At 42.0% G+C, this 144,179-nt stretch overlaps 2 protein-coding genes, 1 long non-coding RNA gene and 1 other non-coding gene across 4 annotated transcripts in view; all 4 read left to right on the forward strand.

Moving 5' to 3' along the window:
- The first annotated feature begins 48,269 nt into the window (after positions 1–48,269).
- Positions 48,270–100,232, forward strand: LOC113959083 (zinc finger RNA-binding protein-like). The gene is made up of 20 exons (XM_027667851.1): positions 48,270–48,306; positions 48,550–48,634; positions 60,128–60,410; positions 63,500–63,644; positions 64,450–64,668; positions 66,702–66,943; positions 67,936–68,127; positions 71,064–71,352; positions 72,276–72,469; positions 73,778–73,897; positions 82,333–82,478; positions 82,867–83,029; positions 85,258–85,463; positions 85,708–85,858; positions 87,303–87,444; positions 93,623–93,720; positions 94,509–94,604; positions 98,980–99,091; positions 99,198–99,295; positions 99,994–100,232. The coding sequence occupies exons 1-20, from the start codon at positions 48,270–48,272 to the stop codon at positions 100,171–100,173; spliced, it is 3,198 nt and encodes a 1,065-aa protein (XP_027523652.1). The 3' UTR covers positions 100,174–100,232.
- On the forward strand, positions 57,125–57,261 carry LOC113959091. The gene has a single exon (XR_003531701.1). It is a non-coding gene; the product is annotated as a small nucleolar RNA SNORA66 (small nucleolar RNA).
- A 26,978-nt stretch (positions 100,233–127,210) lies between the features above and the next one.
- On the forward strand, positions 127,211–135,965 carry LOC113959086. The gene is made up of 5 exons (XR_003531697.1): positions 127,211–127,367; positions 131,386–131,396; positions 132,645–132,649; positions 135,390–135,394; positions 135,953–135,965. It is a non-coding gene; the product is annotated as an uncharacterized LOC113959086 (long non-coding RNA).
- A 586-nt stretch (positions 135,966–136,551) lies between these two features.
- Positions 136,552–144,179, forward strand: part of LOC113959087 (Golgi phosphoprotein 3) — a 67,725-nt gene continuing 60,097 nt past the window's right edge. The window contains exon 1 of the mRNA XM_027667855.1: positions 136,552–136,764. Within this exon, the coding sequence (XP_027523656.1) occupies positions 136,552–136,764 (213 nt within the window). The remainder of the gene's footprint in view (positions 136,765–144,179) is intronic.

The raw sequence follows: 144,179 nt of genomic DNA on the forward strand, positions 1-144,179 counted from the left end.
ATAAAAATTCTTTCTGCAATATTTTAGCAGTTTGTAACACCGCCTCCCTAAGATCTTGCTCTATGGCTGCCGCAAGAGAGGAGCCCCGAAGAAAAGATACAAGGACTCCCTGAAACAACATCTCAGCCTTGGCCACATTGATCTCCATCTCTGGTCTACTCTGACCTCCAATCAGGAGGTCTGGAGACACACTATCCATAACTCTGCTGCTTCCTTTGAGAACGCACGCAGGATCACCATCGAAAAGACAACGCAGAAAGAATCGTGTCTTGCCAGTACCATCCAAGGAGTCTTTCTGCTGTGCCTTTTGTAACTGATCTTGTCTATCTCGCATTGACCTCTTTAGCCACCAGCACACTTGTAGCAAATGTGGGTAGAGCCCTTCCCAAATCTTCGTTCGTGAAGCCTAACCATGAAAGTTACAAGAGAGTTCTGCCTGGACAAAGTCTGTCTCCCGTGGATTCATTCGCCAAAAAGGGTGCTGAGTGAGGGACCTTTGCCACAGGTAAGGGAGTGTCTTACAAGGAGAAGGGGTTCCTTCTGGTCAGTAAGAGCGATAAAGGGAGCAGTTGGGGTTGGGGTAACCGATTCAGAGCAATCACGTGTGAATTGTTTTGCATATCTTATACATTTTGTTATTGATATTGTAGCTGTTACTGTTCATTTTCTAATCTCATTGCTGTTTCCAGTTGTAGTGGGTTGACCTCGACTGGACACCAAGTGCCCACCCAGCTGCTTTATCAGTCACCTTCCCAGCCAGAAAGGGGAGAGAGAATAAGATGGAAAACAACTTGTGGGTTGGGATAAGGCAAGTTAGTAAAGCAAAAGCAAAACCTTGTGCGTGCAAAAGCAAAGCAGAAAATATCAAGATTTATTATCTACTTCCCATCATCAGCAATGTCTGGCCACTTCCTGGGAAGCAGGGTTTCAACAACACGTAATTTCTTAGCAGGCAGCCATTGGAAACAACAAATGCCCCCCCTTCATTCTCCTTTCCTTAGCTTTTATATTTGAGCTGACATCATATGGTATGGAATATCCCTTTGGTCAGTTTGGGTCAACTGGCCTACTTGTGTCCCCTCCCAGGATCTTGCCCTCGATTGAGGAAGGAATGTTACAGTGTTGGTGATGTGCTCAGCAGTAGCCAACGCACTGGTGTGTTATCAACACCCTTCTAGCTGCCAATGCAAAGCACAGCACTGTGAGGGCTACTGTGGGGAAATGAACTCCAACTCAGCCAGACCCAATACACCAGTAAATTGTTCTTTTCTCAACCTGTGATCTTTACCATTTGTGCCTCCAATTCTCCTTTCCAACCTGCCACTGGGAAGGGGGAGGGGCGAGCAATCAGCACATGGGTTTCAGTGGGAATACTAAATTGGGGAATACCATTCCTAAACCATGACAGCCTTATTTGGCACCCAATGTGGGGCATGAAGGGTTGAGATAACAACAGATCTGCCCAGAGCAGGCTGGAAACAAATTTGATCTAAGCATTTGCTGTATTAGGTACGGAGCCACTGGTCACAATGTTGCTTAGTCTGTTCATATGGGTGTGGTACCTAACCCTGCATATATTCCCATATGTGCACCTCACAGTGCTCTTTTTCAGAGCAGGGAGAGGGATCAGGATTGCTCTGTTGGTGTACTGTGGGATATCAGTTTATGGCATGACAACATCAAGGGTAATGAGGCCCATTTGGGATGTTTATTCAGTGTTGCTCTTCTGCCCTTACCTGAGTGCTACCCTTGGGAGTCCATTAATAATTGTACCCAGTCTGTGCGGGGAATGGGGGAGGATGATTTTTCCCAGCTTTTCACCCCCTTTTCCTCCTTCAGGCCTGTTACAACAGCTTTTGAGAATTTTGAATTTCCTTTGGATGTTAAGGAAAGCATGGTCTTGTTGCTAAGTCTGCCAGGTCTCCTCAGTGCAGTCTACATCATATTTAGAGTCAAGAAATATAAATATGGGGAGGCCTGGCAAATCGATTACATCATACTCCTGCAAACCTGCCAAGGCAAGTGCTATGTGCTGACAATGGTGGAAACAACCACTGGATGGTTGGAGACTGTGGAATAATGGATAGGGTTAAAAATTAGAGGAGACTCAACTGCTGCTTCCCAGATGGAACATGGTCAACATCCCCTACAAAAGTTCCCCAAACAATGATACACACTTGCTGTGGGGGATGCCACAGAGAGGGGAGTAGCGTGAAGGTGCCACAGCCTCCCTCCATAAACATCCTGCAGGGAGGGGAACATGTTGACACTTTGTAGTTCAAAGACCATGCTGTATCTGTCCACCAAGGAAGATAAATGCCAAGAACAACTAGCCAATTAAGTACTTATGACTAGAGTCACTCAAGCTCCACCTAAACCTAAAGAAATAATATAAAAGTAAGCTGGAAATAGAGAAAAATCAGACCAAGATTCCACTGGAACTGTGGGAACAGTCAATAGGCTGAATCTGTCTTCCCCCCCAGGGATGGTTATTGGGTAAGAAACTTATTCTATGTGCGCTGATTGCTGCTTTTAGGACTAGAGCTTGTGCTTTGCTCTATAGTATAGTAGTCAATTGTTTTCTATTAGAGTTCGTGTATGTGCTTGCTTTATAGTATCATTAGATCACTTTAAACATGTTTTTGCAGCTAGACACTATCACTGACGACCTACAAACCTTATTAACCTGTCACAATTTGTATTAATAGTGTTATTCTGTAAACTGTTAGAGTGAGTCCTCTATAAGATGCTGACAGTTTGCCGGTGGCAGAATAACACACTGGAAGGCCCGCTGAGGGGTCTCCCTTACACTGTTGGCTCAGTCCCCACTCCCGAAAAGGGCAATCAAATTACCCACCGATCCTGTGAATCTGTTCAGTGAAGAGTCCCCCCTTACGGGATACCTGACAGACTAGTTGGACATAAAGGGTTTCATTTTCCCTGGGGCACTGACAGGCAAATAAATCACTGAGGGTCAAGAAAACCCCCCCTCTCCAGGGGTCGGATAAATCTCCCCCCCTTTCACGTGACATTAAAATTGGGACTGGGGTCATCATGAATAATCTGCTGCAAAAATATAAATTTGCCCCTTCCCAGACTGGGAAGGAGTGGGTTCAAAGGTTTCAGAAAGTTAAAGTTGTGGAGTACATTGAACAATGTCGGACTGAGCAGACATGTAAGGAAGTAAAGGGTAAAGGTGTGGTTTCTGCAGTTTTAAGAGCCTAGTTGTCTGCTGCACTGCAAGACGCTAAAAATTCACCTGCTTCTGAATGGATTTCTTATGTTGAGTATACAGTTTTGAAATCAGAAAATGAGGTGTTGAAGTCATTGTTAGCCTTTGAGAGGGAAACAGGAGAAAAATTGGAAGATCCAACTTCCAAACTGTGGGAATTAGGACCTGGAAAAAACCAGACCTTTGCAGAGAACAGAGCAACTCATCACAGGAGTGAGTTTGTAGCACTGAAAACTGCCGTCTCCCTAGGTGACAGCTAGCAGCCAATCGGATGCTGCGGTTACACTTTTTGCCTTATAAGGAATGTTTTTCTGTTTGTGTTTGGTTATAAAAGGGGCTGTGACCCCCAATAAACTTGTCTCAGTTCTTCACCCCCTGAGTCCATGTCTTAATGCCCTGCACAAACTTGTTGCTAAAAACGAGCTACTAAGAACTGTTAGACGACCTTAACACTTTGCTTGCTGCCATGAACTGCGAAAAAAACCTGCTGCTAGAAAAACAACCTCCTGTCTTAATTAGGCAGCTCCATAAATCAGTGTCTTGTCCAGATGTCAAGACTTGAAACAGGGATATTTGCTCTAAATCTAATGAGCGTAACTGTACTACTGTAAACACTATTCCCTGGTCTCCAACAGAGTTGGCAAAATTACAGAAGAAATATTTAAGGAAACCAGGAGACTTTAAAGCTAAAATGATGTTTATACAGACCCGTGATTCCCATTACATTCCTGAAACTGAATCCACTAAAAAACCCTGGAGTTGACAAGAGAACCAGACCCAAAAAACAACTCAATTCAATCTGATTCAAGTGGCTAATACGCATCAGCAAGTGGAATCCTATCAGTACCTTGGGATTCTAGTTGATTCTCATCAACAATTAATAATATTTCTAATGGGAGCACAACATTCAATATCGATATTGCAAAATGCTGAGAAGCTGGGATTAAAAACCAGATGACAAAGAGTTCAAATCGCTGGAGTAACAGAAGCAAGCAGTACTGGTCAAGCTGCTAAGATTAATTTATGGCCCCTAAGCGAGCAGTTGGCTGCTCGCTTTGCAATTAAAAATCACGGTGAAAACATTTTGGGCTTTGATGTTCTGAATGGTCAAAACTGGCATCTGCCAGGTTGTGATGTGTGGTCTTTTGGTTCAGATGTCGACTCCAGCCCCAAAAGAAATCGAGAAGCTGTAGTGCAGTCACTTTTCAGAGCCTCTGATACAAAAATTCTTACTGCAGCATGAAACAGAATTTTTTGTAGTTGATACTAACTTGGAAAGGCAATCAATATTAACTCTTAATTACCAGCACTTGGGTGCCAATACAGCCCTGCTAACAGCTGTGGTACTTGATATTGCAAACCTAACAGCTACAATACAAGAAGACACTCACTTGGGTATTGGTGGGGTGGTAACGGATTTGGAAAAGAGAGATATTATCGCTCTCTCACACTCTGCTAATTCTCCTGTCTGTCTGGAGAAAGAGCTGAACAGACAGTTGTGGTTTACCTTTTGATGCAGGCAATTGTATTCCAATATTGTGCTTTTAACTCCTGCTGTTCTACATTTTGTGGAACTGATAAATTCAGAAAGTGTCCCAATCATGGATGTCAACCCTGGATTTGAAAGATATGTTTTTTATGGAAAAGGCATGTCTTTTACTTCCAAGGTTTTCACTTCTGGACACCTTCCACAGACTCCTGCAGGAGTCGCCCCTGACTGCACATGCTGCACTTGCAAAAATCTTACAAGCAGTCTCAAGCCCTCTGACTGGAGGAGACCCCCCAAAAAATGTGGGGGAAGCTGCAACAGCTGGGTAGCAAGCACTTTATAAAGTAGAAGTTGAGATTCCGCTTGAATCTCAAACCCCTCTTTTTTAATTAACCCGGCCGGTTGCATTTTCCAACCAAGCATATTTTTCTTTTCTGTTTCACGGGAATGCCATATGAACTGTACACGGATGGATGGATTGGCCTACACTGACCGTGAATCCATACAAGGAGCACTGTTATTAGTTATGGCAGTAATACTATTTCTGCTGTGCATCATTATCTGGAAACCTGAATTTTGAGGATGATAAATCAACAGGTCGTATTTATGTACTTCTAAATATACCTATACCTAACCTAGGTTTGTCTGCAGTAACACTGCACAGCAACATTACCTTTTATAAACGGGAGCGGACCATCACAAAAAAGAGTGAAAATCAACACATTCCATCTCTAAAAGTTATTCAAAGAAATCCTTAAACAATATATATAAAGCACACTTTTATTACGGTTGGGGAGATGCAGGGGGTTCGTCCCCCCGTGCATGTCCCCTGAGAAAAGAAACACACAGCTTTTTATACAGTGGGTTTCAAAACTTATCTATCATATACACTCTTTATGAAGTCTGCCTTATCTAAATAGACATTTGGTTGCCTAACTCCTATTCTTACTATTATAGAGTAGTTACATAAAGTTTTATCATTTCAAACAGCTTAGGTTCCCTCCATCCCTCCTTTTGTCTCCCTTGCAATGCTACGTGCTAAGTCTTTCCTCTTTCCTGACAGTCCTTTTGTTTACGTAAGCTAGCTTTATCTCAGTTGCCCACAATTAAGGCAGTAACCTTCTTTCAAGCAGTTACAATTTGCAGTCACACTAACATAGCTAAATTTACTAACATAGTTAAATTTTTATTTTATTTTGTCTTGTCTTTATTTCAAAAAGAATTAAAGGAGACATCATCTCGATAGGATGCCAAATTCAAAATAACACTAAGTGCATGACAACAGTCTTACACATTGTTGTAAACTATGTTGAAGGAAAAAACAGCATTCATACCTGCTCTTTTAAGCATGAGTGCTGGCACACCTTCAAAATATCTCATCCAATGATTGTAATGTGCCTTTGGGCAAACCCCAACTCTCAAGCGAGCTTCGGCCTTCGATTCGAATTTGTTGTTGAAGAACCATATTTAACACCTCAGTCTCCAACAACTCAGCCACCTATCAAACTGTCTCTGCACATCTATAACACTGGTCCTTGTTTAGTTAAAAATACAGGTCAACAGCAAATGTTAATTAACCCAACATGGTCTCTCAAATGAGTCAAGCTGTTGATGCAAAATAATGTTTCCACAAACCAACCAGCTTGCTCACCATTCCTGAAAACCTCTTATGTAGATGTGGTGAGTTGACCTTGGCTGGATGCCAGATGCCCACCCAGCTCCTCTATCACTCCCCTTCCCAACCAGACAGGGGAGAGAGCATAAGGTGGAAAACAACTCATGGGTTGGCATAAGGCAGTTTATTTAAAGCAAAAACAAAGCAGAAGCTTGCGTGCACAAAAGCAAAGCAAAACCACGGTTTATTCTCTACTTCCCATGAGCAGCGATGATCAGCCACTCCCGAGAAGCAGGACTTCAGCACACATAACGGTTTCTCAGCAGGCAGCCATTGGAGGCAATGAATGCCCACTTTCCTGCTCCTTGCCTTAGCTTTTATATTTGAGCTGGCGTCATATGGTCTGGAATATCCCTTTGGTCAGTTTGGGTCAGCTGGCCTACTTGTGTCCCCTCCCAGGATCTTGCCCTCGATTGAGGAAGGAATGTTACAGTGTTGGTGTTGTGCTCAGCAGTAGCCAAAACACTGGTGTGTTATCAACACCCTTCTAGCTGCCAATGCAAAGCACAGCACTGTGAGGGCTACTGTGGGGAAATGAACTCCAGCTCAACCATACCCAATACAATCTCTACCCCTTATTCCATACCATTTACATCATACTCAGATCCCACATCTATCTCCTGTGCTTGCACAGATCTCGTTTTATGGCCTTCTTCCACCCCTCCAGATCTTGGGCTCCATTCCATTGGGATGAGTACTCAGGGCAGGAGAAGCAATCGATTGCTGGGCACCAACACCAGCCTGGTTTGGGTCATTGTCACCCTGTCGTTGCTCCTTGCAGAATTTGCTCTTCATTGTCCTGCAACATATGACTCAGAACACAGATCAACTTTCCCCCAAGGTTAAATCTCCTTGAGACACACACTGAGCCTCCCCATCTTCCCTCATTACCCACCAGGTACACCCTGGTCCCTGAGCAAAGACAATCCCATGGATGGGTTTGCCTTTTCTCATGGGAGGAGAAACTCACACTGACTTCCCCAGCCACTTCCCCATTTGTAGTACCAGGACTTTATCCCCTTCCACGGTGTGTAGGGGTTTGGTTTGGGCAGGACTAGGGTAGCTGGCAGATCCCCTAGTGTTGACCAGCCAAGTGGCCTCAGCTAAATTGGCTTCCCAATGCTTCCATGTCCCATTACCTAACACTCTTAACATGGTTTTCAACAGTCCATTATGCCTTTCAATCTTTCCAGAGGCTTATGGGTGATAAGGGATGTGATAGATCCACTCGATGCCATGTTTCTTTACCCAAGAGCTTATAAGATTATTCCGAAAGTGAGTCCCATTATCTGATTCAATTCTCTCTGGGGTCCCATGTTCCCACAGGCCTAAGTTCCTCTCGAGGCCTAAGATGGTGTTTCGAGCAGTGGCCTGGTTTACAGGATGTTTCCAGTCAGCCAGTCGTTGCCTCCACCATGGTGAGTGTAACAACCAGATAATATAGAAATGCCAAAAATAATGTTTCGCCATTGTTTCTGCATGTCAAAACTTCCTACCAAAAATTCTCTGTCAACTTTCTGCCAGAAGCCCTCACCAGAGCTTCCTGCTGGAGTTTTCCTGCCAAAAGATCCTGCTATTTTTTATGGTTATCATATATCTTCGAACATCTGAATAGGGCTGCGTACCAAGAAACCATGTACAACCGCCTTTAAACCTTATAAAAGTTGAGGAAAAATTTTGGAAAATTAGAGAGAGGAAAGGGATGGAGAGAACTGGTTACAGTAACCGAGTATCTCTCCCTCGCCTCCCCCTTTCACTTTCTCCGCCACTGCATGCTGCCTGCCTGCCACTGGAGACTGAAACTGATGGCCCGGAGAAGAAGTGAAAACCACTGTGCCACATGCGTGAGTTATATCTTATGCCTCTACCCTTACCATATTTCTGAGGACCGAAAGGTGCTGCTGAATTGGGACCCTGCACGGCCTGGGACATGGCTCAATATGAGCAGCAAGGCCACACATCCTGGCTGCATTCCAGAGAACTAAGTTGCTAAGACCCCCCTTGCTGCAGCTAGGAGATAACATTGAAAAGTGGCAGAGACAGAGAAAAAAAAAGGCGAAACTGCCCCCCCCTTCCCCCATTTCAGCTGAAAGGTAGTTTGGTGATAACTTTCCTATGCTTCTAAAAGTAATCTTAGCTTTTTCCAACCTTTTCTTATTTTTAAATCTTTCTCTTTGCATCTCTTACAATTAATAAAATAAAAATAGTTTTTGGTATCAACAGATAACTTTGAGTTTTAATTTTGCTGGGGGGAATATTTGAATCTGAAGTTCTTTCTGCAACATTTAAGCAGATTGTAACAGTGAGTATGTAGCTCTTGCCTTGTTGTGTTTGTGGCAGTGGGCCAATGTAGTCAATTTGCTAGGCCTCACCATATTGGAAATCCAGCCACCACCCTCTATTCGAAGAAGATTTTATTTGCATGGCTCGCTAAATTGCCACACTCATTTCACATTCATGAATGACCTGTGTGATGGCCTCCATGGTCAGGTCCACCCCTCAATTATGAGCCCATCTGTACATCGCAGTTTCATGGGCCCATCGGGCTATAAATAGCTCGCCCTTCTGCTCCCAGTCCAAGTCTACCTGGGCTATTCCAATCTTGGCAGCCCTATCCACCTGCTCATTGTTCTGATGTTCTTCAGTGGCACGACTTTTGGGCATGTGAGCATCGACGTGGTGCACCTTCAGAGTCATGTTTTCCACCCATGCAGCGATGTCCTGTCACAACGCAGCAGCCCAGATGAGTTTACCCCTGTGTTGCCAATTGACCTTCTTCCATTGCTGTAGCCACCCCCACGGGGTATTAGCCACCATCCAGGAGTCAGTATAGAGGTATAGCACAGGCCAGGCCCCAGTACAGGGCAAGAGGCTGCTGGTTTTGATTGGGGTAGGCAAGGCACCCTTCGTTCAGGTGACATGTCAGTTTGCTAGGGTCGAATACCTCTTCCGGTGTGAAGTCCCAGGTAATGGGAGGTGTCAGCTGCCCTAGGAACCTGCCCAAATCCTTCCACACACCCTGCCACCCAGGAACTGGGCACCTCAGGGTGCATCCCAATATATCATCACCAGATTCCAAGAATTCCATAATGTGCTGACTGTGTTAGTTAGTAACAGTAACATTACTAAACAGCTCACATAAGGATTAGCAAGGAGCACAGGAGACTTCATTATAAAGCCATTTATATCAACGTCAAGGGGGGGGGGAAAGGGTGTATTCCTTTATCATCACCAGATAGCTTCCCAGAAGATAAGTCTCCAAGCATAACAAGGTCGTTAGTGTAAAAGCAAAGTACGGAGCCATTGATTATATTAGTATGTTCCCAAAACTTAGCAAAATAAAGTGATAAGCAGTGCAACCAGCAAACTCCGTGTCCTGCACAGGAGCTTGTTAATCAGTAGCTACTATTACTACAGTAAGCAACATATATATATATATATATGCGTTTATCTAGCCTCAGGTTGGGCACCAAAAAGGACTGTGGTGGGTTGACCTTGGCTGGATGCCAGGTTCTCACCCAGCCGCTCTATCACTCCCCTTTCCAGCCAGACAGGGGAGAGAGTAACGTGGAAAACAATTTGTTGGTTGGGATTAAGCAGTTTATTTAAAGCAAAAACAAAGCAGAAGCTTGCATGCACAAAAGCAAAGTGAAAGATAGCATGGTTTATTCTCTACTTCCCATGAGCAGCAATGGTCAGCCACTCCTGAGAAGCAGGGCTTCAGCACACATGACAATTTCTCAGCAGGCAGCCATTGGAGACAATGAATGCCCGCCTTCCTGCTCCTTGCCTCAGCTTTTATATCTGAGCTGACATCATATGGTATGGAATATCCCTTTGGTCAGTTTGGGTCAGCTGGCCTACTTGTGTCCCCTCCCAGGATCTTGCCCTCAACGGAGGAAGGAATGTTACAGTGCTGATGCTGTGCTCAGCAGTAGCCAAAACACTGGTGTGTTATCAGCACCCTTCTAGCTGCCAATGCAAAGCACAGAACTGTGAGGGCTACTATGGGAAATGAACTCCACCTCAACCAGACCCAATACAGTTGGATGGACAGCATGGTTGAATAAATGTGCCCTCACTTCCTCCAGATCACCCAGGAGGGATGTGACTAGCATCCTGGGAACAGGATCGGGAGTTATAAATAGCATGGACTCTGAAGTATTAATGAACAAACTAGTCACAGTTACCAGGGAGCTAAATAAACTGAAATACCCTCTACAATCTTCCCTTTTGGCTTTGGGAACTAATCAATGGTTTTTAGCAAACATATTACCTCAGTGGGAGGGAATTAATGGAAAATATGGGCAGGCTTCTTACACACACAGAAGTCGATTTTCAGGATTCTCCACAGAACTCTCTCTGCATTCCCCATTTATTAGGGTTTTTTTGATAAACAGCACCTGGTGTTGCCATTCAATTAAGTAGAATTCCCAGGACTTTTTGCAAACTCAGTGTTTTGATTCACATGCTCCTCAGCTCCAAGGCTGAAATGCTCCCTTTTGATTCTAATTAACTGAATGCAGGTGCTGCTGGCTTAACTTGTTCCTACAGAAAAAGACCATCAATTGATCACAAATGCACTTAACATCATCCAAACCAATGTTTCTTTGGCTCTCAGTTGTATTCAAGCTCAACTGTGGATGCAATCAATGACAACTGCAATTATAAGGAAAGGTGAAGGAAGTACCTTACCCATTGAAATTCGAAAAGTAATTTGGGATAATGCAATTGAATTGGAAAGGAAATTCCAATCCTGGTGGTATCTAATCAGTTTAACCTATGATCCCATCAGCAGCACGGCCACAGCTTTTGTGCTGATGGTACACAACGTTTTGGTATATGAAATATACCCAATCATTGCCTTAGGATTGAATCACCATGGAACTATATCCTCTAGAGTCTGAGAACATGGGAATAAAGGGGAAACTGTTGATGTCAATGCATGTATTGTACAGGAACAACAAGGATTCATTTGTGAAAGTAACACCACCAAAGCCCAAGACATTTGTCTTGACACTGATCAAAATATTTGTCATTTTGAGATTCGTCCTAATGAAAACCTGGAAACAGCGCTTGTGTACATTGGTAAAAGATGCGCTTGAATGAGAACCTTTTGTGATTTTGTGCTTGTAGATAATGTTACTGTAGATACAAGTAATCACTCTAATATTTGTGTTTCTAATTTTATTAACACTGTAGGATTTGATTTTAATTATTCAGCTCCTGTCATATCTTATCAAGTTTTAGAATCTAATTATACTCTGATTCAAGATTTGCAGCCTACCCCCATTGGTATGTATCTCATGCTAGTAAAGAAACTTTTGCAACATGACGACTCGAAATGCTTGCTGAAACAAGCCCAAGAAAATGGACAAAATACTCTGATTACTGTCCATCACAACATAGAAGAGATACATTGCATGATGGAATGAATGAAAAAAGATGGAGAATACTGATGGTGGGACACTCTTTTTGGATGGTTGCCAACAGCTACTAGAATCTTCAACCAAGTGCTTCACCCTATTGTTGTCTTGTCGATAATAACCCTTTTGCTTTTGTTTTAATAATCGTATGTTAAAGTTTGGGTGATTATGGCACAGTTAGCTCACCAGTTACCGCAGTGATCACCACAGTATAACAGCATACAATATTTTGAAACTCTAATTTGGAGGCTGTGAACCTTGAGTGACTATATTCCCTGGGTGGATGATGTGAAATAATGAATAGGGTTAAAAATTAGAGAAGACTCAGCTGCCACTTCCCAGATAGAACACAGTCAACATGTCCTACAAAAGTTCCCCAAACAGTGATAAGTACCTGCTATGGGGGGTACAGTGGAGAGGGGAGTAGCGTGAAGGTGCCTCGGCCTCCCTCCATAAACATCCTGCAGGGAGGGGAACATGGTGACACTGTAGTTCAAAGACCATGCCCTATCTGTCCACCAAGGAAGATAAATGCAAAGAATGTGACAGCCAGCATGAGAAACAAGAAGTGAAATGCCTGAGAAAAGTCTAAGATGACCTTGTGTTGTTTTCTCTAGGCTGTGATTTACTGCCCAGAAATGAGCATTCTTACCATATGTGGGTGTGAAAAGGAGTTCCCTGGAACTCCAAGGTCTGTGTATGTGCTATGTGTGTGAACAGGCTAGCCTGAGTGAGTGATGGATGTGTGACTTGCAGTTGTGCTCTGTCTTAATTTGCTTAACCACCCGCAGTTAAAAGTGAACGATATAAAAACCCTGAGTGATGGATAATAAACCGATTTCTGTCCACCAAGTCAGGACAGACAGTGGTTCTATGATTTTATAATAAGGTCCATCCAATCCCAGTTCTGTCCATCCCCAGTTCTGCCCCCTGACATGTTCCTTCAGGAACTGAGTCTGGGGATGTTTGGGACCCCATCTTCTTCATCTTCATCTTCATCTTTAAAGCACATACAGTCCTTGGAGTTCCTCCAAAGTTCTGGGCTTGAAGGTCACTGTGTCTGTGTGATATCTTCTGGTGCAGGTCTTAAGGTGTTTTTCTACAATTCTACCTTGAAAAGAAGACTAAACAGGCTAACGGAATTTTGAGGGATTGATATGAGATGGGGTAATAGGGTTTGGTATGTGTAAACATTACGCTACAGGGTAAGGGATATAATACAGCTACATTAAAATCCACATTCACTACACATCTACGTCTAAAATCTATAAAAATCTATAAAAATTAAAAAATAAAAAAAACTCTGAGACATCAGTATAGTAAATTGTTTTGTATTAGAGTTCGTGTATGTGCTTGCTTTATAGTATCATTAGATCACTTTAAACATGTTTTTGCAGCTAGACACTATCACTGACGACCTACAAACCTTATTAACCTGTCACAATTTGTATTAATAGTGTTATTCTGTAAACTGTTAGAGTGAGTCCTCTATAAGATGCTGACAGTTTGTCGGTGGTAGAATAACACACTGGAAGGCCCGTTGAGGGGTCTCCCTTACACTGTTGGCTCAGTCCCCACTCCCGAAAAGGGCAATCAAATTACCCACCGATCCTGTGAATCTGTTCAGTGAAGAGTCCCCCCTTACGGGTGTCATGGTTTGAGATAGCCCCAAAATCCAATTCCCTAGCTCCATCCCCCCTCCCACATCTCAACCTAATGTGAGATGGGTTTTTCCAGACAAAACACAACCAGACTCAAAGTGGGGGAAAGGGAATATATTACAATGACTGTACAAATAAATACTATAACACATTATACACACGATCACAACTATCTCTGCCATGACATATAGTATTTACAATGGATCAGATCTTTTCTCCCCTCCAAATAAAAGTCCAGGAGGGAAAGAAGGACAGATCCCTTCCAGTCTCTCAGGGCAGCAGCTTCTTCTAAGGCAGCAGGTTCTCCTCATCCCACGCATGCAGCAGTAACTGGATTGTTGTAGCTGGATCTCTGTTCAATACACACAAGGGGGTCTCCAAGCCCCTCGGCTCTCCTTCGGTCCAAGCGAAGGCCTCACCTGTGGGCTGCGAGCAGGGACCAGACTCGCGTCACCACAGGTATATCACGGAATGCAGGGGCATCCTCGTGAAAGTCCCTTCTTCAGGGGATTCAAATTCCCCTTTGCAGAGCTCCGTGCTCTGTCTCAAGGCTGCTAACTTAGCAGCAGCAGCGAGGGGGGCCAAGGTCAACCCCCCCGCATTCCTTCTCCGTCCCGGTCCAGCTTCCCAGGACACTCTGAGCTTCCCAGCTCCTCTCTGCAGTGCATGCTGCACTGCAAGGCTCTTTCAAGCAAGAGTCCATCATCTTCCTCCTTTCCAGGGGGTCTCAAAGGAGTTTTAGGGGTTTGGTACAGTTCCTACCCCCAGAACTCCGAAGCTCTGCTGCGGGCTCTCTTCTCCTCAACTCTCCTTCCAGGAGTCTTCTCTGCAGTGCTGCATGTCTCTGTTACTCCGTCTTATCTCTTCTGGTTCTCTGCCACCGCTTCTCCGGTCAGTGCCAGCTCGGCTGCTGCTTTCTCCGACCACTGCCCAGCTTGGAGAAAACATCTCCCAGCTCACAACTACAGGTATCTAGCCCAGCTTTATGCTGTTCCAGGTCCCTGTAGCCCCCATCTGGGGCTGGGGGGCCCCAGAGGCCCCGAGGGGCTCCGGGCCCCTTTCCTCGAAGCTCCTACAACAATGGCTACTCCTTCTACCAACCAAACTACAACCCTTCTCTTCCGGTGCTTGTGATATGTTTTCATTTCTGCAGGAGCGCTCATTGGGCAGAACTTCAAAACTTCCAGGGGTTTCCACCCCTGGGGGTTACCACTTTTCAGCCTCTGGGGGAAAACAAGGTTTAAACCACTACAACGGGATACCTGACAGACTAGTTGGACATAAAGGGTTTCATTTTCCCTGGGGCACTGACAGGCAAATAAATCACTGAGGGTTGAGAAACCCCCCCTCTCCAGGGGTCAGGTAAATCCCCACCCCCTTTAATGTGACAGAGACGTACCTTGTGTCTCACACCACTGCCCAGAATACCAGCTTCGGCCTTGAAAAGCAAGTCCTGTGGCAACATGGCCTCCCCCCAAAAGAATTGAGTCAGACAACAGGGCTCATTTCAAAAATAGCCTCATAGCCACCTGGGCCAGAGCACGGTATTGAGTGGGTATATCATATTCTCTGTCATGCACCAGCCTCTGGGAAAATGGAATGGTACAATGGACTGTTAAAAACCACATTGAAAGCAATGGGGGGTGGGACCTTCAAACAGGGATCTACATTTAGCAAGGCCCACATAGTTAGTTAACACTAGAGGCTCTACCAATTGAACTGGCCCAGTGCAATCAAATCTTCCACATACCGTAGAATGGGATAAAGTCCCCATTGTGCATATGGGGAATATGTTAGGGAAGACAGTTTGAATTAGTCTTGCCTCAAGCAAAGGCAAACCCATCCATGGGATTGTTTTTGCTCAAGGACCTGGGTACACTTGGTGGGTAATGCAGAGGGATGGGGAAGCGCAATGTGTACCTTTTGGATGAGAACAGTCTGCAGTGTTGAATTGTATAATATTGGTTGCTGAATGACACTGCCACTGTATGCCATAATTACCATGGACAGTGAGCATACATCAGTCATGAGCTTGTCATAGGTTTACTTGTTCTAAAAATCCAAGCAGAAATTTTCCTTTCCCCTGTCCCACTGCTGTAAGAGAAGGATGTTGAACGAGGAGGGGGAATGGGGTAATTGACTATACAAAAGAACTAGCTGGCAGACCTGCATTCCAGGCTAATAGCCCTTCCAAAACTGCAGGGAGGGGGGAGGAGTTTTTCTCCTCCTCTCCTTGCAAACGGGGGACACTTCACTTTTTGCCTTAATGGAGGCAAGGTGTGTTTTGAAAAATCTCTGAAGTAGTTTTTGCTCTAGACTTGGTCATCTGTCTGTTCTCCGACCTTGGCTTGCCTGTGGTCTGCTCTGTTGCCAGCCAGAAACTGCCTTTCTTTCCCCTTTTCCCCTTCCCCTCCTTGGTGGGGGAGGGAGATCTTCGTTTTGTCTTCTCCCGCGATCTGGGGCCCCATGTGGCGACTGCCAGAGCCCAACAGCGCCCCCTGCTGACCAACACCGAGCACTGCAGGTTCTGCTCCTCCAGTGATCCAACAGCGCCCCCTGCCAACCGTGATTAGAATTGCGCTAGAGGACAGAGGGCTATCAAACTGTTTCCTTTTTGAAGGGGACTTTGGGGTAAAGGACTATTGTTTAGTTGTTTTTGTGTTCTTTTACTGGGTTTTTTTTTGCCAATATACATGTATCCTTTAATAAAGGGTTGTTATTTTCTTTTTTCCATACTTCCTCGATTGGAACCTCTTAATTTTGGATTTACAATTGCTGAGAGAGAGAAGTTTGGTCTACCTCATAACTCACCCTCCTTAGCAAAACATTTTGAGTCTCGTTAAACTGAGATTGAGCTCCTGATGCAGCTTGCAACCAGCCGACAGCACACCAGCCCTCCTGCCCTGGAAGACACCTAGGATGGATAGAACCAACAGTCATGGACTAAATGAACTCATCAGACATCTTGGAGGGATGGCCATTGACTATGGAAATGATACTCGTGCTTGTGTGTACATATATATATATGTGTATATAGTTGAAAGGTATAGGATCTGAGCATGATGTAGATGGTATAGAATAAGGAGTGGATAATATACTGGTTCCAGTCAGGACATGGTTAATTTTTGCAGTAGCCAGGAAGAGGCATGGTCAGGACCCAGAGGCTATTCTATACCACCTCATGTCATTGCTGGGGGCAGGGGGAAGGGAGTCTCTTCCGGGGAGAAGGGGTTCTTTCCAGTCAAGTAAGTGTGGCAGGGGGAGCTGGTGGGTAACACTTTTCTGAGCTGGAGGGAGAGGTCAGGTAATGCCAGTTCAGAGCAATCACGTGTGAATCGTTTTGCCTATCTTATATACTTTTTTACTGTTTATTTTCTTATCTCATTGCTGTGTTCAATTGATTGTTCTCATCTCAACCCATGATCTTTACCTTTTCTGCCTCCAATTCTCCTCTCCAACCTGCCACAGGGGGAGGGGAAATGGTGAGCAAACAAGTAGCCCATGGGTTTCAGGAATATTAAATTGGGGAATACCATTCCTAAACCACAACAAAGTCCTAAACAGTTTCTGAAAAAAATACTTATGGGAAGGGGTTTTTAGAAGGGATCTATGATGTCTGCATAGTCCTCATTATGAATTGAGGTAAACTGGGTCTCAGTATGACTCTTTCTCACTTTAGTAGCAGGAAAACAGGAAGTTAATCCTAGAAACTAAAAGTGCACTCTTTTAGCTAGTTCTTGGAAATTAACTGTTTCATTATGTTCTTATCTTGCAAAACAGAAAGAAAAATAGAAAAATATACAGTTCTTACTACATGCCTGGCCTTTGGAAAATAAAACTGGTTGTTTACACAAAATCAAAGCACAGCAAATCATATGTGCGCTAATATCAAGCTTGTCAAGCCACGTAACTGTGGAAGATGAACAGATGATCTTTTAATGTTTAATGTTTAACTCAAAAAACCCCAAACAAACAAAAAATAAGTCTATTCCACACAAGATAGTCTCCACATATAGAATATTAATTTGAAAAAAACCCATAGCTATTCTTTTCAAGGCTTGTACTCACTTCTCATATTAGAATAATAATGGCAGTTCAAGTCTTTGTAATCCCTATCTGCTTTGAATCATAGAATCATAGAATCATAGAATAGATTGGGTTGGAAAAGACCTCCAAGATCATCAAGTCCAACCCCTGATCCAACTCCAATTACTATATCATGGCACTAAGGGCCACGTCCAATCTCTTTTTAAAAACCTCCAGGGATGGTGAATCCACCACCTCTCTGGGTAGGCCGTTCCAATGCCTGATAACCCTCTCTGTAAAGAATTTCTTCCTAACATCTAACCTAAACCTCCCCTGGCAGAGCTTGAGCCCATGTCCCCTTGTCCTATTGTTGGTTGCCTGGGAGAAGAGACCAACCCCCACCTGGCTATAACCTCCCTTCAGGTAGTTGAAGAGAGTGATGAGGTCGCCTCTAAGCCTTCTCTTCTCCAGACTAAACAACCCCAGCTCCCTCAGCCTCTCCTCATAGGACTTGTGCTCAAGTCCCTTCACCAGCCTCGTTGCTCTTCTTTGGACCCGCTCCAGCACCTCAATATCCTTATAGGTCAATACCTGCTATGCAAAGAATGCTAAGGTTTTATGAGCATCACATTCAAATGAACAATTCTTTATGCATTTTTAATCAAGCCCTTAAGCCTTGAAATAATTTAAAATTACTAAAATAAACATTCTTTTTTCTGGTTCTTAATGAGTTAATCTCTCACACCTGCAGTGTTTCCACCAAAGCAAGCATCAAGTTTATTTTTACAGTTGAATTCCCAAATAACAGGTCAGTGAGGAAAAGGAGTGTTTGCTAGGACTGTGGATTTCATGATATGTTTTTCTTTAATTGTCGGGGTCAACAACAGGTCTGTCAGAAGGAAGTAAGAAGATGGAAGACAGGAAGTACAAAAACAGACTTCCTGGACTTTCTGCAAGTCACCGTGACTCTGCTTTAGCCAGATCATCATGACTCGGCAAAAGCTGTATCAGCATGACTTTGCTATTTGGCAACCAATCCTAAAGTATGTGTACATATTAGCACCAATCATAGGTTAACATGTATGTTGTGTGAAGAGTATAAATGTCTGTAACCTGTTGCAATAAACTCACTCATCATTCCTGCTATCCTGTCCCTGCTTTGGAAGAAGATTAATTCTGTGTCGCTTGGTCGTCTCAACAGCAACATGTAATGATGGGTTTCTTTTAAGAATTATTCTGGTAATTGATTTTAGTGGCTGTTTGAGTTTTTTAGTAAGTTACCCTTAATATATTTTATTCTCCTGAAAAAGAAGAAGGAAGATACTAAGAAAAGATGCTGGTTTTAGAAAAGCAGGCAAGAAACCTTAATTTTCCAAGGTAAATTTCTTCTGTTACCTTTTGAGTGAGTCATCTATCCACCCAAGTTGACTTTCTGAGCTCTTAAAATAGATTTTTGTAATGGGTTTGTTACCTCATCAGACCCTTTCCTTCTGTAGTTGCCTTAAAAGGACTTAAATTCTTCTATTTACAGCCTGATTGCCTCATTTCATATCACACGTCTTTGGTTGAGAAGGATGTTGAAGTATTAGCTTTCTCTTCAAAGAGAAATTTTAGCATGCAGATTTGAATGGGAATGCTGAAAAATACAAGTTCATGCTTCTTTTCACATAGCAATTACTAACGACGGTTACGAAGTCCTCTTGTTACAAATAGATCTGGTAGGAAACGTGTTTTAGCATAGGCAGAATGAGGGACAGTTCTTTAGGATAAAGTTTTAGTATTTAGTGCATTAACACATGCATAGTTTTGTACTGCGTTTGAGTGTTTTGACATTGAGTTTTGGGGTTTTGTTGGTGTGTTGGTTTTTTGGGTTTTTTTCTGTTGCAATTGGATATTATAAACACTGATAACTTCCATGTATGACTTATTAAATTATTTTATTTTTTTAACACTTCTGTTGATATGGTCACTGTTCAATGTCTAAAGTCTGTTGTTAAAAGGTAACACCTTTTTGCTTTAATCACTTAAAACCGTGGTGAAAACATCTGGTCTTTGTCTTCACTGTTTAAAAAAAAAAAGTAATTTCATTTTAAAATAAGAAGGTTGATAAGCTGATTAATGTATTGTCTCTGTGTAGCTATGTGAAATAATTTCCAGGTGAGAAGATAGCATTGGACTCATACTGATTTAAGAAAACCTCTTCCTATCTAGGGCTTTTACAAAGAGAGCACTAAGTATTAAATTACCTTTTCAGGAAATAAAAGTGCAGCTTTTGTTAACACGTTCTGTACTTACTGTGTAGGAAAGCTTTAACCTTCTACATCCACCCTGCCCCCTGGTGGGCACACAAACTGGAAGGTTGACTCTAAGAAATCTTACCTACATCTGTTAAAAAAAAAAAAAGGAGAGAGTAGTCTATGTTTGCTCAGTTTTAGGTGTTTACAGAGAAGGTACAAAAGGTTTAGAGTTTTCCTCGTGTTTCAACTATAGTCTTGCGGTCCTGTGGTAGCAGCTGAGATGTGCATCTTGGACATTACAGTAAACTACTAGGATTGATGACATTGCATGTTATTTGATGTTTTCTTCTCACCATATTTTGAAGATCTTTCATACCGATGAAATGAAAGTTAAAGTTTTATTTTTCTGAATGCTAGCTTACCATTTTTGTCTCTAATCATTTTTAGATACATTGAGCATTGGACAAATAGAGTAGCTGTACTATTTAATCCCAAATTAAAGTTTTGCTTTCCGGTGTATGTTTTCATTTGGGAAATTCTTGGCTATTCTTCTGTAATCTTAATAGGAAGAGAGATGGAGGATTTTTTCTCCTATTTAAAAAAAATAATCTTTTGAATGTTTCACCAAAGCTTTTCTGCCTTTCTCTCTCTGACACGATTTGCACTTTATCATTCCATTTAATTTCCTTCCAGTTATGGGTACAGAAATAGGTAAAGTTCAAAATGCCCTAAAGGATCTAATCTGAATTTATTATGATTTCATTTTGAAGTAAATCTGATATATGTCTTAGAGACGCAATCTTGTTTTATAACCCACTGAGGTTTTTTAAGTATAGACTATGAATCTGTTCCTGTGAACTAGTAGTAATGTAAATAGATGTTATGCAATGGTTCACAAAGTCACCAGGAAGCATCAGGTTCTTATTAGGAAACTACTGAGGGAAAGACTTGGATAATACCACTATAGGTTTTTTTCCCAAGAAAATGCGAAACCTTAATTTTATTTTTTTTTCATGCTTCGTAAGTGGGACTTCTCATAAAGTATGCTGTAATCTTTTTAAAGTGATATACGCACTGAAGATTTGATATGCAAAATTCAACCTGAAAAGTAATCTGAAACTTCTGCTGAAATCACATGTATGCAGGGCTGAAATCACAAGATGTAGGGTGGAATACTTGAATTAGAATGACTAAAAATTACTTGGATGAAAAAAGCTATGAAACATAAGACAGAAATCTGTATTCTGAAAACGAAAGTTGCAAAGGAATAAGTGTGGCAGAATAGACCCACCCTGATAAGACCTAAAATCCAATCAAGCTATCATGCAAGATCAATTGCTGGAACCAGAATGTTGTCTTGATGTTAATTATGCTCAAACCACCTTGGTTCACCAGACTTCAAATACACACCCTGCTTTTTGAAGTCTGATTTGACAGATAAACTGATAGCTGGCCTGTAAATGTGTGACTAGCAGTCAATTACTTTATACTGTAAAAGTCCAGCCCCCTCTCAATGCAATCAGGTTCTTCTGACATAACCCTTCTTGGGGTGCTGTGTGTGGAGATTCCTCCCCTGGGCTGGGGACGCCCTCCAAGGACACTCCTCAAGGTTGAGAAAAAGAGATGTCCCCATGAGGACTGGTATGGGTGAGTTACATCAGATATTGTCCTAGTTAGAACAACTGGGACCAGTTCATCATGGTATGGGTGTAACCCAAAACTGTGTATTCTGTAGCCTTCCATGCCATTTCCCAAAAACTGTTATCAATGAACCATTTACACCATCTGCACAGAGAGACTGACTCCTCAGGCTATAAACTAGGTGTTAAGAGGCCTGCGAGATAGGAGGTTGCTTTTGCCCTCACACCCATTAAGGAACCCCCTGCCCTGAGGGAGGTACTGAGCATTCCTGCCTGAACTGGAGGATATATAATCTTGGAGTCTTGGGACTTTTTTAACAACTCGTGGGATCCAGAGGAAGACTGCAGACCACCACTCTCAACTGGACTGCAACCACCACTTTTCAACCAGACTGCAACCATCACTCTCGACCGGACTGCAATCACCACTCTTGACCAGACTGCAACAGCACTGTCACCAACAGGTTTTTCCCTTCTCCTTTTATTTTGGACTCGGGGGGCCAAAGAACACCACTCTGTTCATGCCCCAGAGTGCTGGGTTATATATTTGGGTTTTGTGGGTTAAAACCAATTGTTTGTCTGTATAATCGTACTTATTGTATTATTTTATTAAATTGTTATTCTGACTTATAATCTCTCTCTTTTGAGTTGAGTTCATTTCCCCTGCTGGTTTACCTTTAAACCAGCACAGATCTCTATTTAATAATTATTTCTTTTCGCTAGCTTTAATATAACTGCTTCAGTAATTTCTTTGTTACAGTAATTTCTTTTTATACTTTATGCTATATTATACTCTACTAGTAGATTTTTAGTGTTTATATTGTGTAGTAAATAATTCTGATTAAGATCTGTTCAACTGTTTGTTTATTTGTCATAATAAATTCATTTATATAAACATATCTGTTTTGCCATCATTAAAACCTGTGGGACAAAGTGGTTTAATCATACCTCTATAATTCCTTTAAATTTAAACTGTTAACAAAGTCCGAGGTTAAGATAGGATATAGCCGCACCTTAACCCATCTCTGAGAAGGAGTTTAGAAAACAAGGGAGTCCTTTCTGTATCTCGAGACTCACCGTCAAGGCTTTGCTTTTTAATAACTTTGTCTAAACCTTCCACTCCCACCTGTGACAACAGGCAATTGCAGGCTTTAACACTTGCAAAATATAACTTTAGTGGTACAGTGTTAAAAGGTATGTGAATGTCTGTGTGTATATAAATGTTTATATTTTAATGAAATGTGTATTAATATGTATATTTATTGATATATTGGAAGGTATATAACTGAAAAAAGTTGAAAGACAGTGAAACAAAGAATATCCATTTCCTTTTTGTCTAAGTACTATGGTCCAGTGGTCCAGTTGTGAACAATTTTTCATAAAAAGAAGTTGAGGACAGTATAGAGATCTCATTTATGTATCCCAAGTCGACTGAGGTTCTTGTGGCAAAGTTCTTCTATAGAAGACTTGTGTAGAGCCCTCTCCTGAAGTACTTTTGTATATAACTTCAGGATTAGGGTTTTTGTTTTCCTGAGCGTTTTCTTCACACTGCTTTCTTCACGGAAAAGCACTTTGACTGAAAGCGAACCACAGAAGTTGGAAACTTATTCATTTTCCTATGCAGGATCCTTTTTCTATTGTACTTGATTAGGATGAGAAAGAACAAGAGGTACAGTGCTATTTAGTTCCTATGCAAAGATAATAATAATGACCAATAAATTATGTTCAGTGAATTGGCAAGGATGTTTGGCATTTTAAGTTGCTATACTTCATATGCAGCTGTGTGGTGGGTTTGACCATGGTTGGATGCCAGGTGCTCACCAAAGCTGCTCTATCACTCCCCTCCTCAGTTGGACAGGGGAGAGAGAGAGACTCATGGGTCTTTCATTATATTTTTGGACAAGGAGAGATAACTTGGCAATTACCATCACGGGCACAACAGACTCAACTTTAGGAAATTAATTTAATTTATTACCAATTAACAACAGAGAACAGAGTAGGATAATGAGAAATAAGAACAAATCTTAAAACACCTTCCCCCCACTCCTCCCTTCTTTCCAGGCTCAACTTCACTCCCGATTTCTCTCCCCTGCCTGCCCCCAGGAGGACAGGGAGGATGGGGAATGGGGGTTGTGGTCAGTTACTATCACACATTTTCTTTGCTGCTTCTTCCTCCTCATGTTCTTTCTCTGCTCCATTGTGGGGTCCCACCCACAGGAGACAGTTCTCCACAAACTTCTCCAATGTGGGTCCTTTCCACAGGCTGCAATGCTTCATTAACTGCTCCAGCATGGACTCTCCATGAGGTCACAGGTCCTTTGGGTGCATCCACCTGCTCTGGCATAGGGTCCATCATGGGCTGCAGGTTGGATATCTGTTCCACTGTGGACCTCCATGGGCTGAAGGGGGAAAACCTGTGTCACCATGGTCTTGACCACAGGTTGCAGGGGAATCTCTGCTCTGGTGCCTGGAGCACCCTCCCCCTCTTCACTGACCTTGGTGTCTGCAGGGTTGTTTCTCCCTCATATTCTCACTCCTCTCTCCCCCAGTTGCTGTTGTGCATTTTCCCCTTCTTAAATATGATATCCCAGAGGCACTACCACCGTTGCTGATTGACTCAGCCTTGGCCAGCAGTGGGACTGTCTTGGCACTGTTTCTGTCGGACATGGGGGAAGTTTCTGGCATCTTCTCATGGAAGCCACCCCTGCAGCCCCATCACCACCAAAACCTTGCCATGTAAACCAAATACAAACTGCAATGTAAGCTTTAGATGATAAATGACTTTCCTCTTCTCATTTGTTTTATGAACAAAAATGTCTTTGTTGAAGTCTTACTAGGATGTTTGCTGGTACTGTGGGATAAGGGAAACCCATACTTTTGTGAGGACTGTGGGAGACTGTATTCGTGCTTAATTAGATGCTCTTAATTTTGGTATGTGTGTTGGCCCAGCCACCTGTGAGAGTCTGTTCTTTTCCTGCCAAGTTATGAGAAAACAAGCACTGATAAACAAGAACTTTGTCCTTGAAGGAAGCATCTTCTATAAACTGAAATTAATTGGGGCCTCACTGTTGGCTGATGGCCCTCCAAGGATGTTTGAAGGAGAAAGTGAAGAGAAGGATGATGAAGTAAGCCCCCAGACTCATTTAGGAAAGACCCCCCGAGGTGTAGCACGCAGGTGCAGGGAAATTCCAATGTACACACGCATGTGCAGAAGGGGTACCACTTACGTAACAGGGGGAGGAACCAAAGGCCTTTAGCTGGGTGGTGCTGGCCACACCTGCCCAGGTAGACGTCATAGGTTAATTGTATAAAAAGCAGATAGCTCTTGCTGGGAGCGGAACTCAAGTTTCACATGGAGGACAACGTTGCCTTTTGTGGGGACGCCTGCCATCTTGTGAGCCTGACGATGCTCAGAGGATGCAGTTTCTGCTATGGGTAATTCTAAGCATTCTGGGGTTGGTAAGACAACCTCATAAGTAACACCTGAGTGAGTGGGGGGTTGTACTGAGGGCTTATTTTTTCCCTTCTCTTTCCTGTCTCTCGGCTTCTCATTTTGTTGGCTATATTTTTGTAATAAATATTGTTTTGTTGACCTTTCAACGGTGTACTGGTTTCAGTTTCAGCATTCTCCCTGCTACAGAGATCCCAAGCAGGGATGTTAGGAATAGGAGTGGTTTATGGAAAACAAATACTTCTAAAATGATCACTGTGCTGGTTTTGGGTAGAGTTAATTTTCTTCACAATAGCTACTATGGAACTATGTTTTGGATTTGTGCTGGAAACGGTGTTGATAATTTAGGGATGTTTTAGTTATTGCTGAGCAGTGCTTACACAGCGTCAAGGTCTTTTTTGTTTCTCACCCTACCTCACCAGTGCTGTGGGTGCATGTCATTGTCGGGACGGACACCACACTGGGATTTCATGCAGAAAGACTTTTATTTCATACAAACATTGCCAATTTATAGTCTTTTCTAGCCAGCATGTTTCATTACCATTGGTGCCCCTACTACATAAACATGTCAAGATTGGCTGCTCTATAGCTTCTGCAAACTCAGGGTGACTCAGCAGACAGTTGAGGATTTCTGGCTATCACAGCTGCCCCACAGCTCCATCCTCCCTGTCCACCCTCTCATCTTCAATGTTTATATTCCTTCACAACCTCGCAGCTGCAACCGCTCAAATTCAGGGCCCAAGCTGTCCACAGCTCAGTCACCTCCCACAATTCCCCTTTTTTGTTTTATATGTAAAGTGGAGGTTTTGCACAAAGCTGTAAATAACCATACAATGTATACAAGATAATAAGCATAAGAAAATACAGAGTATAACAAAAGAAAAATATAAATAGGCTTATTAATATTACCATAAATACTTTCTCTAACCAAGGTTCTATACTTAAACTTATCATGCTAACTAAACATGCAATCTAAGCTTTGATTTTTATTTTCTTTTTTTTCGACTATCAATGTTTTAACATATTTTCAACTATCAATGTTTTAACATATCGATTCAGAGTGAGCTAATAACAAATTCTATAACTGCATTTTAGAAGCAAAGGTATTTTTAAATGGATCTAACAATAAACATTGTAGCCTTAATTTTAATACCACAAGTGAAATTAATTTTAGCAAGAAGGTCCCTTTTTCAAGGCACTGTACAGCCTTTTATATACCTGAAATGAAAGTACAATTCATCATCATGGCTGGGCTTCGTGAACGAAGATTTGGGAAGGCTTTATCCACATTTGTTACAGGCTCGTTGGTGACTTATGAGGCCAATACGTGACAGACATATCCGATTGCAAAAGGCACAACAGAAAGACTCCTTAGATGGTGTATTCCACAAGACACGGTTCTTCCTGCGTTGCCTTTTCTCCTCGAGAGTGATCCTGCGTGTGTTCTCAAAGGCATCCGCAGCGTTATAGATGGTGTGTCTCCAGGTCTCCCGATTTGAGGCCAGAGTAGACCAGTTATGGTGATCAATATGGCCAAGGCTGAGATGTTGTTTCAGGGAGTCCTTGAATCTTTTCTTCGGGGCTCCTCTCTTGCGGCAGCCAGTGGCAAGTTCACCATAAAGTAAGATCTTAGGGAGGCGGTGGTCCTTCATCCTGGAGACGTGCCCTGCCCATCGCAGCTGTGTTCTCATCAGCATGGCCTCTATACTTGTGACTGCTGCTTGCTCAAGAACAGATGTATTGGTCACATAATCTGACCAGTGGATGTTTAAGATTGTACGGAGGCAGCGTTGATGGAAGTGTTCTAGGAGACGCAGGTGGTGGCGGTAGATGACCCATGATTCGGAACCATACAAGAGAGTAGACAGCACTATGGCTTTGTAAACACTGATCTTGGTACTTTTCTTCAAGTGTTTATTACGCCATACTCTTTTGTCAGAATAGTTTAGACTACAAGTCTTGGCATTATAAAGGCACGTGAAAGAATTATAGCTGTTTAAAGGCATTCTGTATATCTTTCTAGTCAGTTTTAAGAAACATATGAAAGTCTTGCTATTTATTTTAATCTGTGAAAACTCTGCTTTGTTAAATCTGTTTTTCATTGAATTAATTTAGAAATACTTTAAACCAAATCTGTATATAACAGCTTGTCACCTTTGTATCTGTGCACTTTGTCAGTGGTGTATAGTGTGTGTCAAAGTGATAACAATGAGGTAAGTATATATTTACAATAGCAAACTTATTGATGTCTTTAAAAGCAGATACCAGAATCGATGATTCACATGAAATCCTGCACGAATCTTTGTATGAATTATTAGGAAATTTTTTCTCATGTTGAAGTAATTAGAAAATACAGGTAAACATTTAACAACAAAACAAAACTTAATATTGCATTGTTACACTAAAAGATTTTGCTGCAAACACAAAAGGCAAAGTATCTGATGATTTTTACTTTATAGTCTCTAGTCTGTTGTTGCTTGGTTTGGCTCTTTGTTCTGCGTGGTTCTTGAAAACTTTTATTTTGCAAATGAAACTTCATTTAACTCAGGGTTATGTGTCTCCTATTTTTCATCTAAAGGTGCTTATGCATATGTGAGGTAATATGGTGTCTAAGTTTTACTTGGTTCCCCGCCAAGTCCCAGACCCAACACCGAAATACCCCCAGCTCAGTGTTAAGGAAAAAACTATGAAAAATCCAAACTAGCCAAACTTATATGAAAATAAATGTATTTATGACATATACAGCTATGTACTGTAGAGGATTGGCTAGCAGGACAAGGGCACATGGATATAGCTAAAGCTATGGACGAGTTGTTAGAGTATAGAACACAGTTTGTCTAGGTCGATGAGAAAATCTGAGATAGCAAGGCCATGGCAAGACTACAGTGCCCTTGTACATGCTAGTTGGCTGGTAAACAGGACGTTGTGATTAGCAAAACAAAAGCAACTGAGAGCCACCTGTGTCAACAAAAGAAGGGAGTAAAAGTGAAATCAACATTTAAGCAAGAACCAATAATGAGTTTAGCTTTTGCAATATGTATGAGCTAATTATAAAGCATATATTAAGCTGTTAGCAGTGATCAATAAACGAAGTTTACTGATTCTCATATTGAGTGTCTCTCTCTTCCCTCGTCGCGACATAATGGCGCCCGAAGCAAGGGACGATAAACAAGGATCCTGCTGAGTTTTGCACGGTTCCCGCGGTCCCCGAAGCTTGCACGGGGGCTAAGTTATATCTGCGGTCCCAGGGACTAAGTTGAATCTGCAGTCCCCGAAACCTGAAGAGAGGCTAAGTTAAATCTGCACTCCCCGAAGCCACGGTCCGATGCAGTAGCCAGTTGGTCTTGCAGGAGCACAAGAGGCAAAAGAGCTGGACTTCGTGCTCCGAGTGACCTCATAGGAGGGTCTCGGCCGACAACACCGCCGACGTCTTGTAAGGGCTGCAACAGCGCGTTGAAGATTTATAGGTATGGAAAGACAAGTGGCACTTTTATTACTCCAGTGCTTTTTAGAAAAGCGGGGACTTAAGGGTATAGAATTGAAAAAAGAATTACCAGGATTGCTTGCGGCGGGGGTTGCTAAAGGTTGTTTTGTGGACCCTAATACAGTTTTTGATGAAGGGGAATGGAGACGTTATAGGGATAAGTTATGGGAGGTTGCCGCGGGGATGGAGCTCGGTGTAGCATGAGAGCAGTGGAGAAGCTGCCAGGCCATCCAGACAAGACACCTGGACAGGTGAGCCACCGAGAACAAGTCTATCCTGCTTAAAAAAGAGAAAAATTAGATGAACTGGCTTTGCGACAGATGCTGCTTTCGTGTAAGGGCCAGGGATTTGAAGCGAACGCTGTAACTGCCTTTACTATCTCTACTTGGAAAGAACTTAGTGATAAGCTCTTTACTGCTGACTCTAAGGGAGAAAAAGTTGCTGCTTCCCTCCTTACAACTTGGCGATTGTTATCTGGAACAGTAAAAGACATTAAAGCACAGTTTGAGGACATTAGAATGCTACTAGATACCATCATACGGAGAAATCGTGCAAAAAGGGAGTCGAGCGGAGTTGAAGGGAGCCAGAGCGGGACCAGAGATCACGGAGCGGGGCCGGGGACAACCGAGCGGCCCCGGTAAAATGAATGCGGTGCTAGCGTCTCGGCAGTGCATATCCAGGACGATCGGGGACGACGGCTGCTGCGGCGTGAAAGTACTGCTGATGGACCGGGGATGAACTTTACGAACACTATGACTGAGTTCCACCTTAAGACATTTCCAGCTTTTCATCTGAACTGTGCTGCGGGACTGCGCCGCGCATTTGTGGCTGTGTTCACGGCGCTGGGTGCTTGCGCCGCTGTGCTGAGTGCCTACGGGGCGGTGCCGGGCGGCGGGGCATTGGCGGTGGTCGCGTCGCAGTGCGCGGCCCCGGCTCGGAGTGGTGCGCCCGCGCGCGTGCACGCCGGCAGCCCCGGGCGCGTCGGGCGGCGGGGGGGCTCTGTTTCCCCCGCACTGCTGACAGCCATGGTCCCAAGAGGTGTAGGTTCCCCTCCCCTTCTTTACAGCGAATGTTTTTTCCCTGGTGCCGCTCCTCTTCTTAGAGTGGCGAGTTAATGACGGTAGTAAAGGCTTCGGGAGGTGCAGTCGGGGGAGGGGGGGAAGTTGTTTCTTTTTTTCCTCGTTACACCAATCACCCCCTCTCTGAAACGTGCCTGTTTGCAGCTGTTTTCTCCCTCTCCTATGTTTTTGTCTTTTCTTGAGCGGACCCTGTGATTGTTAAGTTCCTTCTGCTGATTTTCTCTGGGTGAGCCCGGTCCCTCCTCCTTCCTCCTCCTCCTTCCTCCTTCGGCAATGAGGGGCGTGGGGGGGGCAAAGACGGTAAATCACGGTAAAAAGGGAAAAGGGAAAAAACAACTTAAAATTAACAATATCCCAACTTATAAATCAAATAAGATTGCACTGTTTTTACAGCAATAGGTGTTACGCATGCAGCGTGCTCATGGCATTCTCAAATGTTTTCTTCAAAAACAGAAAGGGAGACTGACGAAAAATCCCTTGAAGTAAGATTAGAAATGACGCAACATCCGTGCTTAGCTTTTTATATATTGCAGAAAGTTGTTAGGAATTTCCTATAGTTTGCGATTTTGCTTCTCTTACATGAAATTTGGCTGTTTCCCCCAGGGGCAGGGTGCAGGTAGAAGGTTTGCAGATGGAACGATGAGACAAAAGGGGATATAGTTCTGCCCCCTGCAGAAGTATTTTTATTGCCTTTATGACAGAATATCATTGCTCTATAAGAAGGGTTGAAAATTTCCAAGATAATATCCTGTTCTTTCTTGCTGCATTTGTCTTTTACATGGAGAGTTATGCAGGATTTGCAGATTGCTGTTGGCGGCTATGCCATGGATTTCCTTTGAATTGTGAGGCTGATAAGAAGCGCACAGCCAATGACTACTTGAAAATGTGTGTGTGAATGATGGATGACTGAGGTGGTCACCTAAGAGTGTATGGAAAAAGATTGTGTGAAAGAGAAAAGTTACATGAATGTGTAACTGTGTAAACTTAAAAATACTTTCCGTCAGTGTCAAGATTTTAACAAGGTGTTAAGACTGAAGTTAAATAAGAGATTCTTACAAAAATTTGGTATTCTATTACAGCCTTGTATGAAATTTATGCAAGTTAAGTCTCAGGTGGAGTTTTTCCACTGCTGTTGTTCTTTAACTGTGCGAGCTGCACAGGAGACCACTAGTTTTAGAGCGAGTAAAAACCATAAGCCAGCAAACATTAGTGCAGACTGCAAGGTTAGCAGAGCCCGGAGCAAGGTGCACCACTATGCATCCAGGTGCCCGGGAACCATTCTTACAATTCGTGGAAAAGCTGCAAGACGCTGTAGAGAAACAAGTTTTGTAACAGTTACAGAAGCTGCTAGTTACATAACTAGCTAGAGATAATGCAGGCTTGTGCCGGGGTGGGGTCCTTAGACCATCAAATAATTGCATTTGCATCTGCTATGGCAGTAGTGAGGGTCGTTTTGAGTTTTTCTGTGTTTTCCAGGATTTAAATCAGGAGTTGTCTATGTTGCTGCCTTGTTTGTTCAGCTCATTGCAGGGGGGCCCTTGCAGACTGTCAAGGCCATCCTGCATGCCTTCTTGAAAACATCTGCAGTGTTGTGGATAGTGTGTCTTCAGGCCTCCTGGCTGGAGGCCAAAGCAGACCAGTTATGTTGATCAGTGTGACCAGAGCTGAAGTGTTGTTTTAAAGAGTCCTTATATATTGTCTTCAAAACCCCTCCCGTGCAACAGCTGGTAGCAATGTTCATTGTGGAACGGCTGGCCTCTCCTCCTTGGAACATGCCCTACCCATTGCAGCTGTGTTCTCAGCAAAATAGCCTCACTAATTGTGATTACTCCTTGTTTCATACCAGATGTATTGCTTGCATAATTTGACTAGTGAATGTTTAGGGTTGTACGAAGGCAACCTGTACTCTTTGTGATGCTCAAAGTTTGCTGTTAATTGTCCAAACAAACAAACAAACTTCTGTAGTCATTCCAAGGGTTAGGGTTGTGATGCTGATTACATTGAACCATCTCAGAATCCTTTAATTACCCCTGTCTTTGTGATAAAGAAAAAAAAATCTGTGAAATGAAAACTGTTGCATGATCTCAGAGGGCTTGGTGTAGTCATGGTTAGTCAAGTGTTGTTTGTACTCTAAAGAACTCCTTTACAGAGGATTGTTCCAGCAGGTTTCCTATGCTTCGATCCAGTGCAGCTTCATAGTTTTTCACCTCTTTTAGAGTTTCGAGAAAGGCACGCTGTGCTTGGCCAGAGGCCTCCTCTAAACTGATGGTCTTGTGGTCCCTGTGGGAGCTGAGGACAGAGCATAGCATGCAAATGCAGACCTTGTCCTTCTTGCAGTAGCATTCCAGCAATTTGCCATGCTGGGGGCATTTCCTCTCAGCCAAAACCTGGGCACCACAGAGTTCCACCAGGACGTAGTTTTTCTGAGTGTTCTTTGTGCTGTACTTGCTCAGGTGGGCTTGGCACAGAGAGGCCTTGCAGATCAGGCAGGTCTTCACGGCCAGATGGAGCTCCTGACAGGATCACCTCTGCTTGCTGCCCCAAACTTTCCTCCTTCTGTTTGCATTGCATTTTCTGCTTTTCCTTCCCTTGATGAACAGAAGCATCCAAAAGGTTCTCCACTATGTTGCGGAGATGGAAGTTGGGCTTCAGCTCCCCAGTGAGGCCTGTGAGGTAAAGGCAGAGTGGGCACTTGGAAGGGCCCAGCTGGCACAAACTGCCTAGCCTGTACACAAAAGAACTGTAAAGCCTGGGTGAAACAGTAGAACACCATTAAATTGCATTGGAACGGTGGGAGGTGCTGTATAACAGCACGAGGATACTCGCCCAGTCTCGATCAACTGTTTTTGCATATTAGTGTGGCAAAGATGTTAGGATTCCCCATCATTAGATTGTGTTCCTGCAAAATTGGGAACGGTTGTGTAATAAGTTTTCTTCTTTTCATGGGCATGATTGCCAGTGTTAAAACTCTTCACACCATTGATCCTCAGAAAAACATGTGGGTTACTTGGGCAAATCAAACAGGTCAATCGTCCTTTTGTTTGTCTTTAGCATCTGCCTCGAATCCTTTTCACACTTGTTTATTTGGCATGCCTTTTAGTTCAGTATACAAGTTGAACTTAGTGTTTACTGGTTGGGTTTCATCGTCGTGTGGGAGTGAAACAGTTATTTCTAATGCATCTGCCTGCCTTATAAAGGCTCTCAACACCTCTTTGCCCTGGGATCCCCAAGAGTTAGATTTAATGGGATCACTGTCTGTACGTAACACAAGTGATAATGGGACTCAAACCTGTTTTATGTTGGGATTATTTCAATCTGGGTTAAGTGTTTATCAAAGCCACGACTTGTCCAGCTGGACTAATGTCACTTCACATACCCCAGGGTTTAATTACAAAAATACAGGAGACTATTGTGGTACTAATAATAGTAACAACCAAGGCCTTGGAGCATATGGAGCTGAAGTAAGGCCTTCCTCTCTGGGCATTTGGGTTAACAACACTGCACGCACTTTTCCACCAGGTGTGTTTCTTATTTGTGGTGACACAGTAGCAACTAGTCCTATAGACTCGTGGCTTCAATCCATTTTTGGTTCTATGTCTGAATGGGTTTTAAGTTTTGTTAAAGAAGGCCTACGATGGTTGTTGACAATTTTTGTAATTTTAGTAATAGTTCGTATTGCTTTTTCTTGTATTGTTAAACGTGTAAGTGCTATGACAGAGAAAGTATTGTTGGCCCAGCATAAAAATGGGGGAATTGTAGAGGATTGGCTAGCAGGACAAGGGCATATGGATATAGCTAAAGCTATGGACGAGCTGTTAGAGTATAGAACACAGTTTGTCTAGGCCGATGAGAAAATCTGAGATAGCAAGGCCATGCATGGCAAGACTACAGTGCCCTTGTACATGCTAGTTGGCTGGTAAACAGGACGTTGTGATTAGCAAAACAAAAGCAACTGAGAGCCACCTGTGTCAACAAAAGAAGGGAGTAAAAGTGAAATCAACATTTAAGCAAGAACCAATAATGAGCTTAGCTTTTGCAATATGTATGAGCTAATTATAAAGCATATATTAAGCTGTTAGCAGTGATCAATAAACGAAGTTTGCTGATTCTCATATTGAGCGTCTCTCTCTTCCCTCGTCGCGACAATGTACAGTTGAAACACCATGCACGACTCCAAGGGAAAAGGGAAAGGGAAGGGGGAAGGAAAAAAAGGAACAAAACCGAAATAAAATATACACAATCAATAGCCCAAGATCTAGCAACTAAAAGAATTAGCAAAAGAATATCTTACTACTCTCCTTGGGACAACAGAAAGTCGCACTGGAATGACCGCCGGTAACCTATGCCTCCCAAGGTCGGCAAGGCCTTACCAGGTCTCACTCCCCAACATGGCAGAACCGACAGCAGGGAACCCGCACCCTCAGAGCCACTGGAAGGAAAGAGAGCGAAGGTCTCTCCTCCTTTCTTCTTATACTCCTGGTTTACATGAAAATCGTAGGGAATACCGGGTAATCTGGCCACTTCCTTGGTTACAAACTGGTCACCAAGGAAGGCCCAGACTAAAACTACCACATATGGTTTGTGCATTTGTGAGCAAAACCAGAACATATTAATGATCATATATTCATACATTCACATGCATACATTCACACAACTTTCATGCGTGATGGTCATCACTTCATGTTCTCACACAAACATCTTTTTGAGTTGTATTTTACTGTGTTTTATGAACTAAGAAATTATCATTCTTGTGTTTTGCCCTTAGATGAGTAAGATCTAATTATGCATTTCTTGTTTTTATGAAAGTATAACTTGGAAAACACAAACATATTTCTGCTTCATGTTCAATTTAAACCCCAAATACATACAAACATTCTTATAGTTTAAAGATAAATATATAGTCCTTCTATTTTTAAAGCAAAACACGCGCTTCCCTATGCTAATGGGCTTTTGGACTTCAAAGAGAACTTGTCTGTAGTCACTACAAAAACTTCAAAAACTCTACTTCTCCACTACATTTATGCATCTCATGAACCTGTCTTTCCTCACTCCCCCCTTCTTTTTTTTTTTTTTGTTTTTGGAGGGTTGACAACTAATAGCAAAATACTAATCAATCTCCGTTTATACAAGATGGTTGTTTCAGGGATGAAGTTCCCATCTATCAGCGCTTGCATCATCTAATTAAGCACAAATACATTCCACCACATGGTCTGTGGTTGGACCATGCCACTGTTGAACAACTTAAACAGCATATTGATGAAAAACAAAGAAAACAACATAAAATATTCACAACAAATGTGTGAAGGAGCAAGATTCAGGATGGGAGTGGTTTCAGGAGTGGAAAAAGTCACACAGCAATTGAAAGGACTTTATTTTACAGACTTTACAGTTCTTATGTGCTTATAAATATATACATTGTATGTTTCCCCGGGATTTGTATTTCCCGGGCATGCCCAGGCATGCCTGCTTCCCTGTTTCCCTCTCTGATAGGCTGAAGAAGTCCTTTCCTTCTCCGGTTCCTCCCACGTTCCTCCCCCTTCACCTGTGTCCCTACCCTGATTTGTTCCCCTGATTGTCTGTCTCATGCTCCACCCCATGTTCTAGCCCTTTCCCTGCCTGAACTCATAAAACCCCTGCACACCTCAATAAAGGAATCCATTTGCACCTCTACCTTGACTCTGGACCCGTCCGTGCTGTGTCACGGCCCCATTACCCCCCCCTCAGACCGTGGCATAAATGAGTAATAGCAAAAGTGTAGACAATAATATCTTTGTAATCATATTCATCTTTAGTGAAGAGATAGGAATAGGTTCTAGCTGTTCTTGCTTTGTTGGGTCAGCTAGGGTCACCTGCATGTTATGGTGTGGTTGTGGGTAATCATAATCTTTTTGCAGTCAGCATACAGGGGGTCAGCATCCTACTTTTGAACGTAGACTTAGTCTCCAAGTTGGAACAGATGGATAGGAGTGCTCAATCTCATGGGTCCAGACTACAGAATGAATCTGCGGAATTTCTGCAAAGTCAGTCATGGCTAGGCTTCGCGAATGAAGATTTGGGAAGGCACTATCCACATTTGCTACAGGCACGCTGGTGGCTTATGAGGGCAATACGTGACAGACATATCCGATTGCAAAAGGCACAGTAGAAAGACTCCTTAGATGGTGTATTCCACAAGACACGGTTCTTTCTGTGTTGCCTTTTTTCCTCGAGAGTGATCCTGCGTATGTTCTCGAAGGAGACAGCTGCGTTATAGATGGCGTGTCTCCAGGACTCCCGATTTGAGGCCAGAGTAGACCAGTTATGGTGATCAATAAGACCAAGGCTGAGATGTTGTTTCAGGGAGTCCTTGAATCTTTTCTTCAGGGCTCCTCTCATGCAGCAGCCAATGGTAAGTTCACCATAGAGCAGGATCTTAGGGTGGTCCTTCATCCTGGAGACGTGCCCTGCCCATCGCAGCTGCGTTCTCAGTAACATGGCCTCAATACTTGTGACAGCTGCTTGCTCTAGTACAGATGTATTGGTCACATAATCTGACCAGCGGATGTTAAGGATTGTACGGAGGCAGCGTTGATGGAAGTGTTCTAGGAGACGCAGGTGGTGGCGGTAGATGACCCCTGATTCAGAACCATATAAGAGAGTAGACAACACTATGGCTTTGTAAACACTGATCTTGGTGCTTTTCTTCAAGTGTTTATTACGCCATACTCTTTTGTGGAGTTTTCCAAAAGCACTATATGCCTTAGCTAACCTGTTGTCTATCTCTCCGTTGATCTTACCATCTGAGGAGATGAGGCTACCAAGGTAATTAAACTCTTGGACTGATTTGAGCTCTGATTGGCCAATGGTGATGTGGGGATGATGGAAGACTTCCTGAGGTGCAGGTCGATGGAGGACCTCTGTCTTCTTTAAGCTGACTTCCAGCCCAAAGAGCTCAGCAGCATCTGCAAAGCAGGATGTTAAATGCTGCAGGGCTGCTTCTGTGTGGGCAACAAGGGCGGCGTCATCAGCATAAAGCAGCTCCCGGACAAGATGGTTTAAGGTCTTGGTGTGGGCCTTCAGTCGCCTTAGATTGAATAAACTTCCATCAGTACGGTATTGAATGTAGATACCGTCCTGATCATTGAGGTCTGCTGTGGCCCTTTGGAGCATCATGCTAAAGAAGACGGTGAATAGGGTTGGAGCAAGAACGCAGCCTTGTTTCACACCATTCTTAATTAAAAAGGGCTCAGAAAGTGTGTTGCCATATCTGACTTGACCGTGCTGATCCTCATGGAGTGAGATGATCATTTTAAGGAACTTGGGGGGACAACCTAAACATTCCAAAATCTGCCACAGACCTTTTCTGCTCACAGTATCAAAAGCCTTGGTGAGGTCAACAAAGGTTACATAGAGACCTTTGTTCTGTTCCCTACACTTCTCTTGCAGTTGTCTGAGGACAAATACCATGTCTGTGGTGCTCCTGTTGGCTCTGAAACCACACTGACTTTCAGGTAGAATTCCTTCTGCTATAGTGGGTATTAGTCTGTTCAAGAGTATTCTTGCCAGGATTTTGCCAGCAATGGAGAGTAGAGTAATATCACGATAGTTTGAGCAATCTGATTTAATACCTTTCTTCTTATACAAAGTGATGATGACTGCATCACGAAGGTCTGATGGTAGTTCACCGAGCTCCCAACAGCGCACCACAAACTCGTGAAATTTGGTGTGGAGTGCAAGGCCCCCATGTTTCCAGACTTCAGGTGGAATTCCATCAACCCCAGCTGCCTTGCTGATTTTCACCTGCTGTATGGTCTTGAGGGTTTCTCCTAAAGTGGGGGTAGTATCCAATTCATACTTTACTGGTTGTTGTGTGATGGACTGAATTGCTGAATCTTGGACTACACGGTTGGTACTGAAAAGAGTCTGAAAGTGTTCAGACCATCGATTCAGAATGGAGGTTTTATCTGTTAGAAGGATTTGACCATCAGCGCTGAGTAGAGGGCTTTGGACTTGGTATATAGGCCCGTATGCTGTTTTCAAGGCCTCATAGAAACCTTTGTGATCACCTGTATCTGTGCATAATTGAGTTTTTTCAGCTAGATCGATCCACCACTTGTTCTGAATGTCACAGAGTTTCTGTTGGAGCTTGCTGCATGCGAGACGAAAGGCTGCTTTTCTTGCATGACAGGATTGCAGTGCAAGGTGTGCTTGGTTGGCGGTTCTCTTCTTCCTCAATGTGCTGGTTTAAAAGTTAACCAGCAGGGGAAAATGAACTCAAAAGAGAGACCACAAGTCAGAATAACAATTTATTAAAAACAACACAACAAGTATGATTATACAGACAAACAACCGAATTCAATCCACAAAAAACCAAATGTACAACCCAGCACCCTGGGATATGAACAAGCAGGGTTCCCCGGGCCCCCCCTGAGTCCAAAGTAAAGGGGGGAGCAGAAAAAAACCTGCTGGTGGGAGAGCTATTGCAGTCCAGTTGAGGATGGTGGTCTCAGTCTGGTTGAGAGCGGTGAGCTGTAGTCAGGTTGAGAGCGGTGAGCTGCAGTCTTCCTCTGGATCCCACGAGTGGAGAGAGAGTAAGGTTCTGAAACTCCAGGTTTATATATTCTCCAGCTCAGGCAGCAATGCTTAGCCCCTCCCCCAGAGTGGGGAATTCCATAAAAGGATGTTCAGTCCTTCCCTCAGAGTGGGGAATTCCATAAAAGGGTGTGAGGGTGCTCAGTCAGGGAATTCCACAAAAGGGCATGAGGACAGGAGCATGGGGGGGGGGGGCACCTCGCAGGCCTCTACTGACAACAGTTTCTGGGAAATGGCATGGAGGGCTATAGAATACACAGTTTTGGGCTACACCCATCCAATGATGAATCGGTCCCAGCTGTTCTAACTAGGACACTCAACAAGTCTTGGATTTCTTGGTTGTTTTCGTCAAACCAGTCCTTGTTCTTCTTGAGGGAGAACCCTAAGGATTCTTCAGAGGATTGCAGGATGCTGTTTTTAATATGGTGCCAGATTGTTTCAGGAGAGGAATCTGCAGAAACTGTGGGAATGTTTTCGAGCCTAGTTTGAAGGTTTGCCTGGAAACTGTCTCTTACTGTGGTTGATTGGAGGTTGTTAACTTGGAGTCTTCTCCTTGGGATGCTGCCCCTTTTTGGTTTGAATTTGAGCTTGAAATTGAGTTTACAGTGCACAAGCCGATGGTCTGTTTGGCATTCTGCGCTGGGCATCACACGGGTATGGTGGACATCGCGGGCATCTCTCTGTCGCACCAAGACATAATCGATGAGGTGCCAATGCTTAGAACGGGGGTGCATCCAGGTTGTCTTCAGACTATCTTTCTGCTGAAAGATAGTATTAGTGATGGTGAGTTGTTGCTCTGCACAGAATTCTAGCAGAAGTCGACCATTATCATTGCAGTTTCCAACACCATGCTTACCTAATACTCCTTTCCAGGTTTCAAAATTCTTGCCTACTCTGGCGTTGAAATCACCAAGGATAATGATCTTATCGTCTGCAGGAACCTTTTGGGTAAGGCGGTGCAGGTCAGTGTAAAATTTATCTTTTTCAGCAGGGTCAGCTTGGAGAGTTGGGGCATATATACTAAAGATGACAACATGTTGCTTGTTGTTTAGTGGAAGGCATAGGGAGATAATGCGGTCAGAGTGACCTGTCGGCAGATTTTCGAGTTTAGGAACAATGGAGTTTTTGATCATGAAGCCGACTCCTGAGAGGTGTTTTTCGGTTCTGGGCTTGCCTGACCAAAAGAGTGTGTAACCGGCACCATGTTCTCTGAGGCTGCCTTCTTCATGGAGGCGAACTTCACTGAGAGTGGCAATGTCGATGTTGAGACGAGCCAGCTCATGGGCAATTAGGGCAGACCGGTGCTCAGGACGTCCGCTATCCGCAGAATCGAGCATGGTTCTGATATTCCAACATGCTAGAGTTAATTTAGGTACACCTTTGGAGGCAGGTGCATGCCTTTGTCTTTTGATCTTTGTGCGACCGCATTGGAAGAAGATGCCTGTTGGTCTGACCGCATTGGAAGAAGATGCCTGTTGGTCTGCGGTTAACCAACCGGGTGAAAGTGGAGATGAGCTTTGTTTAGGTCACCTTTTCTAGGCCCCTCTCCGAGTGGAGCAAGCAGTGCTGTCCTTGAAAAGGCTGCTTGGTCGTTCAGGGTGCTGCCCCAAGAGACTGTCATCTCCGGTCCGTCTCAAATGACCAATATCCTGAACCGCCTGCATGCAGGGTTGGGTCTGCGGCTCCCAGTGCACCTTTCACCTGCCGTTTTGACCCTCGCCAAATCTAGAGGACTTTTTGCATGTGGGTAAAGCCTTCAAGCCTGCGGAATGGATTTTTTAGGTGAGACACAGTGTGCGTGGAACTGAACCCACCCTTTAATCCTGAGGTTCATCTGCCAGGGCCGAGCGAGCTTGGACGGTGGCAGTGAGGTCCTCAGGACGTAGGTTTGATTAGAGTGACCTTCTCTTAGATGGATGGCCTTACAGGGCTAAGCGAGTTCCATCTGCCCGGGGTTTGGGATTGGAGTTGTCCTTCTCCTAGGATGACTGCCAGGAGGCTAATGAGCTCATCCTGCCCAAGAATGTATTAAATCTAGTCCTATGCTGGAGGCATGTACCATATAGCTCGCAGCCACACAGGGGTACAGAGACTATGTTCCTATTAGAACGCTTTGGGCAAGTCTTTCATTTCCTGCTTTATTATCACCTACCTATAAACAAACTGAAGGAGGTACCCAGGGACAACCCTTTGTCCTGTCCACCGTTTCAGGATGTAACAGAGCAAAGCAAGTATATCCAGAACATGCCGAACCTGGGCAGCAGCCACAGGAGAACCAAAAACAGACAGACAGAACAAACAAAGCAAACATTCTGACCCCAGTACCCATCCAGGCAGGGGTGCCTTTCATTGGCCCCAGCCTGGAGGGGACCCCCATTATTCTGAAAGAACCCACTATCCACCCTGACCTTATCCTTCCCCACTGTGTTTCCACATATCTTCAGGTACACTACTCACCTGCGACATTTCATACGGGATTGTGCCGCTCTCCCTCCTGCTGGTCGGCGGACCCCCACGGCCCGCTTGACACACTACGCTAATCCGCCTCCCCACCCCACCCCCCCCCCCCAAACCTGGAACGCCAAACCTCTGTGTGCTCCGAAGCTTCCTTCTCCTCTTTCATGGAGGCGCAGTACCTGCCGGCAAGGCTCCCCTTGTCTCTCCTTTCTTCTGCAACGGCCGCGCCCGGGGGCACAACCGCGCGGCGCGAGAAAGGCTCCCGGCAGCCCGGGGGACCCGGCCACCTCTGCAAAGTAGAGCCTAGACTATTAAACAATTTTCACAAAAGAATCTCAAACTTCAGAATTTTTGTAACTTGGCTGTACAAGAGGAATTCAGGCTTTAAGGCATGAAGTGGTTGGTTGCCAGTTACCAAAAAAAGGCTGCAGAGAATCATGTAGGACAAAGCAGGTAGTGCAATATAATCAGGCGCCAGGCGCTGTTACTGCTTGTGTTAAATGCTCAAAGCCTGTGTGCTGTGAAGAACCCAAGAGCATTAAGAGCATGAAGAAAAATATCCAGGGCATGATCAAAATTCACTTAACTAAGTAAAGAAATGCACAAGTTAGACAAAGCATTCAAACAACTTGAACAAACTATCGTGCCATGAAGTTAGCAGTTTATCAAAAGATTGCAGGCATGATGCAAGCTAGGGCCCATGGTGGGAGGGGGGGAGTGGGTCCAAAAAACATCAGCCCTTCATTTACAGTCTTGCTAACTAGCCACTCTCCAGTATTCCAACACAGGGCTCTTCCCCTTGCACTTCATGCATTGTTATTTATAATCCTGTGTGGACTTGTAAACTAAAAGGTTTCTTTCATATGTTGCAGCAGTCAGAGAGGAGAGAGAGACACTCCAAACAATTCTTGCCACTCGCTATAAAACTCCTGGGACAAAACATATACAAACAATACCAATTTTCATGAAAGACGATAGAAATATAATATCAATAACTATAGTATTGTCTGGTAATTTGACAGTATTATTCAAACTATACTAGCAATCCACTCTTTTAAAGTTTTTCTAGTTTGGATACTATGAAGTAAGTTTGCTGAAGTTATCTCTAAAGCCAGTGAGACATCTTCAAAAGTCATTTGATATAAAATTTTGAGTTTGTTTTCAAATTCCAGCCAAATTCATAATCCAAATTCAATCATATTATGACCTTCTATATTGGAGCCAAATGCAAGTTTTAATTCTAACTCTGATTCTTGCTTACCAGCAATACAACATAGAACAATAAGTTAAAATACATTGTTGGTGCACTAATCTAAGAAGCAAAGACCTTCTTAGCTCTGGTAATATCTGTTAGGGCAAGAGACCTGCTACACAAGAAAGAAAAATCCAATGCATTTTGTTCTTCAAGATACATGGCCTGCACTGAATGGCCAATGCATGGCTGTGGTTGCTGCCCTGATTAATACAAAAATGACAAAAGCAATTAGAACAGTTTCCTCAATTTACTGTATCCTGCATCATCCTCCCAGCTTCTGGCCAAGCTCGCTGAAGCCACAGTTTAATTCCTCTATTCATGAGAATTACTAATGACAGATTGAGAATGGATATATTTTTATTTGTGACTCTTTTCATTAAGTTTAATATTATTTTTAACCTTTTTTCTTTAAATCTCCACTGTGGCATGTGAGTGAGGTTTTGGTTTGCAGTGTTTCGCCTTCCCTCCCCCTATCCTGTAGGCAGGGAGATTCAAAGCGAGACAGGAGAAGTTTCTGGATTTCTTGCCCCCCCCTCCCAGACTGCAAGGCAATATAATTTCTTTCTCCAGTCAGAAGGTTGTGTGATACATAAATAATTGTGATTCGTGAAACAAATGGGTGATTACATCAAAATAAAACAAACGGATTGTAAAACTTAATTACATCCCCATAAAGAAATAAAACAGACCCTTACAAGGTCAAGAGGCCTAAAACCTCCTTACTATCCTAAGAATAAAATATAGTAGAACTTTAAATCTTTAGGCGCCTGTTCGTCCAAGAATGCATGAATTATGACTGGTTGTAGAGATAACCCTTTTAGCTATAGTTGTAAGAAAACCCATATATTAAATACTTAGCAAAAACCTGTAGAATGTATATGTATATGATATAATTAATATGCATGAAGTAGTTAAGATAAATACTAAATGTACCCTGTAGTAGGGGTGTGCAGATTCGGGAAACTGGTCCCATCTCTGTCACCCAGCCGGCTGCTTGCTTTTACCATATAATAAACTATTATTCAAAAACTTATAGAAACTCGAGACTTTGTTTATCACAGTTGCAAAGTTGCAGTTTCTATAAAGCAGGAGGGTTCCACCCCCTTCCCAGCCCCGAGAAACTGGTAGTTTAAACTTTCTTGGGTCTGGCCGGGGGAGGTTTAAGTTTCCCACTCGGTTGCTAAGCAACAAACGACTTCTACTGTGTGAACACACCTTATCTCTCTTCGCAAGGGGGGTTTTTTACCTTTCTTTTTCTTTTTTCTCGTGGCAAAAACTTTGTCAGGGGTTTACTTGTTGCCAAAACTCCACTTTTTTCTGCTGAATACGATATTTTGGCAGAAGGTTTTTTACAGGGGTAAGATACAACTAAGAATAAGGCATTTCACTAAAGCTTTCACACAAAGATCCATTCCCTGGGAAACTCCTAAAACTTTCTGCATACCCGTTTTTAGTAAAACACAATTCTTTGGTTTTAAGTTACCCACAAGCGATTAAAAGGAGTAATGAGAGAGAGAGACCTCGCTTCTCTTTCCTGATCACTTATGTACAGAGTCTCCGCGGCTCCCCCCCGAGCTTGTCCTCCATCCCCCTTCTCTAAAGTTATCAAAACCAAAGTTATAGATACTTAAATTATTAAATAGTGTGAGAAAAATATCATTTATTAAATTTAGAAAAACGGCAAAAGTTTGCAAAACAAAAGGAATAAAACGAAAAGGAAAAATTAATTACAACACGTGTTGGGTGTTCTAGGCATGCAGGATTCCCAGGAACACACCTTCCAATTCAAACATCCCGCTTTTTAAACATTTTTAAGGTTCAACCCTGTTTACGTCATAGAAGAGGCATTCCCCTCGCCCTGATTGGCTGCGTCGTGCTGGGAGGTGGAGTGTCCAGCAGCATGGCGGCTCCCAGGACCAGCCATGTGGTATAAGGGGTTTCCTTACCAATATTCATTTTACAGTTCCCTATTCCCGTCCGCATGTTTCCCTGACACCGGTTCCAGGCTGAATCCGGCGTCTTACAACTCCGCGATACGCCTTATAGGTTAGTAAAGAAAAACTCCTACGTTAGTGATTTGTTTAACTTATTTGCTTGTAATAAAACAGATTCTTTATTTCCCACAATAGGTCTAATGGCTTCACTGCTGTGCATCCACTCTGCAGAAGATTCATGCGTTTAAATTCTCTTCACTTCTCTCTCTTCCCCAGCATCTAAGTTCTCCCCCTCTGCCATGCCGTAGCTCTGTTGGCATGCGTGAGGGCTCGGAGACAGAGAGAGAGGGAGAGAGGGAAGGAGAGAGGGGGAGAGAGAGAGAAAGAACCGGGCCCCTGCTGTCCTCCGCAGCTGCCAGCGGGGTGGCCCCCGGCCCCGCCGCGCGGCGGGGCCCTTGGGGACCCCCACAAGGAGTTCGGCTGGCTCCGCAGAAGCAGCTCTCGGTGCTGCCGCCTGCTCCGCCACCTCTTTCGCTGGGGGTTCCTCTGCCGCTCTGCCGTCTCCTGCCATGGCTGTCGGCGCTGCCAGCGCGCAGTGGCCCCAGCGCGCAGTGGCCCCAGCGCGCAACCCCCAGCCCCGGTGCGTGGCCTCGGCGCTGGCACGCTGGACTCAGGCGGCAGCTTGGGCAATCCCAAAGCGAATTCCTATGCTCCTGCGTTTACTTGAGACACTCTAACGGGAGGGGATTCTCCCGGACTCTCATCTCTGGGTTTTAACAGTTACTAACAAACCCATGCTCGCTTCTCCACACACACACACAACCCCCAACGCACACACACTATCACGCTACCATTAGCAACACTGTGAGCTCACAACGACACATTGGACAGACAACAGAGTTAACAAAAATACGGTAAGGCAGGTACACTATCTAGCCTGCTCCCCCTCTCAAGGAGAAGTAGCGCTTCTACGGGGCCGCTCCGTTCCTGGTTTTTTCTTGCACTGCTGCCGCCAGGCTGCTCTCTCGCCGGCTCTCGGGTGCTCCCGCCCTACCCGCGTGGCGCTGCCTCGCTCTGCTCTGCTACGCCGTTAGGGTCTTCCGGCAGCCATAGTGGCTCTCTGGTGTTCGTCTGCACCACGACTCCGCACGGGGTGGCGGCGGCAATGGTTCCAATTCACATGGTTCGGTCGGTGCAGTGTGTGTGCCAGGCAGTGATGCACTCCCCCCTTCAACAGGGTGACTGCGCGGCCAAAACATCTTGTAGTAGTGGCGAGGGGGGGGAGCCCTTCTTCCTTCATTGCCTCCGGGGAGAATTTACTAGGTTTTTCTTCATTTTCTGGCTTGGAGGGAGGTGACCTTTTAGAAGCGTGATCTTTTAAAGTTTTAAAGACAGTTCGCCACAGTTTCAGAATGCTGGCAGCCTGCTTGAGAGACTCAGTGGCTGCATCAAGCACTGTGACAACAGGTTTCTCCTTCATGGCTATCTGCGCTCCCATTATTTATTATTCCCTGTCGTAGGGTACCTGTCGGTAGGCCTTGGTCTGTGGGGGAAGAAAGACACACGACACACACTAGGTTGATGAGACAGAGAGATGTCTGCCTGCTCAGTGTGGCAGGCAGCTTTATTGAGTTCACTAACTTCTATTTTCCCACACATATAATATAAACATATTCTTACAAAACCACCCAGGAATGCAGCACCTGCACTCAGCCAAACAGCTTTAACCTTGTACTCTTTATAACTCAAGGCTGTGTCCATGGGAACTATCTAATTAGCTCCACTGCTCTCATGGAAAACGGCCCAACACTTTGTAATATTCCAAACCCCTCAAGCTTCAGTTGTGGGGCTGCGACTTCACCCCACAGTTCCCAGCAGCTCACCTTCTTCCAGGTGTCGGTAAGGTAAGTCCAGACCTCTGGCTCTCAGGTCTGCTGTCTTTATAGCTCTGCTGGGCTCCGCTGCTTCACAGACTGTTCTCGATGGCTCACCCGTCCAGGTGTCTTGCATCTATGGCCAGCCTGGCAACTCCCCATTGCTCTCAAGCTTCACTGAGCTCCGTCTCCACTGTACATCATCCTACATTCAAACTCTCTAGGAGATCACGTCATGGCCACCAAATGTTGTTGGGACAGACACCACACTGGGAATTCATGCAGAAAGACTTATTTCATACAAACACTGCCAATTTATAGTCTTTTCTAGCCAGCATGTTTCATTACCATTGGTGCCCCTACTACATAAACATGTCAAGATTGGCTGCTCTGTAGCTTCTGCAAACTCAGGGTGACAGCAGAGAGTTGAGGATTTCTGGCTATCACAGCTGCCTCGCAGGTCTGTCCTCCCTCACCCTCTCATCTCAATGTTTACATTCCTTCACAACCTTGAAGCTGCAACCGCTCAAATTCAGGGCCCAAGCTGTCCACAGCTCAGTCGCCTCCCACAGGTGCACAAGAAGTTGGGAGGGGACACGGTTGGGATAGCTGACTCCAACTGACCAAAGGGATATTCCATACCATATGATGTCATGCTCAGCATATAAAGCTGGGGGAAGAAGGAGGAAGGGGGGGGGAGGTTTGGAGTTATGGCATTTGTCTTCCCAAGTAACCATTATGCGTGATGGAGCCCTGCTTTCCTGGAGATGGCTGAACACCTGCTTGCCCAGGGGAAGCAGTGAACAAGTTCCTTGTTTTGCTTTGCTTGTGTGCACAGCTTTTGCTTTCCCTATTAAACTGTCTTTATCTCAACCCACGAGTTGTCTCACTTTTACCCTTTCGATTCTCTCCCCCATTCTGCTGGTGGAGTGAGCAATCAGCTGCATGGTGCTTAGTTGCCAGGTGGGGTTAAACCATGATAATCACTTTTGAATTAATCCAGAAGTGAGTGTTTTATGAATCTTGATTATTTTAGACAATTAGAAAAGTGCACATCATAGGGAGGACAAAGTACACAAATGAGATGCAAGTATTTAAGGATTTAAGTTTTGCTCTGTTCAGAGCTTTGAGAATTGTGATAAACTGAGAGAATGATTCGGGCTAATTAAGAGAAAACAGTGTAAGGTCAATATGACCTGGAGAGAGAAAAGAAAAACAAATCGTAAAACTTAATTGGGCCCCTACGAAAAGAAAAAAGACAAGTTACCTCCCTTTTACCTTGTGTAGGATTTATAGTGAGAGAATTTTGTTTAGTTAGCTAGATAATAGCACTTTTCTTAAAATTTATAACTTTGTATAGATAACAAGCAAACATCTGCTGAATGTCTGATCTAACAATATATTATGGATGCTTATGCTCATAGATAACATTCTTGTTAAGAAATATCTGTTGAATGTATGACCTAACAATGTGTAATGTTTATACTTATGTATCTAACATGTTTATACTCATGTACCTAACAATGTGTAATGTTTATACTTATGTATAATGAATATTCATGTAGTAGCTGGAAATAAATGTAGAACAACTGTCTTCTTTGGGTGTGACAGGTGTTGGGAGTTGTTGAACCCCTCCCTGATCACCCAGCGCTGAATTTGCTTTTATCATATAATAAATTCTGATTGGAAATTGCCCGATTGGGTTTCTATTTGTCACAAGAATCATCTGTTGCTCAGAGAGAAAGTGGAAGAGGGTTATGGGGAACGGATGCAAATTCAGTCACTTTGAATGCAGTGACTGTAATATACTGCCCAACAGTTTTTAGGAGCAATATGATGGACTGCTGGTTCTTAAAAACTTCAGATAAATTGGCCCTGTATAGGTGAGGTTTTACCTCACTGTACAATTGCACAATTTATTTGTGGATGTGTGTCAGCTGTGATGCTTTGGGAACATGTCAGATGATGCACACATGGCTTTAGCTGGAGAACAGCAATGTTGCTCTTCATGTGTGTGGGTACGGTGGTGCACTCCAGGGCCCAGGTGAACCTAAAATTTTTTGCTAGGTTAGACAAGTCCTAGATCTTGCTGTGAACTCTGCACGTGTGCTAACTGCAGGTGCTGCCTTCTAGCTCTGTGGCCTTGCAAGAATACTAACTAGATACCAGCTGCATATGTTAGTCTTCAGCTGACAATGTGCTTGTGTGGGAAAGCTGGTAAATACTGACACATGCAGTGTGTGGGGACAAACACCAGTATGTGGCAAGGGACCGAAGACCTGGTTCACCGAGATTTCTGTTACTTGAGCTACCTACTTTGGTGTGTTGTGCTTTTGCAATATGAGTCCACGGGTACAGGTGCGGCGTGACTGTAGGTGTGACACGGGATGATGGAGGGAGGGAGGAAGGGGACAGGCAGGCGGGATGGTACGTGCAGCGGTCCTCTGAGAGCAGCTCTTCCCCGCGCCTGGGCCTCAGGGAGGGGAACTACAACTCCCAAGAGCCTTTGCAACACCCCGCGCATGAGGATTCACGCTTTAAGTGTGGTGGCGGCCTACGCGACGCTGAGGGTTCTTTTCTGCGGTCGGGGGCGTAGCCATTGGCTGAACTACAACTCCTAGCGGCCCTTCACACATCTCGCGCGTGCGCACGGGCTTAGGCTGGCCGCACTGTCGTTGTAGGTGTGTGGGGGGAAGGGAGCGAGCGAGTTCGCGCGGCGGTGAGGAGGGGGGTGAGAGTTGAGAGTTCAGCCGCCGTTGTCGCTGCTAGCTTACACTCATGATTCCTATATGCCCGGTAGTTTCTTTCACCTATGGTAAGCAACGGCGCTCGTTGTTTATGGGTGTCCGTGCGCGAGGGGGTGGGAGGGTGGCGGCGGTGAGGAGATGCGGCCCGCGCGCGGGGCGGGGAAACGGGGGTCCTGAGGCGTCATGCCTGACTTGGCGCTCGCGCGCTTTTTCTGTTTCTTGCCTGTCCCTTTCTCTCCCCACCTCCTCCTGCCTGGCCTCCTGTCATGGCCCCGACCACCGCCGCCGCCACTTGGTTATCTTCGCCACAGTGCCCAGCCGGCTGGGAGAAGATGCCAAAATGGCCACCGGCAACTACTTTGGATTCACCCATAGCGGGGCTGCTGCCCAGTATAGGTAACCACCGCGACCCCTCCCTGACCCGCCCCTCTCTCTGTCCTTGCCCGGAGTCACTTCCCTCTTCGCCTCCGGTTTCGTGTTCCTGACCGGGATCTCCCCGCCCCCTCGGGGTGAGTGCTTGGGACTGCTCCCATCCCCCGCCCCGTGTGGGGGCTGCTTTTGCAACTCGCTCCTTCGGGATGGTTGTGCTTGGGACCCTTCTGTTTATCTGCCCTGTCCGCAGGTGTGTTTTCTTATCCTGGTAAGGACCTCCCTGTATCCCCGGTGGTGTGAGGGTGGGGAGGTGGAGCCGGACACGATGGAGGAGGCAGCATGAGGTCCCAAGGCCCTTAAATTAAAATTGCAGTCAACAACACCAGCAAGTTACCGTCTGCTGCCCCTGGGCCCTTCTCCTTCAGTGAAGGCGGGGCTTGCTCTCCAAGTCTTTGCCTCCCCCTATGTCAGTGTGGGAGGATGGAATCCTTTTTAACGCGTGTTAAATTTACACCAACCCAACCTATGGGAGACTGGATAGATAAGGGAAGAGTAGAAGCACCAGAAAATGCAGGAGACTCTCCCATTCCACTGAAGCAATGTTATAATTAACGTATCAGAAAGTAGAGAAGATGCTTTCAGAGCCAGGCACCTTTTAAAAAGATTTCCTACTTGGATATCCAAGTTCAGGGGCAGGTCTTGTAGTGGAGCTCAGGGACCTGTAACCATACATTTTGTATAGATATGCAGCCTTAAACTTTTGTATCTTTGTACTCTTTGTGCATCCAAATTGTGTATCAGACTGTTAAAAAGTAATTGGTAGCATCTATTGTCTCACTTTTTCTGAAATCAGATCACTTAATTTGGCAAAACCCAGATACAATCAAGAACATCTTCATATTTTTGGCTTGTATTGGAGTAGCACCTTGAAGTTCACATTTGAATCTACATTATTTGTTTCATAAATTTATAATAAAGACCTTCCTTGACTCCTAAGTTTTGGTTAATGGGGAAAATAGTAGAATAAAACAAATATGAGATATGAGGGATTATTAACAAACAAATGCAGATGTGTGCTACTGTTAACTAGTTAATCAAAATTGCATACCTGACGTAGTTTCAGGAATATACAGTCTTATGGGTGTCTTGGAACGACTCCCAATCTATTCTTTTCTGGAAATGGATATAAAACAAATTAATTTTCATTTACTCCAATGTATAATAGTTAAAGGAGAGGATTAAATTTAGCTCATCTTTTTGTTCTTTTTTAGATTAGGTGCTCACAGTATGTTTATGTTTTACTTGACAGTTATAGTGAAATTCAAAACGGGATTGTCATGGGGTATGAAGGAGTTTCTAAATAACAGGATTTTTTTTTGTAAGTAAATAATCTTTAAGTCAATACTAAACTGAGATCCATATATCTGCAATTTTGAAGTGGAGATTAATTTTTTTAAATTATTATTCCTTTTATTGTGGAGCTGAGGTGGTCTGTAGACTTAAGAACATGAACAACTAATTTGAAATTTCCTTAAAACCATATAATTGGAATAAAGTTCAAGTTCAAAACTGTTTTCATAGTTAATCCTAAATGTATTCTTAAGAAAATGGAAATACTGATTGAAAGAAGCTTTTTCTTTTGCTATCACAAGCACAAGATACTATTTCATTTATGTATTAGTTAAAGACTGTATCCTTTAAATGGTTTGTATATTTACCAGGTCTGAAAGTGAAGAGACAAAGCAGTCCTTTCATAAGAATGAATTTAATATTTTGAGCAGAAAACACAGGAGTCAATGTCTAAAAGGGAGCTTATCTTAATGTAATGACATTGTGATTTAATAAGAGAAGCATTAGATTATGCAAATACCAATACAGAAAATTTCTCTGAATATTGCAGTACCTTTGTGCTAGTAGTGGTATTGGGCCTAGGGTTATAAACCCATATGCAATCCAAGACTTACTTATTTAAGTAATTATTAATCCATCTATTTAGAAACCTGAAATAAATGTGAAATATGGTGATACTAGTCCTCTTTACTTAGTGTGTGTGCTCTGACATGAACAACCTAATATTGGCTTGTTTTTCATGTGTAAAAAATATTAGCATTCTTGATTCAGTGCTGAAGAAGAGGCATAGTTATGCTTTTATTTTGAAGTTGGCTGACTGAAATGTGGGGATGCCGATGGAGAGATAGGGACACTGAGAAATGTTTGGACAGAGAAGTGTGCAAATGTGTGGTCTCAACCTTGTATTAAGATTTTGGTTTCTGTTAAGAAGATAAAGAACTGCTGAGCGTCTGAGTTTCATCTTACTGATGTTCATACTGTGTACCTGCTCTAAGGAGACAGGTCACAGATGGGAGATTCTTGGGTAGTTAGGAGTGAATTAGTAACTTTGAATTGCTATCAAGTAGTGTGAATATTACTAAGTGTGGTGAGCCTTCACAGGTAAAGGCAATTGTAGCAGTTAGAGTCCAGAGCCAATCATAGTGCCTGTGAGTTTAGATTAAGATGCAGTCTTCTAGGTAGCCATATGGAAGTGAACTCTTGCAATTATAGCTAGTTTTGTATTCAAGTGCAGTGTATGATTTTACCAGATGTTTGAGACCGGTGCAGAAGAGCAAAGGAAGGTGAAATGCTGTGGATGGATAAGTTGGCTATTGAGAATTGCTTGGGGGTGGAGTGTTTTTTTCACATTTGCTAGTACTTCTAATTAACTTTTGTCTTCAGTGCCCCAGTTACCTTTTCCTCAACTAGATACCAGTTTCAAAAGTATTTGGTCTTTCAGAGATAATAGGGCTGTAATCCACGCAGGCATACTAGCCCAAGCTTAAAGTATCACTAAACATAATTCAGACTTTTACTAGTGGAAAACAGGAAGATAGGGGCAATACTGAGTAGGACTTAAGGCTTATTATGAAGTGAAAATGTGCCACTAGACTTAAGAAAAATATTTATTCATCTTACAGTACTGTGTTATATGCACCTTAATCCCAGGGTCGTGAGTTTGAGCCTCACATTGGGAGCCAGCCAGCAACCAAGCCCCATGCAGCCACTCACTCAGTCCCCCACCAGTGGGATTGAGGAGAGAATCAGAAGGGTACAAGCTAGAAAACTTGTGGGTTGAGATAAAAACAGTTCAATAGGGAAAGCAAAAGCTGTGCAAAACAAGGAACTCATTCACTGCTTCCCATGGGCAGGCAGGTGTTCAGCCATCTCCAGGAGAGCAGGGCCCCATCATATGTAACAGTTACTTGGGAAGACAAATGCCATCACTCCAAATGTTCCCCTCCTTCTTCCCCCCACTTTATATACTGAGCATGATGTCGTATGGTCTGGAATATCCCTTTGGTCAGTTGGAGTCACCTGTCCCGGCTGTGTCTCCTCCCAACTTCCCATGTACCCCCAACTTCCTTGCCAGCGTGGCAATACAAAAAGCAAAAAAGGCCTTGGCTCTGTGTAACAACAAAAACATCTCTATATTATCATCACTGTATTCAGCACAAATCCAAAACAGAGCTCCATACTAGCCACTGGGAAGAAAGTTAACTCTACCTCAGCCAAAACCAGCACAGCACCCCATGTTAAAATGCTTGGGGAATGAAAGTAATCATAGTTTTATCATAGGATGGATGTACACATACCATAGTGGTAAAAACGCCAAATGCTTGCTTTCTGTGAATTTTATGCCTGTGCTATCCTGAGTTGCATCACATCTTAAAGGATATGTCTTTTTAGCAAAAGGGATTTCAGTGAATAGGATTGAGCTGCATGATGCTGATTCTCCTTTGTTCAATCTGTGTTAGTCTTAAATGCTATCTTAAACATGCTGTTCTAGGATATTTACACAAGAAGTCTCCAGTAAGTTACTGCTGTTTATAAAAAGATTTTGATAGACTTATTTTCAAATCATTGAGGTCTCACTCTCAAAGGACATATGCCAACATTAGAAAGGCAATAAGGAGCTCTGGGTTTGTTAGTATGGGCTGTATGCCAGTATTGCAGTTGACTAACAATGGGGAGACAGAGGAGGTGGTGGTAACTGTGAAGGAAAGGTGCCACACAAATCAGAGGAGTCTGTCATTTTTAGGAGGGAAGTCTGCCAACTAGTTTAAATTTGCAGCAGGCTCATGTCTTCAGGAACTGAGCACTAAGGGAAGCTTTTCTGTTAATGGTATAGTCCTATGTTGTAACCTCAAAATGGACTGATGGTTGTAGGCTTAACTCTGGGGTGTTAAATTATGTGTAAAATTTTGTCTGCTACTTAAATGCAACAATGGTAGGTTAATGTGTAGTTACATTATTGGTACCTAGGAAAGTGAAGTAGTAGCTTAAGGCAGGAAATATAGAATGTTTTAAGAATTAAATACAATTTTCCATACCAGTGAAATTTTTTTTCTTCTATAGAGAACTTGCCGATTTTAGCTTTTTTACAGCCTCATGTACCAGTATATGCTGGGGCCACCCAGCTGGAAAGCAGCTTGCCAGAAAAGGTCGTGGGGGGCCCTGGTGAACACCAAGCTGAACTTGAGCCAACAATGTGCCCTTGTAGCAAAGAAGGTATCCTGGACTGCATTAAACAATGTATTGCCAGCAGGTCAAGAGCTGATCCTTCCTCTCTAACCCAGCACTGGTGAGGCCACACCTGGAGTCTTTTGTCCAATTCTGGGCTCCCCAGTGCAAGATAGACATGAACATACTGGAGAGAGTCCAATTAAAGGCCACAAAGATGATGAAGGAACTGGAGCCTCTCGCCTATTAAGAAAGGCTGAGAGAAAGAGCTGGGATTGTTTAGCCTAGAGATAAGAAGGCTCATAGGGGATCTTGTTAATGTATATAAGTACTTAAAGGAAGAGTGCAAAGAGGACAGAGCCAGACTCTTGTTAGTGGTGGTCAGTGACAGGATCAGAGGCAATGGGCACAAACCGAAACGCAGGAGGTTCCTTCTGGACATCAGAAAACACTTTTTAAGCTTTGAGGGTGACTGAGCACTGACACAGGTTGCCCAGGGAGCTTGTGGAGTCTCCCTCCTTGGAGATATTCAAATAGCAGTCTGGACATGGTCCTGGACATCTGACTCTTGGTGGCCCTGTTTGAACAGGATTGCCCCCCCAGGTGACCTCTAGAGGTCTCTTCCAACCACAGCCGTTCTTTGAATCTGTGATTTTGACAGGGAAAATGTTAGTAGTTGATAGTTTTCAGGCAGACATAACGTCTCAAGCTCAGTTCCTTTTGTCATAGGTTATCATTGTGAACATGGCTGTTATCTAGACTTGAATAACATCAGTGTTTTGATAATGAGCTGTCCATTGTGTGCAACTGAGTAAAGAGAAGTAGATGGATGAATTCTGCAAGATTGTGAGCCGGTGTGGCCTTTCACTCCCCAGAAAATCAGAATGACATGGAATTGAAGATTACTGTGGAGAAAGATACATGGTCACAGCTTGCTGCAATCAGCCTTATCTAGGAGGTTTAATATACTGGTATTTCATAATATGTGGCACTTTTTCTGATACTAATGCATCACAAACATCACTATTTTCCATCACTAATGTCAGTAGAATTTAGTGTAGTTGTTATTCAAATATTTGAGTCAAAGGTGTTTTAAAAAAAACCCAAACTTTTCTCATGCACTGTAGTACAATAATTCTGTGTAAAGAATTAATTCTCTTGATCTTGAGGTTTTTTAGGTAATACATGGAAGATGAGAGCAAGCTAGGTATACATTGGGGTCTAAAACTTCTGAATAAAAGTGAGTTTATTTGGGAGGAGGAAGCAAAGAGCATAGGGAAATAGGGATATGCAAGTAGTTTAGGGCAGGTAGGGAGAGATGAAAAACATTAGGTAAGGTGCTGGAAATGACCTTTTGTAGTTGACTAAAACATACATCTACAGAATCTGGAGCAGAACAATTGAGTGCAATATATAGCCTGTAAACTGGCTGTGGCCGTGATAGTGAAAACAGTGAAATAGAAATCCAAGCTGGAAGATGAATGTTGAAGAATGTATGTTGTTCCTAGAAAATAGAAATTAAAGTGAGCTTGGTGGGGAAGCATTGTTACGATTATGATCAACTAAAGAAATAGGTGGGGTATGAATAAAATATATTCTTTTTGAATGAAAATCTCTGGACTATGAGTAAGTTTGGACCTGGCTCCCCGCCAAGTCCCCGAGACTATAGCAAAAATCTTTCCCCTCCCTTCCCCTTTGGGCAAAGGAAAAAAAACCTGTAGAAACTGAAAGAAACCAAAACCAACCAAATTATATCAAAATATATACATTTTTACATATATCACAATTATATACAGTTAAAATACTATGTACATATAAAAAAGAACCCCAAACACCCCAAAAGGGAAAGGGGAAAAAGGGACAAAAAAGAAAACCAAACCAGATATGCACAATCGAAACCTGGGAACTAGCAAAATAAAGAACTAGCAAAATGAAATCTCAATACTTCCCTTGAGAAAACAGAATCACGCCACGCCACCAGACTGCTTCCCGGATCGGAAAGAGAAACAACAGGCCACAGCAGGCCTCAGCCCACACGAGCAAAGACTGGATGCAGGAAACCTGTTGCCTCCAGACCTCGCCAGAAGAGAAGAGAGCCTCAATGTCTCCTCCCCTCATATTTATACCTCTGTTTATTTAAAGGAATAGGTGGAGTACTGGGAACATGGCCACTTCCTTAGTTACAAGCTGGTTGCCAAGGAAGGCCTTAAAACCAAACCATATATCTATACATCTACAGAATCTGGAGCAGAACAATTGAGTGCAATATGTAGCCTGTAAACTGGCTGTGGCTATGATAGTGAAAACACAGTGAAATAGAAATCCAAGCTGGAAGATGAGTGTTGAAGAACGTATGTTGTTCCTAGAAAATAGAAATTAAAGTGAGCTTGGTGGGGAAGCATTGTTACGATTATGATCAGCTAAAGAAATAGGTGGGGTATGAATAAAATATATTCTTTTTGAATGAAAATCTCTGGACTAAGAGGTATTATTAAAGCAGTGCAGCAGAGTAAGATTTGGAGCTGCCAAGTCCTTTGCCTATAACTTTTTAAGTCAAAGAATGATGTTTATTTTGACAGTAAGTCAAAATACTGTAAGAATTGTAATATGAAGTTACCTTGAATTGAATGTTCACAAGCTGGGTTTGCTTTAAGTAAATGTTGGTCTAGAGCTCATTTGCTTGTTTCAAAAGCAAATGAATCTTTTATAAACTAAGGAAAAAATTTTTGACAGTGAGAGTGCTCAGACATTGGAACAGGTTGTCTAGAGCAATCTTGGATTCTCCTTTCTTGCAGATGATTGGAACCTGGCTGGACATAAAGCCCTGGGAAACCTAATGTAACTTTCAAATTAGCTGTGCTTTGAGCACATGGTTAGAACAGATGATCTCATAATCTTTGTTTCACCCTAAATTATTCTGTCACTTTTAAGCTCTTTCTAGTTAGTAAAGCCAGTTGGACTGCATATCTTTTCACAGGAAGAGCACTAGAATTCCTTGAACTCAAAGATGCTAATAGGGATATTAGAATTTATTTTGGGGAAGAGAATTGATCTACAAAGAAAACTCGCTAAGGTACCAGGTCAATCAGTTAGCTTCTCTGTCTGCTTGTAATTTGGTTCAACTTTTTCCCACTGTGTTGGGGAATTAAGCTAAACTGAATTACTTTCTTTGTGGTAAAAAACACACGTGGTTTGTTACCATAGTTCAACTGACATACTGTATTTCATTGTTGCTCTAATAACTTGATCAAGTGCCTAAGTTTTTTGAGTCTTATTTATTAGGACTAAGTTGAAATACATGATGTGGTGCAATATGGAAAATTATTACTTAAGGTAGAGATTAGTAAAAGAATTGTAGAGATGGAGCTGGTAGAGGTGGTTAATAGAATTAGAGGAGTGATTAGCAAATAGGAATAATTGCAGTGGAGTACCCTAGGGATTGGTCTTGAGTCTTATTATTTATATTAGTGTGGTGTGTCATGATATTTGATACAAGGAAAATATCGTCAATACACAGATAACTGCTCTGCAGAAGTTAGACTGTTTGGAAAGAAAGTAGTCTGGAGCAGAGTGAGTGGCACAGCTGAAACTATCTGAAATGATGCATACAGTTCTTGCCATCTGTAGTAAAGAAAGAATAGATAATACTAGGATAGGTGCAAAGAACAATTGCAAGAAAGATCAGTGGAAGAGGGAGTCTGGCAAAATAGTCTGGGAGGAGGTAAGTTCATCTTGGCAAATGTGATGAGGCACTAATCACCAAAGAAGGATTAAAAACCTCTTGTAAGTTAAATGAAGTTGACATAAAAATATTTCTATTATAAATTAATTACCTGAAAGTATCTGGTCATCTTAATCTTAAAAGGTTCTCAGTAAGACCATGGGGAGAAAAAGAAACATAAATTTAGAAAAGATGTTAACATGAATTTCTGTAACATAGTGTAACGTAACTTTTAAAAAGGAAGTAGCAGTCAATTCTAGAATATTTTTCTTGTAGTCTTGCAAACTTGGTTGCTAGCTCTGCATGGTGTTGCAGAAGCAAGGGGAACAGATTTGCTAAAATAAACATGGTCATAGAACTATATTAGCCTTAGAAATCAAATTATTTGGGCTGTTAATTCTATACCATGACAAGGAAGTTTGATACAAAAATAGCACAGAAGAAATGAAACTGTCTGTTAGCAGAATCTTGCTAATAGTCCTGATCATAATGATCACAATCTCTTCACAATATTAAACACTGAAAACTGTCAGGCAGTTTAAATCATATATATATATATATTCTGAGAACAAAAGTATTTTCTTTAATAAACTGACTGATACTGTTATCTCATAGTGTGTTGTGAACACTGTAGTAGTAATTTAAGCACGGTTTCATGAAATTTGAGCCAAATTAATGCTTCCTGGGCAGGTCCCTGTTCTCTTTCTCCCATTATTTTCCTCTGCTTCCATATATATAACTTATGTGGGTTCTAGCACTCAGCAGACTGTTTTGTGAGCTACAATGTTTCTAACATTTCTACCACATTAGAAAATGAGCTCAGCAAAAAATATAATCTCATAATTTTCTGCTAGATTGAGGTAAATCAGTGCACTGAATAGCTTGACAAGTAGCAGAACTAGCACTAGGGATGGAATAGGATGGCATAGCCAGGTTTGGTATATGGGAGGAGAGAAGAATAAGAGTGGGGAGCAAGACTTTTCCTTGTTGGCAGTATTAGACTGTTGATGTGTTCAAGTGCAGTCTGAGATAAAGTCTGCTGCCTGTTTTCCCAATGTAATGTATTTTTAGTAGATACATATGATAATGTGAATTACCTCAGAACATTTTAATATTTTACGTTTCTGTACTGTTAGTTATGTAGATAATACAGCCTAATTTTATAGATTGTCATTCACTTTTACCATCATAAAATAGTCTTCTTGAATTTTCTGATAGAGTCTGATTTCTCACTTTAAACTGACAAAACAGAGAAACTGTCTATATACATCAAGTAGGAGGAATTGTTTCAAGCAGTGGTGAGAGCTATACCAAAGCAGTTCAGGTCTTTTCCTTCCACTGTTATGCAAAGAAGTTGAAAATGAAATGAACAATTCACAACTGAATTAAATTTAGATGAAATGCAAGTGGCTTTTTAAGCAAACAGGGGCCTGAGATGGGAAGAAAGTGGAATCCAGGTATGTAAGTCCCATAATAATATTTTCTCTGAGTTTCTACTGTAAGAATTTTTTAAAAATATATTGAAGTTAATGGGTTCTGCTGTAATAAAAATTACAAAATCAGTTTTTCTTAAAAAAATAAGTTATTAAACAAAAGTTATGGAAATGTCTTTTGCAAAAATAATAGTAACTATAGTTACAAGGTGCTTTGTTTCTGATAGTTATGTCAGAAAGAATATTGCAGTCTTTAGGAAAAAAACACTGTAACTTGTTCCTTTTGGTTTTGAGCATAACCATGTTGAAATTCCAATTTACCACTGAGTATGTTGGCTTCTAGTGAGATTTCATTTTTCCGTTTTCTTCTAAAAATCAGGGGATAATCTTTTAATAGTACTATGGAGATGTGAAACCCTATAGAGATTCTTAAATCTTGAAAAACAGTACAGTGTACTAAAAATTTCATAATCACTCAGTTTCCCATTTCATATAATTGTTCCAGATAGTGATATTTTGCCTATTTCACTTTATTTGTTTAAAAATAAAAATAGCTATTGTAGGCTTTTAATATTAATGCACAGTTATAGATCAGTATAGGACAACAATATTAGTTTTAGTTAAAATAATTAAGCCTTTGAAGCCATCATTTTTTATTTCCACTGTTAATATTTACTCATTCTTATTAAATAGCCACATATTAATGTCCTACCTGCACATTTAAGAGAAGCAAATTAGTCTCAGCATGTGCCTGGAAGATTGCCAGAGCTCTGCTAGCAGTCGTCTTGCTCGATTTGACTGTGTTCATTTGATGCTTCATGTTGTGAGGCAGTGGATTTCTGTATGAGCGAGTGGTGCCAGCTTTTATAATTTTCAATCTTTGTGGGAAAAATCCCGTATCAGAAATATTTAAAGTGTCTCTGCCTTAAATTTAAGAGTTCTGAGCTATTTTTCATGGAAATTCTCATTACTTTAATATGATTTACTGAAAAACATCATGCAAGTGCATATCAGTAATGAGCTCTCACAGAAAAGTAGTATTTTTCTTAATTTGACAGGTATATCAGTGTGAAGTAAGTTAACATGCATGTATCCCCAAAATGTCAAGCAGTGGAGGGAGTTCCAGAAAATTTATTCCAAAGTTTGGAACACTAGACTTACAAGGGAAAAACTTCTAGCAGTGCTGAAAAAAGCACTGCCTCAGAAAGACACGCCTCCTGTTCCCTTCAAGGTTTTTTATCTTCTCTGGCCTCCCCCCCACCCCAGGCCCTCTCTGACATGGAGGCCTGTAGCCTGTGTGAGTTTATCTCCTCATACCATGTAAGTCTCCTCTGGAATGCAAGAGGAGAAAACAGCCAAATTATCTTTGAGCAAGGTGCTTCTTCTTAAGCAAGAAAGCATTCCTAAGTGAAACAAGCTCTTAATCTCCTTGCCATAAATCTTCCAGAAAGGATATCTACCCTTACAATCAGTTTTATTGAAGAACCACTAAAACACTTAAAAACTTATTGGTCGTTAAAAGATAACTGTGTAAGACTTCTGTATTATTTTGAATTAAAGACTTGGGTTATTTTCAAGCAGTGGAACATCACCACCACCACTCCTTGCTAAGAAGAAAGTCATTGCTTGCATGATATATCTGCATTCACAGAAACTTCAAAATGATACAGCCTTTTTAATGGGGGTGGATGAGAGGTAATAAAAGCCGTTAAAGTGTATAATAGTTGTTACAGGTCTGTTTGTAGAACAGACAATTATTAATCAAATCTGGGAGTTTGAAATGTTTAGGCATTAGCTTAGTATGTTGAATTAATCTAATTATTTACTTACTGTCTTTTTCCAATGTAGCCAGCAGCCAGCTTCGGGTGTAGCTTATTCCCATCCAACTACAGTTGCCAGCTACACTGTTCACCAGGCACCAGTTGCTGCGCACACCGTAACTGCAGCCTATGCTCCAGCAGCAGCTACAGTTGCAGTAGCCAGGCCTGCTCCAGTAGCTGTTGCAGCTGCTGCAACAGCTGCTGCTTATGGAGGCTATCCTACAGCGCACACAGCTACAGATTATGGTTATACACAGAGGCAACAAGAAGCTCCACCACCACCACCTCCTGTCACTACGCAGAATTACCAGGTGTGTTTAAAAAAAAAAATCAACAAACAATTACTTGTGTAATTTTTAAATGATATGTTAAAAGGAGGAGGCCTATTTGGATAAGAGAACATTATATTTTTTCTTCCATGAATTGCAGCTAAAACTGATAGAATATGAAGTGACTGCAGTCTTGTATCGTGCGTACAGAAGATTATCAGCAGTAATACTGCAGGAATTAAGATTTAGACATTCACGCAATAAGCTATGAATTGACATTTATCTCCAAATGATTTTGTGAACTGCTGCTGTAATACTTGTCTCAGCTAGCCTAAATGCTCAAGTGGCATGCAGTAAAGTGGGTCACGGAACTGATTTAGATGAAAAAACTGTTCCGATAAAGTTTCAGTGGGAGATAGAAGTAGTTCCCTTGTCAGATTCCTCTTTGCTACAGGAGCTCTAGCACGAAATGTAAGAGGATAGAAGATTACCCTAGAAGAGGGACTGTCTTTTGGGTAGATTTTGGGTACCCTTTGTGAGACCACTGCCTAACCTTGTGTGGCTACAGGCTTTTACAAAAGGAAACTGTCTGTTTTCATCTTGCTCTGACCTTTACTGACACTTCCTCATGTTGAATCTAGCAGTTGTCAGCATTTGGGTGGGTCAGTTCAGGATAAGGATTCCACAGAAAGCTCACTAACTAAAAAAGGAATAGCAGCTTTCCACAGGATTGACAGGCTTCTGCAGAATTTTCTTGTTTCTGCACAGTTGTGGTGCCAATGCAAGAGATGGAGGTGGGATCATGTAGGACATGTAGGATCATGGTACCTCAGGCAACTTCCCCATTCTTAAACTGGCTTAAATGTATGAAACAACATCCTGTCGGTGACTTTTATTCCTCTTCAGGAATAAAGAAACTTAGCAGTACAAATCAGAGTTGCATCAGTTTTGCAGTTGGAAGATTTGTCTGTAGAGGTTATCTTGGGACTTATTTAACATAAGTGTTTACTCCACTGAGTGAGAAGTTGCATTCTTTTCTGTCTGCCTAGATTGACAAAATGCAAGGGTATATACATATCAGTAACCTCAGCCCATCAGTTTCAATCAGTCAGCTTAGATGCAGAAAGATGAGGGGTTTTACATGGCCAGGTAGTTTGCCATTAGAAATGTGAGCTTCATTTGTATTTTTATCAGCTTTTTTGCTACATTAGCATTTGTTAGTCAATCTTCAGTGGATATTTCTAGGCTGGTGTTTTATGCGCAAGTTATCAAACTCTTATGCTGTGACTCATAGTTAAAATGTGTGTTTACTATGAGACAGAGGACATTGAAATAGTATGTCCTTTGTAAAAATTTTTTAGCTTTTGGTCCTAACTTTATCAAAGCATTATCTAGATTCTAATCTGCATTTTTATTTACTTAAAGCTACTATACTGTTGCTGTATAAATTCCTTTGTATGGCTTTGTAATTTGTTACATATGGTAATGAATAGAAATGTAGGAGTTTTTCCAGTAGCATGTTTACTCATAATTACAAGTTCATTAAACTAGTCAGTTATTAGATGCATTCAGACAGAAAAGAGTCCCCTAAATTAAAGAAAAACAATTATACTTTACATAAGTTGGATGGAAAAGAGATTTTATTGTTATATTTCTTTGCAATAAAAAGAAATTGTATACATTAGCTAATGTAGTTCATGCCTTGCTACCCCCAGTTGATCAACTCTGTGCTTTGCTATAAATATGGTGAGGATGGGAGAATATATATACATGTATATAGTGTCTTCCAGGCCCTCCCTTTCTAAGCTTACTAACTATCTCCTAAGTTCTGGAGGTTTCAGATGGACTGCTTACCTTGCTCTTATAAACTGGATATGATTCCCCAGTGGAATAGCTGATAGACCAAAAAGTAGAGAAGGCTTTAAAAGTATCCCTTTCATACTCTAAGAAATATAACCAAGAAAAGTATTGTCAGTGATGGGATTTTTAAAACCAATAAAGGGTCATAGAATAGTTTGGGTTGGAAGGGACCTTTAAAAGTCATCCAGTCCAACCCCCCTGCAATGAGCAGGGGCATATTGAACTAGATCAGGTTGCTCAGAGCCCCATCCAATCTGATCTTGAATGTTTCCAGGGATGGGGCATCTACTGCCTCTCTGGGCAACCTCTTCCAGTGTTTTATCACCCTTGTAAAAAACTTCTTCCTTATATCTAATCTAAATCTACCCTCTTAGTTTAAAGCCATTACCCCTTGTCCTATCACAACAGGCCCTACTAAAAAGTCTGTCCCCATTTAAGAACTGAATGGCCGCAATAAGGTCACCCTGGAGCCTTCTCCAGGTTGAACACCAACTCTCTCAGCCTTTCTTCATAGGAAAGGTGTTCCATCCCTCTATTCATCTTTGTGGCTCTCCTTTGGACCTGCTCCAACAGGTCCATGTCTTTCCTGTGCTGAGGAACACACAGGTGTAGATGGACCTTCATCCTCATCATCCTTTGACTGGCCTTCTACATCCTCCTACCTTTTGTATAGAGGCACCTGGGAGGGTGAGGTGAGCAAGGGGGGTATTCACCTGCTGCCCTGAGCAAGGACTTGTCTCCATTCACCCCTTTTCTTTGAGCTACTGCCTTCTGCCTGCCCCAAGGGAAAGACACAGGACCCCCTTGATTTTTTTTTTTCTGATGGCTCTTCCTGTCTCAGGGAGGGCAGAGCATGGTTCCATGTTTGTAAACTTGTGAATATATTGTGGTTTGTGGAGATCTTTGGTGGTTTTTTTCCTTCATATTTTAGAGGAATGTAATCTGATACAATCATTATGAAAAACTAGTGTGCAATGAGTTACTTTTTGGTAACAAAAATAATTTGGAAGGGAAAAAGTGATTTAATAGCATGAGATTAAGTCCTATATTATGTCTGAAAAAGACCATCAGGGTTGTCTTCAGGCCTGAAGTATCTGTAAACATAAATTTAATTTCTTTAATGCATATATTAGTATACACCATATCTGTAAATATTTTTTTAATCTACTTAAGTAAAATAGAAGAAAATTCTTTGACTCTGGTAGTGATTTTTATTACTCCAGATATATATTAAGGAGAAATTTGATGGGTTTTCTTTTTTGAATTTTTAGGATTCCTATTCTTATGTTCGATCTACTGCCTCAGCTGTAGCTTATGACAGCAAACAATACTATCAACAACCAACAGCGACTGCTGCAGCTGTGGCTGCTGCTGCCCAACCTCAACCTTCAGTAGCTGAATCATATTACCAGACAGGTGGGTGGCATAATTCAAACTCCTGTCATTATACACAGTCTGTGTACTATTTTAATAGTTTAAAAATATGTCTTTGAATATTTCATGTTATTGGATTTATTTATTGTTTTGACATGTAATCCCTGTCAATGTGTAGAAAAACTTGATGCACCTAGAACTTGAATATTATTGTGACATTGCTATAAATAACTGTCTTTGAGGTTTGGATTGTATTAATACACTCAAAATGTTCTTCTAGACAAACATTTTTGCTGAAGTAGGTTGAAAAAGTCAGTGGTGGATTCAGATGATAACTTGGTTAGAAAGACTTTTTTTTAAGATTCTTTAGTTAATGTATATAGTTCTTTGATTATTTGTATCATAAATGCTGCAAAGCGTAAATCCTATTTACTTTTTTAATTGTAATTAGAAATAATTGGAAAGTTTAGATGTACTTTGGTTTAGTGTGTGCTCTAGTAAAACCACCGAACAAGAAGGTTGTTTAAAAATATGGCAGCACAGTTAAAAATACATAAATAAATCTGAGGCTTACAAGTGTGAACTGTGACATGATTAAACAGTTGTGTGATATATGGTAGATCATGCATAACCATTACTGTCAAAAAAACCCCCCAAACCAACCCAAAAAAACCCCAAAAGCCAACTGAAAAACCAACGAAAAAAGGCAAAACCCAACCAAACTAAACCAAAACCCACTTATGTGTTTATTCCCTAGCATATCCTAAAATATCACTTAATATGGTTTGCATTTCATTCAACTAAAGCATATCAATGTTTATACACTTCTATTTTCTGTCCTAATTAGCTCCAAAAGCAGGATATAGCCAAGGGGCAACTCAGTATACCCAAACCCAGCAAACACGACAAGTGACAGCTATAAAACCTGCAACCCCAAGTCCAGCAACAACTACGTTTTCTATATATCCAGTATCCTCTGCTGTGCAGCCAGTAGCACCTGCAGCTACTGTTGTTCCATCCTATACTCAAAGTGCAACATACAGTACAACAGCAGTTACTTACTCTGGTAAGAATTTTGCATATTATGTTGCTGGGATCTTTGCATTTGTTATAGGAGAGGATTTAAGTACTCAGCATTTTAGCAGTTTGTGTTCAATTACATCACAGTCTACTGAGAAGTATCAACCAGTTAAATCATAATAATGGCAAGATGTTTTTATGTATCTTTAAAGGAGGTTTGATGATTGTATGTGCCTATTTTGTTACATGTGAGAATATACAAAGTGTTAGCATTGCTACGTGCACAAGTGTTTTGTGACTTACTGTAAAGTTTGGAGGCAAAAGATGGGGGATAGAAAAAATAAGGAAACACATCCACACACATATAACCCAGGGAAATTTGGAGCATGCTGCCATCAAACAGCAATTACAGAGACAAGGAGGAGCAGTCCAATATAAATCTTGTAAGTTTGGGTTGTCTTGACCCAAGATGGGAGGAGAATAGGTGCTTGTCTTAGTAAAATGACAATATGTCCCAAGAGGCAAGACCTCCGATGAAGTAAAAACCGCCCCCAAATTACGAAATATTTTGAAATTATGAGACGTTTGAGTGAAGTAGGAAAATTAATAACAGTTTTACTAAAAGCAGAGATCAAAACAAAATCAAACAATAGCAAAAAAAATGTCACCTAAAACCACTCTCAGTTCTGTGCTGTCGAGACGGCGGCGCAGTCCTAATGGGGTCACGTGATCGCAATGTAACCGGAGCGGAGTCGTGGCTGCGCGAGCGGGCGACATGTGAAAGTTCACAAATAGGAACTCTCAAATCCTTTCAGCGCCACTGCAGCTACAGACGTTAGAGGCGCCAGCAGTCCTCAGAACACGGTGGTCACTGCGGCAATGGGAGAACCCTGCTTGGCACGGGAACCGCGAAGCTGGAACGCGGGTTGGCAGTGGCTGCTGCTGCCAGCAGCGAGGAGGTGGCGAGGCAGCGAAAAACGGCAAGAGCCAAAAAACCACGGCAAGAGAGCAACCCAACCGCACTCCTGCCTTCATACTCCCTACCGGAACCAGAGAGAGCGAGTTCTGGTAGCACTAGCAAATTTTATCCCACTCAGTTCTCGTGACACTTCCCGCCGGGACCCCCTTATCCCTCTCTGCCTTCACCCTGTGCAGAGAGAGGGAGGAGGTGTCCCTCGTGCCCTCCAAAACTATATGATGATATGAAAAAGTTCAACCAAAAAATCTCCCTTTAGCTAAACTATAACAGTGCTACAAAAAAAGACTTTCCTCCAAACATTAGAAATCCAAAAAGTAGTTAAAGATGAAAAGATGTTAATTTTATGGCCAGATGGTAATCAACTGACATATTATAGCTACCTTGAACTGTTTGTTTTGGTTTGTTTCCTGTTTAAAAAGGGATTTTAAGACTTCGTTAAACAGAGCTTGATCAGAGGATTAAAATCGTTGAACCAGTAGATGTATAAAGTTTATGGGAAAACTGACTCGAAAGATATGAAAGCCCAGTTTCCTTGATTTATTAAACTTTGATACTAGAAATCAAGGAGTGTGTAGACAGGGTGTACTGCAGAGGTTTTAGCAGGCAAGCAACCCACTTGAAATAAAATGTAATAGCATTAACCCTTCTATCTTTTATCTTCTTTTATTTTTTTCCCTTCCTCTACATAATATCTGTCCTTTTCAGTTTGGAACTTGAACAGTAAATCTGACTCTGGAAGACTGCTTACTTAAGTGACCTTTGATAAATCTTTTCTTAAAATTCTTGTATCATACTTGGTCTTACCAGATGTACCAGGAAATTTCACATATTCTTTAGGGATGCTTTGATATATCTTAACAGAACAGCATGTCTGCAAAGTTTTGTCTAAAATCAAGTATATTCCTGATACAAGTGGTATGCTATGTATTTGTGTACTGTGAAACATCAAGAAAAATTCAGACTGCCTGACAAGATCTCAATAAATCATTTATAACTTGCCCTCCTCCCAACTCTATTATGCAATATGCTTGGAATTAGTGTATTATGTAATTGATATATGATGTACAGTGATGTAACATTTATTTATTTTGATCTTTGAGGTACCTCTTATTCTGGCTATGAAGCTGCAGTGTATTCAGCTGCATCATCCTATTACCAGCAGCAGCAGCAGCAGAAACAGGCAGCGGCAGCAGCTGCTGCTGCTGCAACAGTTGCTTGGACAGGGACCACCTTTACTAAAAAGGCACCATTCCAAAATAAGCAACTGAAACCAAAGCAACCTCCCAAACCACCCCAGATCCACTACTGTGATGTTTGTAAGATCAGCTGTGCTGGACCACAGGTACCTGTATTATGTAATATTCTGCTATACAATTAAGTCATCGTTTTTTCAGCTAAAAAAAATGACCCCTTCAAGAATATTTGTTAATTTTTAAAGACCTGATTCTATACTTATACTAAAGGAATAATGAAATGAAAATGTGTGCTATTACAGAAAGAGGTCATATGAGAAACCAAAAAGATGCATCCCTTTAGCTTGTACGGAGAAGGTTCAGCTGTGCTTTGGACTCCAGAAGTATTCTAAACTTTGAATTTTATTTGTTTTTTAGCATAGCAAACTTCTTAGAAAAGACTTTTTTCAAAACTTTGTGAATGGTAAGCCTGAAAATGTATTAATTGTATTCCAACATCCCAGTTTAGTTTCACAAGTGGGTACAAGTGCATAAAAAGTAGATATCGATTCATGCAGTGTTTGTGTGTGTGTGTTTTGCTAAACAATTCTTACTCTTTAGGTAAATTTATCATTATTTCTCACCCTATCTGCTCTATAGATTGCCAGTGATGGTATAGGAACAAATAACAACTTCTGTATTTTATTTTCAGCACAACTTTATTTATGCACTACCTTCTTTTGAACTTATTTTTTTAGTTGTCTGGATACATTTAATAACTGTGGTCTTGCAGTTTGAGGAAAATTCAAAATCAAGAATAATTCAATGCAATGTAGGAAATTGCAACTGAGGCACAGTTTTCTGATCTTATCAAGCTTTCAATGGTAATATATGTTGACCAGTACTTGATTGAGGAAGTGAGAAGGTAGAGGAGAAAAGACCATATTGTATTACCTAAAAGTGTAATCCTGGTGGTGAAGAAAATTTCTTGGTTTTAGAAGTGACCTGCTTATGCCTTATAGCATGTCATATGGAAGAAATGTTCAGTGTAGGAAGTATTTTTCATACAAAGCATGTGTTTTATGCTATGTTCTATATTACATGTATACACATGAATGATGAAGGAGCAGTACAAAACCAGTTGTATTGTTTATTTAAACAGACTTATAAAGAACACTTAGAAGGCCAGAAACACAAAAAGAAAGAAGCGGCATTAAAAGCTTCCCAGAACACCAATAGCAGCAGCACTTCTGCTCGTGGAACTCAAAATCAGTTGCGCTGTGAGCTTTGCGATGTATCTTGTACAGGAACAGATGCTTATGCTGCACATATTCGTGGAGCCAAGCATCAGAAAGTAAGAACTTTCTCTTGTCCTTATTATACAAGTCAGTCATATATTTCTTCCCATTATTTTTTTCTCAGAGAGGAGAAAGTATGCAGAAACAGTATATAATTCAAATAGTTTTGTTTAAATACGTTTAGTTCTGCTTTTCGTTTCAAACTTATCTTTAAACTCACTATTAGAGGGGCCTTGTTGGGAGAAAGGGGGAAAACATATTGCCACAGCATCAATGAGAAGAGGATATATTGGGAAAGGTATATAAATTGTAGGAAGAAGGTGTAGAGTAAGATGGGGGAAAAGTGTCCATGAGGATATGCAGTAACATGCTTGTGCCCCCTAACACTTTTCAAGACTTCTGTTGACACTTTTCTAATTCGATGCTGTGAAACTCTCTGCGCTTTGAAACACTAAACTGAGTCAGTACCAAGGGATGGGATTACGTGTCACTTTTTGGTATTTCTTGCAAAGAAAATTGGCATATGGAAGCAAGGAACAATGCCCTGTAGTAGATTTTATAATGAGTAGGTTTGAAGAGTTTTGGTAAGCATGCTTTCCCTAATGTCTGGGTGCAGTTAGGTGAGCATCGTGGAATAAAGACTCTGAGCTGCACTGTGAACCTCTGTGACCTGTGTTCTAAATTTGACCATACAACAGTAAATGGAATGGTGCAGTGTAGAACGTGTGTTTAGATATTACAGATTTTACTCATAACTATGGAATGATTAATGTGAGTAACAGAGTATTAATATTAGGACTTTTATAACCCTTTATATCTCAGAACACTGTACAAAACAACATTGGTAATATTGTTCCTATTACAAAAAATGTCATAGCAAATTTAAAATAATTTCCCCAATATTATTTTTTGTTAGGAGAAGAAGAAAAACTATAATTAAGATAGACTTGCCTAGTGTTTGTTCCTTCATTAATGAAGTTGAGCCATTAAATTTTTGAGTTGTGCCCAGTAACTCTATAAGTATATGGAGTACGATAATATACTATCTTTATATATTTGGATGTCACTTTCTCTTCCTCATAGATAGTTGCTAACTAATGCTAATTTAGGTTATCATCAGTGTAAAAATGAAGTCTCAAAGGACTCTTTCTTTGGTACACTGAAGAATTTTGTCCACGCAAGTGGAAAAAAAGTAATTTTGAAGAGTCGCTAGAACTTAAATTTATAATATTACGTGACAACAATATGTCTGTATTCTGATGGTAAACATGCTTAAAATAAGAACAAAAAACTAAGAAGTGTATGTATACACTTGTGTGCAGACCATAGAATCATTTTGGTTGGAAAAGCCCTCTAAGATCATTGACTCCAACTGTTAACCTAATGCTGCCAAGTCCATCACTAAACCATGTCCCTAAGCACCCCATCTACACATCTTTTAAATACCTCCAGGAATGGTGACTCCACCAGTTCCCCAGGCAGTCTGTTCCAATGCTTGACAACGCTTTTGGTGAAGAAATTCCTCCTAATATCCAATCTAAACCTCCCCTGGTGCAACTTGAGGCCATTTCCTCCTGTCCTATTGTTTGTTACTTGGGAGAAGAGACCAACATCCACCTTGCTACAACCTCCTTTTGGGTAGTTGTAGAGAGCAATAACATCCCCCCTGAGCCTCCTTTTCTCCAGACTAAACAACCCCAACTCCCTCAGCCGCTCCTCCTAATACTTGCACTCTAGACCCTTCACCAACTTTGTTGCCCTTCTCAGGACACACTTGAGCACCTCAACATCTGTCTTGTTTTGAGGGGCCCAAAACTGAACACAAGATTCAAGATGTGGCCTCACCAGTGCTGAGGTATGGGGGGGACAATCACTTCCCTAGTCCTGTTGCTCACGCTATTTCTGTTTCAGGCCAGGATATCATTGGCCTTCTTGGCCACCTGGGCACACTGCTGGCTCATGTTCAGCTGGCTGTTGACCAATACTCCTTGGTCCTTTTCCACTGGGCATCTTTTCAACCACTCTTCCCCCAACCTGTAACGCTGCATGGGGTGGTTGTGACCGAAGTGCAGGACCCAGCACTTTGCCTTATTGAACCTGATTGTGTACATGTGTTTGCATTGAAGATATATCTAGCAGATTTATTTTGGGTTTTTTACTGCTACTTTCACACCCAGTCTTTAGTTTTCATTTTGCATGTTTTGTTCTTATGGACTACATGCACTGCCTTTTCTAGTGATGATCAGCTGTCACCAAAAAGAAGTGTTACTCTATCTCAAGCGTGTTGTAAAAAGGCCTCTGCTTTATTACTTCTAAGAATAAGCACATACCTCTTAACTTTCAATGAGATACTAAAGGACTCTGAAATATGCCTCTTGCATCCTCCTTAACTTTTTCTGCAGATGTGCTTTAACAAAAAAAAAAGAAAGCCTTTGTCTAAAGAATATCTTCAGTTTTGCTAGGTAACCTGGGAAGTCTTTCAATATAAATACTCTTAAAATGTAGTGATGAAAAGAGACAGTGTTGAATCTGAATTAAATAACTTATTTACAAATATTATTTGGAACTAAAATAGTTCAATGTGCTACAGTTTTTGGAGGGAGAATAAAAAGCAACCAGGCAACAAAACAGTCACATTGTAAACATTTTGCTCAAACTATTTCTTGAGTTTTACTGGTTTGTGAGTTTATTGGTTTTCTGTTCTCATCTACACAACTTTTGGAGTAAATGTCTGAATTTCTAGTGGAAATAAGCAACCTGAGATAAGTATTAAATATTTCCTTGTTACAGATGACAAGAACTTTTATATGTCACTTTTTTTCCCCTGAGATCACTTTTTGTAAAGAGACAATAACTTTAAAATAAAATAAAAATATCAATATAACTATTTATTGATGTTTCTGTTAAAGCTTCAATAACCTATAACAAGTTCATTTTTTTTTTATAGCTACCTCAGGGAGATAATATTATGAATTTCTTGTTATTCTTATAGGTAGTAAAGTTGCACACAAAACTTGGCAAACCCATTCCTTCAACTGAACCAAATGTGGTTACCCAAGCTGCTACTTCAACATCCGCATCTGCTTCGAAACCAACTGCCTCTGCTTCAAATACAGCAACTAGCAGCAGTACTGTGACCTCCTCTGTTGCATCCTCTGCAGTGAAAATTCTTGCTCCCATGGCAAATGCACCACTTAACACTGTGTCCAACAACAAAACATCTTCAACTGCTGCTAATATAGCTATAAAGAAAATATCTACACCAAAAATAAACTTTGTTGGCAAGTACAGAAGTCAGTCTTTATTTTGAAACCTAACCTATTCTACATTTTTTATAGATTTTAGTGCAACAAGTACAAATGTATTTAGTTAACTTTATGCATGAGTAATTCTGTTGTATTTGAGGGAATTACTGATAGGGGAAAATAAGAATGTGTATAAAAACTTTGCTTCACAATTTATACTGTTTTTTGCCCTTTTGTCTCCACCTGACCTTTCCTGGAGGCTTCTCTCACCTTCATAAGAAACCTCCCACCTTTGGTTTCTTATATAGTAGCTGTTGGAGTATTGCAGATTATAGTCCAGTTGGTCCTAATTTCAGTTCACAGCATGGGCTGTTAAGACAAACTGCAGTAGGTTGGCAGTTGGCAACTGGGAAACTGAAACATTGTTGTAACACTGTAAATCTAACAGTGGAAACTTTTGAAATAAGCATGACAGACATTTAGAGACAGAAAGCAGTTGTTCAACAGTAAGATAACCCACTCTTGAAAGAAAGACCTATGCAGTTGCAACACAAAATATGCTACCTTTGTTAGTACAAACGTTAAAAGGTTTTGAGGTACTTTCTTGGATCCATTTGCAAAAAGAGAAAATAAATCTGATGGGAAAAAAATATATTTGCTGAGTTGTTCCCATTCAGTCCTATCTCTTGAAAAAGCATGAAAGGGAATGATGGCAATTGCAACTATATAAAGCAAAAGATTGCTTGCTAAAATAAAAAACTACATATTTAAATAAGTTTTTCTTAAGCTTTTTAAAAAAACTTATAGTATTTAAAATGTTTGCTTTAATACATTTTAAAAGACTGATAATGCTTTGACCAGAACATTGATATTTGCAAATAAAGTCTTCAGTTTGCGCATCGTGTGTAATCATATTCGCATTTTATGAAAGTTAGTGATTTAACTTTTTTGATTTGCAGGTGGTAATAAACTTCAGACAACAGGAAGTAAACTGGAGGAAATGAAATCAGCTGAAAGTATTAAAACAACAACTGCTGCTACAGTACAAACACAAGAAGTAAAACCAGACACAGCAGCTGAACCAGTGACTCCTACAACTCTTGCTGCCTTGCAAAGTGATGTCCAACCAGTGGGCCATGACTATGTGGAGGAGGTATTGATATGAAAATGTGGATTGTTTTTTAACTCTTATATGTAGAGGCTCCAGTTCCTTCATCATCTTTGTGGCCTTTCACTGAATTCTTTCCAGTATGTCCATGTCTTTCTTGCACTGGGGAGCCCAGAATTGGACACAAGACTCCAGGTGTGGCCTCACCAGTGCTGGGTTAGAGAGAAAGGATCAGCTCTCGACCTGCTGGCAATACATTGTTTAATGCAGTCCAGGATACCATTCACCTTCTTTGCTACAAGGGCACATTGTTGGCTCAAGTTCAGCTTGGCATTCACCAGGACCCCCCATGGCCTTTTCTGGCAAGCTACTTTCCAGCTGGGTGGTCCCCCAACCTGTTGAGATCTATCTCTCAGGATGGCAGCACAACCCTGAGGCATATCAACCACTGCTTCCAGTTTTGTGTTGTCAGCAAACTTACTGAGGGTACACTCTGCCCAGTCATCCAGATCATTAATGAAGATGTTAAACAGAACTCGACCCAACATTGAGCCCTGGGGTACACTACTAGATACTGGACTCCCAACTAGATTTCATTCTACTGATTACTACCCTCTGGCCCTTGTCATTCAACCCACTTTCAATCCACCTCACTGTATGCTTATCCAGCCCATACATCAACACTTTGTCTATGAGGATATTATGGTGAGACTGTGTCAAACACCTTACTGAAGTCCACATAGACAATATCAACTGCTTTCCACTCATCTTCCAGGCCAGTCACTTCACTGCAGAAGTTGATCAAGCATGACTTTCCTTTGGTGAAGCCATGCTGACTACCGATGATGATTTTCTTCTCCTTAATGTACCTGGAAATGGTTTCCAGAATTAGTTGCTCCATCACCTTCCTGGGGATTGAGGTGAGGCTGACTGGCCTGTAATTCCCTGGGTTCTTCTTGAAGATAAGAGGGACAAGGCATTGAACCTGCAAAGGCTTGAGCTTATGTTTATGTTTTTGTATTGTGCATGTTTATTTTGACCTCAGTGGGGCATTCTTCATGTTGGTGGCATGAGATATGTGGATGAAATCTGATGTAAATTATTCATCATTTGTAATTATTCAACTCATTATGTTCAGGGTCAAGTTTAAAGCTGTGGAAGAACTTTGTTGCCGATCACAATGGTGCGTCTATCAGAATTTAAAGTTCTATTTTGCCTTTTTTCAGTTACTGTGTGTACTTTTAAACATGTTTTGAGATAGGTAGACATTATCCAGTGTCACTGAATTAGATTAATTTTTGCATCAGCTTTTGTTTAAAAAAAAGTAAAGGTGTTATAACTTTTATTTTCCAGGTGAGAAATGATGAAGGAAAGGTGATCCGCTTTCACTGTAAACTTTGTGAATGCAGTTTTAATGATCCTAATGCCAAGGAGATGCACTTAAAAGGGAGGCGGCACAGACTTCAGTATAAGGTTGGTAGAAGTGCTAATACTTTTATATGAAAATCTACCAGATGTCAGCTGACTGATTACATGTTGTACTGGGTTTCTGGGGCCAGGCTTTGGTGGTGGTGGGGCTATAGGGGAGGCTTCTGTTAGAAGCTGCTAGAAGCTTCCCCCCATGTCCCACAGAGCCAATGTTAGCTGGCTCCAGGACAGACCCACCACTGGCCAAGGCAGAGCAAATTAGGAGTGATAGTAATGCTTCTGTGATAACATATTTAAGAAGGGAAAAAAAAGTTGTTGGGCAGAGGAACATTGCAGCCAGGGAAGAGAGGAGTGAGAACATGTGAACAGCAACGTAGACACTAAGGTCAGTGGAGAAGGATAGGGAGGAGGTACTACAGGTGCCGGAGCTGAGGTTCCCCTGCAACCCGTGGTGCAGACCATGGTGAAGCAGGCTGTCCCCCTGCAGCCCATGGAGGACCACTGGGGTGCAGATCCACCTGCAGCCCGTGGAGGAGCCCACGCCAGAGTGGGTGGATGCCTGAAGGAGACTGTGACCCCGTGGGAGGCCCATGCTGGAGCAGTGTCCTGCCAGGGACGTGCAACCTGTAGAGAGAGGAGCCCACACTAGAGCACGTTTCCCTGGTAGGACTTGTGGCCCTGTGGGAGACCCACATTGGATCATCTTGTTTCTGAAGGACTGCACCCCATGGAGAAGTGACTCATGTGGCAACAGTTTTGTGAAGAACTGTCTCCCATGGGATGGACTCACACTGGAGAGGTTCCTGAAGGTCTGTCTCCCGTGGGAGGGACCCCATGGAAGCAGGGAAAGGACTCCTCTCCCTGAGCAGCAGCAGAAACAACTGACTGTAACCCCCATTCCCTGTCTCCCTGTACCACTGGGGGGGAGGAAGTATAACTTGGAAGGAAGGAGGGGTGGGGGGAAGGTGTTTTTAAGACTTTTATTTCTCACTCTCCTGCTCTGATCCTGTTAGTAATAAATTTAATTAATATCCCCACTTCGAGTCTGTTTTGCCCATGATGGTAATCAGTAAGTGACCTCTCCCAGCTCTTAACTCATGAATCCTTTATTGTATTTTCTCTCCTCTGTCCAGTTGCAGAGGGGAGTGAGAGAGCGGCTTTAGTGAGTACCTGGCATCCAGCCAGGGTCAACCTGCTACACGTGTTCTTACATTTAAAGACTAGTCAGAAGTAGGTGCTATGAGTAAACAGTGTATTAAAAAAACTAGAGAAATATATTTCTTAGGGAGTATAGTCTTTAAAGTTGTATTGCCTAAAGAGACTGCAGAGAAAAAGACTCCAGGCCAATTTAATGTATAAGATAAGATAAAATATTGGATACATTTTACAAAAACCAAATGCAAATTTTGGTTCTAAACCAAATCCATAGTTACCGACTGTGCAGATAATAAGTATGGAAGAAACAGTTTAAGTCACATCCTCTTCATCGGTGTCAGGCTCTGATTTGCTAGTTGTTCCAGGAACAGAAGCTTTCTTAACTCTGGAGTAATGAAACCAGGGTCCTTTGCCAGCAACTTTGACTGCAGTGAGGGAGGTCAGCAGGACTTGGAATGGTCCTCTCCACTTAGCTCGCAGAGGGTCACTGTCCCACCATTTAACGTAGACCCAGTCTCCAGACTGGAATTGATGAGCATGGGTGTCCAATCCTATGGGTCTGGATAACTCAATGAATCTCTGGAGTTTCTGTAAAGTAGAGCCTAGAGCCATTAAATACTTTTGTAAATCAATTTTCCCCCTCATGTGAATGTTCTCTGGAATATGCAGAGCTCGATATAGTCTCCCATATAATATTTCATAGGGACTTATGTTATCTCTCCCTTGGTTGTATGCGAATTCTCAGCAGAGCTAGAGGCAAAGCCTGAACCCATGACATGGATGTTTCCTGACAAATTTTCATACTTTGCCCCTTGCCTAAGGTGTGTAGGGAGTATGCAAGTCCCAAACAATTCCCAGGACGAGACAAACCTTCTTCACTACTGTTGCAATAAAGTGTGTCCCTCTATCTGATAACATTCCTAGACGAAACCCCAAATCTTGGAATTATATGGTTGAGCAAAGCTTTTACCACTTCCCTTACTGTGTTAGTGTGACAGGGGTAAGCTTCAGGCCATCCACTGAAGGTGTCAACCAGTACTAGTATGTACTTGTATCCCTCCCTGGGTGGTAACTCAGCAAAATCTATTTGCCAATAATCTCTGGGAAGGTCCCTGACCTTTGTTACCCCTAGCACCACTCTCTTGCTTGTATCAGGATTATTTTGCCTGCAGATTTCACATTTACTTACAATGGATTGCATGACTCTCGTCATACCTGTCCCTATTACTACCTTCTTCAAATGTTTTAAAAGATTTTCTGTTTCCTAGTGGGTAGCCTCATACTCCTGCAGAGCTATCTCCCTGAGGAGTTGGGGTGTGATCACAACCTGTCCTGTAGGTGTAACAACCCATCCACTTTCCTTGATTTCAGCTTTAAGGGATTTAATTAACTGGTGGTCTTTCTCATCATATTTTGGGGTGAACCCTGTCAGATCGATTTCCTTCTGTGGTGTTACTGCTAGGATACCTTTTTCTGCAGCCCCTTTTGGTGCCTGGTTGGCAAAATGATTTCCCAGTTTGGGAGTTGTTTTCCCCTTTCGATGAGCTCTGCAATGCATGATAGACACTTCCTCAGGCTTCCAAATACTCTGCAGGAGTGCATGGATTTGGTCTGCATGTTTGTTCCCACTGCCTTGGGCAGTTAGTAGCCCTCTCTCTTTCCAGATGGCTCCATGGGCATGCATATTTAGAATCAGTCCAGATATTTACCTTCTTTCCTTCACTAAGTTCTAGAGCTCGTCAGTGCAATCAGTTCTGCTTTTTGGGATGATACATCTGCAGGCAAGGCCTTCACCTCAATTACCTCATCCTTGGTTGTCACTGTGTACCCTGTCATTCGCTTACCATCCCGCATGATACTGCTTCCATCCATGTACAGTTCCCAATCTGGGTTTTCCAGAGGCATGTCCTTCAGGTCTGGTCTGCTGGAATAGACCTCCCCGATGGTCTGCAGTCATGCTCGGGCACGCTGTCAGTCAGTGTTGAGGACAGAAACATAGCAGGATTAACAGTAGATGTTGTTTTCAGGGTAACATCATCCTGTTCCAACAACACAACTTGATATTTAAGCATTCTGCTAGGGGACAGCCAGTGGCCCCCCTTTTGCTCAAGCACAGCTTGGACTGCATGGGGTACGTACATGACAATGCGCTGCCCAAGGGTGAATTTTCAGGCGTCCTGGATCAGGATAAGAGTTGCTGCTACAGCTCTCAAACACCTGGGCCATCCTTTGCTAACACTGTCTAGCTGTTTGGAGAAGTAGGCCACAGCCCTTTGCTGGTTTCCCAGGGTCTGTGACAGTACCCCCAGAGCAACATTCAGTTGCTCATATGTGAACAGTTCAAAAGGCTTAGTTAAGTCTGGTGGTCCCAATGCTGGAGCTGACATTAAAGATTGTTTCAGCTGTTTAAATGCGGCCCTGGTTTCATCTGTCCATGTCATGACTCCTTCCCTGGCCGCTTTTAGTGCTCCATATAGGGGTTTCACTAGTAACCCATAGTTAGGTATCCACAGGTGACACCATCCTACCATTCCTAGGAAAACCTGTATTTCTCATTATGGTGTAGGGCTCTAGAAGACAACAGATGGCTTCCTTCTGGTCTGTGCTGAGTCGTCGATGTCCATGATAGATCTCAAGCCCCAAATAGATGACTATTTCCTTTGCAATCTGTACCTTTTCTTTTGAGACTCTAGACCCACTTAGTCCCAAAAAGTTTAAAAGACTTACAGTGAGCTGGATGCACTCATCCTGATTTTTGGCAGCAATTAGTATATCGTCCACATACTGCAGGACAACTCCTTCTGGCTGCTGCCTTCTCCAGTCCTCCAGTTTTTTTTGCCAGTTGGTTTCTGAATATAGTCAGACTGTTCTTGTAGCCCTGGGGTAGAACTGCCCAGGTGAGTTGAGTTCTTCTCCCTGTCTCAGGATTTTCCCATTCAAAAGCAAAAAGCTCTTGCCTGTCTTTATGCACGGGAATGCAGAAGAAGGCATCCTTGAGATCAAGCACAGTAAACCACCCTAAATCATCTGTTATTGTGGTCAATAAGGTATAAGGGTTGGCCACTATTGGGTGTATATCCTCTGTTATTTTGTTGATTGCCCTTAGATCCTGCACCAATCAATAGCTCTTGCCATCAACCTTTTTTACCAGTAGGATGGGGGTATTGTATTTAGATTCACATTCTACCAATAACCCAAATTTAAGAAACTTTTCAATTAGGGGTGCTAATCCTTTACAGCTTTCTAGCTTCAAAGGGTATTGTTTTTCTTACCAGTGTTGCTCCTGGTTTGAGTGTGATGCTTACGGGTTCTGCTTGCTTGGACCTCCCAGGACAATCGCTAGCCCACACTATAGGGATGACAGCATTCTCAACCTCTGCAGAGATCTCTCCGTGGTTCTCCTGTATGAAAAAGGTAGCTGCCTCGATATATTTAGTGTCAGGAATTATGACTTTTATTCCCCCCCCTTGCAAAATTTAATTTTGGCTTCTAATTTCTCCAATAGATCTCTACCCAGTAAAGACTTAGGAGAGTCTGGCATATAGAGGAATTGATGAGTTACCCAGTGCTTTCCCAATTTAAATCTCAAAGGTTTAAAGAAAGGCCTTGTTTTGCTTACCCCTATAGCACCAACCACCGTTACAGTATCATGACTCAGTTTCCTTCCCAAAGTATTTAACACAGAATATGATGTGCCTGTATCAACCAAGAATTCAACAACTTCTCCCCCAGCTTAGCTACAACCAGAGGTTCTGCTGGGGAAGAATCCTCCAGTCCTCTTCAGACACCCTGTCCATCCTGGTCCACAACCAGTTGAGGGACTGGGTTTCCACTTTTCTTCAGATCTGGACAATCCCTTTTCCAGTCCCCTTTATTTTTGCAGAAAGAACACCGATCATTCCCCTTATCATACTGGCAATTGCATTTACAACACCTGTCTTATTGCTCTTTCTACATAAGTAGCCACCTTCTCTGGGTTCTCTCTATATTTCCCAACTGAGGCCTTCCATTGTTGTAACTCAAGCAGAGAAAAAGGAACTTTTATCAAAATTGGTCCTTGATTACCCATGGCCTGTCTCAGGGGAACATCTATGACAATTTTTCCCTTTTGTTCTCATTCTCCTAGCCACCGTGCTTGGGTCTGACAAAGCCTCACGCACCGTTCTCCCCCTTCCCCTCCCAGTTGCAGCAGAAACTTTTCCTTTTGTTTTTGGTTTTACTACGGGAGCTCTTTCCTCCTCTGAGATGTTGTCTGATTCATCATCAGAGGCTTCTGTACCTGGGTCAGTGAGATCACTATCTGTAGTTTTGATTTTCATGCTCGAAGGGTCAAAGAGGCCAGGAGTGACTTGCTTCTCCTCAGGGAACCCATTCCCTCATGATATGGGGCAAAAGCTGAAAATGCCCCCCCCCCCATGGGAAAACCTGCATACTGTGGGGGGGAGCAGTTGGAATGACCCCGCCCCCAGTGTACCCTGAGTGGGGGGTAAGGTCTGTACAGGACTGGGAGTTGGAATGGGGAAGAGGTGGCTCTGGCTCTGCCCTTAATGGCGTAGCCAGAAGCACCGGTGTCGATCGACAGCACCTTTAGGCGCTGCCTCTGATCCTCCTCCTGTAGCAGCAGTCACTTTGCCCGTAGCTGCTGAGGTATTGTGGGCAGCTGAGTTGGCACCGCTTGTAGCCATGGAGCATTCAGACACGGGGCGAACCGTGTCCGTGCCGCTCGCAGCTGCAGAGTGTTCTGCACCTGCCACGGTCCCTGTCCAGTCCACCAGACCCTCAGCAGCCCCTGCTCCAGCACTACTTCCCCCAGGACCCGCAGTTGTGGTTCCTGCCGCGGTGTCCACAGGGTATCCAGTCCCTGCTTGTCCCATAGAGGCAGCTCCCGCTGCCACTGCTCCAGTAGCTGCCACTCCTGTCCCCACCTGTCCTGTAGCAGCAGTTCCCGCCACTGTCGCTCCCACAGCGGTAACTCCCGTGGCAGCCCCTGTTCCCGCTGGTCCCATGGCTCCCGCTGCTGCCGGGGCTTTCTCTAACTTATATTTTTTCTTCCATTCCGGACGGTTTAAAAAAGCCAGAAACAATTCAGCATACACTACTTCACCTTATGGAGGATCGACATAAGCTGTAACACTGTATTCATTTGAAAAGAGCCAAACTTCGGCCAAGTCTCCCCTTCATGCAGCCTCTGCAATGGCCACATGTTTATAGACAGCCTGCATAACTCCTGCCTCTTTAAAGATGTTTCAGGACCTGTCAAATGCCTCCAGTGCCGCAAAACCAAGGCTAAAGGAGATCCTTTTGGAATCTCCTCCTCTCAGGACTCAACACAACCCATAATGACAACTACCAGGCAGGAAGAAACTCCCCAGCACCGGATGTGAACCCCTGGCCTCAGGATTACCAAACAGGCTCTCTCTCTGCATGCCACCACCCACTTCAAATGAGGGTGGGCTATTTGATGCAGAAAAGGCATCCCTTTTCCTTCCGGCTCTACCAAGCCAATACAAAGCCCCCTGAGTAACCACAGTGGTACTGTCCACTGTCCCTGCCCTGCCTTTACCGAAACCACACCAGTGAGGGGGGGGGTCCTCCACCTGCACCCCCTTAACCATCCTGGACCAGTCAAGCTGCCCATCCAGGCGAAATGCTTTTCGTCCACAGACTGGGAAAACAGCGACTTTTGCAACGACACAGGACCCCAAAGTCTCACTTCCCAGCCCACTGTATTCCCCAATTTCCAGGAAAAACCCAATTTACAGTTGCTAGCAAAATTAACCCTAAAAGAACTGCTCTTTTATCTCACCTGTGCCCAGGATTGTTAGGAGCTGGGGCTTCTCAGGATCAGTGCGGGAACCCTTCAAATAAGTGGCGCCAGATGAAAAGGTCTTGCAGGATGAAATGGCTCGATCCAAAGAAGTCACAGGTCCAACAGCTTCCAGGGTGCTGGATTTCAATTTCCACTATTTGGGTGCCATTTTATTGCCTAAAGAGACTACGGAGAAAAAGACTCCAGACCAATTTAGTGTATAAGATAAAAGGAGCGGGTCCTTTAATCAGGCCTCAGGCCCAGGGGAATACACGACACATGCCCACCCAGACAGTGGTTCTATGATTTTATAATAAGGTCCATCCAATCCCAGATCTATCCACCCCCGGTTCTGCCCCCCAACACACCCCTTCGGGAATTGGGTCTGGGGGCATTTGGGACCCCTTCTTCCTCATCTTCATTTTCTTCACAGCACGTAGAGTCCTTGGAGCTACTCCAAAGTTCTGAGCTTGAAGGTTACTTTGTCTGTGTGATACCTTCTGGTCCAGGCCTAGGGTACGATGTTCTTAAACAACGGTGTTTTTCTACAATTCTACCTTGAAAGGAAGACTAAACATGCTAACGGAATTTAGAGGGATTGATATGAAACGGGGTAATTACTATGTTAAAGGGTAAGGGATTATACAGCTACATTAAAATCTACATTTACTACACAACTACTTCTAAAATCTACAATAGTGAAAAAATCCGAAAAGCTCTGAGGCATCATTGTAATGCAGATTGTGAAACCACATTTTGGTTTGGGTGTTTCTTTAAACATTCTGAACATTGCTTTGCAATGTTTAAATATTGTACGACGTGCAAACAATAGTAGGTGCTTTGTTGTTTACCATGAATTTCAAATGCTCGATATTTTTGACAGGATAAACCACATAAACCCCTTGTGGAGACATTTGAGAAACAAGTATTGTAGACTTTTTAGTTGTGAATGGACAGACACCTACAGTGACACATGGTGTGCCTTTTCGTTATTGTAAGATTATATAAGAAGAATCTACTGTGGTCTCAGGAGATAAAATGGACCTGCATGATCATGAAAGGGATGAAAGAAGAGGGAAAAATTGCCAGAGAAATGTATTCAGTGACTCATGATTATGCTGCTGTATGAGGGACCCTTCAGGAACAGGGCATCAGGAAGCACATTGTAGTTAAGATGACATGTTTTTTTTCAGGCTATAGAGTAATCATCCTACTACAGAATGATCAACAAATTACTTAGTATTTCATGTAACATTTTAACCTTAAATAACTTTGTTCTCATATAGCTGAAGAGGGAATTCATGCTATATGTAATACATTGCTATTTCTTTCCTTTGTAATACTGGACGCAGATTTTTTTCATCAGCTGTTCATTCAGTGTAGTTCTAAAACTCCATTTTACTCCCCCTGATTTTATTGTAGACCAGTAGTGTGTGCTAAATGTGTCAGAAGAACTTCGTAACCTTGAGATGGCAAGAGGCAAACCAACATTTCACTTGTTATTTTTCTGAACTAGAAAAAAGTAAACCCAGATTTACAAGTAGAAGTAAAGCCCAGTATTCGAGCAAGAAAAATTCAAGAAGAGAAGATGAGGAAACAGATGCAGAAAGAAGAATACTGGAGAAGGCGAGAAGAGGAAGAACGCTGGAGGATGGAAATGAGGTAATGCATTCTGTTTTATCAATGAATGAGACAAAGCTGCAGTCAGATTATCTAAAACTACTTCTGTAGTTACTTATTTTGATTACTTGTTTTGGGAACTCTATACTGTCTTGTTTTAAATTAAGCTGTCATTATCCCTCTGGGGTTTTGTATTTTTTTGTTTTGTTTTGTTATTTGTTCAATCCCTCTGAGGAATGTAGACTTACTAGAATTATTTGCTATAAATTCAGACCTGCTTTCAAAATAACCATTCATTTTAGGTACCCTCTGGAGTTCATTGGTATTTGCTCTTGATTACTAGAAATGAGTTAGTGAGAACATCCAAGAATTTATTTAGAATGGTTGCAAGTATTAACTGCTATATAAAGAGAACACTGATGCTCTTCAGGCGATATGAAGAGGACATGTACTGGAGGAGAATGGAGGAAGAGCAGCATCAGTGGGATGACCGCCGCAGAATACCAGATGGAGGATATCCTCATGGTCCTCCAGGACCTCTAGGGATGCTGGGAGTTAGACCAGGAATGCCTCCTCAGCCCCAAGGACCAGCTGTGAGTTTCTTAACTTGAGGGGGGAAAAAAAAGAAAGAAATCATACTTACCAAGAGGCACAGTTAAGAACTATAAATTGTTCAGCGATACTTCCGTTGTCTCCGGTGTTTCTTAAAGGATTGAGAAAAATGAAGAAAAAATTATATACTAATTAAACTCTGTAGGTGGACCTGTCTTCTGAAATAAGCCCACTTATATGATGAAAGAATGCCTCGAAGACAAATATTGTTTCTTCTGAAATACAAGTCACTGGATTTGTGTACTACTTCTTAATTTATTTAATTGCATTATACTTTTATTTATCGAATTGTGGACAAATGTATGGATAAAAAGTGGTTGGATCGTCAGTCCCAGAGGATAATGGTTAGTGGTGGACCTTACTTTACCTGGAGGTCAGTAACAAGTGCAATGACACGTGTGTTTATACTGGGACTTGTCTCATTAGCACCTTACCAATGATCTGAAAGGTGATGGAGTGAGTGCACACTCATCAGGTTTGCAGCTGACATGAAACTGAATTGGTTTGGGGTGGGGAGAACAACTTAAACCTTTGAGGGCAGGGCTACCATCCAACAGGACCTAGGCAGACTGGAGGAATGGACCAACAGGAACTTTATAGAATTCTGCAAGGACAAATTCCTAATGCTGCACTTGGGAAGGCATAACCACTTGCACTGAGGGGCTGGGTAGCAGCCCTGCTGAAAGGCACCTGGGGTTCTTGGCAGATAGTAAGCTGAACATGAACCAACCATGTGCCCTGGCAGCAAGCAAGGCTAACAGCATCCTGGATGATGTTAACAGGAGCATAATCAGTAGGTAAAGGGAAGTGATCTGCTTTCATTAGACCCAAACTGCAGTACTGCATTCAGTTTTGGGCTTTCCAGTACAAGAAAGATACTGATAAACTATAGCAGATTCAGTGTGGGGCTGCTGGGATCAGGGGTCTGGAGTGTGTGCCCTGTGAGGGGAGACTTGAGGTATCTGGGCCTGTTCAACCTGGAGAAGAGAGAGTTTCAGTGGGATGTAATAGCCGCCTAATACTTCTAATACCTGTTCATTATAAAGACAATGGAGCCAGGCTCTTTACAGTTGTGAGGGGGCGAGATACAACCGGCTTAATCTGAGACAAAAGAGGTGCAAACTGAATACAGGATTTTTTTTTCTTTTTTTCTCCACACAGACGTTTTGAAGCTTCCATCTTTGGCGGTTTTCAAGAACCGACTGGATGAAGCTCTGAGCAACATGATATAGTCTTATAGCTGACCATGGTTTCCACAGGAGGCTGGACTAGAGGACCTCCTGAGGTCCCTTCCTATTTGAATTCTTCCATGATTCTATGAAAGCAATCATAGATATTTATTTTGCAGCAGTATGCAAGTATTTCCCAGTTTACAAAAGACAATAGATATTTATGTTGGGGAGGTACTTTTGATCCTGGGATTTCCCAATTTGTTTATTTTTGATACATTTCATGTTTTTTTCAGATATGATAGATTGTGATCAGTGTAAGTTGTTAAGGGCACCAGTTCATGTTTTGTTACATCTCAATAATTTGAAGTTTGAATATGCTGTTGTTTAGCCACATGTTTGGTTTTTGGTCACACATCACCTGTGAATTTGGAAGTATATCATAGAATAGTTTGCGTTGGAAGGGACCTTAACGATTATCTAGTTCCAACCCCCCTGCCATGGGCAGGGACACCTTCCACTAGACTAGCTTGCTCCAAGCCCTCTCCAACCTGACCATGAACACTTCCAGGGATGGGGCATCCACAACTTCTCTGGGCAACCTGTTCTAGTACCTCACCACCTTCACAGTAAAGAATTTATTCCTAATATCTAATCTAAACCTACCCATTTTCAGTTTAAAGCCCTTGTCCTATCACTACATGCCCTTGTAAAAAGTCCATCTCCAGACTTCTTGTAGGACCCCTTTAGGTACTGGAAGGTGCTATAAGGTCTCCCTGGAACCTTTTCTTCACCAGGCTGAACAGCCCCAACTCTTTCAGCCTGTCTTCATAGGAGAGGTGCTCCAGCCCTCTGATCATCTTCCTGCCCCTCCTCTGGACTCACTCCAACAGGTCCACATCCTTCTTATGTTGGGGTCCCCAGAACTGGACGCAGTACTCCAGGTGGGGGTCTCATGAGAGCAGAGTAGAGGGGGAGAATCAACTTCCTTTACCTGTTGTGTACCCAAATTTCAGAAATGTACTTTTTCATCTGTTTAGCCTCTTCGCCGCCCTGACTCCTCTGATGACCGCTATGTGATGACCAAACATGCAGCTATATATCCAACAGAGGAGGAACTTCAAGCAGTCCAAAAAATTGTTTCTATTACTGAGCGTGCTTTGAAACTTGTTTCTGACAATATGACTGACCATGAAAAAAACAAGAGCAAAGAGGGAGATGACAAAAAAGATGGCAGTAAAGACAGGTATTTTTTTCCTTATTATTTGTTAAGAATTTTATTACTTGTTTCTGAAGTCATTTTATGTTTTTCCTTGTACTGTTATCAGTGCTTTCAGGAATTCTGTTCCTTTTGGGTTTTGATATTACATATGTCACTGTGACCTCAAGAGTATAAGGAATACTCCTATTTTATTTAATTTTTCTATCTCCAGGTTTAGTTTTATGATTTTTATATTATTTTAAATGCAACTTTTAACTGTAATTCACAGAGCTTTGAAAGGAGTTTTACGGGTGGGCATTTTGGCTAAAGGTTTGTTACTCCATGGAGACCGAAACGTCAGTCTTGTTTTGTTATGTGCTGAGAAACCTTCAAAGATGTTACTCAGTCGTATTGCTGAAAATCTTCCCAAACAACTTGCAGTAAGTAGTATTTAGATTTTTGGATTTGAATTTTGGTAAAGATACTGTAAAAGTCTGTCCTTGAGTCAAATATCTGTAGGGCTGACCATGCTGCATTTCATAGCTCAGGTTCAGTTTTTTTCAATTTCTGAGCATTTCTGTCTGAATTCAGGGACTATGCTTCATGTTTGGCTTTTTGTATATTGTGTCCATACAAGTGCCTAGGTGCTTATGCTAGTGGTGTAGTATCAATCATTATTTAATAGATTTCATTTAACTGGGAAATAGAAATGAGCAGAAGAAAGACTATTATCCAGTTACCAGCAACAATAGAGGTCATTTGTGCAGTGTTGCAGGAAGCTTGCACTACCTGAAGGTCAAAGTTCTCCATTAATGCCAGTCTGTTTGTACTTGTCTTGTTTCCAGTTTGTATGTGTCAATGCTTTGTAGTCCCACAATTATTTAACTATGTCTTATGTGTGTTTTTTTTCATTTGGCACTAAAAAAAGAATACACAGTCTTCAACCATTCAGCAAAATTCATATAAACCATTTGCTGTATTTCTATAAGAAATGAAAATACAGAATAAAGTTTTTAGCTTCAGTGTTCTCTACTGAACAAAACCTGTCCACCATTATTATAGAATGGTTGTCACAGCATTAGTATTTCAATGCAGTCTGGTAAAATGCTTGACAGAATCAGGGGCATGGTAGAGACATTAGCAGGATCAGATTAATTAGAAAAATAATCTTGGGTTTGCTCTTGTTTGAAATAACAGAACAGAAGAAAACTTGAAAACTGCACGTTTTGGTCTGGCTTTGTGGAGAATTCACTTGTCCCTCTAGTTTGTGGAAGGTGATAGAGGTGCCTACAACTTTATTTTGGGGGTGTTTAGAGTTATTAAATCTAGTTGCAAGAAGCAATTCTGAGTAACCACCTTGTTACTCTTACTTTTTTTCCCCCTGGTGTTAATCTTGCCCTTTGTTCTCATCAGAGGATGTTGTGATAGCCAAGTATAGAATGTGACTTGCAGTACCCATCCTGTAACTGTGAGCTTGAAGAACTACCACTGCATCTTTGTGCTTTTTAAAAGCTCCTATGTTCCAATGAGAAAAATATCGAACTGGCATTTGAAGTGACACTTAAGGCTTTTCTTTATCTCAAACGCTGTTATGTAATTTACTTAGTATTTGAATTTCACTTATGGGTAGGTTTACGTTTTTTCTTTTGCATACTTGGTAACTGCTGTGTGTTTTCATTAATGATTTGGAAACAGTATGCAAGTCCATATACATATATATATATCTTAATTGTGTATAATGTTGTTTCTTTGAATACAGAGGTATCTGCTTCATATAATTATATTGTGTTTCTGTCTTTCTGTTAACAAAGACTATGTTGAAATACATTTTCTTCCCCTTGCTTGACCACATGCTAATAGAAATTTCTGTTTCTTGATATTTAGGTAATAAGTCCCGAGAAATATGATATCAAGTGTGCAGTCCCAGAAGCCGCAATAATTTTGAATTCATGTGTGGAACCCAAAATGCAAGTTACTATCACACTGACATCTCCAGTCATTCGGGAGGAGAACATGAGGGATGGAGGTTGGGAAGTTGTTCAAGATGTTACTTCTATCTATTCTGCTTAAGATGGCATTAAGGTCCTAGAGGGCAACATGCTGGCATAACTAATGTATCTGATCAAAACAAGCAGTCTCAGTAGAGAAAAATTAGTTATAAAAAATGCTTATATGGTGCATTTAATTTTTAAAAATTCTAGCGTAAATTCCAAGCTCAGCTTTCTGGAAAAGATACAAACTTGATTTTTTTTCCCCTCTAATACAATTCTATGGAAAGTTAAGTATTTTATAGCAAGTGGCTATAAACTGGCTTTCTAGTGCAGTCTTGCCCTAAAGGAAAGATTGTATGGTTCTAGAAAAATCATGTTTTCAGATTTTAGCTGGATCAGTATTACCATCATTTACACATTCCAAATAGCAACACTACTTTTGATGGTAACAGTGCTTATAACTTTAAAAGATGTAATTTTTTTTCCAGCTCTCTGAGGTTACTTTTTGACCTGGAGTGATTTTTGAGTATATTTAGGCTCCTGATATTGCAATCAGTCTTCTATCCAACTGGCAAACTCAGACTTGTAAAATAAAAAATGGCTTTGTCATTTCAACTGTAGCAGAAAGTGGAGTTTGTAAATAAAATTATGTTTCTGAAGTTAACAGTTTCTCTGGTGCCAGCAATGTTGCTTTAAGGTCTGTTTTGTAATGCTTTCAAAGCTCTAAAAGCTTTTTAAACCAACAAACATGATTAATGTCTGCAGTACACTGGTTCTTTTTGTTTACGGGTCAGATAAAATTAACTTTTGTTTCCTTTTAGTCCTGCATTTTCATAGTTGGCAAAAATCGTGACAAACAGGGTTCTAGTGTTTGACAGTGAATCTACAGATAGGAAATCTGAGGCTATCTTAACATTTCTCCTATGCAGGTTGAAAAAAATTATGTGTGTATACATACATGTGCTTGTATTTATATAAACCACAGAGACTTTTTTATTTCATCTCATCATTACATGTCCTCTAAATTATTTGAAATTTTTAAATTGCATTAGTAAATGTTCTGTAGCATTAGTGCATTGTAAGCAAGCTGTGTTAACCAAGTCATCTTACATAATCAGAAAGAAAAATATCAAGATATATTCTCTAGTTTGGATGACTTCTGAAGAGTCTTGAAGAGTCTTGAAGAGTGCTTTGTACATGATTTTTGAGCTGTATGTATTATTCCTAGCTATAAAGTCTTTGTACATGTACTGTCACACTCAACCAATTCTACTTGTTTTTTGAAAATCTAAGTGTAACATGACTCTTAATTTGTCTATGCTGAATCAGACTTCATGTATTATTTAATTTCATAAAGAATACTTTAAAATATTTGATTATTAAATTACGTTAAGCATTAAATGAAATTAACTTTAAACACCATGTTTGTTTATTAACATACTGTGAAAAAGTGCAATATTGATCCTGCCACAATGCTAAATTTCTGTTTTCTGGCCTAAAACTCTATGATGCAGACTAAAAAGAAAACAAATTTCAAATTACTATGATCAATCCCGTAATTTATGCTACCTAAAGGAAACAAAACTGTACTTTTGTCTGACCCATACTTGAGTTAAAATGATCATTGTCAGTTTATTCACTGCTGGAGTACTGCCTCTAGATAAGCAAAATCCAGTTAGATTTCTCTCCTAAGACACTGAGCAGTATATAACATTAGCTTTTGAAACTAGAACAAATAGAAACCTGAACTGAAAATTATTGCAGCAAAAAAGGCCTTATTATGAAGACTGCTGCTTATTTGCTGCAGAGTAATAGTATGTGTTTGTGTTTTTTCTTACTGCAGCTCCTCATGCTCTGTGTCTTACAATGGTTTAAAGTTTTCTCTCTTTTTTTTTTTAGCCTGTTTGGAGAGATAGTTCAGGTGATAAGGAAGGCTTTACTGGAAGAACCAGTTTGAGTAAAGATGAGACTGAGACTTGTATGTGGAGTAGAATCATGTTTGATGTGTAATAATCCCATTACATGATAAAAGGCTAAAAAAACCCCAACAAACCAGTGTCAAATAAAATTGTTAACCATATAACTACTGTTCCTTACAGTATTGTGCATTTGACAGTTTACCGGATCTGATATGTTCAAAGGGCTCTAACCCCCACTGTGGAGTCTTTCCTTCAGCAAACAAAGTGTACATACCTATAAAAACATTTATGTGTGCGCGTGTCTTTTTTTCATCCTTAACTAACAGCCCTGGTCCAAAGCCTTCTAGCAGAGGGACTTTGTTTCTGTCAGGGATTGCTGCCAAGACACTGGAAGGATTTTTGACCAAGGTCTTCTAAAGCTCAATGTCACACCTGCCATGCTTTTCAAAGGAGGGGGTTTGGAGGCATAGTCCTAGCATCTACTGTTACTTTGGGTTTTTTCTTTTTGTCTTTGTCTCTATCCTAGAATTAAGCAGTGTTCACACTAGTCTTTAAATAGTTGACTGGGTAAAATGTATTTCACATAATAAAACTTAGCAAAATTGATATGCCTGTTAATTTTTAATGAAGAGGTAGTGTGGACACAACATGTCTAACTGAAGATTAACCCTTTATATTTAGGGTAGTAATAAATTAAGTTATATAGGGTAAGAATTCATGCTTGTGTTTTGTAAATTAATTCAATTTTTTTGTCTTAGCTTAACAGGGTGGTAGGTTAGGCATCTGAATTTAAAGACTATTTAAGAGGTTAATTCTGAAATGTGAAATAGATGCAAAAAAATCACAGATTAAGTATTACAAGAGTTTCCTTGATACATTTTTTCAGTCAATGTATTCTCAGTGCAATTAGGTGTCTTGCAACTTCTGACTTAGTCTTTAAAGTTTCAAGGATATTCATATGATACCTATTAGTAGCACATTTTAGATTGACATTCCAGCACTGAGCAAGATTCTCTTCTGTGCACTTAAACTGTAATTCTTTTTAGTAAAATTATTTTACAAATTGAAGTTTTTCGGAGCTAGAAGTAATTGGAGTTTCAAATTATGTAGTGAGTTATTGTGATAAAAATTTGCATAGTGTAATCTATTTGCATAGTAGTTTTAAAAGAATGTAAAAAATGGACTGATTAGGCTACTAGACACAACAGACACATATTTTTAATTTCTCAACCTTATTTTGCCTCTATTTACCTGCTGTGGGTTTTCTCTAAATATACTCCTTGTCTTTTTATATCCGAGTTTTACTTGTTTCATCAGTTATCTTACCTGGCACCCCTCTTGTAGAGGTGTGGGTTTGATTTTTTGTTTTAAATGAAATACCACTTTAAATGTCTTCATTTGTTCTGTAAATACCTTGTTGGTGCAGTTATTCTTCTTCTTTCCACTTTAACATATAGTCCATAAGTTTAAATATCTGTGTGAGAAGATACCTATGTTCCTCTTAGCTTTGTTCTTATTTTGAAATCCTCCCCCTTTTAGCCCTGTGCAGAGCAATGGGACTATCCTATTAAAAAATGTCCAAATCTGAAAGGAGTACTTCATATTTAAGTTTAATTATTATTTTGCAAAGTTGTAGCACCATGTTCATTCATGGCTTTTTAGTTCTCTCTAAAGTACCCTACTATTTATTTTGCATTTCTATATAAATAGGTGGTTTCTGAGCTGTCTCTCTGCAGCATCCCTAGAAGCTTCTCCTTGCTGGCATGTTTCATGAGACTATATATATAAATTCTGTTCTCGGAGTTACCTAACTTTATATCTTGCTGGAGTAAACTGTATTCCATACAGCCAGATCCTGTGAAATGAGTGCCATTGAGTGAGGGCTTTTTCTTTTGTCTTATCTGGTATATCACCAGTTATGCTACCAATATACTTTGTCACTAGTCACAATAGCCATTTTCATAATTAGTAAAACAAAAAACTTTAAAAACTGATTATTGCATTATATCCCTACAATTTTTAAAGTAACTTGAAGGTACCATTTCATATTGTTCAGTGGTTCCAGTTTCATTGATTTAAACCACTTCCAAAAGGGCCTTGTGGTCTTTTCCATTTTGGTATCAAAGGTATCTCCTTTGTAATTAATCCTTTTCTGAATATTTAAATATACAAGATCTACTATATTTTAGAATAATAGAATCATAGAATCATTTCAGTTGGAAAAGCCCTCTAAGATCATCAACTCCAACTGTTAACCTAATGCTTCCAAGTCCACCACTAAACCATGTCTCTAAGCACCCCATCTACACATCTTTTAAATACCTCCAGGAATGGTGACTCCACTGCTTCCCTGGGCAGCCTGTTCCAATGCTTGACAACCCTTTCTGTGAAGAAATTCCTCCTAATGTCCAACCTAAACCTCCCCTGGCATAGCTTGAGGCCATTTCCTCTCATTTGTTACTTGGGAGAAGAGACCAACACCCACCTTACTACAACCTCCTTTTGGGTAGTTGTAGAGAGCAATAACATCTCCCCTGAGCCTCCTTTTCTCCAGGCTAAACAATCCCAGCTCCCTCAGCCGCTCCTCATAAGACTTGCACTCTAGACCCTTCACCAGCTTTGTTGCCCTTCTCAGGACAAACTCGAGCACCTCAATGTCTGTCTTGTTTTGAGGAGCCCAAAACTGAACACAAGATTTGAGGTGCGACCTTACCAGTACTGAGGTACGAGGGGACAATCACTTCCCTAGTCCTCCTGGTCACACTATTTCTATTACAGGCCAGGATGTCATTGGCCTTCTTGGCCACCTGGACACACTGCTGACTCATGTTCAACTGGCTGTTGGCCAACACCCCCAGGTCCTTTTCCACTGGGCATCTTTTCCAGCCACTCTGCCCCAAGCCTGTAGCACTGCATAAGGTTGTTATGACCCAAGTGCAGGGTCACTTTGCTTTATTGAACCTCATACCGTTGGCCTCAACCCATTGATACAGCCTGTCCAGATCCCTCTGTAGAGCCTTCCTACCTTCCAGCAGATCAACACTCCCACCCAACTTGGTTTCATTTGGAAACTTACTGGGGCTATACTCAATTCCTTTGTCCAGATCACTGAGCAAGATAATAAACAGAACCAGCCCCTATACTGAGCTCTGGGGAACACCACTTGTGACCAGCCGCCAGCTGGATGTAACTCCATTCTCCACCACTCTCTGGGCCAGGCCATTCAGCCAATTTTTTATCCAACCAACAGTATACCTGTCCAAACCATGAGCAGCCAGTTTCTGCAGGAGAATGCTGTGGGAAACGGTGTCAAAGGGTTTACTAACGTCTAGGTAGACAGCATTCACAGCCTTTCCCTCATCCACTAAGTGGGTCACCTGGTCATAGAAGATCAGGTCATTTAAACAGGACCCGCCTTTCACAAACCCATACTGGCTGGGTCTGATCCCCTGGTTGTCCTGTACGTGCCACATGTTGGCACTCAAGATGATCTGCTCCATAACCTTCTCTGGCACTAAGGTCAGACTGACGGGCCTACAGTTCCCCAGGTTCTTCTTCTGACCCTTCTTTCAGACATTCTGCTTTGTTTTTTTCCTTTTTGGCTTTCCTTTTCCCCACTGAATCAAAAGTAAAGCAGTCCCTTTTCAGATCCTTCCTTGCATCCTGAATGATATTGGAGCAAATATATCATGGGCTGAGGAATTTATATGAGTAAGAGAGGTTATTAAAAAGTAATGGAACTCTAATACTGAAGAGCATTTCACATTCCTTTAGTCAGTTTTTATTAATGCAAAATAATTTCCATTTTAAGGTATGATAAAAATAACATTACAAAATATCTAGTGCTTTTAAGTGGGTTTTTTTATATACTTAATTTTTCTTAAAAAGAGTAGGTCCCAAATAACACATGACCATTAAAATTTACATGAAACTAAGTGTGAATGTTTCCACTTTGTTAAAGTGGATTTTTAGTGTTCCTTCTTTCTTGTGTTCTCTGTGTCCAACCATCCTTCCTTCAGTATTTAATTTTAGGGGATATGTGTTTTTCTGGTGTTAGCTTAAAGAAAGAAGTACTACATATTGCATTTAAAAATAACCTGACAGCTAAAGTTTAATATGATTCTACAATCTTCATACTGGGTTGATGCCCTAATACTAATTGAATAGCTTTTATTGAACAATTACATTTGTTGTTCAAGGGTTTAAACTTTAAATGGCATGTGTGACATTGAAGCTACTTTAAATGGTCAAACACCCATTCCTCACTGCATTTTGCCAATTCAATCCATTTTAGATGTAACCTCGGGTATGGTGAAAGACCCACCGGATGTCTTGGACAGGCAGAAATGCCTTGACGCTCTGGCTGCTCTACGCCACGCTAAGTGGTTCCAGGTTCGGAACATCATTTTACTTTCTTCTTGTAGCCTTATGAGAGATTAGTTTAGTTGCAATATAAATGTTTAACTGTGTGAAAACACTCAGTGTTGTTCATGCTAATAATACTTAATATTTTTCTGGTCCCTAAATTTAAATTTAGAGTGTTGAGTATGGAGGAACTGCTTTATGCAGTTATTGCTCATATGACTTTTTTTCCTGGTCACTGAGAAGACGATGTTGAAAGCTTGATTCACTTGGGGGTGATCATGTGTTGTATATTTGTTATGTATTCCATAAGGCTGCAGAGTAACTTTGCTTTAAATAATGGAATATGTGTTTAATGTGGTTAGATTTAAGACTTTTTTTCCTATTTCTTTAAGTATAGGGAATGAAAGGCGAGAAGCAACTGTTTGGTTTAGTGACTTTGCATTCTGGCAAAGGCACAATAAAGAAACCAAACAGATTCCCTTGACCTTTCAGTCTCTATACCTATTTCTTAGACCTTTATTCTTTTTATTTCTAATATAGAAAAATACTGTATTTATTGTTACAAGTGAACATAGGTCAAAGTGTACAGGCGATCAAGAATTATTGATATAACCTGTGCACTTTGACTTCTATCACTTTAAATTACTAACCCTGTATAAAATACTGCTGTAAATGGCAGCTCATGGAATAAAGCTGTAGAATGGTTTGTTTCAGTCTTGTGTCTGAGCTTCCATTGAACAGTGGTGTTTTAGTCTTTCAAGAAGTCCTATTTGCTGTAGGTGCTGGGATTAATTTGATTTTGTATTACTCTCAAGGCTAGAGCTAATGGTCTGCAGTCCTGTGTGGTTATCATACGTATTCTCCGTGACCTCTGTCAACGGGTTCCAACTTGGTCTGATTTTCCAAGCTGGGTGAGTAATGTTCTTTTGAATGAGTCTTTTTAATGCAAAGGTTTTTTTTAATCCACTGCAAGTAAAGCATGGGAAAGTGTTACTGCAGTTTTAAAATGTAGGGGTTTTTTTAAGGAGTAATGTAGAGTTTTGCTTGGGTGTTTTTTTTATGGTTGGTTGGTTGGTTTTTTGTTTTTCCCCAACAAACGATCCAGATTACCTCTAAAAAATTAATTTTCTGTGGTTTTGCCATTTGGAGCTGGAAACTTTCAAAAGGAATTTTCTTGTTGTTTTGAATTCTTTGAGGGTAGCATTCTTATTCTGTATTTTAGCATTTTTTTCCTTTACTCTGTATAAAAAAAATATTTTTTTCTAACAACCTACTCTGAATTGCTTGGACTTTACTGAAACTGATTGAAAACAATGTCAGCTGTGCCCCGATAGCTCTATGATAACAGAAAGGCTACTTGAAAGAATAAATCACAGAAATTCCTGCAATCATTAATATATTGTTTCTGCAAGATGAAACACCACAGTACTAGTCTGTGGATGTGTCACCATTAGCATTTTAATCAGTGTCACCTAGACACAGATCTCTAGGTTGTACCCAGTTACCTCTCTCAATTCTTGCAGCTGAGTGTTTTTGGCACATTCCTTTACACTGACTATCTTAAATTATGATCTTCAGGAGTGCAACTTGTGTTCCAAATATTAATAAATGTGTAATCTGTGGACTGGACAAAGTTAGTCTGAAACAAAATCTCTGAAACATATATATGTGGAGGTAAATTCAGCTCTGTTTCATAGACCAAATCCTGTTGGACTGTGCTGCTTCCTAATGTAGACTTTTCAGTTTTGGCCGGAAGAATGTTAACATTGTCAAGACAGTTACAGTAGTTGGCATTATTTCAATGAGAAATGTTTTACAACTGTACTAAGCTTGCCAACAGGAAAAAATGTGGAGCAGTTATTTCTGCTTTTTAAAATATTTAAAGAAAAAAAAATAATTCCAATTTCTGTGCTACAGTTCAGGAAAGATATACTGTACAAATATTGTTTAACAGAAGTTCAGAAGTATGTAAGTGCCCTCAATATCGCTTACTAAGTTGCCAAAGAATAAACCCTGGTATACTTTTAGAAAAACATCCTTAAAAATATTTCAACACACAGCAAGCACATAGATGAAGAACAAGTTTCTGCCTGTTGCCTCTTGTTCTATTGCTTGGCATCACTGAGAAGAGCCTGGCTCCATCCTCTTGACACCCACCCTTTAGGTACTTATACACATTGAGGAGGTCCCCTCTCAGTCGTCTCTTCTTGAGGCTGAACAGGCCCAGCTCCCTCAACCTTTCCTTGTAAGAGAGATTCTCCAGACCCTTGATCAACTTAATAGCCCTCCACTGGACCTGTTCCAGGAGCACCATGTCTCTCTTGTACTGAGGAGCCCCGAACTGGGCACAGCACTTCAGATGTGGCCTCACCAAGGCTGAGTAGAGGGGCAGGATCACTTCCCTTGACCTGCTGGCAATGGTCTTCCTAATGCAGCCCAGGATACCATTGGCCTTCTTAGCCACAAGGGCACACTGCTGGCTCATGGACAGTTTGTTTTCCACCAAGATCCCCAGATCCTTCTCTGCAGAGCTGTTTTCTAGAAGGTCAGCCCCCAGCCTATACTGGTTCCCAGGGTTATTCCTCCCCAGGTGCAGGACCCTGCATTTGCCTTTGTTGAACTTCAGACAGTTCTCTGCTCATCTCTCCAACCTATTGAGGTCCCTCTGAAGGACTGAACAGTGCTCTGGGGTATCAACCACTCCTCTCAGTTTTGTATCATCAATGAACTTGCTGAGGAGGCATGTACCCCTTCATCCAAGTCATTGATGAACAAGTTAAACAACACTGGGTCCAGTATAGAACCTTGGGGGACACCACTAGTGACAGGCCTCCAACTAGACTCTGTGCCACTGATCACAACCTTCTGGGATCTGCCACTCATCCAGTTGTCAATCCATCCCACTGTCCACTCATCCAACCCACACTTCTTGAGTTTGCCTATGAGGATTTCATGAGAGATTTCAGGCCTAGCAGTGTCTCAGTTCTCTCTAAAATGCTTCCTGTCTTGCTCTTGGTACCTGATGCATTGCCATTGACATGAATCAATGTTGAAGTTTGTCTATTCAGTTGTTCTTTTGGCCTGTTGGCAAAGTCTTACTGGGAAAAAAAAAAGATTTTAAATATATATAATTTCTGACAGTTACAGATGAAATTTTGTAGATTAAAAAAATATATTTTTCTGGACACAGAACTTTTCCTGATCTGTATGCTAGAAGCCTGTTACAAGCCAAAGAGTCCAGAGATTTTCAAAAAGAGCCTAAGTACTTGTAATAATAGAAAATATTAGGAAATCTAAACACAGACATTTGTATCAGCCTCTTTATATACCTAGAAATAAAAACTAAATTAGAAGAATCTTATCAAGTTCCTACAAGTTAGAAGGAACTAATATTCAAGGTTGATTTATTTTTATTTATTTTACAAACTTCAAATCTAGTCTTTTGTGCATATAAACACCAGGGCATCATAATTCACATTTTCCTATTATTAAATTGAGGACTTCAGTGTATTGTATGAGGATCCAAAAGAACTAGACTTGAATAAATGCATTTTTTTCTTTCCTACTGTCTTTTTCTTCATACTTGAAAACAACTACATTACCATTGCTAAAACTCAAAAGCTTGATCCTGAGTGATGCAGTGTAAGTACCGAAATACAATGCTCAAGAATTAAAATTTTTCACTTATATTGAGCTAAAATAGAAAGGAATGGGCACCCTAAGTAAAGGATTGTAATCAACACTGCCTATAGTTACTTGCATGCATTAGAATAGGCATTTATTCTTGGAAATTTAGAACACTTCCATCAATGCTGTCCATCAACGCTGTCTCTGTACAATCCTAATCATCCACTGGTCAGATTATGTGACTCTGTTCTAGAACAAGTAGCAGTTACAAGTATTGAGGCCATGTTGCTGAGAACACAACTGCGTTGGGCAGGACATGTCTCAAGGATGAAGGACTACTGCCTCCCTAAGATCATGCTTTATGGTGAACTTGCCACTGGCTGCCACAAGAGAGGCGCCCTGAAGATACAAGGACTCCCTGAAACAACATCTCGGTCTTGACCATATTGATCAACATAACTGGTCTACTCTGGCCTCCAATCGGGAGGTCTGGAGGCACACTATCATTAACACTGCTGCTTCCTTTGAGAATGCATGCAGGATCACTCTTGAGGAGAAAAGACAATGCAGAAAGAATCGTGTCTTGCAGAATATATCACCTAAGGAGTCCTTCTGCTATGCCTTTTGCAACCGGACGTGTCTATCTCGTACTAGCCTTTTTAGCCACCAGCGTGCTTGTAACAAATGTGGGTAGAGCCCTTCCCAAATCTTCGTTCACGAAGCCTAGCCATGACGAATATTCTTGGAAAATAAAAATAAAAGGCAACATTTGAGCAACTGTAAACTTGGGAGAGGAATCAAAAAACCAAACTCCCAAAAACCCCAACAAAAAAATAAGAGAGATACATTGTTTGAAAATAAAACTTACCAAGGAGGTGGTATTGAAATATCCATTCAATGCTGAAAAAGCTAAGGAAAACTATTCTTTACTTTTGTAAAAATATTTTATAGGGTTTTTTTAGTGTCTAATAAAATAAACAATGGAAATATTCACAGAAAAAATATTTAAAATGCAGCTAATCGTTTAAGTAATTTTAAATAATATCAAATAATGTGTACATTTTAGAAAACCTGCTTATCATCAAGGATTTTTTTACACTTGTTTAACATCAAGGAAAAGTTTGCTGTGAACTTCAGTTTTACGAAACTGAAGAACTAGTAACCACTTAAATGTTAAAAGATCATTATAATTTTGATACTTTAAGTTTCTGTATTCTCATAGAAAAAAATAATTTCTCTATAGCATCCTGTTAATTTCATGAGATTAATCAAATTCATCATTTTCGTACTGTGTACTGTTTATTCATGTGACTGACAGATTCCAGTGACCCACTATGTTTCATGCTCTCAAAAAATGACTGGACGAGTTGTCCAAGTAGGCTACTACTGTATAAATTTCTAAGAAAACTTTTGGACAACTCGTCATGAGAAGCAGCATATCAGTATCAGTACTCAATGTTAATCTTACAGAGCTTTCTTTTTATTCATTGTTAACAAACATCTGATTTTTTTCCATTTTAGCTGAAAGTGTTCTGTGATGTGTAATGTTCTTCAAAATTTCAGTATCAAAAGTTTTTTATTGAACAACAGTAGTAGTTTTTTATTTTTTATTTTTAATCAGTCTTCTAAATTGGCTGAATTTTCTTATTGTTGTTCTAGGCTATGGAGTTGCTTGTGGAAAAAGCAATTAGCAGTGCTACTGGACCACAAAGTCCTGGGGATGCATTAAGAAGAGTTTTTGAATGTATATCTTCAGGAATCATCCTTAAAGGCAAGTTGCATTTGATCAGTGTCTGTATACTTATGTTTAAGTAATGTAAAACCTGTAATCTTGACTGAAATAAGGTAGAGATGTGCTACTAATTAACCTGTTTTAGGTGGTCCTGGCCTTCTGGACCCTTGTGAAAAAGATCCTTTTGATACACTTGCTGTAATGACAGATCAACAACGTGAGGATATTACTTCAAGTGCACAGGTAAGGAAGTAACTAAATTTGATGGCTAGTTTTTTTTGGTGGGTGGTTGATTGATTTTGGGGTGGTTTTTTTGTTTTTTTAATGGAGCTATATGGTGAACTTGAATTTTCCTTTCTTAGAATATAGGCAGGTCATTCAAATGATAAGTCTTAAGTTAGGCAATGAAAATGTCACAACACAGAATGTATAATAGCGTTCATTTTTTTACTAAAATTAACATATTTTCCTGAAAAGTTTGAAGCACTCCCATCTTTCTATATATATGTAAAGATTCTTACTCTACAATAGTATGTTATTAGATTTAAAATTGCATTGGCATTTAATATTTTATAAATAAATCTGTGTAAGCCGTATTGGCCATTCATGCTTGCGGCTTAAGAGTTTACTGCCCCTACCTCTTCATTTGATCCTTTAGCTAAAGATTACTCATGCATAATAGGACACATGACAAGCCATGGCTGCTTCAGTGCAAGTCTAGCAGCTACTATTTTTAAGCTAATATGTTGTATTTTGTATAAAAGCAGCAAATGTGACATACACATTTTATTGTGTTGACTTTGTTGGGGGAAGGAAGAAAGGATAATAAGAACTAAGGATAATACCATATACCACTAATGTTCTTCACTAATTGTTTGATAAAGTATTTGAAATTGACATTTGTTTCTAACAGAAATATCTTCTTTGTACCCTTTTTCTAGTTTGCACTGAGACTACTTGCATTCCGTCAAATACACAAAGTTTTAGGAATGGATCCATTACCACAGATGAATCAACGCTTCAACATCCATAATAATCGCAAAAGGAGAAGGGACAGTGATGGGGTTGATGGATTTGAAGCAGAGGGAAAAAAAGACAAAAAAGATTATGATAACTTTTAAAAATGTCATTAGTGCTAAGATTGAAGGTGATAAAAAGTCCATTTGTTGCCTTGCTTTTAAATGGACATAATGTCTGTTTTTAACATCCAAAATCAACTCAGTAATTAAATTTGGAAGAGAAAAATGTACCTCTTCTGTGAGAGTCTGAATATTTTAATGATGTACTGTATCAAAAGATTACGGATGGAAAGACTGCAAATGGAAACTGTCATTGGAAAAAATAGTGTTAGGTTTTTCCCTCATTGCATTTTCTTTAAATGTGTTGCTGACTTTAGTCTACATCTCTCTCTTGTGTATTGTCTTATCTTGACTGTATTTAATGCAGCATTTGTGCTTCTGTTGCTATGTGTATTTTGATTTTTTTTTATTTAGAAGGTTTTTTTGATTGCCTTTGACACTAGTTGTATAAGTTACATTGTGTTAGTATAAACTGTTCCCCTCCCAATTAATATTTTGTAAAGTGAGACTGCAGGATTATGTTTTTGCTTTTGTTTTCCTAAATGTGAAGGGATTACAACACATAATTATCCTGCCATTTGAGTGCTCAGAATTAAATGGTTTTGCCAGTCTTGTGGCGTTTGTCTCTTTAGTGTGATATAATGGTATAATTAAGACAAATTTTTGTTAATCTAATCAAATTCGCTGTTAGTTGTGTATTAGCAGTGTAAAAGCTAATATATACAGTATGGTCTTGCAACAGTTTTAAATCAGCTGCATAATGATCATAATTTTGCATGATGTTTTTGGGTTTTTTAATATAAGGGCATTTAAAACTATCATTTTAGGTTTAATGCATAGGTTTTGTATGATTGACTTTGTGACATAGCAAGGTCAAAATATAACTTTCTGCATTTCTTTTTTCAACATACAAACAGAAGCAGGTTTTTCCCATTTAGACAAAGTTATTCTTTTCAGTCCACTGTTGATATTATATTAATGCCTCTCAGCCCTTAAAATAAATGCTTACCATATCAGTGCCTGTAAGACTATTCCTTATAGCTATTTCTGTATAAACTTTCAGTGATTTTTTCAGTAATTCAGATTTTAAAAAGTGATGTATTACTGAAAAAGCGAATGTTATCAAAGGAAAAAAACAACCCAGAAAATAGTTTGATGTGGTCATAGTATATGCTTACGTCTCTTTCAAAAAGCTAAATATAGCAGTGGTATAGTAAAGTTACATCATACTATTGATGTATGCTCTGATACACAGGTGTGATTTGTTGTCACTGCACTACAGTTGAATATGCAAATAAAAACTAAAATGTATTAAATTACTAAGATTCATTATACTCTTGAAACCGAAGTTTCACTCATTCTGTTCAATGTGTATTATGCTTTGTTGCAAACCCATAAAACTCACAGATTAACATAGACTAACATTCCGGTAACTATTGATGGCTGTAGGAGTGTATCACGTTATAAAGATCATTTGTTATTTCTGGCACAATTAAAAAAACCTTTTGTTCTATTTTGAGGTCAAATTTATCTTTGACCTTTTTAATTAATAGCTCTTGGAGTAGGGGGATATTTTTTTTAAATGCTTACCGCTAACAGCATAGACCTGTGAAATAGAAATACGGTATTTTAGAAAAATAGAGGGAATCTTAAGGAAAGATTTTCATACAGTGTTCTTCAAGCATCAGAAGAGTGCAGTTTTAAAAGGAATGGTTAACAAATAAAAGGAAGGTTTTCTCATTGTAGGAAAGATTTCTTACCAATTTCAACCTCAAAAATACGTTAATTAACATGTGCTTTAATATTACTAGTTTCTGTTGTCCAGCCTTGATGTGTGGCTCCAAGCATGTACTTGTTCTTAGTTGGTGGTTTCTGGTTGTTTGGGATTTTTCGTTTGTTTGGTTGGTTTTTTTAAGAGGGATATCTTGCTGCCATGGTGTCTAAATAGCCATTACTGCTTATTTTGAAAGCTACAGGTGCTATTCATGTGGCTAGTTCAACTTCATACCAAAGTTTCTTTCTTCATAAAGCAAACATGTTTTTTCAGGCATGTGATTGACCCTAAAATTTAGGATTAAAAAGGTCAAAGATGTATTTTGGGTTTCCTGTATTTTTGTTCTACTGGCTTTTAACCAGTTTCTGGATCTTTTGAACTATTGTATACTTAAAGTATACATTAAATATGAAACTGTGACAATGATTTTTGCACTGTGTGGTGAAGAGTGAATTTGCAGCTTATTTCTGTTTTACCTGCCCGTTTTAATGGGTTATTTTAACTATGTAACTTCTGACTCTTGTTAAGCTAAGAAGAATGGAAAAACAAGGTTTTAAAAAGTACAGAACTAGCTTTGTTTTTAAATATTACATTGTGTGCTTAGGAAGACAAAGCTAAGACTAAGTAATCAATTTACAAACAAGTAATCATTTTAATACCCTATGTTTTGAGAATGCCAGTGGTTTACTTATAAACAGTGTTTGCCTTTTTTATTCAGCAGTGCTGTGTGTTAAATCTCAAAGTGCCAGATGCTATAGTTATAATACACAAAAGAGAAATGTACACAGCAAGAATTTTCCCCTCAGTGCTCACTTTAGAGGAACAACTTAGTAAAATGAGAGCTGTTCTGTTTTGAAGTGTTTTCAGACTTTGACTTGTCTGCCTAGTTTTTAAGTATGTCCTATCTGTGAGCAGTGTGGTTTCACATGGGTTCCTGTAGAGGCATTGATAGAAATACAAGTCTGTTGGATACAGTCCATCAACTTCTTGCCCTATTATAGAATTCTATATGAATTGTTAATCTTATAGAGCTATTGAATGTGATGGATTCATTTGCTGCTTCTATTTTTGACCTATTTCACTACTCAGAAGGGATTTAATAGTCCTTAAAATTATTGTACCTAGCAACTTCCTGAGAGTTGGAATCAACTTTAAATATTCCTACAACAATTTTTATGTATATTTAACATTCTTGTTACTTGTTGAATATCTACCGATGATGAGTCAGTGAAAAATTCATGCAATGACAAATTAATTTCTTTATTAAACAATTAAGACTTGTTTGCACTACCCAAAGAGATTTTATCAGCATAGCACTAGTAATAGAGAGGAAAAAAAGAAACTGGGAGGCATAATTTGCAATCTGTTGTTTTTTCCTACTTATATCATAGGTTTACAAAGTACAGTGATAGATTCAACCAGAACATCTGTTTTCCTTCTGTGTTTTTTTTATCTCTGAAAGCTGTAAGCCAAAGAGCTTTCCTAGCCAAAAAAGGCTAGTAAATTAGATTTCTTCTGAGATACTTCTATAAATCTTCTCAAGAGTTCTCTTTTCCTACAGTGTGATATTTCTCAGCCTTTTTAAAATGAAACAGACACCTAGTCTTTTGAGGAGGAAAAAAATTTAAGGAGTGTCATCAATAGTGTTATCACAATGGTTTTGATTTGCATCCAAATAAAAATCAGGGTTAATTTTGTTAATATCTGTTAATTTGTATTCTCCCATTTTGTTCCATTTTGTCATTTGGATTTATGAAAATGTGCAAATTAATGAATTGTTAAGGTTGAAAAAGGCCTCCTAGATCATCAAGTCCATGTGTATATATATTCCTAGTACTGAGAAAATTTAAAGTTATTGAACTGCTTTCTGATGTTTTAGAGTTTGCATTTGTAGTGGGTTGACCTTGACTGGACACCAGGTGCGCACCAAACTGCTCTATCACTCCTCTTCCCAGCCAGACAGGGGTGAGAGAATAAGATGGAAAGACTCTGTAAGATGATAGAAAGGCTACACAAAAGGAGAATAAAAACTCCTGATGGTTTCCTGGAAGACCCCAGCACATGGGGAGACATTCCCAGAAACTGATAAGAGGATTAAACAAAGAAAGGAGTGATATGGAGATAACACGACCTTTTTTCAAAAACATCCTGCCAGATAGAAACTCAGGAAAACGACCCTTGGGCCTATGTCCCTTGTCTATCACCCCAAAATTAGTTTATTGACTATAACCACTCAAACTGCCTAAGAAAAAGGCATAAAAAGAGATTGAACATAAGCAAAAATGGGGGAGAAGTTCCATCAACTCTGGTGGTAGCTGACGGGCTGCCTTTTCTCCTTCCACTTCTGGGGATGCCTGGAAGGTGAGATGTATCTTATGCATGCTAATTACTTGTTTCTAAATAACTGGAGCTTATTTTTTCCTCATAGTATTCCTAGTAAGTTGGTGTACTTTAAATTTTTTGCTTATATTTCTTCATAGTGTTTTTAGCGCTTTGCTTTAGAGTGTGTGCTTAGATCTTGCTTTATTATTACTACATAGTTTAAGTGTAATTTTTGCAGTTAGACCCTATTCCAGACACAGTGGATCCCATAAATTGTCACAAATTTGTATTAATAAATGTGTTATTTCGTGAACTGTTAGAGTGAGTCCATTTTTAGGTCAGTTTTGTTGACGTTGAAATAACTCATAGGAGAAACTTGCTGAGGGGTTTCCCTATCACTATTAAGTACAGTCCCTATTCATTCATCATTTTCATTCATGACCAGTCTTCGCAAACAAAGATTTGGGAAAGGTCATTGCCCTTCGAGCCTGCGCAGTGGATTTTTTAGGTGAGACACAGTGTGCACTGACCTGAGCCCACCCTTTAATCCTAAGGTTCATCTACCGAGCTTGGACGGTGGCAGTGAGGTCCTCAGGACGTAGGTTTGTTTAGAGTGACCTTCTCTTAGATGGATGGCCTTACAGGGCTGACGAGCTCCATCTGCCTGGAGGAGTTCCCTGACCGGGAATCGAACCCGGGCTGCGGCGGTGAGAGTGCCGCATCCTAACCACTAGACCACCAGGGGTCCTCAGTCCCTATATAAAGGTATCAAATGTCCTGTCCGTCTCAGTGAATCTGTTAAGCGAAGGGTCTCCTCTTAATGAGATGCTAACAGACTGTTTTGGACATTAAAAGGCTTTGATCTCCTGGGGGACACACTGCAAACATTGTAAAAAACAAATGTCCCCCCTTCCTCCTCCTTTCCTTAGCTTTTATATCTGAACTGACATCATATGGTATGGAATATCCCTTTGGTCAGTTTGGGTCAGCTGGCCTGCTTGTGTCCCCTCCCAGGATCTTGCCCTCAGTTGGGGAAGGAACGTTACAGTGCTGATGGTGTGCTCAGCAGTAGCCAAAATACTGGTGTGTAATCAACACCTTTCTAGCTACCAATGCAAAGCACAGCACTTTAGGAAATGCTGTCCTAATAATTATGGCACGTGTAAAGTTCCTGACAGGGTAAAGTTCACTGGTTTTCATGGATATATGGTTGGCAGTTACTGATGGGGATTTTTATCCTGCGCAGTGCACACTTTCCCACTTAATGTAGCCTTACCATATCTGCATTAGCAAAGGTCCTCATTAAGGGTTGTAGTCTCTAATACATGTGTCATGGGTTTACTTGTTCTAAAAAAACCAAACAGGAATTTTTCTTTCCCCTGCTGCACGTGGGGGAGGGATGTTGAATGGAGAGGACAGTTTTTCTGCCCCAGGTGATTACCTACACAAAGGAACTGGCTGGCAGAACTACATTCCAGGCTGATAGCCCTCTCTGGGGCTGGGTAGGGGATGGGGAGTTTTTCTCCCCTCCTCTCCTTGGAAAGCGGCACTTGACTTTCTGCCTTAACAGAGACAAGGGGGGTGTGTGTGTGTGTTGGAAAAGCTTTGAGGCTGTTTTGCTCTCGACCTGGTCATCTGGCTGCTCTCTGGCCTCAACTTGCCTGCGTACTTTCCTGTCTCCAGCCCGAATCTGCTCAAATTTCATCATAGAGTTTGTGCTCACCGACAAACAAGAGGGGAGTCCTGTCTACAGCCAGCCGCAGACAGCGTGAGTTTAGTGGCCTTTCTTTCCCCTTTTTTCCCCTTCCCCTCCTCGGGGGGAAAGGGGTGGAATCTCCATTTTTCAGCTTCTCCTGCAATCCGGGGCCCCCACGCGGTGACCCTCAGAGCCCAACAGCGCCCCCTGCTGACCAACACCGAGCACTCCAGACTCTGCTCCTCCAGTGATCCAACAGCGCCCCCTGCAGGCCACCACAGAGCACTGCAAGCTCTGCACCTCTAGTGATCCAACAGCGCTCATGCCAACTGTGATTAGAATCATGCTAGAGAACAGAGAAGTATCAAACTGTTTCCTTTTTGAAGGGGACTTCTGGGTACAGGATTGTTAAGTTGTTTTTGTGTTCTGTTGCTGGTTTTGCCAATATACATATATCCTTTAATAAAGGGTTGTTATTTCTTCCTTTTTCCATACTTCCTCGATTGGAGCCTCTTAATTTCGGATTTATGATTGCTGAGAGAGAGGAGTTTGGTCTACCTCGTAACTCATCCTCCTTAGCAAAACACTCCAGTCTCCTTAAACTGAGACAAAATGTGTTTTCCTAAACTGTTTTGCAAAGCCAGGGGCATTAGTATTTGTTCTGAAGGTAGTGATTTGTTCATTGCAGGATAAATTCTATCAGGCTTTAGATGCTCAGCCTAGCTTAAATACTTTTACATATATTCTACATTAATCCTAATTGAGGTTGATATCCTAAATCCAAAAAAACCATAGAATGGTATCAAGAAACCTCTATCAATTTTTGAAGTTTCCTATATTTCAAAATCCAATATTTCAGAATGGAATAGTTGACCAAGAGAAAATAAAACACACTTTCTACAGTAAAAGGTTACTTTGTCATTAAAAGGGAGACAAATGACTCGTTTGTACATGAAAATTGTAAACCTTGTGTAATTTTTTTCTTTTTCTGCATGCTGCATCATATTTGTGTTAATTGTATGCATATGATTAGGAAGAGTTCTGTCCAGAATATGTAAGACACCCTTTTCACAGACTTAACTTCTGGCATACGTTTAGGTTTGTCATTAATTTGCTGGTTATACAACTCCCCCCTGAGGAGGGGGAGTGATAGAGCACCAAAAAGGACTGCGGTGGGTTGACTGTGGCTGGCCACCAGGTGCTCACCGAAGCCATTCTATCACTTCCCTCCTCAGGTGGACAAGGGAGAGAAAATAAGATGGAACTTGTTGGTCAAGATAAAGCCAGTTTAATAAAGCAAAAGCAAAGCCATGTGTGAAAGCAAAGGAAAAACTAATTATTCTCTACTTCCCATCAGCAAATGGTGTCCAGCCACTTCATCAGAAGCAGTATGTGTAGTGGTTGCTTTGGAAGGCAAATGTGGTAATAATGAATGCTCCCCCCACCCCTCCCCCATACACACACACTTTCTCTTAGCTTTTATTGCTTAGCAGATGTCATATGGTACGGAATATCCCTTTGGTCAGTTTGAGTCAACTGTTCTGGTTATGTCCCCTCCCAAGACTTTGCCCATCCCCATCCTACTGGCCTTTGGGGATGTTGGAGAGACAATGCTGATGCTGTGCCAAAACGCTGGTGTGTTATCAATACCTTTCTAGCTACAAATACACAGCACAGCACTATGAGGGCTCCTACGGGGGAAATTAACTCCAATCTACAAAAAGGGTGTGAGGGAAGACCCAGGGGACTGGCAGACCTGGTAGTCTAAGCTCAGTTCCTGGAAAAATTATGGTGAAGATTATACTGAGTACTATTAAAAGACGTGTAAAGAACAATGCAATTATCAGGCACAGTCAACATGAGTTCACAAAAGGAAAGTCCTCTTTAGCTAAGTTTGTATTCTTCTAGGATAAGGTCACCCACCTAGTTGATGAAGGGAAGGCAGTAGATGTAGTTTTTCTGAATTTTAGTAAGGCTTTTGATACTGTCCCTCATAGTTCTCCAACTGTGGGATGAATAGATACACAGTGCAGAACCAGCTGAAGGGCAGAGCTCAAAGGATTGTAGTGAATGGGGCTACATCTGGCTGGTGACTTGGTCACCAGTAGCGTTCCTCGGGGCTCAGTTCTAGGGCCGGTCTTGTTCAATATATTTACCAGTGATCTGGATGCAGGAGTTGAATGCACCCTTAGTACGTTTGCTGAGAATATCAAATTGGGAGGTGCTGTTGACTCTCTTGAGGGAGACAAGAGGCCTTGCAGAGGGATCTAGATAGATTAGAGCATTGGGCTATGATTAATGGGATGAAATTTAACAAGTCAAAATGCCAAATTCTGCACCTAGGACAGAGTAACACTGGACACAAGTATAAATTGGGAGAGGAGAAGCTGAAGATCAGCCCTGCAGAAAGGGATCTATGGGTGCTGTTCTATAGTGCATTGCTGTTTACAGCAGCACTCCTGAGCAGTAAGTGCTTCTCACGCAAATCTCTTCACATCTAAAGCACCATTCTCCTTTATTAGGTCTCTCACTTGGTCCCACAAAGCTGTAACCTTATGGCTGAGAGCCCTGAGACCAGTAACAGCCATTCCAATCTCCCCCCTAACTTGTGAGCAGACTTACATGCCGCTTTCCATGGTAATTCATGCATAGCCGATTTGATCATCTGCAGAATAACTACTGACACATCTTCTATTTTGAGTGTCAGAGACCAGATTCGTATTTTACCAGATCGTTTGACTGATGGGTCAAATAAACCATGTTGTCTGTGTGTGGGGGGAGGAAGGGCTAGGTTGTGGCCTGGAGCCAACATGGCTGCGCCCATGCAGAGCACATGGCAGGGAAAGCCATGTGACTGGGCTGTCAATAAGGTCCTCCTGGTGGCCTGCCCACACTGCACCCCTTGGAACCTCTAATTGGCTGTGGCACCCCTCACTTTGGCTAGGGGGAAAGTGAATGGCAGTGAGCCAAAGGTCCCACCTAGAGGGAGTGGCCACAATAGCCAGAGTCTATAAATAGACACGCACGAGGCCTATTTCCCCTTGGCCTCTGCCCTCCTGACCTGTCAACATGTGACCTCCAGAGTGGTAAATATGTCTATCTCCTCTCTTTCTCTCTTTATTCTTTCTTCTCTTAATCTCTCTTCCTTTACTCCTGTGGGCATCTTGTCTGTATTTCACTTAAGTTTGTGTTTTCTGTGATACCTAAAAGATCACGGAGAAAAAAACTCCAGGACAATTTAGTATATAGATAAGAAGAGCAGGTCTTTAATTACAGCCCTCAGGCCCACAGGAAAACACACAACGTGCACGCCCATGTGTCCAGAGGTTCCACAATTTATGGTATTGTCCATCCAATCCCAGAATTATCCACCCCCAGATCCTCCCCAGTTCTGCCCCCAGCACACCTCTTCAGGAATTGAGTCAGGGGTCGAGGATCCCTGGTCCTTCCTCATCTTCATCTTCTTCATGGTACGTACAGTTCTTGGAGCTCCTCCAAGATTCTGGGTTTGAAGGTTACTTTATCTTTGGTGGTATCTTGTTGTTCGGGCCTAGGGTGCAATTTTCTTAAACAGAGGTGTTTTCTACAATTCGACCTTGAAAAGAAGTCTAAACAAGCTAAAAAAATTTAGATAATTTGATATGAAATGGGGTAATAGGGTTGAGTATGTGTAAACTACTGTGTTAAGATGTGACAAATTATACAGCTCCATTAAAATCTACATTTACTACACAACTACTTCTAAAATATATAAAAAACTAAAAATCCAAAAAGTTCAAAGGCATCAGCTGCGTGTAACAAAGGTTCCCTTACTACAGCAATGCTTGCTAGTTTCAGTAACCCATTGCAATGCTTTTGTGAAGTTGCATGTTATTTCTGTTAAACCCTTTTTACCAAAACACCTATTTTCTCACCAAATTAAAAGAAATCTCTTAGAGAAAAATGTGTAGTTTTTCTCCGTACGTGAACTCAAGGTATCAAAGAATCAAAGACTTTGCAAGGGTTCCTGTGGGTGAAATTTCTTGAACACTAAAATTAAAATGTACACCCAGTAAGAGCTTGGAGGCCTCCAGCAGAGCCATTGTCGCTAGGAAAGCAGCCACAGGGGGCCAGCACTCAGTGCTGGGCCATTCCAAAATGCAGAGATTCACTGCCACGGCCTCCCCAGTCCCCGACTTTCTCCATAGCCATGGCATAGTTGCTCTTGGTTGTAGCCGACTACACCAGATGTGGGAATTGATAGCTGCAGGTTAACCAAGATGGCCGCAACTCACAGCTGAAGTGTGCAGAATAGATTTATTCAATCATTGCAGGGACACACACATACACTGCTAAGTCAAAATGTAGCAGGGGCAAAAAGTGCTGAAAAGGTCTGAGCCTTGCCTTACATACCAAAGCCTAACGCAGGTGTAAATGGGGCACCAGGCTGTTTTTACAGTTCTAAACTTTCTCTCTTATCTCCCTTCCCCCCAAGCCTGTGGAAAAGAATGCATTTAAGTCTTTAACAACATTCTGTTATCTTCCTTGAGAGAATTCCATTTCTTTCAATAGATAGAAAACAACCCAAAGAAAACGCAGCGTGAAAATTCCCACACTGAAACATTATTCTTAGCATCCCAAGCTGCAAACTTATCTTGAGTAAAAACAATTAAAGAAAAACACCTCCTCATCATATCTTCCTTGTTGCCCTTCGTTGGACACTCTCCAGCACCTCAACATCCTTCCTAAACTGAGAGGCCCAGAACTGGACACAGTACTCAAGGTGTGGCCTAACTAGTGACAAGTACAGGGGCAGAATCACTGCCCTGGTCCTGATGGCCACATGTCTCAGTTTAATGAGACTGAAGTGTTTTGCTAAGGAGGATGAGTTATGAGGTAGACCAAACTCCTCTCTCTCAGCAATTGTAAATCCGAAATTAAGAGGCTCCAACTGAGGAAGTATGGAAAATGAAAAAATAACAACCCTTTATTAAAGGATATATGTGTATTGACAGAACAACAAAAGAACACAAAAACAACTAAACAATTATCCTGTACCCAAAAAAAGTCCCCTTCAAAAAAAAGAAACAGTTCAATACTTCCCGTCCTCTGGAGCAATTCCAATCACGGTCGGCAGGGGGCGCTGTTGGATCACTGAAGGAGCAGAGTGCAGTTGCTCTGTGGTGGTCAGCAGGGGGCGCTGTTGGGCTCTGGCAGTCGCCGCGTGGGGCCCCAGTTCGCAGGAGAAGCCGACAATGGAGATTTTCCCCCCCACCAAGGAGGGGAAGGGGAAAAGGGGAAAGAAGGGTGGTTTCTTCACACAAAACTCATGCTGTCTGCAGCTGGCTGTGGCCGGAACTCCCCCCTTTTGTCGATGAGCACAAACTGCTGCCAAAACACAGGATCAGAGGAGGGAAAAAAACCGACCCCCTCCCCAAAAGGTTCTTCTGCGGGATGGGCCAAACCTCTCCGATGACATCCAAGCAGGTATGGGCTGGGGACAGAGCAGAGCGTAGGCAAGCCAAGGTCGGAAAACAGCCAGATGACCAGGTCGAGAGCAAAATGGCCTCACAGCTTTTCCAACACACACACCTTGCCTCCGTTAAGGCAAAAAGTGAAGTCGTTTCCAAGGAGAGGAGGGAAAAAAACATCATCACTCCCCTCACACACAGCCTTAGAGAGGGCCATCAACCTGGAATGCAGTTCTGCCAACTAGCTCTTTTGTGTAGGTCAATCACCCCCTCCCCCTCACTCATCCAACATCCCTCCTTTACAGGAGGCAGGGAAAAGAAAAATTCCTGCTTGGATTTTTAGAACAAGTAAACCTATGACTCCACACTATTCCTGAAAAAGGCCAGGATGCCACTGGCCTTCTTGACCACCTGGGCTCACTGGTGGCTCATGTTCAGCTTCCTGTTGATTAGAACCTCCAGGTCCCTCTCCGCCTGGTTGCTCTCCAGCCACTCTGTCCCCAGCCTGTAGCACTCCATGGAGTTGTCATGGCCAAAGTGCAGGACCCAGCACTTGGTCTTGTTGAACATCATACCCTTAGATTCAGCCCATCTCTCCAGCCTGTCCAGGTCCCTCTGCAGAGCCCTCCTACCCTCCAACAGATTGACACACCCCCCCAACTTGGTGTCATGTGCAAATTTGCTGATGGTGGACTCAATCCCCTCATCTAAATCATCAATAAAGATATTAAACAGAACTGGGCCCAACACTGATCCCTGGGGGACACCACTAGTGACTGGGCGCCAACTGGATGCAGCACCATTCACCACCACTCTCTGGGCCTGGCCATCCAACCAGTTCTTAACCCAGTAGAGAGTGCCCCTGTCTAAGCTGTGGGCTGCCAGCTTTTCCAGGAGTATGCTGTGGGAGATGGTGTCAAAGACTTTGCTGAAGTCCAGGTAGACTACATCCACAGCCTTCCCTTCATCCACCAGGCAGGTCACCTGATCATAAAAGGAGATCAGATTGGTCAGGCAGGACCTGCTCCTCCTAAACCCATGTTGGCTGGGTCTGATCCTTTGTCCATCTTGTAGGTGCCATGTGATCGCACTCTAGGATGATCTGTTCCCTAACTTTGCCGGGCACCAAGGTCAGGCTGACAGGCCTGTAGTTTCCCGGGTCTTCCTTTCGGCCTTTTTTGTGGATGGGCATCACATTAGCCAGCTTCCAATCATCTGGGTCCTCCCCAGTGAGCCAGGACTGGTGATAAATAATAGAGAGTGTCTTGGTGAGCTCTTCCATCAGCTACCTCATCACCCTAGGACAGATCGCATCTGGTCCCATAGACTTATGAGGATCCAAGTGGCTCAGCAGGTCACTAACTTCTTCCTCCTGGCTAACGGGGGGCTATTCGGCTCCCTGTTGCTGTCTACCAGCCCAGGAAGCCAGTTGTCCTGCGGACAACCTATCTTACTGTTGAAAACTGAAAGAAAGAAGGTGTTAAGTACCTCAGCCTTTTCCTCATCTTTGGTGACTATATTCCTCCCCACGTCAAATAAAAAATGGAGATTTTCCTTGCCCCTCCTTTTGCTATTGATGTATTTATTAAAACACTTCTTGTTATCCTTAACAGAAGTGGCCAGATTAAGTTCTAATTGAGCTTTCGCCTTTCTAATTTTCTTTCTACATGACTTAATGACATCCTTAAACACTTCATGAGTTGCCTGCCCCTTTTTCCAAAGGTGATATATCCTCTTTTATCCCTCATTCCTGCAAACGCTCCCTGCCCAACCAGGCCAGTCATCTTCCCCACTGGTTCATCTTTTGGCACATAGGGACAGCCTGCTCCTGTGCCTTCAAGATTTCTTTCTTGAAGTATACCCATCCTTCCTGGACCCCTTTGTTTTTAAGGGCTGTTTCCCAAGGTACTCTCCAAATCAGCCTCCTGAATAGGCCAAAGTCTGCCCTATGGAAGTCCAGGGTAGAGGTTTTGTTGATGCCCTTCCTTACTTCACCAAGTATTGAAAACGCTATCATTTCATGGTCACTGTGCCCCAGAGAGCCTCTGACCACCATGTCTCCCACCAGTCCTTCTCTGTTTGTAAACAGCAGGTCTAATGGGGCCCCAGCCCTGGTAGGTTCATTTATCAGCTACAACAGGAAGTTATCCTCCATGCACTCCAAGAACCTCCTAGACTGCCTCTTCTCCACTGTGTTGAGTTCCCAGCAGACATCCGGCAGGTTAAAGTCACCCACAAGAACAAGGGCCGATGATTTCGAAACCTCTGCCAGCTGCTTGTAGAATAATTCATCACCCTCTTCATCCTGGTTGGGTGGTCTGTAACAGACTCCCGCCAGGATGTCGGCCTTGTTGGCCTTCCTGCTGATTCTGACCCATAAGCACTCAACCCTATTGTCACTGACCTCAAGTTCTACAGAGTCAAGAGACTCTCTAACATATAGAGTCACCCCTCCACCTTTCCTACCTCACCTATCTCTTCTGAAGAGCTTGTAACCATTGCTGCCTTAAGATTGTGAGCCAAAAAAACCTCCAGGCCAATTTAGTATAGAGATAAGATATAGAGCAGTCCTTTAATTGAAGGCCTCCAATCACGGGAGTACAAAGACGCGCACTCGTGTCCAGGAGTTCCGCAATTTATGGTATTATCCATCCAATCCCATATCTATCTGCCCCCTAGATCCTCCCTCCAACACACCTCCCCGGAAATAGAGTCAGGGGCTCTCAAGACCCCTTCTTCCTCATCTTCCTCTTCTTTACAGCATGTACAGTCTTTTGGAGCTCCTCCAAGGTTAAGGGCTTGAAAGTTGCTTTGTCTATGATGGTATCTTGTTTTTCAAGCCACAGTGTCACGGGGTATCTGTTGTATCGTTAGGTTTTGGTCCGTTGAGAAAGAAGACACATGCACACTAAGAGAGATGAGACAAGGGTGTCTGCTGCCTCAGAGCAGCAGGCAGCTTTATTGAGGTAGCTGGCCCCGACTTTCCCACACACAGACTGTAAATATATTTTTACAAAAACATTCAGGAATTCACACCTGCACCCTGAAACACAGTCAACAGCCTGTCCTTGTACTGCTTATCATCTTCTAGCTAACTCCCTAATACTTCAGGCTGCTGTGTCCATGGGAACATTTAATTAGCCTCACTGTTCTCATGGGAAAGGCTTTATACCATCTAATATTTTAAGCTCCTCAAGCTCCAGGGGCTCCGCAGACCCGCCGCTTCCCCCCACACCACAGTGCAAATGTTCTTAACAGAATGAAGGCCTGCCTTGAGAGAAGTCTAAACAAGCTAAAGAATTTAGAAAGTTCAATATGAAATGGGGAAAAAGGGTTTGGGTAAGTGTAAACTACTGTGCTAAAGTGTGAGAAACTATACAGCTACATTAAAATCTACACAAAGCTAAAAATCCAAAAAGTTCAAAGGAATCACCATCCATTGCAGCATTCCAGTCATGCGAGTCATCCCACCACATTTCCATGATAGTGACTACATCATAGTTTTCCTGCTGTACGATGGCTTCCAGCTCCTCTTGCTTGTTTCCCAAACTACGTGCATTAGTGTACATGCACTTCAGCTGGGCTGCTGATATCACTCCTAACCCTGGCTTTCCACCCTTAGGCTCATCTCTGGAGAGCCTGGTTTCAACCCCTTCCCCCTTCAAACCTAGTTTAAAGCCCTCTTGATCAGCCCTGCCAACTTATATGCTAGAGTTCTTTTGCCCTTGCTAGATAGATGAAGCCCATCCAACTCTAGCAGGTTTGGTACTATAAATTTTGCCCCATGATCAAAAAACCCAAAATTCCGCTGGTGGCACCAATCCTTTAGCCACCTATTGATAAAATGGGGTTTCCTACTCCTTTCCTCATTCATCCTTGCTACTGCAGAAATTGAGGCGAACACCATGTGTGGTCCTGTCCCATCATCTAATCGACCCAAAGCCTTAAAGTCCTTTTTAATTGCCCTGGTACCTCTTTTATCGATCTCATCACTGCCAACCTGTACTACCAACAGTGGGTAATAATCAGAGGGCTGAATTAGCTCAGGGAGTCTCCTGCTAATATCCCTTACCTTGGGCCCCAGGAAGGCAGCAGGCTTCCCTGTAGGATGGGTCCGGTGGATCTGCTTCCCCCAGGCAACTGCAAAAAAAGCAGAGGTTTGCATAGCAAGATTCCAGTAGACATCAGACTTCCTCTTGTCTTAAAGCTAACTTATTACATAATCTTACCAATTTATCAAACTTGGCTGAAAAATATGGTAAGCTTCAAAATTCAAGATAAAAAGTTGTCAGTGCACTTCCCAGCATTTCATAGTTCAGACTTCAACTGAAGTAACAGTGCTTTTTTGAATTAGGAACCTGATTCTTAGTGCATTAGGAATGCCTGTTCCTTTCTCAGAGGGAAGTTTTGATGTACCCAAGGTATCAATCAGGCACATATCAAAATGTGCTATCACACAGAATCATTGAGGTTAGGTCATCTGTTCCTTTTCCTGTCCATCTCCCCCTGCCTCGTTTAGTGTAGGGTCAACTAGAGCAAGTTTACCAGGGTCATGCCCAGTTGGGTTTTGAATATCTCCAAGGATTGAAACTCCACAACCTTTCCTGGACTGCCTGTTTTGTTATTTGACGGTTCAGCTTGTATGAACTGCCTTTTGTCATGTCACTGAATACCTCTGAGAATCTAGATCCATCTTCTTTACTCCCTGCCCCTGCTTCTGCCCCCTAGTCAGGTGTTTATATAAACTGAAAAGATTTCTTGCCCCTCTGCCACCTAGAACATTATCTTCTCCAGGCTGAATGATCCCAGCTCTCAGTCTCTCCTCATATCAGATTCTTCAAGCCCTTTAATGATCTTAATGGGCCTTCACTGGACTTGGTCCAGTACACCTGTGCCTGCTCTGATACAGTAGGAGCCCAGCACTAGACACAGCACTGCAAGCATGGTCTCACCATTGCTGAGCTGAAAAGAACGATCACCTCATTCCACCTGTAGGCAATGGTTTTCCTAATGCAGCCCAAGAATACATTTGCCTTCTTTGCTGCAAGGGCATGTTGCTGGCTCAGGTAGTTCCTGCAGGCTTCATCTGTAGCTGGTGTTCAGTTTGAACTACAAACAACAGAAAGACTGTAAGCTTTTCCATAGAGAGGCTAAGCAAATGTGGGAGAAGCCCACATTTAAGTTTTTGTGTGAGTTGACACAGGCAGGCAGCTGGGACAACCACAAACTAATGGATAGAATGCAAAGAGTAAATTTATTTCTGTTATCTCACTGACCAAGGCTGCCCCAAAGCAACACCCAGGCAGAGGTACACAAGTGGAGACACAGGCACCATTAAACTGGGTCCATGCCAGAGGATCATTAACCTGCTGTTCACACAGGCTTATCAAGCCTTATTCCCAGCTGCAAGGTAGATTGACTGATTTACAAATATTCTCAACAGTCTTCTGCTTTTTAACCCATTCCTCACAACTGCTGGTTTTGGCTGAGGTAGAGTTTTCTTCCCAGTGGCTGGTATGGGGCCATGTTTTGGATTTGTGCTGAACACAGTGATGATAATATAGAGTTGTTTTTGTTGTTGCTGAGCAGGGCTTACACAGAGCCAAGACCTTTTCTGCTTTTCATACTGTCATGCTGGCAAGGAAGTTGGGGATGCATGGGAGGTTGGGAGAAGACACAGTCAGGACAGGTGACCCCAACTGATCAAAGGGATATTCCAAACCATATGACATCCTGCTCAGTATATAAAGTAGGGGGGAAGAAGGAGGAAGGGGGGGGATGTTTGGAGTTATGACATTTGTCTTCCCAAGTCACTGTTATGTGTGATGGGGCCATGCTCTTCTGGAGATGGCTGAACACCTGCCTGCCCATGGGAAGAAGTGAATTCATTCTTTGTTTTTCTTTGTTTGTGTGTGCAGCTTTTGCTTTTGCTATTAAACTGTCCTTATCTCAACCCACAATTTTTCTAGCTTTTACCCTTCTGATTCTCTCCCCAATCCTATTGGTGGGGAAGTGAGTGAGCAGCTGTGTGGAAATTGGTTGCTGGCTGGGGTTAAAAACCATGACAGTCTAAATCTTTGTGAAGTTGTTACAGGGCAAACCAAATAGACTTTAAAAATTGGGGTTTATGCCTCTTATTGTCCAATACTCTTAAAATCTTAACTTGTCCCTTAGCTCACTAATAATCTGTTTCCAGCTCTAAATTTTTCATCCACCTTATCCTATGGTAGAAAGTTTCAACTTGACATTGTATCTTCCATTGGAATTCTGCTGCGCTCTGGTATTTCAATGTTAGTGAATGTTGCAGGATACTTAATTATGAGGTGTCTAAAACAATTTGCCTTACTCCATAAATTATGTGGTGGTTATGCAAGATTTGTGGCTAAATCAACCTGTTGTCATAACTGTTGCTGAGGTGGCTAAATAGAAATACAGGAAAAGCTTTCAGTTGAAATGATTGAGACTTAATTGCCATTAATTTTCTGCTATGTTCTATTTTGTGCAAAACTCATATCTATGATGAAAGAATGAACATTAAATGAAATGCAATATCTGAATTGCAGAAAGGCTTCTGGTATGATTGCTAATTCCACATTTAAGTTTTTATTATTAGATGCCAGTCAGCTGTACTTCCATACAGTGGTATTTGCTGCACAGTATCCTGGGATTTAGGCTGAATCATAGAATAGAATCATAGAACAGATTGGGTTGGAAAAGACCTCCAAGATCATCAAGTCCAACCCCTGATCCAACTCCAATTACTATATCATGGCACTAAGGGCCACGTCCAATCTCTTTTTAAAAACCTGAATGTGAGGACAGCCTAAGTTCTGTAAGAACTGATTAGTTTCTGTAGGAGAAACTATTCCTGAAGTTTTTAGTTAAAGCAGTAGTTGACAGAAGATATGTTATTAAAGATCAATGTGTTGTACAAAGGCATTTTATCTTTGACTCGAGGCCTTTTGTACGTGAGAGGTTTTTCTCATTTACCTTAATGAAAAGTAACTACTTGATTTAGGAATGCTTTCATGTTAGTTTCTGATAGTCTGTAAAGTTGACATTATTGATACCTGACAGATGGAAGAAACCAAACTGGGATGTTTGATACTCTTGAGGACTGGTTTGATGAGTTGGAGCAAACTAAAGGGAATGTGAAATACAAAGCAGTGACTACAAATGAAGGCTACAGACTCTCTGAAAAGTAAGCTTGCCCTGCTTAATAGCAAAATTTGGATATGCATCTCATTAAGATTTTATGAAAATCAGTGCTACCTTTGATGCTGAGCATTAATATAGGGGTTTTTTGTTTGGAGTGGGTTTTTTTTACTTTTTTTAAGGATCTGGTTTCCATCTTGTTTTATGGGATTCTTTGATTTAGTACCTCAGGATGTCATCTTACACAACTACTGCTCAAGCAGGGTTAACTTCAACATTAGGTCAGGCTACTTGAGACCTTGGTCAATCAAAATTTGAATATATTTAGGGGTGGAGAATATCACCTTAAAATGGGATAGAAAATATGTAGGTCTGGTGCCTATGCTTTGTCATAATTATTGATCAGCTTTCTCAGTTCTGTATGTTTACTCTGATAAAATTTCAAGTTAGATGCATTTGGGATATTCTATTATTTTAGTTGGGGGAAGTAACTGATTTAAGTATATCTGCAGAATGTGCTGATGGATGTTAACTTGCATCTCCTTTAGTAGAAGGTTAGTGATGTATACTTCTACCAATTTAGCTAAGCAATATCTATTGGTGAACCCTTTGGGATGTATATGAGGCTTTGTATGCTACTGCTGTTAAATAGTCTAATCCTAAAAGGTTTCACAGATCTTGGAAACAAACACCAATTTTCAAAGAACAACATCTTTATTTATTCCAGAACTCTGTCTTGAGAGACTCAAAGTGTGGTTAAGTACTTATCCTTGTTGCTTCTGTGGGCCTTTCAGGCATCCACCTGCTCTGGCATGGGTCTCGTCCATGGGCTGCAGATGGGTGTCTGCACTCCCGTGGACCTCCATGGGCTGCAGAGGGACAGCCTGCTTCACCATGGGCTTCACAATGGGCTTCAGGGGAATCTCAGCTCCAGTGCCTGAAGCACCTTCTCCCCCTCCTTCTTCAATGAACTTGGTGTTTGCAGAGTTGTTCCTCTCACATATTCTCACTCCTCTCTTCTCTGAGTGCAATTACATCTGCGCCATAACTTTTTTTTTTTTTAGATTGAGACAAGGCACTTTACTGAAGCAAAAGCAAAAGTTTGCACGTGCACAAGCAAAGAGGAAAAACAATAATTTTATTCTTTACTTACCATCAGCAAGCGATGTCCAGCCACTTCACAGGAAGCAGGACTTCAACATGCATAGCGGTTTCTCTGGAAGGCATATGTAAATAAGGAATGCCCCCCCTTCCTCCTTCTTTTCTTAGCTTTTATATCTGAGCTGACATCATATGGTATGGAATATCCCTTTGGTCAATTTGGGTCAGCTGTCCTGGTTGTGTCCCCTCCCAGGATCTTGCCCATCCCCATCCCCAGCCTAATGATGGGGGGGGGTAGAATGTTGAAAGACAGCACTAATGCTGGGCCAACACTGCTCAGCAGTAGCCAAAACACCTTTCCAGCTCCCAATACAGAACTCAGGACTGTGACGGCTGCTATGGGAAAAATGAACTCCATCTCAACCAGACCCAATACAACATCCTTGAACTGTGATGTGAACTGCTTACAAAGCATGGAAACAGTTATCTAATAGAAACTAGTTATCTAATAGTACAGGGTTATCTTTGAAACACTGGGACGCGTGCGTTGTGTCGGCGCGGGCCCGGCCCGGCCCCGGGCACGGAAAGGAGCGAGAGAATGGGAGCTTTGCCTGTGCAGACAGTACCATCGTGGGAGTTGAGAGGGGAGCCCCGGAACACACAGAAGAGAAGGACAACTCTAAACCCGGGCAGATGGAGCTCGTCAGCCCTGTAAGGCCATCCATCTAAGAGAAGGTCACTCTAAACAAACCTACGTCCTGAGGACCTCACTGCCACCGTCCAAGCTTGCTCGGCCCCGGCAGATGAACCTTAGGATTAAAGGGTGGGTTCAGTTCAGCGCACACTGTGTCTCACCTAAAAAACCCATTGCGCAGGCTCTAAGACCTTACCCGCATTTGCAAAGCCCTGTATCACCAGCGCGCTTGTAACAAATGTGGGTAAAGACCTTTCCCTAATCTTCGTTCGTGAAGACTGGCCATGATCTTTGAAGAGTGAGAGAACCTAGGTGGTCTTAACAATCAGTCTTAGATGTTATAATAAAATGTAGGACTTAATTGCAGTCTTGGAAAGGCAGGGGAATGTTGCAGTGAAAATAAGAAACAGCTCAAGATTGGAAGAAAATATCGCATCAATCTGAAAATAAAGGGGAGGGTGTTGAGGACAATATAATTATCTAGTAGGAAAGATTATTGTAGCTATAAGAATGAATATATAATTAGCATGTGGGCGAGAACACTCACCACTGTAAAAAGGAGCTTGGAGATTGTTCTTTGTTTTTTAAGTGCAATAAACATCACATCGATGGCCCTGAAATCAGTCTGGGCACAACAGTATTTACAACGGATTCCTAAGTCCCAGCTTCATGGTGGTATGATAACCACAGCTGCCAAGATTTTGGACTTGGTGGGAGAAGTGCAAAGCTTGCAGGTGAAAATGGGTGAAGAACATAGTCAAGATATTTCCAGAGATATACATACTGTTCCAGTGCTGAGAAATTCTGCTTGTTTGTCATACTTATTTCCATTTGCTTTACTTCAGAGATAGTCTATCATATCAGCTTTACCCACTAGCACCTGGAAAAACTTGGAAGATGACGATGACTTGGTCAAGAGGGATGATGAATTTGTTGATCTAAGTGGTGATATGTCATAAAGCGTATATAAATTAAAGTATGACTTGTATGTGGCTGAGTTTTAAATGTTGCAATGTGTCCTAATATAAGGAACTCACTCAAGCATCTGCAGCCTGTTTAATGGGTTTGTGAACTTGTGAAGAGTGATGTACCATCAGACTTCCAAATACATAAATTATGTTTAATGTCTCAATAACTGCAGTCTCAGTAACCACAGCTATAGAAAAATAACAGAAAAAAGAAACTTGTGATAATATATCAACTGAAACCAGAATGCTGAACCAATGAACCAAGGACTCTTGACAAAACAACCAAGATAAAGCCAGATTATGAGGAACAAACAAGGCCAACTAATCAAACTAAGGCAAGGATAATTCCAGCAGGGGGAGATTACGACCACCAACTCATGTCCCACCAACCCAAGAAACCCACTGACTCAAAAGAAGAGCAAGACTGAGCATGGGGACTAATTAGCATAAGAATCAAGAGAAGAATTTAGCCAGTAGAAGATAGAATACTAATTAATATAAGAATGATGTAATTTGTAGCAAATGAACATTAATTCTTTTGTTTGCTAAAATGTTTAAATAGTGAAAAGTTTTGATAGTAAGGTGCTGGCTTTGTGAATTTGCCACCCATCACCCCTTTAAATCAAATACCTCAACTCTGTATGTGGATTGGTCTCTTGCACATGGGGTGAAAGAACCTGTTTCGAGACAACAAGAGGAGCCCATACTGGAGCAGATTTACTGGTAGGACTTATGACTCTGTGGGGGACCCATGCTGGAGCAGCCTGTTCCTGAAGGACTACATCCCATGGCAAGTGACTCACGCTGGAGCAGCTTGTGAAAAACTGTATTCCATGGGACACTGAGGGTGGCAGAGCACTGGAACAAGCTGCCCAGGGAGGTCATGGAGTCTCCCTCTCTAGAGACATTCGAAACCCACCTGGACGCATTCCCGTGTAACCTGCTGTTGTGGTTTAGGAATGGTACTCCCCAATTTAGTGCTCCCATTGAGACTCTCCAAACCACGAGCAGCTCACTCACTCCCCCCTACCACTCCTCCCCATGGCAGGATGGAGAGGAGAATTGGAGGCACAAAAAGTAAATATCAGGGGTTGAGATAATAACAAGTTACTGGAAACAGCAATGAGATAAGAAAATGAACAGTAACAGTAACAATACTAATGACAGAGGGTCAAGAGGAGGCAAACGAAGAAAGGTGAATGATTCACATGGAACCCCCCCCCGACAATACCTGACTGCTGCCTCCGCCATGCTATGTCAACATGGACGAGAGCTCTTCCCCTGTCCCCGGAAAATGACGTGAGGTGATATAGAATAACCTCTGTGTCCTAGCCAAGCCCCCTCCTGGCTACTGCAAAAATTAACCCTGTCCTGGCTGGAACCAGGACATCTGTTCTAGGTGACCCTGCCTTGGCGGGGGGGGGAAGACTAGATGCTCTCCAGAGGTCCCTTCCAACCGTAACAGTTCTATGATTCTGTGACTCACATTGGAGAAGTTTGTGGAGGACTGTCTCCCACAGGAGGGACCCCACGCTGGATCAGGGGAAGGAGTCCTCTCCCTGAGGAGGAAGCAGTGGCTGAAACATGTGACCATTACTGACCGTAATCCCAATTCCCCATCTCCCTGTGATCCTTGGATGGAGGAGGTAGAGAATCATGAAAAAAGTTAAGCCCAGGAAGGAGGGGGGGGGGGGGGGGGAAGGTGTTTTTAACATTTGGTTTACTTTTCATTATCCTACTTGGATTTTGATTGGTAATAAATCCAATTTATTTCCCCAAGTTGAGTCTGTTTTGCCTGTGACAGTAATTGGTGAGTGATGTCTCCCTGCCCTTATCTCAGCTTATGAGCCTTTTGTTATATTTTCTCTCTCCTGCCCAGCTGAGGAAGGGAGTAATAGAGAGGCTTTGGTGGGCAACTGACATCCAGCCAGGGTCAAACCACCATAGTTCTGGAGTTCTCCCAGTTCTGGAGAACTTCGGCCAAGGGTGTCACATTCTCTACTCCAGCCACATTCCCCATTTTTACCTTATTTTAGGGACCTGAACCCTGAATTCCCTTTTTACCAAAATATAGGTACCTTTTTTCCAGAGGACTCGAACCTCTCTTAGAGATTCTGAGAACTCTTTCTCATTCAAAATGGTGTAACGCAGGACTCAAACCTGCCTACTTGGATTGCAGGACTCAAGCCTGCTTCCTTGGAGTGCAAAACTTGAACCTGCCTCCCAACAGCCTCTGTGTCAAAATTTAAACTATTTGTCTATGCGGCCTCCCACTCCAAAGGTCCTAGGTGAACTCCCCTGTCTGCCAGCACTACGGACGTTTGGAGTTGAGAGGATCCAGAGACCAGTCCTAGGATCCCATCTGAGTCTCTATTTATTAACAGAAGGAGAGTGTCTTAGTTTAATGAGACAAAAGTGTTTGCTAAAGGAGGACAGGATAGAAGAAAAACCAAACTCCTCCCTCTGAGTTATTATAACTTAGAAATAAAGAGCCTTCAGTCAAAAAGGTGTGGAAAAGAAAATAACTGTCGCTGTTAGAGTCAGGGACGACCAATGAGACATAGAATCTTCTTTCAAAGCAGGGATAGGATTACAAGAAGGCTATAATCACTTTATTGTAATAGGTTGCAAACATTTATACTTTTCATGCATCACACATTAACCTTCTGTTGGTGCCTTCATAGATCAGGCCATACACATATCACTTTCTATTGGTATACATAGATCAGGCAATCAGGCCATACACATGTCAACCTGCCATTGGTACTTTTATGTATACACACCAGGATTGGTTGCAAACTAGTAAACACAGTTTTTGTCGAGTCATCCTGACTTGTAAAAAGTACAGGAAGTCCATTTCTGTCTTCCATCTTCTTCCTGTCTGAAAGTTGCCCACATTCTTCTGCATGCTGTGTTCTCCTCCTTTCAGGAGTATACTGTAATCCGGTTTATGTCCACTGCTTTGTCGATAAATGCCAGGCTACTGACAGGCTTGCTGTCAACCCCAACAAATAACAGCTCTTTACTATGTATATATATATGTAACACAACAGAACAAGCAACAATTCCATAACCGAAACTTTCACCGAAACCAATTAAGTATTCTTTGTCTTTCGGCGCAGTTATAACCACACCCAGCGAGGTGGTGGTGAGCCTCCGGAGGCAAGGTCTGCAGTGACTCACTCACGGTCACCAGATGGCACTGTTGAGCTCTGACGAAAATGCGAGGGCTGCAGTGACTCCCTTTCAACCAGCAGGGGGTGCCTGCGGGCTGTTCCTGGGGTCTGCTGGAAAACAGGGCTCCCCAAACGGCAAAAAGGAAACTCCCTCCATGCAAAACAGAGCTCCCCACACGGCACGAAGGGAACTCCCTCCTGGCAGGCCGTCTCCGAGAGTGCTCGCTCCAGACAGTCCTGGGCCCCCTCCCCTTGGTTATGGAGGCGGTGGCTGGCAAGGGACCGAGGTGCCGGTCCATCCAGCAAAGAACAGGGAGACCCAAAAGCTCCACGAGGCAATGGCATCCTCTGTGAACACAGAGGTGGTGTGGGACCCCCTGCCCCGAGCACCGTAGGGACTCTTTCACCGGGGGACAAACAGGAGCTCCTCTGATCCTCGGCAGCTCCGAAAGGCACCCAGGCAGTCGTGGCAGTCCGCAGAGAAAGCCGTCACAGGGCGCCAGTGGTAGGGGGACGAGCCGGGACCCCTCCTAAACTACGATGAGTCTCAGCAAAGCAACTACTGAGTGCCGAAGGCAATGGAACCAGAGGGGGATGGAAATCAGCACTGGTGGAAAACTGAGGTCTCCCTTCACCCCACCAAAGAAGCAGGGCAGAAGTGGAGTAAAGTTCACCCCCCCAGTCTAACAGGCTCACTGCCCAATGCTCCCCACCCCACCTCTCACCTGGGCCGGCCCCTCAGCCGTGGCTACAGGGGGTGATGGGGTTTCCCTTAAGCAATTTAGCTGGTGTGCTGAGGTTATTTAACGTTTCAATAGGACAGTCATTAAGGCCCAGCTAGACAAGCAATGAAAATTGATGTTTATCTCACCCTAGCAAAGACTGTTGGTGAGGAAAATTCACCAAAAAATAAAAAAAAATGAAACTATAACAAAGAGAAAAGATGCTCTTGCTGAGTTGCAAGGTTCAGACTGGACCCCCTTGCTTCCTAAACTCCCTCACAAGATGGAGCCTAGGTGAGGCTGGATCCAGTCTTAGCCTGTTGGAGAATAGAGATTATATGTGAACAATTTCTATTGCATTTCTGTGAGCCTTGCCTTGGCATGGCTGGGTGCAGACAGTAAAAAAGAACTGCGTAGCTAAATATGGCTACAGGCGTTGAAGCTAGAACAAAGGAGGCTTTTTGCCAAGGTCAAGGAGGAGTTTTTGGCAGGTGAACAAGTTTTCTCATCTCCTATGGACACCTGTTGTGGTCCAATTAGCACCGGACAACAAAGTATGTTTTCCTTATGTATCCAATGTTGTGTGAAGAAGAATCACACGTCTGAGCGTAATATACAGTATATAAGGTGTCTTTCTTCTAATAAAGCCGACATTTTGCCGACCAAATTGGTCTGTGAGTGATCTGTCCGTGCCTCTCCGCCGATATTAGCCCCCAACTGTAAAGAGTTTGGACCCCAAGTTCTGAGGCAGAGTCAGTTTATTTCAGCTCGAGCTGGAGCCCTCTGCAACTGACCCAGAACAAATAAATCCTTGGGCAATTATACCCACAGAATCACAGAATCATTTAGGTTGTAAAAGACCTCTGAGATCATTGAGTCCAACCTATGACCGAACACCACCATGTCAACCAGACCATGGCACTAAGTGCCACATCTAGTCTTTCCTTAAACACCTCCAGGGACGGTGACTCCAACACCTCCCTGGACAGCCCATTCCAATGCCCAATCACCCTTTCTGTGAAGAACTTCTTTCCTAATGTCCAATCTAAACCTCCCCGGCGCAGCTTGAGGCTATGTCCTCTTGTCCTATCGATAGTTGCCTGGGAGAAGAGGCTGACCCCCACCTGGCTACAACCTCCTTTCAGGTAGTTGTAGAGAGTGAGAAGGTCACCCCTGAGCCTCCTTGTCTCTAGGCTAAACAATCCCAGCTCCTGCAGCCAATCCTCATAAGACTTGTGCTCCAGATCCTTCACCAGCTTCATTGCCCTTCTCTGAACTCATTCCAACATCTCAATGCCCTTCCTGAACTGAGAGGCCCAGGGCTGGACACAGTACTCAAGATGTGGCCTCACCAGTTCTGAGTACAGTAAATTTCCCTAGTCCTGCTGACCACACTATTTCTGATACAAGCCAGGATGCCACTGGCCTTCTTGGCCACCTGGGCACACTGCTGGCTCATGTTCAGCCAGCTGTCGACTAGCACTCCCAGGTCCGTCTCTGCTGGGCCACTTTCCAATCACTCTTCTCCCAGCCTGCATGGGGTTGTTGTGGCCAAAGTGTAGGACCTGACACTTGGCCTTGTTGAACCTTGTACCGTTGGTCTCAGCCCATCTATTCAGCCTGTCCAGATCCCTCTGCAGAGCCTCCCTACCCTCCAGCACCCAACTTAGGGTCGCACGTGAATTTACTAAGAGTTCCCTTTTCATGCACTGTCCACACAACAGTTGGTCCAGTGGTGTTTCAGGGGTTGGATTCTTCTTGTTCCTCACCAGACTCCTTCCGTGTCTCCAGGTAGGCTGTCTCCTTTCTTATTTTCTAGCTTGGGCCAGCCTTGGGGCCCTTTTTGTGTAGCTCAGTAACAGGCTTGACTTATGTTTATCCTCTGCCTTATCTATACCAAAGTCACATCCCTTATCTGTTACCTGTTCTTGAAGGTCTTTTCCCTTGAGTCCTCTTATCTGGTGGTATAAGTGAATCCAGCCTTTCTCTATTTCCACTCTGATATTGGGGTTTAGAGATGTAACAAGAAGTAATAGTTTTTGTAGCGGAATGCACCATAGAAACTCCATATAGCTGAGCCAAGTGATTTAAAAGGACTAACCAAGCAAAGTAAAGAAACAATGAAGAAGGGAACTGAGGCAGCCAGCCAAGCAACACCAAGTTACTCTATAACCAGGGGTATTGTCTTAAAAAGGTCATAAGGCAGTCACTCAGAACTTTGGGGGCTCAAGACAGAGAAGACCAGCAAAGACCCTCAGTAAAGCCCCTCAGAGACCTTATAAGGATATGTCTATATGCTAATAAGTGTTCGGAAATGTCATGAATATGTAACAGGAATGTGGGGAACAAAAAATGCATAATTATGTAATGCTGACATATAAGTTGTAGCAAAGATACCTCTGTGTGCACTTTGGTGAACTGATTCCCAGGGCAACCCAGTGTGCTGTGACCATGCAGTACGTTGTAATAAAGAATGCCTGGCTTCTAAAACTCACAAATTTTGACTTAGATGCTTCTTTTAAGAGCCAATTTTAGGCAGAACCCCTACTTAGCCATTCATGCTAATGAACAGAATTAATTTAAAGTTCATCTGCTCTAAGTTTTGAGCCGGGCCCACTAATACTAAGCTGTAAGCAAGTTACAATTCAACTTAACCCTAAGGAATCACACAATAAATTTCTAATATTCTATAAGTAAACTTATTTTAATCCTCAAACTCCTGTCCTCTGTACTGAGTTTTTGTGGCCAAGTTTTGGTAGCAGGGTGGCTACAGGGGTGGCTTCTGTTAGAAGCTGCTAGAAGCTTTCCCCATGTTCAGCAGAGCCAATGCCAGCCAGCTCCAGGATGGCCACTGGACAAGGCCAAGCAAATCAGCAATGATAGTAACACCTCTGTGATAACATATTTAAGAAGGGAAAGAAAGTTATTGCGCAGATGAAAATTGCAGCCAGAGAAGAGCGGAGTGAGAACACATGAACAACTCTACAGACACCAAGATCAGTGGAGAAGGAGAGGGAGGAGGTGCTCCCGATGCCAGAGCTGAGGTTCCCCTGCAGCCCGTGGTGAAGACCATGGTGAAGCAGGCTGTCCTCCTGCAGTCCATGGAGGACCACAGGAGTGCAGAGATCCACCTGCAGCCCATGGAGGAACCCATGACGGAGCAGGTGGATGCCTGAAGGAGGCTGTGACCCCGTGGGAGGCCCATGCTGGAGCAGGGTCCCTGCAGGGACCTTCTGATCCATGGAGAGAGGACCCCACATTGGAGCAGGTTTTTCTGGTAGGACTTGTGGCCCTGTGCAGGACCCATGCTGGAGCAGCCTATCCCTGAAGGACTGCACCCCATGGAAAAGTGACCCATGTGTCAGCAGCTTGTGAAGAACTGTCTCCCATGGGATGGACTCATACCAGAGGAGTTCACGAAGGACTGTCTCCCATGGGACTGTGCTCCCACGGGGAGCAGGGGAAGGAATCCTCTCCCTGAGCAGCGGCAGAAAAAACAACTGACTCTAACCCTCACTCCCCATCTCCCTGCGCCACTGGGGGGGAGGAGGTAGAATTTGGAAGGAAGGAGGGCTGGGGGGGAAGGTGTTTTTAAGATTATTTTACTTCTCACTCTCCTGCTCTGATCCTGTTAGTAATAAATTTAGTTAATATCCCCACTTTGAGTCTGTTTTGTCTGTGATGGTGATCAGTAAGTGATCCCTCCTGGTCCTTATCTCAACTCATGAATCCTTTATTGTATTTTCTCTCCTATGTCCAGTTGCAGAGGGGAGTGAGAGAGCAGCTTTAGTGAGTACCTGGCATCCAACCAGGGTCAACCCACTACAAATCCCTAAGAAAAAAAGCCATATCATTTTTCCAGCTATATTTTGTATTTATTGTGCTGGTTTTTAGCTCTTTTTTGGATTAATTATTGAAGCCCCAAATCCCCTTTCTTCTTCCTCAATCTAGTTATCAGGGAGAAAAAAAAAGCCACTAAATGGCAAAAAATATGAGCATGCTGTAGATGTACAAGGCTGATTGCAAAATTATTGTTTAGTTGTGAGTTTTCAGATAGTTCCTGATTACTAGTCAGATTTCTGCTCTGCTTGAATCCACTGTGATTGCTACAAATACTACTATTAAAACCTGGAGACACTCTACAGTCATATACCCTTGTGTCTCATGGTTAGGTATTATACATCTTAGTCATGTGCACATAGTCTTGTGCTTGGTGCTAAACAAGTACATAGCAGGAGTTCATACATATTTATAGATCATTAATGAACTCTTAAACAATGCAACTGGTACTTATGAAAACATACTTATACAACTGGACAGCAATATGTTTTTAAATAGCTGGCTAGCCTATGTCATGTTTGATGCTAAAATGCTTATAAATCTATACTATACAGGTAATATGTCCTAAGTGTCCTTTGTCCCAACAATTTAAATTATTACTTTAATTTGAACTAAGAATGTGGTCTACAGTGTAGATTTCATTCAAAAATTCCTTGCAAATCCCCTGTGAAGAGATTTCTGTTTGAATATCATCTCTTCAGCATCAAATGTATTAATTAATGTTTGCATGAATGGTAAAGTGACATCCAGTGAGATCTCTTTAAAAGCCATCACATCATAGACATGATCGAGTGATAATATCATTTTACAATACTGAAGACAAATAGTGTTGCACATATATAATCCAGTGCAGAATTAACCCAAAGAAAATCAATCCACATTTGGCTTTTTTTAACCCTATGGGGAAATGTTCACAGGGCAATATTCTCAAGCTTTCTGCTTTTCAGTCAACAGCAGTATCTGGAATACAGGTCAAAACAGAAAAATGGCAGTGCCTGTGGGACTGCTTTGTTGCTGAGTGAGCAGTCTGTGCTGGTTTTGGCTGGGATAGAGTTAATTTTCTTCATAGCAGCTATTATGGGGCTGTGTTTTGCTGAAAACAGTGTTGATAATGCAGGGATGTTTTAGCTACTGCTGAGCACTGCTCATGTAGAGTCAAGGCCTTTTCTGCTTCTCACACCACCACCACCAGGGAATAGGCTGTGGATGCACACAAAGTTGGGAGGGGACACAGCTGAGACAGCTGATCCTAAGTGATCAAGGAGATATCCCATACCATATGATGATCCTCATAGAAAGCTGGGGGAAGAAGGAGACCTTCGGAATGATGTTTTGTCTTCCCAAGTAACCATTACGCGTGACGGAGCCCTGATTTCCTGGAGATGGCCAAACACATGCTTGCCCATGGGAAGTAGTGAATGAATTCCTTGTTTTGTTTGTGCATGTGACTTTTGCTTCAACTATTAAACTGCCTTTATCTCAACCCATAAGTTTTCTAGCTTTTACTCTTCTGATTCTTTCCCCCATATCACCGGGGGAGGGAGTGAGTGAATGGCTGTGTGGTGCTTAGTTGTCAGCTGGAGTTCAAGCATGACAGTCCTTTTTGGTGCCCAAGGTGGGATCTGAAGGGTTCATAGAATCATAGAATGGTTTGGATTGGAAGGAACCTTAAAGATCATCTAGTTACAATCCCCCTGCCATGGGCAGGGACACCTTCCACTAGCCTGACCTTGAACACCTCCAAGGATGGGGAGTCCACAACCTCTCTGGACAACCTATTCCAGTGCTTCACCACCCTCACAGCAAAGAATTTCTTCCTAATATCTAATTTAAACCTACCCTCCTTCAGCTTAAGGCCATTTCCCCTTGTCCTATCACTACATGCCCTTGTAAAAAGTCCCTCTCCAGCCTTCTTGTAGGCCCCCTTTAGGTATGGGAAGGTGCTAAAATGTCTCCCTGGAGCCTTCTCTTCTCCAGACCAAACAACCCCAACTCTCTCAACCTGTCTTCACAGGAGAAGTTCTCCAGCCTGTTGTTCAAGATAATGACAGATTTGACTGGAATGTGTTAGATTGAATTTATAGCTGTTATTGCTGTTTAGCTATTAATTGAAAGGCTCCTGTGCTTGCCATGGGCTTGCTTGCCTGACTGCATATTAGACTCTAGTGCTCGTTAGTGGCTGCTTTTTGCTTTCACTGCTTGCTGTACTACTGAACTGCTTATCACCTTACTCTGCTGTGCCTGAGAACATTTTGATAACAGCCATGGTGATGTGCCTGGGCTGGCAGATAGTCAGGGTGTTGCTGCTGTTTCTGTGCTGCTGTACTGGACAGGCTAGAACTCCAGTGTGAACGAGTTGAAGGGACTGTGACCTGCCCATGAGTCCACATGAGAGCAGGATACCACAATGCATCTGTGGCTGTGTATGAGCCCGTGCCAGAGCAGGTGCATCTTGATGCATCTGTGGCCATGGTTATGTCTCTGTCACAGCAGGTATACCTCTGAAGGAATTGTGGCCCAAGGATAAGTCCATGCCAGAAAAGGTACACCTTGAAGCATCTGTGGCTGTGGATAAGTTCATGCTGGAGCACCTCAAAGCATGTGGCAATGCATAACCCCACAACAGAGCAAGTATACTCCTGAAGGGACTGTGGCTCATAGATAAGGCTCCACTTGGAGTAGGTAGTCCCCTAAGAAACTACAGTCTGAGAATGTTCAAGATGTAGCAGGGACAAGGGGAGTAGTTCATTGCAATATTAAACCCTATAGTCTGGTTCAAAGGGGACCAGGGGTGGACATTATTGGATATACCTTTGAATTGTTGTAACCTGGGATTTGAGTTGCATGTTACAGGAATTCATCATTACTATAACAGGAATCACCCAAACCAATGGAGGAGAAGCCTTACAAGAAGCAGAGCAAGTGCAGCAGTGACCTGACCTGAGCTGGAGGTGGTGCCCAATAACTCCATGCAACACACCACCTCTCCTGTCCTGAGTGACCACCATAGCAGATGGAGCCCAAAGTCATGGACTAAATGAACTCAATAGACATTTTATGGCAATTTTACAGGGGTGGTCCATAGACTGATGGAATGTGCATTGTTTTTGCATGGCAAGGTTTTGGTAGTGGAGGGGCTACAGGGATGAGAAGCTGCTAGAAGCTTCCCCCATGTCTGACAGAGCCAGTGCCAGCTGTCTCCAAGATGGACCTGCCGCTGGCCAAGGCTGAAACAATAAGCAACAGTGGTAGCACCTTTGGGATAATGTATTTAAGAAGGGGAGAAAGTTACCGTGCAGAAGCAATTTCAGCCAGAGAAGAGAGGAGCGAGAATATGTGAGAGAAAACTCTGCAGAGGGAGAGGGAGGAGGTGCTCCAGGTACCAGAGCAGAGATTCCCCTGCAGCCCATGGTGAAGACCGTGGTGAGGTAGGCTGTCCTCCTGCAGCCCATAGAGGTCAATGGTAGAGCAGAAATCTACCTGCAGCATGCTGGAGCAGGTGGATGCCCAAAAGTGGCTGTGACCCCATGGGAAGCCTGTGCTGAAGCAGGCTCCTGGCAAGACCTATGGACCCATGGAGAGAGGAGCCCAAGCTGGAGCAGATTTGCTGGGCAGGACTTGTGACCACATGGGAGATCCACACTAGAGCAGTCTGTTCCTGAAGGACTGTATCTCATGGAAAGGACCCACACTGGAGCAGTCTGTTCCTGAAGGACTGCACCCTGTGGAAGGCGGTCATGCTGGAGCAGTTAGTGAAGAACTGCAGCCCATGGGAAGGACTCATGTTGGAAAAATTCGTGTAGAACTGTCTCCTGTAGGAGGGATCCCACACTGGAGCAGGGGAAGATTACAAAGAGCCCTCCCCCTGAGGAGGAAGGGCCAGCAGAAACAAAGTGCGATGAACTGACCGCAACTCCCATTCCCCGTTCCCTTGCATGGCTGAGGGGGAAAGAGATAGAGAATTTGGGAATAAAGTTAAGCCTGGGAAGAAAGTGTAGCCATAGAAACCTATGTAGCTTATTAGTGACTGTATAGTTCACCAGTGTGGCCTAAAATATGTAGTTTATCATTCTTTGTTAAGAGTCTCAACAGGCAGGAATTTTAACAAGAAAGAGGGTTTCCTCTATCTGTGAAACAGGACTGATAAAAGGGAACCGAAAGAGAAACAAAACTGGCAAACTGGTTGGAGTTGGTTGTAGGCCTTGAAACCATTCCATAAGACATGATGCTGTGTCAAAGGCAAGGGGTCAAGAAAAGGTCAAGCTGAGGAAGAGGAAGGAGATGAGCACCAGGGGTCATTACAGGACCTCTGACTCAAATTTGAGAGGCATGTCAAGGGTGGAATGGTTTTGGAAGTAGGTGGGACAGATGAGGTAATACCTGAATTTGTAATTAGGTGACACAATAAAGCTGTGGAACTTGTGAAATTCAACATGCACAATTTGGAATACATTTCCTGTGCATCTGGCTGCCATAATAAAAAGTGCTTTTACTTTCTAATAGTAATACTTATATTTTCTCTCCCCTGTCCAGTTAAGGAGGGGAGTGATAGAGCGGCTTTGGTGGCCACATGGCATCCAGCCAGGGTCAAACCAGGACAATGATATCTGCGTATTATATCAAAGGATGGAAGGAGAGTGGTAGTTAATGAGGATGTATTGGATAGTGTGGGATGTAAATGGTATGGGATAAGGGGTGTAGAATGTGCTGGGTTTTGCTGAGATAAATTTTTTTATGGTATCTTATATGGGACTACATTTTGGATTGTTGTTAGAAACACTTGATAACACATGGATGTTTTAGTTACTGCTGAGCAGTGCTTACATGGAGTCAAGGCCTTTTCTGCTTCTCACACCACCACACCATCAAGTAGGCTAGGGGTGCACACAATGTTGGGAGGGGACGCAGCCAGGACAGCTGACCCCAACTGACTAAAGGGATATCCTACACCATATGATGTCATGATCAGCATAGAAAGCTGGGGGAATGTATTGGGTCTGGCTGAGCTGTAGTTCATTTCCCCATAGCAGCCCTCACAGTGCTGTGCTTTGCATTGGCAGCTAGAAGGGTGTTGATTACACACGAGTGTTTTGGCTACTGCTGAGCACAGCATCAGCACTGTAACATTCCTTCCCAATCGAGGGCAAGATTCTGGGACGGGACACAAGCAGGCCAGCTGACCCAAACTAACCAAAAGGATATTCCATACCATATGATATCAGCTCAGATATAAAAGCTAAGAAAAGGAGCAGGAAGGGGGAGGCATTCGTTGTTCACAACTTCTGTCTGCTGAGAAACCGTTACACATTGCTGAAACCCTGCTTCCAGGGACATGGCCAGCCATTGCTGCTGATGGGAAGTAGAGAATAAACTTTGCTATCTTTTGCTTTGCTTCACTTTCGCGCATGCAAACTTTTGCTTTTACTTTAATAAACTGCCTTATCTCAACCCATGGGCCATTTTTCATCTTATTCTCTCCCCCCTGTCTGTCTGGGATAGAGCAGCTGGGTGGGCACCTGGTGTCCAGTCAAGGTCAACCCACTACAGGTGTAGGGATGTTTGGAGTTGATGGCATTTTGTCTTCCCAAGTAATCATTACGCATGATGGAGCCTTGGTTTCCTGGGGATGGCTGAACACCTGCCTGCCCATGGGAAATTGTGAATGAATTCCTTGTTTTGCTTTGCTTGGGCATGTGGCTTTGGCTTTACCTGTCAGATTGTCATTATCTCAACCCACGAGTTTGCTCACTTTTACTCTTCTGGTTCTTTCCCCCATCCCATCAGTGGTGTGAGTGAGCAAGTGGCTGTGTGGTGCCTTGTTGTCAGCTGGGGTTAAACTACAACACCAGGTTAATTACATGACTATCATCTTGATTGTAATCCTCAGCAAAATATCTGAGTGGCTCATATAGGACTAAATTAATAAAGATTTGAGTAAAATTACTACTCAGAAAAGACATTTTCAGAAAACAGATCTTGTAATGCTATTGTGGTATCTCTGAGCAAATGCTTATTTGATAAAAATAACAGTGATGTCATATCCTTAAGCTTTGTTTTGGCATTTGACCTGGTACAGCAAAAAATTTTAATTAAAAAAACTAGAAAGATAAAAAAATCACAGTGTCACACACTAAGTGAACTGTGAATAATTGGCAGGTCTCCAAACACAGAAGAGGAACAATCTGCAAACACTTGTTCGAGTGATTCAGATCCTCTGGGGATCAGTTTTGTCTGTCTGTTATACTTTTTTATCAATAATCTTGAAGAAGCTATACTGAATTATCACCATGTCACATCAGCAAATTATGCAAGAATTGGGGATGCGGGAAATAATGGAGTGACTTACAAAGTGACTTGGAGCTTTTGTTAAACAGAGTGCACCTAAATATATATAGTTATAGAAATAGTTTATTTATATCTTAGATACATGTTATATGTATTATTTTTTAAAAATCTATATGCAATACCCTAATTGTAGACTAAAAAGTATAGGCAGTCTTTCCATCTTAAGCACTTTAATAAAATATGCTACCTAGAAGCATATATGGCATTTAGCCTTGATAAGTAGTTTTGAGTTTTTGGCATGCCACAGTCAAAAGGGCTCAAGGTTTGAAAAGATGCCTTGTTGACAGCAGAGCTGAGGGACTCAATTTACTTGGTTTAAAGTCGAGACTGTTGAGAGCTCTGTGTGCTCACCTGAGTTTAGTTACTGAGTTTATATATATATTTGCAACCAGACATGCCTATCTCGTATTGGCCTTTTTAGCCACCAATGCGCTTGCAACAAACGTGGGTAGAGCCCTTCCCAAATCTTCGTTCGTGAAGCCTAGCCATGAAAAAATGAAATTATATATATATATGTATGTATGTATTTATTTCTGGGGGTCTGCACAAGCAATCAGACTTGGTCTTGTGGCTAAAAGTGAAATCCAGCAGACATAAGATTGTAAATAAAGCACTTTTTAAGAAAAAAATATTCATTTAAGAGGGTGTACTACCCAGCCTCTGGGTTATGCCACGGCGGGCACCGGCTGTCCGGCCCCCCTTCCCCTCCGCCCAGACCGTTGGATTAACTGTCCTCCACAGCCCCAGGTAACGGTTAGTAACAGTCAATAACAGCGCCCGCACTCCCTGAAGCTGAGGGGGCCGCATCCCTGGGGCGTCCCGTCGACAGCTCCAGCCCAGTGGAGGGCTCCTCCCGTCCGCGGCGCTTTCCGGTCGTACCCCCCCGCCTGCCGCTACCACATCCTCTGCTGACATCAGCCCGCGCCGCCATATTGGAGGAGAAGCCACCTCTGCCAGCTCGGCCTCATCAAGTGAGGAACGCCGGCTACCACCGCCACTGCCTCCGCCTCTCCTGCTTCGGCCGAATCCCACTCCCTATGATTCTCCTCGGCCGGCCACTGTCCCGTTGCGGCTAAGACGGAGGCAGGAGTGGCTCCCGTCCCTTCTTCTCCCCTCCCTAGCTGTCGCCAAGCTCCTCTTCCTGTGGTGGGTCTTTGACCTTCCACCGCCTCCAGCCATGACTTCCTTGACCCAGCGTAGCTCCGGGCTGGTGCAGCGCCGGACAGAGGCCTCCCGCAGCGCCGCCGCCGACAAGGATCGGGAGGCGGGAGGCGGCTCCGAGGGTGGAGGCCGCCGGGACGAGCCCGGAGACGACGAGAAGGGCGACTCCAAGGAAACGCGGCTCACCCTTATGGAAGAGGTGCTGCTCCTGGGCCTCAAGGACCGTGAGGTGCGGCCGGGGGTGCTGAGTAGGGGGTGGCTGAGGGGATACCGGTTATTCGGGGGATTATGGAGGTCGTTGATGGGGAAGGGGAGCCTAAGTGGAGCTAGGGTGCGGGTGGGATGGGAGCAAGGACGCTGCTGGGTGAGTGTTGCTGTGGGTTTGGGGCAGAGGCGTTTCGGGGGACGGTGGACTGTGATGTTGCTGGGTGTAGGGGCGCGTGCTGGAACAGGCTCGGGATTTTGGAGGAAGTGGGGAAGGTGATTGGATGTTGGGCGAAAGGAAAACTGGTGGAGATTTCGGATTGCCCTTTGAATGCAGGGGCTCTAATATTTGTAGTACGCACCTCTGGGCTGGGACAGAGGAGAGTTCACAGATCTTGGTAGAGCTTGGTGCTAATAACACCAAGGTCGTGGGTTCAATCCCCGTATGAACTAATCACTTGGACTCGATGATCCTTGTCGGTCCCTTCCAACTCAATATTCTATGATTCTATCTCAAGGAAGGCAGTGTAGGGCTTGGAGGAAGAAGGAGACCTGGAGCCTCTGGCAGCGTCGGTAGTTGACTTGGTCGGTAGGCCCTGGTTAGACCAGTGATATTTATACTCTTGTACTTACCTGTAATTCTAATGTGGGAGACTTGTTCACTCCTATATATTTTGTCAGACACAACCATATGGTGCTTATGGGGTTCTCGGGTGCTTTAGTATGCTTAGCAGCCCTTTTTAATAAGGCTTTCCAGACTAATGTGTGTTAAAAATGTCTTAAACTTTGGGGAGATATGTTTGACAAAAATGGGCCTTGAATAATGAAAAGTTTTTCAAAATGAGGAAATGGCATTATTATGTAATTATGTGTTTTTACTGAATTTATAGCTTAATTAGGTATCATGATACTGTGAATAACAGTCATTGAAGAAGGTATACTTCTACCAGTGTGCTGGATTTTTTGTTTTATTTCAAAGAGGTAATCAATATAAAAAGCACGCACACTGCAGAAAGTCAGTCTTGTTGGTTTAGTTTGATGTGATGTATGGTGAAGTATAATATACCTTTATTTTATATATGTGTTATAATATGACTAATTAAGCAACCTACTTTTTTTGGTGAGAAGTAAACTAATGAAGCAGTTCATTGATTTGGGTGGAAGTCTCTTAAAACTGTGCATTCATGAGCACAGAATAATGGGGGGGAAAGCTGCTAAATTATGTGTTCTTTGACTCTACATTGCATCTAAAATAGATTTGCTGGTTGATAAAGAATAGGTTAAAGAGTAGCTTTCATAGCTAACATTAGTTTTTAATGTGCGTTTGTTTATCTGTATATATACTTGGCACAATAACGTATTTTATTTCTCAGACTGTGTATTTTGGGCCATATTCCTGTAATCCCATTTTTTTTCAGATGGACCTTGCCATGGCATCCTAATAAAGTCAGTAGATATTCAGTGTTGTATTCTTCCATCTGTTGAATCTGAAGATTTGTGTGTATGTGCATTTCTCTTTCTACATACCTGAATAGTTGCATGAAAGTAAGTTAAGCATGGCAAGACAGATATCTGTCAGGATTACCTAGGAGATCTTGCCTTGAGGAAGGTGGGATAGACTGTGTGATCATTCAGCCCTTTTTTCCCCCCATGATTGCTAAATCTTCTGAATTTGCAAGCATTAGGCTGTAAAGATTTCAAGGCAAGGACCAATCTGTCTGCCTAGAAATATATGGTGCAAGTATTCCATTGGACCTAAAAATCCAGCTTTGCACTGGTGTGCATCGAAATTGTAAATCATCTAACTTTGCTAAGTATAGCAGTGGCAAACACTGCAGGTAATCTAATATTTATTTGTATGAAAAAAGAAACTAAGAGATTACAGTGGCACAAATATTTGTGACTCCCTTGAGATTTTGCAGTTGAGACTCAGACAAAAGGGATGATAATGTCTTTAGGGTAGGGAGCTTATGTGCACAAACCTCAGCATGCATTGTTTCTGTGCTTTGTTAGACATGATTCATTAGAGTTTGTATTTTAGTTTTGTGTCTGGTTGTACTCTTTTTTTCTTACACCATGTAAACTGCTTTGAGTTTTCCCCTTTTAAACCTGAAAATAAAACTATAGATTAAATTTCAAAGATTTTTTTTTTGTTCTCTATTGTTCTAATGATAAGCAAGCAAAACTTAGGTACTTTATGCATCTGGAAATACTTTTTATAAAGTTTTTACTTCTGATAGAATTGATTTCCCATGATATTTGTGTAAGATTTTTCCATGACAACAAGCAGAGAAAAGCAATAGAGTCTGTAAAGTATAATTGTATAATTGTGAAACTACATGAAGTGTAAGGGAAAGGCAAAGACAGGTATGTGAGCTATGAGCTCAATTGAAAGCCAGTAAATTTAAAGCTGATAACATGATAACGTCCTTCCTTTTTATTGCAACAGGATAAAATAATTAAGTGTTGAGTTTAAAGCAAATAAATAAAATAGTCTGAATTAGTTTAAAAAAATGTTTCCCTAAAAATAGCTTCTTTCTCAGAAAAGTCACTGATAACTGCATTGAGAACGGAGGTGTTTTTTCGGTAATTTTATTTCTAGTATTAAACACTGGTCAATATGGCTTAACACTACGTAAATTTATTTTAAAAAAAGCCTTGTACGCAAGGAGCTACCATTTATAATTTTTAAGTGTAGGTGGCAGAACCTTTACTCATAGGAGATTTTCAGGAAGATTCAGATGGTGATGGATTGATTAGTTTAGTGTTTCTAGGAGATGGTTAGATATTTACGTGAATCCTGCTTTCAGGATAGTGGAATGATTGTAACAACCACAGCCAAAAGTTTTGCGTTGTTGCTGCAGTATGGGTGCAGTCATGGGAATGTCCAGTTGCCCTAAAACAAACACAGCACGCTTCAATCCTATTCTTAATGCTTGAACACAATTAACTATATTTTCATGTGCTTCTTGGACATGGTCCTTTTTTTTTCATTTGGCCTAATAAAGGGTAGTTTATGTATGTGGGCTGGTTGCTCTTTTTTTCCACCAATCATTCTTCCATTTGTCTCTTCTGTGTATACATAACTATTTGTGTATTCCAAGGTCAAGATAGGTTTTAAGGGGTATGTGCTAAAATATGTGCATGCTTGCATAACATGACAAATCCGGTGTCCTGGGAGGAGCAGGAGCACTAGAACAAAAGGAGCATCTATAATTTATTTGGAAACCCTTCAGAAATATGACTGGGAAAGGGAATAATATTCCTCTATTTAGAATAGAGCAATAGCCTGTTGCTATAGGAATAAAACATACTGAAATAAAATACTTTGCTGTATTATGTTAAAAATAGTATTGCAGTAAGATAGGTCAAAGCCATAGCAGGGAGGTTATTCTGTAGAACTACTGAAGCTTCTGAGGTCACCTCTCACAAAAGAAGGAAAGGATAAATATTAAGTTTACTTATTTACAAATGACAGCTAAGAGATGAGTACAGGTCACTTTTTTCATTACAACTTTTCCAGACATCTTGTAACTCAGTCCCATGGAAAACCGAGAGATTGCTAGGTTCTCTGCAACTGTTGCTCCATTTAAGTTTTTTATACATGTAGTGGGTTTTATGGTTGGTTTGGTTTTTTTGGTTTGGTTTTTTTTTTTTTTGGAGTTCTCGCTCAGTACAAGTTGGGAATCTATAAAAATACAGTAATGTACACAGCTGCTCCTGTCCTCCATACAATGTACCACAACTAAGCAAATTGAAGCAGCTATAGAGTCACAGCACCTACTTCTGTAGTTCAGGTAATTATATTTAGTAAGATAAAATACCTATTTGATCTGTAACTTATTCTTTATTTGCTGAAAGAAAACACATAAAGTACACTGAAATAATTGTCATGTACTGCAGTCTGCTACAACAGTAAATATTTCTAGTTTTGTTTACATTTTCATTGATGAACATTAAAATGTCCTTTGTGAGAGTAATGTTAAATCACGTAGATACAGAAATTCTCTTGGATCTTTGCTACTCGTTTGGCTTTCAGAAACTTCATTTATTGCTGAAGATTTAGTGTTACAGCATAGCTTTTTTCCAAATAGTACATGTGAAAGTCTCCAGTTTATGATACTTTTTGTTGTATTGAAATACATTATTAGGGAGCTAGTTTGCCTGCTTGTATTGGGTCTGGCTGAGCTGGAGTTCATTTCCCCATAGCAACCCTCACAGTGCTGTGCTTTGCATTGGTAGCTAGAAGGGTGTTGATAACACACCAGTGTTTTGGCTACTGCTGAGCACAGCATCAGCACTCTAACATTCCTTCTGGGAGGGGACTCAAGTAGGCCAGCTGACCCAAACTAACCAAAAGGATATTCCATACTGCTAAGGAAAGGAGCAGGAAGGGGGGCATTCATTGTTTCCAATGGCCGGCCACTAAGAAACCATTACGTGTGCTGAAGCCCTGCTTCTTGGGAAAGTGGCTGGACATCGCTGCTGATGGGAAGTAGAGAATAAACCTTTTTATTTTTTTCACTTCGCTTTTGTGCGCGCAGGCTCTTGCTTTGCTTTTGCCTTAATAAACTGCCTTATCTCAACCCACAAGTTGTTTTCCATCTTATTCTCTCTTCCCTGTCTGGCTGGGGAGTGATAGAGCAGCTGGGTGGACACCTGGCATCCAGCCAAGGTCAACCCACCACACTGCTTCAGATGTGCTGTTTTGTGTTGATTAGATTAGTGCTAAAAGGTAGGGTTTTTATTCTTACAAATCTGAGTAGCTGGATTTGTTACTGAATTTTATATTTTTATCCTAAAGAGATTTTTCTGAAAGGTGAAATAGGAATATTGAAAACATTGAAAATATGACTGGCATTTTCCCTGATTTTAAGATTTGCCTTTGTGAAATTCATATTAGGATTCAGAAGTCTGTGATTTTTTTGCCTGTGTAACAAACAACTGAATTTTCAAAAGCAATCTTTGTATCTTTTTTTTTTCCCCCTCTTCCCTCCCCCCAAAAAAAGTTTCAGCAACAGCCTGAATGTCAACTCAAAAGCTCCCAAGTTATTTGGAAAATTTCTGAGACAAATGAGTGAAACATGAGGAGGCATCTACTGGGAATTTGCATTTCAGTTGAAGAATGACGTATGAATGTGTTGAAACCTTGACAAAGGCATGCTTTTTCTCAAATCATAGAATCATTTAGGTTGGAAAAGACCTCTAAGATCATTGAGTCCAACTGTTAAACTAACTGCCAAGTCTACCACTAAAACCATGTCCCTAAGTGCAATGTCTACATGTCTTTTAAATGCCTCCAGGGATGGTGATTTGACCACTTCCCTGGGCAAAATGTTCAGGGCCTAATAACAACAAAGTATGGAATGTCTGTGATAAAAAAGTCCTTGTTTTATAGTATAGTATAGACCTTTTTGGTCCTTTTTTATTTTGTGTCCATACCTAAATTACAGGCTAGCAGAAGATAAGGTGTGTGCTATAAGATGCAGTGAAGTGCCTCTTTATCACGCTGCTGAGTAAATCCTGCTTTTGGGCTCTTTGGAGAACAACATGCTGATTTGGAAGCAGCACTTTGAATACAAGTAGACTTTGTGTTAAAATGGTGTTTATATTTCATGGTTCTGTATGCAGCTAGTGTGGTTATCTAGCATGGCTAATCTGTAATCTATATTATTTATTCATGAATAACTTTGAGTATAGTATAGTCCCTTCTTTCATGTCAAGCTGTCCAGTGTAGGACAAAGGCAAAAACAATGTTAAAGCCTTTCTAGTGATACTTCTCAATATTTTAAGCACTCTTAAAACTGTAACCTTTTGATTTCCTGTAGCAATCTGTTTTTATTAAACATTTTGCATGAAATATAACTGAGAAAGTATTACTGTTAATTGCTAGAAGTGGAACTAAAAGCTAACATCATTTTGTGTTAAAGAAAAAGTGGTGTTATTTCAGGTGTTCTTTGATCCTAAAGTAGTTGAAGTACTGCAGCATTTATCTCAGTTACTTAAGCTTCACAGTAACAGGCCGCCTTTGCAATGCTAAATTGACCAGGCTAAGTGTTACAGACAGTATATTCAAGAATAACTTTCCTACTCACAGAGCAAATAATTACTACAGCACATATTTCTGTTTTGCATTACTGGGGAAATCATAGAATGGTTTTAGTTGGAAGGGACATCCAAAAATCATCTCTTCCAACCCCCCTGCAATGAGTAGGGACATCTATGAGATCAGGTTGCTCAGAGTCCTGTCCAGCCTGACCTTGAATGTTTCCAGGGATGGAGCATCTATCATCTCTCTGGGCAACCTGTGCCAGTGTTTCACCACCCTCATCATAGAAAATTTCTTCCTTATATCTAGTTTCTTCCTTATATCTAGTTTCTTATTTCTTCCTTATAGTCTTCTTTATATCTGCCCTCTTTTAGTTTGAAACTACTACCCCTTGTCCTATTGCTACAGGCCCTGCTGAAAAGTTTGTCCACATCTTTCTTATAAGCCCCCTTAAAGTACTGAAAGGTCTCAATGAAGTCTCCTTGGAGCTTTTTCTTCTCCAGGCTGAACAACCACAACTCTCTCAGCCTGTCTTGACAGGAGAGATGCTCCAGCCCTCTGATCATCTTCATGGCCCTCTTCTAAACCTCCTCCAATAGGTCCATGTCTTTCCTGTGCTGAGGACCCCAGAGGTGGATGCAGTACTTCAGGTGGGGTCTCACGAGAGCGGAGTAGAGGGAGAGAATCACCTCCCTTGATCTGCTGGCAATGCTGCTTTTGATGCAGCCCAAGATAAGGTTGGCTTTCTGGGCTGTGAGCACACATTGCCATCTCATGTTCAATTTTTCATCCACTAAAAGGATGGGAAGGGAAAACTAGTCTGGCGTAAATGTGTGGCTCAGTTTCCTCTGCATAGACAGCATTCTCAATTTGTTTTCTCATAACTTTTAGTAAAGAAAGAAAAAAAAAATAGTAGTCAATCACATGCCACTTTTAACTGGGTTTTTTTTCCAGTTTGCAAACAGGTCTCAGATCAATTTCAGTAACTGATTTTCTTTCCTTTCAGCAACATTCATAAAATGTTACTGCACAACGATTTCACATACACATATCAGACATGGAAAAAAAATCTTTTTTTCCAGTTTGTGATGGATCACTAAGATAATAAAATAGTATGTCTTGTAAGCTAGATCTTTGTAATTAGAGAGCTGTTAAACGCTCATAGGTCTTTTACTATTTGTGGATGTTACAGGATTTATTCATTACAATAGGAAATTAGGCTATCAAGCTTTTTGCATATCTTTCTGTTGCTGATATTCTTTTAAGCACTTGTAAGCTACTGTCCTGGTTCTGGCCAAGACAGGGTTAATTTTTGCATCAGCCAGGATGGGCATAGCCAAGACTCTGGGTTTATTCCATACAACCTCCTGCCATGCACAGGGGATATGGAG

Source organism: Corapipo altera, unplaced genomic scaffold (genome assembly GCF_003945725.1).
Source record: "Corapipo altera isolate COAL_440 unplaced genomic scaffold, ASM394572v1 61085, whole genome shotgun sequence".
Classification (NCBI taxonomy): Eukaryota; Metazoa; Chordata; class Aves; order Passeriformes; family Pipridae; genus Corapipo; species Corapipo altera.

What these genes read in the sequence shown, in the direction of transcription:
- LOC113959083 (XM_027667851.1), top strand. Translation starts at nt 48,270, where the DNA reads ATGATTCCTATATGCCCGGTAGTTTCTTTCACCTATG. An exon ending in TCAGCTGTGCTGGACCACAG is followed by an intron (nt 66,944 to 67,935) that starts GTACCTGTATTA and finishes TTATTTAAACAG; the next exon opens with ACTTATAAAGAACACTTAGA. An exon ending in ACCAAAAATAAACTTTGTTG is followed by an intron (nt 71,353 to 72,275) that starts GCAAGTACAGAA and finishes TTTGATTTGCAG; the next exon opens with GTGGTAATAAACTTCAGACA.